The 144,179-nt window shown below is 47.6% G+C and overlaps 1 protein-coding gene and 2 pseudogenes across 3 annotated transcripts; 2 read left to right on the forward strand and 1 right to left on the reverse strand.

The window, feature by feature from the left end:
- Nucleotides 1-9,531: 9,531 nt before the first annotated feature.
- LOC135054820 (gastrula zinc finger protein XlCGF26.1-like) lies at nt 9,532-81,399 on the reverse strand. 3 transcript variants are annotated; one of them, XM_063958195.1, is made up of 5 exons: nt 81,285-81,399; nt 80,705-80,751; nt 43,960-44,119; nt 43,240-43,337; nt 9,532-17,900 (listed from the first exon to the last, which is right to left on the reverse strand). In XM_063958195.1, the coding sequence occupies exon 5, from the start codon at nt 17,786-17,788 to the stop codon at nt 16,226-16,228; it is 1,563 nt and encodes a 520-aa protein (XP_063814265.1). In that variant the 5' UTR covers nt 17,789-17,900; nt 43,240-43,337; nt 43,960-44,119; nt 80,705-80,751; nt 81,285-81,399; the 3' UTR covers nt 9,532-16,225. The 3 variants fall into 3 exon arrangements, with proteins under 3 accessions (XP_063814265.1, XP_063814263.1, XP_063814264.1); XM_063958193.1 differs by having other exon boundaries at nt 9,532-17,903; nt 81,285-81,398; XM_063958194.1 differs by lacking the exon at nt 80,705-80,751 and having other exon boundaries at nt 9,532-17,903; nt 81,285-81,398.
- A 48,853-nt stretch (nt 81,400-130,252) lies between these two features.
- Nucleotides 130,253-130,371, forward strand: LOC134896247 (5S ribosomal RNA; annotated as a pseudogene).
- Nucleotides 130,372-137,869: 7,498 nt separating this feature from the next.
- On the forward strand, nt 137,870-137,986 carry LOC134898467 (5S ribosomal RNA; annotated as a pseudogene).
- Nucleotides 137,987-144,179: the final 6,193 nt, after the last annotated feature.

Consider the following 144,179-nt stretch of genomic DNA (forward strand, 5'->3'; position numbering starts at 1 on the left):
AGCTGCAGGCCCGGTAACACACAATCTCTGAAGATCATCTACCTTGATGATTGAGAAACGGACCAGGAAGCGCAGGCGAACAAACGTATGTACCATTGACTAGCCTTTTTCTCTTATTGTATTGTATTATTCTTGTAACCCCCTGCTAGTAAAATTACCGTTGGTTGGTTAGACCCCAACATAGTTTTGAAATACAATTGGTGTTGTGTCCTTGCTAAGGTTTAAAGTGTATTTACAGCCACTCGGGCTGCAGCATTGTGCTAACAGCGTGTAGGCCTGTGTGCGCAAACTGTCTAGTTACTCCGCCCGTTCGGCGTAGGTACGCAGAGTGTGCACATGGTACGATCTTGTGTACGTAAGGAGCATAAACAGTACAAAGGTGAAAGGTTAAACACAGCGGCCGCATCGGCTTGAACTTTGGTGAAATAAGGTATAGCTTTCCGTCCTGTAAGATAATCAGCATTCACATCCTTCATAGCCATGGGGCTTCGAGTGCCGCCTTGATGGTTTATGTATGCCACTGTCGTGGCATTGTCTGACTGTACTTGAACCGGTCTGTTCCATACCAAGACAGGCCAAGTGATAATGCATTGAACATCGCCCTCAGCTCTAGGATGTTTATTGGAAGGAGTGATTCTTCCTTGGTCCACCGACACTGAAAAGAATGTTGCTCTAACACCGCTCCCCATCCCCTCAGACTGGCATCCGTCATCAGGACCCAGTTGGGGATCCAGAAGTGTCGACCCCTTCTCAACTGCTGGTCCTGGAGCCACTAGGTCAGTGACAAGCAAACCTCCAGTCAACAAGATCATTTGAGATTTGATCCGATGAGGCAGGCCATCCCACTTGGCAAGAATTAATCGTTGCAGAGGGCGGGAATTAAATTGAGCATACTCCATGTCGAACGTCAACACCATCAGGCAAAAAACTTGCATCGCCGAGTGAATCGATACCCGGGGGAGACGGATTAAGGGTCTTATCCGGTCCTGGATTTTCAGGACCTTGTCTGGAGACAGGAACAGCCTCTGACTGTGACTTCTTCCAATTGATCAGCCATCCGTGAGCTCACCGTCAATTGTAGATGACCGAGGACATCGTGGGAACTCGACAGAATCAACAGATCGTCCAAGTATGGCAGGATTCTGACTCCCTGGCGATGGAGGTGCGCCATCATCACGGCCATAACCTTGGTAAAGATCTGAGGAGCCGTGGCCAGTCCGAAAGGCAGAGTCTGGAATTAGCAGTGACTGCCACCAATAGCAAACCGCAGGAACTGCTGATGCGATATGGCAATAGGAATATGCAGATAGGCATCCTGTATATCCAGGGATACCATATAATCTCCGGGTTCTATCACCAGCACAATAGAGCTCAACGTTTCCATATGATACTTGGCTACCCTCACAAATTTGTTCAGGGACTTGAGGTTGAGTATGGGCCGAAAAGACCCATTGGGTTTCTGCACTATAAACAGTGTCGAATAACAGCCTCTGCCACGCTGGGACTGAGGTATCGTCACAACCACTCCTGTACTCAGGAGGGAACCTACCACCGTTCGTAGAGCCTGCGCCTTTAACGGATCCGAAGGGAGTACCGTAGTGCAGAACTGGTGAGGGGGACATCTCTTGAATGAGACAGCATACCCGTGAGACAACTTCTAGTACCCAAGCATCTGAAGAGGTCTTTAACCAGACCTGGGCGAACTGTAGAAGTCGGCTTCCCACCCTGGGGTCCCCTGGGCAGCTATGGTGGGCCTATGAATGGCCCCTGCGAGGGAATATATAGGTTTCAGGCATCCCTCCACACGCTTATCTGTCCGTTCCTTCAGGGAGGTGACAGTGGTGACAGGCAGAGTAGACGACATTACAAGACAGGTGATGTGAGAATCCATCGGGCCCAAAGCCCGTTTAGGGAGCAGGAATTTCTTACCTGGGGTAGACCAGGGTTCCTTCCTGATGTCCACAAGATGATCAGAATGGGGTAATACAGTTTTAACAACCTTCTGTTGTTTAAACATATCAGTTTTCTTGGCCACTGTAGTGGAAACCTCATCCTCAGTGATTTGTAGGATCTGCTTAATAGCATCCACCAGGGCAGGGACATCAACCTGTAAGGTAGAGTCCTTGTCAGTAACACATGATTCAGTCTGACAGGACCATATGCTCCCCCTCCTCATCAGATGAAATATCAGAGAGGTTAGTGGATTGTGAGGAGGAAGCAGCCTGCTTAGAGGACCCAGGGACACAGGAGTGACCCGGAGTAGATTTCTGTCTAACCGAAGACTGGTTCAACTGTTGCAGCTGGATAGACAAATTTTTTGCCCAAGGCGGATTTACTATAGGGACAACTTGTGGCGGTAGTGGCACCGGAGGTCCCATGGGGGGGCTAAACGGTCCACCAGAGTCCCCAGGAAGGTAGTGAACATAGCCCAGGGTGGCTCCATTGTAGTTACAGGAGCTGCAGGCTGACAGGGAGGTGTATGAAATTCAGAACACAGACCATCACACAATACTTCCTCCACAGGTAAACCTCTGGAGCATACCATGCATTTTACAGGAGCCTCCAGAGTTTTACTGCCCTTATTGTTAGACATTGTAATAAAGCAACAATCCAGCTATTAGTACGATGAAGCCAAAGTACACAACCAGCATAAGAGTACACACACTTGTGAACTAAATACAGATGTACGCTATATTCGAGGATCCCGACGCACCTAGTCCCTTCGGGTATAGAATATAGTGAATTTAACTTAGATGGGATACACATGAGAGTGAAACCATACAGCAGGTACAGGCAAACGCAGTGCAATGCAGAGATTATTAGAAGCACAATAAAACTGCACTGGACTAATATATATATATATATATATATATATATATATATATATATATATATAACAGTGCAGTCCTAGACCGAAGGTATATATCTGAATACTTGCACAATATATTCTGTAATAGGTACACTCTTTCTTAACTAACACTGTTATTAATAAGACATGTAGAATACTCAAGTGTCTGTAAAGTTTCAGCGCTGTGTACGGGTGGCTTTAAAGTTGAGACCTTGCCCTGCAATCCCAGTAGCAGCTATGCTCAGAAGATGGCACCCAGCATCTCTGTGAGGAACTAAGGGAAGTGTGAGGCAGCTCCAGGGTGGGAAATCTGCGAGGAGATGGCGACCTGGGCCGGGGCTAAAGAGCCGACTCCCCTATGCTGGACCTCACCGCCGGTACTATGGAGCCTTACCAATAGGGACACTAGTACACCCGACCTGTACGCCGATGCCCTGGCAGATATAGCGAGGTACCTGCTCGGTGAGTGTCTACGCCAACGTCGCAGTCCATCTCCCTAGATTGTGACAGGAACGCAATTCAGTGGTGGGTCCCACCTGGGGAATCCTCTTACCTCCTCCCTTTGTAGCAGCCACGCGAACCAGGGGAGCGTCTGCGACCGTGTGCCTAAGCGTCTTCGCCACAAGTACCCGGGATCTGAGCCGCTGGAGTATGTGACGCCGCTTGGGAGGTGACGGAGACGCAGCACTGAAGGTCACCCTGACATAAAAGTGCTACGGCCCTTGAAGTCTTCTTAGCTTTTTCAGGGCTGCCCAGTGCAGCCCGCCTGTCCGGTGACCTGCTGCCTGCAGGCACCACTCGAAACTGAGCTCTCAGTGTCTGGAAGCAGGGTTATAGAGGAGGCCCCAATGCATCCTGGGACAAAGCTTTGCCTGATGGTGCCGCTCTACACCACAGATCCCGCTCTACACCACAATGTTTTCCCTGTGGAACACAGTGTACCCCTCTGCAGAAATATTGAGGAAATAGTGTTAGTAAAGAAATTAGTAAGTGATGTGTTAATAGAATGTAATGGTATGCCACACTAGAGCCATCCAGCCCATCCAGAGGCATCGCACCCAATGCTTCTCCAATGCTTGTATTCTAAATGTCAGGCCACAATACCTGATGTGGAAAGAGGGGTACAGAGATTTTATAGGAAATGGGATATTTCCATCCAAAAGCTGGATGTATCAACTCAAACACATATACAAAAGTTATTTGAAGCCACACAATGGTTTTTATTGCAACAACTGGACTTGTTTCATGCATAGATATTTTTCTTTTCTCTCAAGAACTTGATTTATAGCGGTTTCTACTGATCTCTAGGCCTACTAAGCTTAGAAAACTATCTTGTCTTGTGTTTTTAACCCTCCTCCATGTCTTGTCTCGTCCATTCCTTCCCCCGTCCATCTTTCTTATTTTTCTTTCTTGTTATATTTATTAAACTTTATACCGTGTATATGCTTTGCTTCCTGATGCTGATTTTGATATACAGTGAGGCAAAAAAGTATTTGGACAGCCACCGATTGTGCAAGTTGACACACTTAAAAAGATGAGAGAGGTCTGTAATTTCCATCATACAGTAGGAACACTTCAACTGTGAGAGACATAATCTGAAAAAACAAAAACAAACAAAACAGGAAATCACATTGTATGATTTTTTAAACAATTTGTATATTCTTGCGGAAAAGAAATATTTGGACAATCAAAAAGTTTAACTCAATACTTTGTAATATAACCTCGGTTGGCAATTACAGAGGTCAAACGTTTCCTGTAGTTCTTGACCAGGTTTGCACACACTGTAGGAGGTATTTTGGCCCATTCTTCCATGCAGATCTTCTCTAGATCTGTCATGTTTTGGGGCTGTCGCCGGGCAACACGGACTTTCACCTCCCTCCACAGATTTTCTATTGGTTTGATGTCTGGAGACTGGCTAGGCCACTCCAGGACCTTCAAATGCTTCTTACGGAGCCACTCCTTAGTTGCCCAGGTGGTGTTTGGGGTCATTGTCATGGTGGAAGACCCAGCCACGTTCCATCTTTAATGCTCTTACTGAGGGAAGTGTCACGATCCTGCCTGTAGTTCTCATATTTGGTGACTTACCTCTGCCATCTGTCCTGGATCCTGCGTCTTTTCTGCTCACTGGGTTAAACAGCTTGCCAGTACCATGAGTTTCTTGACTGCTGAGTTCTCTGCCTGGAAGGTAAGAGTTAATGAGCTCCACCTGTGGTGATTAACTTTCTATGTGAATTAAGCAAGTCTCTGTATGCTGTGCCTACACAGCAATCATTGTTGTCATTCTACTATATGCCTATCTGACTCCAGGGGCACCAGATACATTCTCCACTGTGCTCAGCAATCTAGAGTTTAGGACTAAAAGCTAGCATCCTCTGTTCATTTGTAGAAGTTCAGGCTTCAGTGTTTTTTCGGCCTGCTAGGCCTCACTCCACATCAGAGCCTAATTTAAAGTACTGACATCACAGGGTCTGATCACCTGACCTGGAGCTATCCAATCCTGTGCCAGCCTGAGACTCTGAATCACCTGTCTCTGCTCACCAATCATCAAGGACCAGGAAGTATAATTCTGGAGACTTGAGGTGCAGACTCTGCCAGTTCCTTGTGTCACACACAGCTCTGTGTAAGCTTAGAAGCTGAGCTCCCTAAAGGTAACACTTGTACTTCGGTTCCTGTAAAACGCCATTCTTTTGCTACCCAGTCTGGATTACAGTTGTGTTACCATTGATATCCAGTATTTCTCCAGTCTCGTCTTAAAGCCACAGCTGCAGTATTCTTCAGTCTCGTCTTAAAGCCACAGCTGCAGTATTCTCCAGTCTCATCTTAAAGCCACAGCTGCAGTGTTCTTCAGCCTTGTCTTAAAGTCACAGCCACAGTCATCGTTCTACTTACAGTTGTGTTTCCAGTTATATCCAGTACCAGCCCAGATTACAGCTGCGTTCCAGTATACTGGTACACAGTGCGGTTCACAGTCTCACCGGTAACCAGCCCAGTTCTCAGTCTCACCAGTAACCAGTCCGGCTCACAATATCGCCAGTAACCAGCCCAGTTCTGCGCAATTCCAGAGAACCTATTTCATAGTAACCTTGAGTACACAAGAACCTACTCCTGTGACAGTATATCCAGCTCAATCTCACCAATACATTCACCATCCTGCTATCAACACCAAGTCCATTGGTGATCCAGTGGTCAGGATATGGCAATTTCTGCCAAGGCCCGGGTTCGATCCCCGGTCAGGGATTGCTCCTTTTTCGGATTCCTAAAGACCAGTCCTAATATACACATAGTTCTCCAGTCGCCCGCACAGACTTCACTAACACAGGGTTCACAAAAACCACAGCCATGACAGGAAGGTTTTTGCCCAAAATCTTACGATACATGGCCCCATTCATCCTCTCCTTAATACAGATCAGTTGTCCTGTCCTCTTTGCAGAAAAGCAGCCCCAAAGCATGTTTCCACCCCCATGCTTCACAGTGGGTATAGTGTTCTTGGGATGCCATTCATCAGTCTTCTCCCTCCAAACATGGCGAGTGGAGTTTATAACAAAAAGTTCAATTTTGCTCTCATCTGACCACATTACATTCTCCCAATCCTCCTCTGGATCATCCAGATGGTCACTGGCAAATTTTAGACAAACCTTGTCATGTGATGGCTTAAGCAGGGGGACCTTTCAGGCGCTGCAGGATTTCAATCCATGACGACGTAGTGTGTTACTAATGGTAACCTTTGTGACTGTGGTCCCAGCTCTCTTGAGGTCATTGACCAGGTCCCCCCGTGTAGTTCTTGGCTGATTCCTCACTATTCTCAAGATCATTGATACCCCACGAGGTGAGATCTTGCATGGAGCCCCAGGTCGAGGGAGATTGTTAGTGATCTTGTATTTCTTCCATTTTTTAATAATTGCACCAACATTTGATCTCTTCTCACCAAGCTGCTTGCCTATTGTCCAGTAGCTCATCCCAGCCTTGTGCAGCTCTTCAATTTTGTCCCTGGTGTCCTTAGACAGCTCTCTGGTCTTAGCCATGGTGGAGAGGTAGCAGGCTGACTGTTTGAGCGTGTGGACAGGTGTCTTTTATACAGATAACCAGTTCAAACAGGTGCCATTAATAAAGGTAACGAGTGGAGGATAGAAGAGATTATTAAGGAAGTAACAGGTCTGTGAGAGCCAGAAATCTTGCTGCTTGGTATGTGTCCAAATATTTATTTTCCACAAGAACATACAAGTACATTTTTAAAAATCATACAATGTGATTTCCTGTTTTGTTTTTTTCCCCCCCAGATTCTGTCTCTCACAGTTGAAGTGTACCTATGATGGAAATTAGACCTCGCTCATCTTTTTAAGTGGGTCAACTTGCACTATCGGTGGCCGTCCAAATACTTTTTTGCCCCACTGTATCAGCTGTTATTTCTGACATCTATTGGAAATGATCATCAACGCATTTGTCTGTATCAATATATGCTCTTTGCTGCATTTACCATTTGAACATGTCTGTGTACTGATGTTTCCTTTTGCAATACTTTGGAACCACACTATCGCTGATATTGTACGTATGTCACACTGTTTGTATTTTGTACTTTATATTGAATTTTTTTTTTAAGTAATAAATTGTTGTTTAAACAAAAATACCCCACAATTTATTGGTACATACAGTACATATAATAAAGAAAATATCAAGTAATCTAAAAATATATATATGTTCAATATTTATATATAAAAGTATTTTCATCATTAAGTACACCTATTTAAAAAAAAAAAAATCTACACAAATAGGTCTATATCTATCATTGGAAACGGATTGCTCCAAATCCTAATAAACTACTTAATCGGTAGTACTAGTAAATCTTATGCATTCTATGGATTATAAAGGATCAATATGCCAAAGAACATTCAAGCTGTAGAAGTGTTAATTAGTTGTCAAATTGGTAACAAACACAAGATGTGTTAAATAGCAGAAAGTTCAAAGAACTGGATTACTGAATCTTTCAATGGTAATCAACTGTAACCGTATAGTACAGTGGACTTTAATAACCGTGTACTCGAAGGTTAATACAAAAATTATTACTATACATTTAAGCCAATAACCACATATACATATATTGGGAATGTTTTTTTACCTCGATCCAAGGGAGACTTTAATTTAACAAAGCAAGGCACGGAAGTTTTATGTGTGCAAACTTCTTAGGACCGCAGTACCACACCATGCCACATATACCAAAAATCTACTACACACACCCTTTCACATTAATACCCCTTTTCCACCTACGTACCGTGTCCGATCCAGGATGTTTAACACGGCTACAACCCGTGTCGGCTCCCCCGTTTCCACTACACTTCGACACGGGTTATTCCCGTGTCTGATCTGTTTCCACCTAACCCGGGTAAGCTCTGTAAAAACCTATTGCTGTCATTACAAATGGACTTTTTACTGTCTCATCAAGATGATGTCATCAAAAGGACCAAAAGGGAGGGGTGGGGCCTGCTCACAGCATTGCAGCAATGGTCGTTGGTGCAGTAGCAGTGTCTAGCATGTAGTCGCAGACACTATAGCATAGGTCATAATATGCCCATTCCATACGCCCAGCACCACTTTTCTTGCGGTTATGGTCGTGTACTTTGGTGAATTGTCTGCGTAGTGCCTTCAATTTGTTGGGTTTTTTGGTTGCCCCTTTCTGCCAGCATAAGGGATATGTTCTTGTAGACGGTAGCATCCTTAACTGTTCCAGTCACCTGCCTTCTAATTTCTTCCTCTCCCCGAATATTAAGCAGCTCTTTGTTGATCTCTGTGTCTGACCAGGTATGGCTAGCCATGTTGCTGTGCTGGAGCTTCTGCTGCTGTATATTGTCTGTTTGTTTGGAAGCTGCTGCAATAAAAAATATCTGTATGTACCCAGCGTGACTTCAGAGTGTTTTGTTTGCAAGCTGCCTCAATGTCAGCATGTGCCCAGCGTAGTGTTGTAGCTGCTGCAATAGATGTGCATCCGCATTTGTTTGCTGCTGCGGTGCCTGCATGTGCCCAGCGTGTCTCCCAGGGATGACATCTTCCAGTGCCCCAGAAGCCCCAATCAGCGTCTCAGAGCGTTACTCGGGTCTGAAAACACGTGTAATGACCTTTCCACTGCACCGTTATCCGTGTCATTACCGCGTTCTACCCAGGTAAATAGCCGGGTTGGATTCCCGGGTCACTCAACCCGTGTTGACCCGTTTCCACCTACTAAAAACCCGTGTCGATGCGCGCCCCCGTGCAAAAACACGGGTAAAAACAGCTAGTGGAAAAGGGGTATAAGACTCATCCCCATCCCATACACAGCTAGAACCATCCATCCAAACACAGGATACATAAGAAACATTTGAAGGAACAACCCAAACATCCCAGATACCTCCAGTGACTGGACAAAAGGATACAGGACAGTAGCTAACACCTATACGCACTCAGGACTACAGGTATCCCATATACACAATATAAGTTGACTACACCCTTACCAGTTATAAGATACTTTCCTACCCTTTTCCCCACATTTCCCAACAATGAACACGTTTACTTGTTCTCATCTATTCATCTATGATTAGGAGTTAGACTATACGGTCCACTTATTACAATTACCACCATTACAAACACCAGATGCATACTAAACAAGTAACTAGATGAGCAACTATATCATACAAGAATACAGACATAAACAATAGTGTGGATAAAGTGTTTTATTTATTTTTCATGCATTACACAGTGTATTTGCACTTTTTTATATAGTGCAGCAAAGTCTGTTTCACTTTACAAGTGGAAACAGATAACATACAGCAAAACATTTGGAAACAACAGTGGAAAAAAAAAACAAGACTGGGTAATGACAGTCATAGAGGTAGGAAGACCATGCTCACAAGCTTACAATCTATGGGGAAGTAGGCATTGATAAACAAGGATAGGTGTTGTCTATTGCATAAAGGTCCACCAGATTGCAAAGGTTCTTGTTGGGCTGTATGATCTGGTCACACAGAAATGTTGACCTGGGGACAGGATAGTGAAGAACAGGAAAATATGTGAGGATATGAGTGGACTCTACAGTGGGGAAGTAATGAGTGGACTCTACAGTGCGGAAGTAATTGGATAGGAAAGTTTAAAAAGGTTATGCAAGCGGTTCCGAAATTTTATAAGCTTGCCTGAAGGTGTTTTCAGGGAAAACGTGAATGTTTGGAGACTAGGGGAAAGTCTTATTGTGCTTAAGAGGGCAATCCAGTGTGTGCAGCTCAAAGAAAGTCCTGCAATCGTGAATGGGATCAAATATGGAGCGTAGATGAGACGTATATCTTGTTAAGAGTGAAGAGGTCGGGTTGGGAGATATTTTGATACAAGCGAAGTGATGTACATTGGTGTAGAATGGTTTATGTCCTTGTGTGTGGCTAAAAGTATTTAATATTTATTACGATAGAATTACAGGTACCTAATGGAGGGACTGACAGAGCGGCTCTGCAGACGATGTACGTCTAGTTAGGAAGATTAGCCTTGCAGTGGAATTCAGAATGGATTGTAGTGGTGAGTTGTTTTTTTTTTGTAAGACCAGTAAGAAGATAATAATCAATGTGGGAGATGAGAGCATGGATTACAGGTTTTGCAGTGTCTTGTGTAAGGTATGGTCATATTTTGGATTTGTTTTTTAGATGCATGTAGCAAGAGTTAGAGACAGATTGAATTTGAGGAACAAAGACCATTCAGAGTCAAAGATGACTCCTAGTCAGCGAGCTTATATGGTAGGATTGATTGTTGAGTTCTCAACAGTCATAGAGAGATCAGGTTGGTAATTACTATTGGTTGGTGGAAATATAGTTAATTCTGGTTTGGAAATATTAAGTTTGAGGTGGCAAGATGACATTCAAGAGGAAATGGCAGAAAAGGCATTCAGTGGCATGGACCAATAAACCAAACAAATTAAAAAGCCAATCATATACACAGACCAATCACATATCAACTATTAGAATAGATTATAATTTATATACTCCCTTTATGGGATATTTTCAATCATTAGCTCAACATCTTATGATTATCTTGCGATCATAACTTTATAATATTAAAATATACTTTTACCGTTAACATACTTTTTATTTTCCTTTTTCTATAGGATTCTAGCTAACCACAGCCTATGATCACTGTGCAGCTGGTTCAACTTCCTTAATTACTACTGAAATCAGTTTATTTGCAGACATATAAAATAACTTTTAAATTAAGTTTCTTTATCATATAACAAAATGACATTCAGCTTCCATCAGTGCTCATTTATGGCTTCACCTTTCTCCGAGCACCTGGCATCCTTTTTTATATCAGGCTATTTATGGCATGAACTTGTCTTTTATGTCCCATGTTGAACAGGATTTACCCTCAGTTGGGTGTGGTATGTAAGGTCGATGGTAAGTAGGTCGACAGGGATGCTAGGTCGACAGGGTTTTGTTCAACAGGTCGCCATGAGTATGTTTTTTGGGGTCGTTTTCTCTGTACAGTGACCGGGAACCCCAATTAGTGCACCGTGTCCGCTCGCCATGCTTCGGGCAAGGTTACTATTCCCAATCGTAGTCCGCGTGGATCGTTAAGTATGAAAAAGTTCAAAATAAGAAAATGTGAAAAACTCATGTCGACCTTATGACCTGTCGACCTACAGTAGTTACTGTCAACCAATAGTGGTCGACCTAAACATTGTCAACCTACTTACTGTAGACCTAGAGACCGGATCCCCCTCAGTTAAACCCTTGAGCACTTCATGTACTCCTACACTCTTACGCCATTTTGGTAATACAATTCCTGAGACTATCCTATCTGCAATGACAATTATCTTGCAAGATGGTTAATAGGATTTTTGGTCACTTACCACTGAATCCTTTTCTTTGAAGCAGGCTGTGGGACACTGGACTATGGGCATTGCAGGATGGGCTGGAGTTTGGCACTTAAAGTACTGTACGTTAATTGTAAGCTCCTCCATCCTGCAACACCATAATGCCAATACTTCCTTTAAGAGTCCAGTAAGGAGTAGCAGTAATCCAGTGAAACTGTTAGAACAATACAATAAACCAGCAGGGAAAAGATGGTCAAGAACCACAAACCTCCCACAGCCTGCTTCAGAGAAAAAGGATTCAACGGCAAGAGACCAAAAATCCAACTTTCTCTGTGTGCATTCAGCCCGATATAGCCCTGCACCGACGCGGCAATCCAGGACGCACACCGAGCAGCTAATATACAGCTGCCCAAGGACACTAGGGGAAGCTGGCTCATTTGAAATATCAGGCACAGCGTAACGTACGCAATCGGAGGGTGCTTACGGATACATCTGGCCTACAGACCGAAATGATTAACGCCAGCATATGAGTGCAGTGAGTATAAAATTAGGGATACTAATTGTGGAACACCAACGGAGCATTTAAAAAGGCTTGTCGCCATTGTCAAATGCATTTCCCGGTTTCCCAGTCACTAACCCAGAAGAGTTATTTATGACTTATTTATTTTTGCTCTAATATAAAAAAAACTATTGTCAGCTGTGTATGTTATATCGGCTTACTGAAATACAATTTCTACACGGAAAGACTATCCGTTTATATTCCCGATAAACATCAAGGGTGGTCACAGCTTTTCATTCACTAGCTGCAGCTTAATATGTGCTCTGCATGAAGTCTATAATAAGAGCTACTCTTGGTACATTGATATAACACAGCAATCATGCTTGAAGTGGTAACAATTGTCAACATTTATCACTTGGAACTGCTACAGTGTTACAGAATTGCTATTATGTCAATCTAGTTCTAACTAACTAAAACCTTAAACTGACACCTAGGTGGGTTTGCACATTGTATAATGAAGTGTACTCTGTTATTTGGATATTTTAAGGATTTTCTAATAACATTTTTATTAGAACCATCGGTATAGTGCCCCTTTGGTTAATATTCTCTATTAGCAAGACTAGTTGGACACTGGACCATGGGATGTTCAACAACCACCCCCAAGGGAAGGAACTCTCAGGTTTTCTGACTGGAGAACTGTGCACCTAAGTTAGCATCACCAGAGGAAAAACAAGTAATCGTGTGGACAGGGGACCAGGTAGCTGCACGACAGACCTGTTTTGCCGAAGCCCCATGTTGCGCTTCTCAGGAGATCGCACTGCCCTGGTGGTATGCACTGACACCTGGTCTGTTGCCGTTCTCCCTGCACTAGCATATGCTTGAGTGAAGACCGATCCAACGCGCAATGGTCTGCTTACCAGCCAACCGCATTTATGTGCTTCATAAAGAACAAGCAGAGAATCTGTGCAGGGTACAGAAGTCTTGTGCAAATAAAGCTGCAGAGCTCCAACTACGTCTAGTAGAGGCCGATCATCCAGAGCTCGAGAAGTCATTTAAAGTTGAAACAACGGAAAAACTATTTCTTGGTTTAAGTGGAAAGCCAAAACAACCTTCGGTTAGAATATAGGAAGCATATGGAGAACCGCTCTATCGTCATGGAAGAAAAGATGGCTTGAAAGACAAAGCCCCAACTCGGAAAGACTTCGTACCGAGACAACAGCCATAAGGAAGACCACAAACTGTAAGATCTGGTGAATCAAAAGGCTCAAAAAGATCCTGTTTGAGAGCAGATATGACCAGATTAGGAAATGGTGGTTGAATAAGCACCACACCCTGTGAAAAGGTATGGAGTTCTGGATGAAGGCTCGAACCTATTGGAAATAAACTGACAGGCCTGAAATCTGTAATTTCAAAGAACAAAGCTTTAAACCAGCTTCCAAACCCCCCCTGAAGGAAGGCCAACACACGGGAGTGGCGAAACTTGGATATTTGAACCCTTCTCTGTTCACACCACAAGACTCAGTACTCTGTGGTAACTGCGTGATGAAACCGGTTTCCGGGCTTGCAGCAAAGTACGAACCACCATAGGAGAAAACCCCTTTGCTTTCCAAAGCCAGGCTGTTAGAGCCATCACAGAAAGATACTCATGTACCAGGTTCGGATGAAGTGGAAGATGCCACCCAGGACCTGCTGTCATTTTCAATGTCCGCGTACCACAACCTTGTAGGCCAGTCCGGAGCCACTCGGGCTGCAGTCCCCCATTGATACCTGATGCGCTCAAGTACCCGAGGCAACATAGGTGTTGGAGGGAACAGGTACGCTAGATGAAAATCCCACTGAACCATCATGACGTCTACTGCGAAAAGCCAGTGAGTCCCTGGATCTTGCACAAATCTGTGGAACCTTGGAAGTGGTGTTGAAAGGCCATGAGGTGCACTTGCGGAAGGCCCCACTTCTGAACTAACCGTTGGAAGACCTCTGGATTGAGAAATAACTCCCTGGGTGAAACATGGGTCTGCTGAGGAAGCCTGCGTACAAATTTTCCACACCGCAGATAACGTTGAAACAAAGGTCTCCGCCCAGGAAGGTATTCAGGCCACCTCTTCCTCACTCTGTGTGCCTCCTTTATGACTTACATGTGCCACCACCATGGTTTTGTCCCACTGAATATGAACTGGCTGGCTGGGCAGGACAGATTGAGCTCAAGCACACTGATCAGCAGAGCCATCAGCAAGTTGGATTCCACCTTTCCACACGGTAATGTAATATTACACTATGCACAAATAAATCACAAAGCCATAGTAGTTCTTTTCAGTTTATTTTGGCTTTGTCCATCCTAGTCCCTACAGGCCATGCTATGTATAGTAGAAGACAGACAAATACCTAGGCACAGCAAGTAATGTCATATGTCACTGAGCAACTGCACATTTCTTGAGAACAGCAGAGGTAATAAGAGATAAGTAATACTCAGCCTTCCCAAAGCAAACAGCTGCTGAAGAGAGGAGCTTGCCCAGCTTCATATAAACTTGCAGAAGCCATGATCATGTGCAGGGTCCAGAAGTTAGTTTCACTTCTCAGTCTGCATCCCGCTCACAAGAAAGACTGTCATTGGAGGTTAAAGAGAAGAGAAGACAGCAGTGTCAGGCTCTGCCACGGAGTCTGTGGCCGCAGTGTTAAAGCACTTCTCCCTTGTGAGTGGAAAGCACTTAATATGCCCCAATAGCCAGGCTATAAAAGGTTTTATGTATGGTCCTAGACGCAGACTGCAGTAAAAGTAGTGTGAGGGGTTAAGTGCAGGCGCAGCAGCTAAACTAATTAGAGGTGTGCTAGTCCTCAATAGATAATAAAACAAGAAAACAGCGCTACTGAAGCACCATAATTTACATATAAATAAACACTTTAATAGACCATAAAATGATAACTTATTAACAATGAAACACTAATATAGCATAAAGAGGCTGAGTAACAAAATACAGAGGAGTCGCATTGATTTTAGCTAATACACAGCCTTCAAAGTGCCCAGCGGGTGAGTGTGTATATATACTATTGAGACTGACGGAGCTTTACTAGTAGTCTCCAAAGCCTACAACTATTAACGGCTACTTTTTCATGTTACCTATATAATCGCATCCGGAACCCAGACTATACCTTTTATTTATTACATCATAGACTGCATACTATTATACCGTTACAGCTATATGATACATATATACATGCAGTGTGTTTATTAACATTGTTACTCAGCCCTTGTATGCTATATTAGTATTTCATTGTAACTAAATATGTTATAATTTTATGGTCTTCTGAACTGTTAATCTCTATGTAAAGTGTGGCGAGTGATGCTTCAGTAGCGCTATCTGTTATCTTTATCCCAATAGCCAGGCTGCCTGTCCGTGGCACGCTCTTTAATGGAGCCACCCTGTAAAAAACCCCGGTAAGATGGTCCACTGTCTGTGACAGCGCTGGCGCTCCTGTACCCTCTACAAGAGTGAGAGTGCATACTGTCCCCAGGTCCAGGAGGTCTCAGAGACTGGAGTGCTGTAGGGGGACCCAGCTGGCAGTGCACCCCCTCTTCGTGGCTGCCACACGGCAAGCCAAGACCAGTTCACAGCCGCCACTTGCACTGAAGCTGTTACAAGCTGCGCATAGCACATAACTAGAAAGTAAAAGTTACAAATAAAAACATAAAATTATGTATGTATAAGAGAGGATGCATAGCAGCCTTCCAAAACGTGCCCCATCTCCTTAAGGCACCTAAAAGAAACTGGCATTATCGGGTTGCATGAAGCCAACAATAAAAGTGACAGTAGTTTGAGTGCCAAACTTCTGTCCATCCTGCAATCCCCATGGCACAGTGTCCCACCAGCCTTACTGACAGTGAAAAAGAAAAATCACAAAAACATAAAGAGATACAATTTCAACAGTAGCGCATATGCTTCCACTTCAACCCTTTATATATTATAACATCATTTGTTCTTTAGATAAAATACTTTCTAATATTTCACCTGTCTAAAATGGTGTAAATAACTGAATATTTAACAAGTTCAGATTACTGTCTTTTTCCTCAACTAGAGCATGAAATTTGATTCTCACCTGGGTGAGATCTTTGATGTGTAACAAGATGTAATTTCCGTGTAAAACATTTCCCACACTCAGCACATGAAAATGGTTTCTCACCTGTGTGAATTCTCTCATGCTCAAGAAGAGAAGATTTATTAATAAAACATCTCCCACACTCAGCACATGAAAATGGTTTCTCCCCTGTGTGACTTCTCTTGTGTGTTTCAAGAACAGATTTGTCTGAAAAACATTTCCCACACTCAGCACATGAATATGGCTTCTCTCCTGTGTGACTTCTTCGATGTCTAGAAAGATGAGATTTGTCCGAAAAACATTTCTCACACTCGGAGCATGAAAAGGGTTTCTCACCAGTGTGAATTCTCTCGTGCATAACGAGAGCTGCTTTTTCACGAAAAAGTTTCCCACACTCAGAACATGGAAATGGCTTCTCACCTGTATGAACTCTCTGATGCACAACAAGTTGCGATTTTTTTCTAAAACATTTCTCACATTCGGAGCATGGAAACGGCTTCTCATCTGTATGAACTTTCTGATGTGAAACAAGTGCTGATTTCTGTATAAAACATTTCCCACACTCAGAGCATGGAAATGGCTTCACACCTGTATGATGTCTTTGATGTATAGCAAGAGCTGCTTTGTCCCCAAAGATACATTTTCCACATTCAGAACAAGAAAAGGACTCGCCTGTGTGAATTCTCTCATGTCTAACAAGATGTGATTTGCTTGTAAAACGTTTCCCACACTCAGAACATGTAAATGTATTCTCACCTGTGTGAATTCTCTGATGTTTAAGAAGACTTGATTTGTATCTTAAACATTTTCCACACTCTGAACATGAATATTGGTTCTCACCTGTGTGACTTCTCTCGTGTACAACAAGATGTGATTTTTCTCTGAAACATTTTCCACACTCAGAACATGAAAATGGCTTCTCACCTGTGTGAGTTCTCTGGTGTGTAGCAAGATGTGATTTTTGTGTAAAACATTTCCCACACTCATTACATGAAAATGGTTTCTCATCTGTGTGAGTTCTCTGATGCTGAAGAAGTGCCGACTTGTCTCTAAAACATTTCCCACACTCAGAACATGAAAAAGGCTTGACGCCAGTGTGAACTGTTTGATGATGAACAAGAGTTGATTTCATTGTAAAACATTTCCCACACTCAGAACATCTGAATGGTTTCTCACCTGTGTGACTTCTTTCATGTGTAACAAGAGCGGATTTGACTGCAAAACTTTTCCCACACTCACAACATTCAAATGGTTTCTCACCAGTGTGAGTTCTCTCATGTATGACAACAGCTGATTTCCATCTAAAACATTTCTCACAGTGAGAACATGAAAATCGCTTCCCACGTTTCTTAGTTGGCTTGTGGGCAATAAGCTTTGAGTCCTGTGAAATACATTTGTCATCTACATTATTAGGAAATACCTTATCTACTGTAAGAGCTGTAACAGATAGACCAATATCCGAGTTATCAGTACAATATTCCTCATGAGAAGAGAGATCAGATGACATATCTGCACGGTGGAGTACTGAATGCATAATTAGGCTAAAAGGGTTTTTTCTCCTGGAGAATTTCTTGTGATATCTTCTATTTCACAGTCTGGAGATAAAACAAGATGTTCCTGGGATATATTTCTTCTGTTACATCCATCTGCTGGAAATACAATAAATATATGGTAATGTACAGATGTGTCCTCATACATCATTACTGCAGTCGTGCCAAACAGCCCCTCTCAGTGAGCTTTGTCCTGCAAAAGGCTGCTAGTGTTGGGCATCTCTTTTGCTGAAAATGCAGCTCATAATTTGGCTAGGATGCACCAACAGGATGTGCTGATTAATGTGATATATAACACTTGTATATCTGTGTGCGACAGAGTCTCTGATACCCCTTTCAGACCGCCTGAGGTGGGTCGCAGACGGGAGCTTCAAAGTGTGCGAATCATTGCCGCTGACTGCAACCCGGCATATTGCAGAGTTGGTGATGGCGCTTGGAGATCACATGATCTCCAAGCGCTGCCCGTACAGAGTGTGAACGGGAAACGGGTTGCATCGACCCGACTCCCATTCACACCGCACAGTGAGCTGGGTTGAACACGGTATTTCAACCCTGGCACCTTTCAGACCGCACCTGAACACGGGTTATGTGTGTTCATGTGCCAATAACCCGTGTTCAGTGATGGCGGTCTGAAAGGGGTAGTAATCTGTATACAAAGTGCTACAATGTAGCAGACACAGCTTTGTTCCAATCCAAGTTCCGTTGTGCTCCATATACATACTCTGTCACACACAATATACAAGTGTCACATATAAAATTAATCAGCACAGTCTCTGGTGTGTACTAGTTGGGTTCCAGACTGTAGATAAAGTTAAAAGATAGACAGTCATTAAGTAGACACCATATGGTCGACAGTCAAAGGTCAGACAGGGTAAAAAATCAGACAGGGTAAAAAGTCAGACACACAAAAAAAAAATCTGTATTTTTACAACTTTTGCCTCATTTACTATACATGTCACAAACTATATCCTTTTAGTAAAGTTGTGGCAAGCCAAGCGGATCGAAACACCAAGCCCGAAGCGTGGCGAGCAGCGTAGCGAGCCCGCGAGGGGACAAATTTCACCAAATTTTGGATAAAAAATATAAGTTATGGTAAGAACTTACCGTTGATAATGGTATTTCTCCTAAGTCCACAGGTTCCACAGGATAACAATGGGATATGATAGAGCGACAGCGGATTTGCACCAAACGATCAAAGCTTTCTGGCCTCCCAGGATGCAACGGGCCCGTCCATATATCCCGCCCCCTGGCTCAGGCAAATCAGTTGTATTCCAAAGCACAAGGCAGGAGCATCATGTAGAGCCCTAATCAGGCGAGAAGAACACAAATGCACGCCCTTCCATGCAAGAAGGAAGAGGTTAGTGAGTAGAAGGATCCTCAAATCAGGTGCGTCAGGGTGGGATCCCTGTGGAACCTGTAGACTTAGGAGAAATACCGTTATCAACGTTAAGTTCTTACCATAATGTATATTTCTCCGACAGCGTCCACAGGTTATCCACAGGATAACAATGGGATTTCCCAAAGCAATTTAGTGGTGGGGACGCTCCTGATTGGACAGGAGAACCTTGCGCCTGAATTCAGCGTCATGAGATGCAAAAGTATCCAAGGCAAAATGTCTCATGAATGTGTTAATGGAAGACCATATGGCTGCCTTACATATCTGTTCTGCTGAAGCACCATGTTGTGCTGCCCATGAAGGACCTACCTTACGAGTAGAGTGAGCAGAGACATTAGCCAGAACAGGGAGATCAGCTTGTGAGTATGCTTCTGAAATCGTCATTCGAAACCATCTTGCAAGCGTCTGTTTAGTAGCAAGCCATCCTCTCTTGTGAAATCCGTAGAGAATGAAGAGAGAATCTGTCTTTCTGATGGCACTGGTACGATCCACGTAGATCCTTAATGCCCGGACCACATCAAGCGATGCATCTCCCGCAGAAAGTCCCGATACCTAGAAAGCCGGGACTACAATTTCTTCATTAAGGTGGAATTTAGACACCACCTTCGGAAGATACACAGACCTAGTTCTAAGAACTGCTTTATCTGGATAAAAAATCAGAAAAGGAGAACGACATGACAGCGCTCCTAAATCTGACACTCTTCTAGCTGATGCCATAGTCAGTAGAAAGAGAACTTTAGCTGTCAGCCATTTAAGATCCACTTTATTAAGTGGTTCAAACGGAGCAACTTGCAAAGCTTTGAGGACTAGACTTAGGTCCCAAGATGCTGTAGGAGGAACAAAAGGAGGTTGAATGCGCAGCATTCCCTGGAAAAAAGTATGCACATCCTGTAAATTGGCAAGTTTCTTTTGGAACCATACAGTCAATGCTGATACTTGAACTCTCAAGGAAGCCACCTTCAAACCTTTATCCATTCCTGCCTGAAGGAAAGCTAAAACCCTGGAAACTATGAAGGATTTCGGGTCCATACTTCTCTCACTGCACCAATGAATATAGGACTACCACATTCTGTGATAAATACGAGCTGAGGAGGGTTTCCTTGCTCTGAACATTGTTTGAATTACCTGTTGTGAGAATCCTCTTGACTTCAGGATAGAGGTTTCAAGAGCCACGCCGTCAAAGACAGTCGATCCAGATGTCTGTGATAACACGGACCCTGCATCAGTAGATCTGGACGTTGAGGGTACAGAATTGGAGCATCCATCGACATTCTCTGCAGATCTGTGTACCAATGCCTTCTGGGTCAAGCCGGAGCTATTAGAATCACGGCACCCTTTGCTTGCTTTATTTTCCTCACCACCCTGGATAACAGGGTGATCGGAGGAAACAGATATGCCAGATGAAATTCCCCTTTCACTGACAAGGCGTCCACAAAGATCGCTTTGGGATCTTTTGTTCTTGACCTGTATGCGGGCACTTTGTTGTTTAGACGGTACGCCATGAGATCTATCTCAGGCAATACCCACTTGTCTACTAGAGTCTGAAAAACCTCCGGGTGTAGGGCCCATTTGCTTGCCTGAATGGCGTGTCGACTGAGAAAGTCCGCTTCCCAGTTTAGGACTCCCAGAACGAATACTGCGGACAAGGCTGGGAGATGGAGTTCTGCTCACTTTAGAATGTGACTTACCTCCTTCATTGCTGTTTGGCTGCGGGTTCCTCCCTGATGGTTGAAGTACGCTACGGCCATTGCATTGTACAAGCAGATCTGGACTGGTTTTCCTTGAAGAGTGTCCTTTGCCTGAATCAGTGCCATGTATATGGCCCGAAGTTCTAACAGGTTTATTGGCAGGCAACTTTCTTATGTGGTCCATTGTCCCTGGAACCATAATTTTCCGGACACTGATCCCCAGCCCTGAAGACTGGCATCTGTTGTCAGGATCTCCCAAGCGGATATCCAAAAGGGTGTCCCCTTGTCTAGATGGGCTGTCTGTAGCCACCAGGCTAATGACTTTCTTACCTTTACTGGAAGTACCATCGTCTGTTTCTTTTTTGTCTGATATACTCCATTCCATCTGGCCAGAATCAGATGCTGCAGAGGCCTCGAGTTGAATTGTGCATGCTCCACCATGTCGAATGTTGACACCATCAAACCCATCACTTGCATTGCTGCGTGAATTGATACTGTTTGACTGTGTAACAACTCCTGAATCTTTAACTGTACCTTGGATATCTTGTTCCGAGGTAAAAATACCTTCTGCAGACTTGAATCCAGTACAGCCCCCAAGTGAGTCATAGTTGTGACGGAACCAGAGACGACTTTGCCCAATTAATGAGCCACCCGTGCCTCTGCACACGTTATTGTATGTTGGAGATGGCACAGGAGCAATTCCTGTGATTGTGACAAGATTAAAAGGTAGTCGAGGTATGGAAAAATTCTTATCCCCTGTTTGCGGAGATAAGCTGCCATGACCACCATAATCTTGGTAAATACTCTTGGGGCTGTGGCTAACCCAAAGGGTAGAGCCTGGAACTGAAAATGCTGCTGGAGGGTAGCAAACCTGACATAACACTGATGTGACAGTGCTATAGGAACATGTAAGTAAGCATCCTGAATATCCAGGGATACCATATAATCCCCTGGCTCCATGGCCAAAACTATGGAACGTAAGGTCTCCATGTGGAACTTCGGCACCCAAATATATTTGTTTAGCATTTTGAGATTGAGAATGGGCCAAAATGACCCATTTGCTTCTGGACCATATTGGTTGGAATAAAAACCCTGCCCCCGTTGTGCCGGGGGTACTGGAATGATTACTCCTGACTGAAGCAATTTCTGAACTGCTTCTTGCAAAGCCCTGGCCTTTGTCTCTAGCCGAGACGGGCTGGTGCAGAAGAAACTTCGAGGAGGATGCTTCTTGAAGGGAAAAAAAATAAGATTTTACTTACCGGTAAATCTATTTCTCGTAGTCCGTATTGGATGCTGGGGACTCCGTAAGGACCATGGGGAATAGACGGGCTCCGCAGGAGACAGGGCACTTTAAGAAAGAATTAGGATACTGGTGTGCACTGGCTCCTCACTCTATGTCCCTCCTCAAGACCTCAGTTAAGGAAACTGTGCCCGGAAGAGCTGACAGTACAAGGAAAGGATTTTGGAATCCAGGGTAAGACTCATACCAACCACACCAATCACACCGTATAACTCATGATAATCTTACCCAGTTAACAGCATGAACAACAACAGAGCATCAGATAACCCTGATGCAACCATAACATAACCCTTATTTAAGCAATAACTATATACAAGTATTGCAGAAGAAGTCCGCACTTGGGACGGGCGCCCAGCATCCACTACCGACTACGAGAAATAGATTTACCGGTAAGTAAAATCTTATTTTCTCTAACGTCCTAGTGGATGCTGGGGACTCCGTAAGGACCATGGGGATTATACCAAAGCTCCCAAAACGGACGGGAGAATGCGGATGACTCTGCAGCACCGAATGAGCAAACACAAGGTCCTCCTCAGCCAAGGTATCAAACTTGTAGAACTTTGCAAAGGTGTTTGACCCTGACCAAGTAGCCGCTCGGCAAAGCTGTAATGCCGAGGCCCCTCGGGCAGCTGCCCAAGAAGAGCCCACCTTCCTTGTGGAGTGGGCTTTTACTGATTTTGGAAGCGGCAATCCAGCCGCAGAATGAGCCTGCTGAATCGTGTTACAGATCCAGCGAGCAATAGTTTGCTTTGAAGCAGGAGCACCCAGCTTGTTGGATGCATACAGGATAAACAGCGACTCAGTTTTACTGACTCTAGCCGTTCTGGCTACATAAACCTTCAAAGCCCTGACTACATCCAGTACATCCAGTAACTCGGAATCCTCCAAGTCACGAGTAGCCACAGGCACCACAATAGGTTGGTTCATATGAAAAGATGACACCACTTTTGGCAGAAATTGCGGACGAGTCCGCAATTCTGCCCTGTCCATATGCCCTGTCCATATGCCGAAGTCAAGGCTAAAAGCATGGCCACCTTCCACGTGAGATATTTTAACTCCACGGTTTTAAGTGGCTCAAACCAGTGTGATTTCAGGAAACTCAACACCACGTTAAGATCCCAAGGTGCCACTGGAGGCACAAACGGGGGCTGAATATGCAGCACTCCCTTGACAAACGTGTGAACTTCAGGAAGAGAAGCCAGTTCTTTTTTAAAGAAAATGGATAGGGCCGAAATTTGGACCTTAATGGACCCCAATTTTAGGCCCAAAGTCACTTCCGACTGTAGGAAGTGTAGGAAACGGCCCAGCTGGAATTCCTCCATAGGGGCATTCCTGGCCTCACACCAAGCAACATATTTTCGCCATATACGGTGATAATGTTCAGCCGTCACGTCCTTCCTAGCCTTTATTAGCGTAGGAATAACCTCATCCGGAATCCTCTTTTTCTGCTAGGATCCGGCGTTCAACCGCCATGCCGTCAAACGCAGCCGCGGTAAGTCTTGGAACAGACAGGGCCCCTGTTGCAACAGATCCTGTCTGAGAGGCAGAGGCCATGGGTCCTCTGTGAGCATTTCTTGCAGTTCTGGATACCAAGTCCTTCTTGGCCAATCCGGAACAATGAGTATAGTTCTCACTCCTCTTTTTCTTATGATTCTCAGCACCTTTGGTATGAGAGGAAGAGGAGGAAACACATAAACCGACTGGAACACCCACGGTGTCACAAGTGCGTCTACAGCTATCGCCTGAGGGTCTCTTGACCTGGCGCAATACCTCTGTAACTTTTTGTTGAGGCGGGATGCCATCATGTCCACCTGTGGCAGTTCCCACCGACCTGCAATCAGCGTGAAGACTTCTTGATGAAGTCCCCACTCTCCCGGGCAGAGGTCGTGCCTGCTGAGGAAGTCTGCTTCCCAGTTGTCCACTCCCGGAATGAATACTGCTGACAGTGCTTGCAAGTGATTCTCCGCCCAACGAAGAATCCTGGTGGCTTCCGCCATCGCCATCCTGCTCCTTGTGCCGCCTTGGCGGTTTACATGAGCCACTGCGGTGATGTTATAGCAGAGCAATCGATCCGTCTCCTGTGACCGCACGGACGAAGACACGGAGGCACGGAAGTCTGCCGGCAGACTACAGCTCATTCCACTACATCACCAACGGATCTCCCAGCAGGAAACCAAGCAGCAGTGAACACATTCCACTGCATTACGAAGGGACATCATACTGCAGCAGCAGCAGCGATCCCAAGGAAACCGAGCAGCAGTGAACACACTCCACTGCATTACGAAGGGACATCACACTGCAGCAGCAGCAGCGACCCTGAGGTAGGCGGGGAAATACCCCAAAATCAGCCATTGTGACTATATAAGTACTGCTGAGAAAGGACATTAACAAGCAAGTCTTTTTGATACGGATTGGGACTTGTAAACTAACATTAAAACCCACTAACCCTGACTCATAGTGGTGTGTAAGGACAATTTACTAATAGACTTTACTAAAAACTAATCTGACCATCAAAATCCAGTGGGGTAAAACACCAATAGAGTGTGCCCACTGGTAATTCTGATATATGTCTGTTTACATGTTGTTTGTCAGTTATGTGTACCGGTACTAGGGGGTATTAAAACTCAGAAGTACCAGCAATATATAGTATAAGTAATATATAGAAGTATTCACCCTACCCGATTTTAGAACTTTTTAGAAGTGTACAAGTTATTACCATTCATTCTGAATTCAAATTATATACATTTTACCAAGTACAAATAAATTGATATATTTTTTATATTCTGCTTACTGTGGAAATTTTTTCATAAACATAAGGTGGCATCTATACACTAACGCTAGGTGTGCGCTAAGACACTTATCCATTTCATCCATTTCGCTTCAAGTGGGATCTGGTAGTACTCCCACACAGTGTCAATAGCAGCAACCAGCTAGTAGGGGGTTGTGTATGAGAATAGCGCAGTTTTTCATTTCCTTTTCTAAACCACTGCGGTGATGTTGTCTGATTGAATCAGCACCGATTGGTCACGAAGCAGGGTCTCCGCTTGACTTAGGGCGTTGTATATGGCCCTTAGTTCCAGGATATTGATGTGAAGGCAAGTCTCCTGACTTGACCACAGCCCTTGGAAATTTCTTCCCTGAGTGACTGCCCCCCACCCCTTGGAGGCTTGCATCCGTGGTCACCAGGACCCAGTCCTGAATGCCGAATCTGCGGCCCTCGAGAAGGTGAGCACTCTGCAGCCACCATCCTGGCCCTGGGGGATAGGGTGATCAGCAGATGCATCTCCAGATGCTATCCGGACCACTTGTCCAACAGATCCCATTGAAAGGTCCTCGCATGGAACCTGCCGAAGGGAATGGCCTCGTATGACGCCACCATCTTTCCCAGGACTCTCGTGCAGTGATGCACCGACACCTGTTTTGGTTTCAAGAGGTCTCTGACCAGCGTCATGAGTTCCTGAGCCTTCTCCGTTGGTAGAAAAACTTTCTTCTGGTCTGTGTCCAGAATCATGCCCAGGAAGGGAAGACGCGTCGTAGGAATCAGCTGCGACTTTGGAATATTCAGAATCCAGCCGTGCTGTTATAACACTTCCTGAGAGCGTGCTACACTGATCAGCAACTGCTCTCTGGACCTCGCCTTTATGAGGAGATTGTCCAAGTATGGGATAATGGTGACTCCTTGCTTTCGCAGGAGCACCATCATTTCTGCCATTACCTTGGTAAATATTCTCGGTGCCATGGACAGACCAAACGGCAACGTCTGGAATTGGTAATGACAATCCTGTACCACAAATCTGAGGTACTCCTGACGGGGTGGATAAATGGGGACATGAAGGTAATCATCCTTTATGTCCAGAGACACCATAAAATCCCCCTCCTCCAGGCTTGCGATGACCGCTCTGAGCGATTCCATCTTGAACTCGAACCTTTTCAGGTATATGTTCAGGGATTTTACATTCAATATGGGTCTGACCGAACCGCCCGGTTTCGGTACCACAAACATTGTCGAATAGTAACCCCTTCCCTGTTGAAGGAGGGGAACCTTTACCACCACCTGCTGGAGATACAATTTGTGAATTGCTGCTAACACTATTTCCCTCTCTATGGGGGAAGCTGGCAGGGCCGATTTGAGGTAACGGTGGGGGGGCATCACTTTGAATTCCAGCTTGTATCCCTGAGACAATCTCTATAGCCCAGGGATCCACCTGTGAGTGAACCCACTTGTGGCTGAAATTTCGGAGACGCGCCCCCACCGGGCCTGGCTCCGCCTGTGGAGCCCCAGCGTCATGCAGTGGATTTAGTGGAGGCCGGGGAGGACTTCTGTTCCTGGAAACTAGCTGTGTTGTGCAGCTTTTTTCCTCTACCCCTGCGTCTGGCAAGAAAGGACGCACCTCGGACTTTCTTGTTTTTCTGTGATCGAAAAGACTGCATTTGGTAATACGGTGCTTTCTTAGGTTGTGAGGGAATATATGGCAAAAAATTTGACTTTCCAGCCGTAGCTGTGGATACCAGGTCTGAGAGACCGTCCCCAAACAATCCTCACCCTTATAAGGTAAAACCTCCATGTGCTTTTTCGAGTCTGCATCGCCTGTCCATTGCAGAGTCCACAGGATCCTTCTGGCAGAACTCGACATAGCATTTATTCTAGAGCCCAGTAGGCTAATGTCTCTTTGGGCATCTCTCATATATAGGACAGCGTCTTTTATATGCCCCAGGGTCAGTATTATAGTATCCTTGTCCAAGGTATCAATTTCCTCAGATAAGGTATCTGTCCATGCTGCTACAGCACTACACATCCAGGCCGACGCAATTGCCGGCCTTAGCAGGGTACCTGAATGTGTATAAATGGATTTCAGGATACCCTCCAGCTTTCTATCTGCAGTATCCTCTTGCCTTTTTTCCCCATACATATAAACCCTCTTGTCAGGGACTGGGGTTTCCTCTGTGATGTTTAACACATCTTTCATTGCTATAATCATGTAGCGGATGGCTTTAGCCATCTTAGGCTGCAACTTTGCGTCATCAGCATCGACACTGGAGTCAGAATCCGTGTCGATATCTGTGTCAACAATTTGGGATAGTGGGCGCTTCTGAGACCCTGACGGACTCTGCGCTGTAGGATCAGGCATGGGTTGAGACCCTGACTGTCCTAAGGCTTCAGCTTTATCCAACCTTTTAGCAAGGAATTAACATTATCATTTAAAACCTTCCACATATCCATCCAATCGGGTGTCGGCGGCGACCCCACATTCATTTGTACCCGCTCTGTTTCCACATAGCCTTCCTCGTCAAACATGCCGACACAAACGTACCGACACACCACACACACAGGGGATGCTCTATTTGAAGACAGTTCCCCCACAAGGCCTTTTGGAGAGACAGAGAGTATGCCAGCACACACCCCAGCGCTAAATTACCCAGGAGTCACGCAGTAACTTAGTGTTAACCCAGTAGCTGCTGTATATGTTTTTGCGCCAAATTTATGTGCCCCCCCTCTTTTTTACCCTCTGTCTACCGTGATTCTGCAGGGGAGAGCCTGGGGAGCTTCCTCTCAGCGGAGCTGTGGAGAGAAAATGGCGCTGGTGAGTACTGAGGAAGAAGCCCCGCCCCCCTCAGCGGCGGGCTTCTGTCCCGCGTTTTGTGTAAAAATAATGGCAGGGGCTCATGCATATATACAGTGCCCAGCTGTATATATGCTGCTTTTGCCAAGAGGTACCTTAATTGCTGCCCCCCCCTGCGCCCTGCACCCTACAGTGACCGGAGTGTGTGGGTTTAGTGTGGGAGCAATGGCGCACAGCTGCAGTGCTGTGCACTACCTCATAAGAAGACTGGAGTCTTCTGCCGCCGATTTCGAAGTCTTCTTGCTTCTCTCGCCGGCTTCCGTCTTCTGGCTCTGCGAGGGGGACGGCGGCGCGGCTTCGGGATCGGACGACCAAGGGTGCATTCCTGTGTACGATCCCTCTGGAGCTAATGGTGTCCAGTAGCCTAAGAAGCAGGACCTATCTTCTGGTGAGTAGGGCTACTTCTCTCCCCTCAGTCCCACGTAGCAGAGAGTCTGTTGCCAGCAGATCTCTCTGAAAATAAAAAATCCTAACAAAATACTTTCTTTCTCAGCAAGCTCAGGAGAGCTCACTAAGGTGCACCCAGCTCGTCCAGGCACAGATTCAAACTGAGGTCTGGAGGAGGGACATAGAGGGAGGAGCCAGTGCACACCAGTATCCTAATTCTTTCTTAAAGTGCCCTGTCTCCTGTGGAGCCCATCTATTCCCCATGGTCCTTACGGAGTCCCCAGCATCCACTAGGACGTTAGAGAAATAGGATTTTAATACCTACCGGTAAATCCTTTTCTTAGTCCGTAGAGGATGCTGGGGTCACCATTAAAAACATGGGGTATAGACGGGATCCGCAGGAGACATGGGCACTTTAAGACTTTCAAAGGATGTGAACTGGCTCCTCCCTCTATGCCCCTCCTCCAGACCCGAGTTATAGGAACTGTGCCCAGGGAGACGGACATTTAGAGGAAAGGATTTATTGTTAAACTAAGGTGAGATTCATACCAGCTCACACCTCAAGCATGCCGCACAACGTGGCATTCAACAGAATACAAGCCAACGGCATGAACAATTTCAGCAACAGGCTGACTATAAACTTAACACAACATGTGTGTAACCACAACTAATAACTGCAGATACAGTACGCACTGGGATGGGTGCCCAGCATCCTCTACGGACTAAGAGAAAAGGATTTACCGGTAGGTATTAAAATCCTATTTTCTCATACGTCCTAGAGGATGCTGGGGACACCATTAGAATCATGGGGTTATACCAAAGCTCTAGAACGGGCGGGAGAGTGTGGATGACTCTGCAGCACCGATTGACCAAACTGGAGGTCATCATCGTTCAGGGTATCAAACTTGTAAAACTTTTCAAAAGTGTTTGAACCCGACCAAGTAGCTGCTCGGCAAAGTTGTAATGCCGAGACCCCCCGGGCAGCCGCCCAGGACGAGCTCACCTTTCTAGTAGAATGGGCCTTCACTGATTTCGGTAACGGCAATCCAGCCGAGGAATGAGCATGCTGAATCGTATTACAGATCCAGCGTGCAATGGTCTGCTTGGAAGCAGGACACCCAATCTTGATGGGAGCATACAGGACAAACAGAGCCTCCGTTTTCCTAACCTGAGCCGTTCTGGCGACATAAATTTTCAAAGCTCTGACCACATCCAGAGACTTTGACCCAATAAAGGCGTCAGTAGCCACTGGCACCACAATAGGTTGGTTCATGTGGAAAGATGTAACCATCTTCGGCAGAAATTGCCGACGAGTCCTCAACTCTGCTCTATCTTCATGGAAGCTCAAATAAGGGCTCTTGTGAGACAAGGTCGCTAACTCAGACACCCGCCTTGCGGATGCCAAGGCCAACAGAATGACCACTTTCCAAGTGAGGAATTTCAACCCTACTTTCTGTAAAGGTTCAAACCAATGTGATTGAAGGAACAGCAACACCGCGTTAAGATCCCAAGGTGCCACTGGGAGCACAAATGGAGGTTGGATGTGCAACACACCTTTCACGAAAGTCTGAACTTCTAGAAGGGAGGCCAATTGTTTATGAAAGAAAACCGATAAGGCTGAAATCTGTACCTTAATTGAGCCCAACTTTAGGCCCGCATCCACACCTGCTTGTAGAAAATGGAGAAAACGTCCCAGCTGAAATTCTTCCGTAGGAGCCTTCTTGGATTCACACCAAGAAACATATTTCTCCAAATACGGTGGTAATGTTAAGACGTTACTCCTTTCCTGGCCTGAATTTAAGTGTGGGAATGACTTCACTGGGAATACCCTTTCGGGCTAGTATTTGGCGTTCAACCGCCATGCCGTCAAACGTAGCTGCGGTAAGTCTTGATACACGCACGGCCCCTGCTGTAACAGGTCCTCGCGTAGAGGAAGAGGCCAGGGATCTCGTATGAGTAATTCCTGAAGATCTGGATACCAAGCCCTCCTTGGCCAGTCTGGGACAATGAGGATCGCTTGAATCTTTGTTCTTCTTATGATCTTTAGAACTTTTGGAATGAGAGGAAGTGGAGGGAATACATACACCGACTGAAACACCCATGGTGTCACCAGTGCATCCACTGCTATTGCTTGAGGGTCCCTCGACCTGGAACAATATCTCTGAAGCTTCTTGTTGAGACGAGATGCCATCATGTCTATTTGAGGAATTCCCCAATGACTTGTCACTTCTGTGAAGACCTCTTGATGGAGGCCCACTCTCCTGGATGGAGATCGTGTCTGCTGAGGAAGTCTGCTTCCCAGTTGTCCACTCCTGGAATGAAGATCGCTGACAGAGCGCTTGTATGCTTTTCCGCCCAGCGAGAACCTTTGTGGCTTCTGCCATTGCCGCTCTGCTTTTTGTTCCGCCCTGGCGGTTTATGTACGTTACTGCCATTACATTGTCCGACTGGATCAGTACGGGCAGATTGCGAAGATGTTCCGCTTGTAGAAGGCCGTTGGAAATGGCCCTTAACTCCAGAACGTTTATGTGGAGACAAGTTTCCTGGCTTGATCATCTTCCTTGGAAGTTTTCCCTCTGTGTGACTGCTCCCCAGCCTCGGAGACTTGCCTCCGTGGTTACTAGGATCCAGTCCTGGATCCCGAACCTGTGCCCCTCTAGGAGGTGAGAGCTGTGCAGCCACCACAGGACTGAGATTCTGGTCTTGGAAGACAGGATTATCCTTCGGTGCATGTGCAGGTGGGATAAGGACCACTTGTCCAACAGGTCCCACTGAACACTCTGGCATGGAATCTGCCAAATTGAATGGCCTTGTAGGCCGCAACCATCTTCCCCAGCAATCGAGTGCATTGATGGATTGACACTCTTGCTGGTTTCAGAATTTGTTTGACCAGACTCTGAAGTTCCAGAGCCTATTCCACTGGAAGAAAACTCTCTGTAGTTCTGTGTCCAGTATCATTCCCAAAAACGACAACCGCGTCGTCGGAATCAACTGTGATTTTGGCAAGTTTAGGAGCCAACCATGTTGCTGAAGAACTGTCAGGGAGAGTGCAATGTTTTGCACCAACTGGTGCCTGGATCTCGCCTTTATCAGGGGATCGTCCAAGTACGGGATAATCGTGACTCCTTGCTTGCGAAGGAGAACCATCATTTCCGCCATCACTTTGGTGAAAATCCTCGGAGCCGTGGACAGATTAAACGGCAACGTCTGAAATTGGTAATGATAATCCTGAAAGGCAAACCTCAGGTAAGCCTGATGGAGGATAAATTGGAACATGTAAGTAGGCATCTTTTATGTCCACCGACACCATAAAATCCCCTTCCTCCAGACTAGAGATCACTGCTCGGAGAGACTCCATCCTGAATTTGAATTTTTTTTATGTAGAAATTGAGGGATTTCAGGTCTAGGATTGAATAAAAGCCTTCTCCCTGTTGTGACGGGGGAACCATGACAATGACCCGATTTTAACACAACTTTTGTATTGCGTTGTATACTACCTCACTGTCCGGAAGAGAACCTGGTAAGGCAGATTTGAAAAATCGGCGAGGGGGAACGTCTTGAAACTCCAGTTTGTACCCTTGGGATACTATTTGTAAACGAACCAGAACTGACGGAAGCGTTTGAGACGTGCCCCCACCGGTGCGGACTCCCGCAGAGGAGCCCCAGCGTCATGCGGTGGAATTGGCAGAAGCCGGGGAGAACTTCTGCTCCTGGGAACACGACATGGCTGGTGATCTTATACCTCTTCCCCTTCCTCTAGTAGCAAGGAAGGAAGAACCTCACCCTTTTCTGTATTTATTGGCCCGAAAGGACTGCATATGATAGTGGTGTGTTTTCTTTTGTTGTGGAGGAACATAAGGCAAAAAGGATGACTTACCCGCGGTAGCCGTAGATACCAAATCAGCGAGGCAGTCACCAAACAAGGTACCACCTTTATATGGTAGAGATTCCATATTTTTCTTGGGAGTCAGCATCAGCATTCCATTGGTGAATCCACAATGCTCGCCTTGCTGAGACTGCCATGGCATTGGCATTTAATCCCAAAAGGCCAATATCTTTCGCAGTTTCCTTTAGGTACGCTGCAGCGTCCTTGACATACCCCAGCGTCAAGAGGATGCTATCCCTATCTAGGGTATCTATATCAGATGACAAGTTATCTGCCCACTTTTCGATAGCACTACTCACCCATGCAAATGCAATGACAGGTCTGCGTGGCGTACCTGTGGTCGCATAAATGGATTTTAACGTAGTTTCTTGCTTACGATCCGCAGGGTCCTTAAGGGCTGCCGTGCCAGGTGACGGGAGAGCCACTTTTTTAGACAAACGTGATAGGGCCTTGTCTACACTGGGGGTGGGGGGGGGGGGGGGGGGGTGACTCACACTTTTTCCTATCCTCAGAGGGAAACGGATAAACCACCGGAATCCTTTTGGGAATCTGAAACTTTGTCAGGGCTTTCCCAGACTTTTTCAAATGGAGTGTTCAGTTCATGAGAGGGAGGAAACGTTATCTCAGGTTTCTTTTCCTTATATATACAGACCCTTTTATCAGGAACAGCAGGGTCCTCAGTGATATGTAATACATCTTTAACCGCCACAATCGTGCACCGAATGCTCTTTGCCAATTTTGGATCTAATCTGGAATCACTATAGTCGACACTGGAATCAGTGTCCGTGTCGGTAGCAGTGTCTGCCAACTGGGCAAAAGTACGTTTTTGTGACCCCGAGGGGTCCTGGACTTGTAATAACACATCCTCCACAGATTTCTTCCATGCCTGGGTCTGAGACTCAGACTTATCTAATCTCTAACCAATAAGAGCCACATTAGCATTCAAAACATTTACCCAATCAGGAGTCGGCAGTGCTGACAGGGTCACCCCCACAGACGTTTGTGTCCCTAATACAGCCTCCTCCTGGGAAGAGCACTCAGCCTCAGACATGTCGACACACGTGTACCAAACATCTCCAGACACACCGGGCATATAGGGGACAGACCCACAGTAAAGTCTGTCATGGAGACACAGAGGGGATTTGCCAGCTCACAACCCAGCGCCAAATTAACAGGTCTGAAAACACAAAAAAATGACCCAGACCTGTAGCGCTTTAAATATCAAATCTATTGCACCAAATTATACTGTGAGGAAGAAGCTCCGCCCCCTTAATGGTGCGCTTTTGTCCCGCTTATTTTAAATAAATAATTATACTGGCGGGGGTTAGGACAGTGCCTTGGCACTAATGTCCCCTCTTGCCAGTGGAAATTGAAGATTATTGCTGCCCAGAGCCCTCCCCCCCACAGTGCTGTGTGTGTGGGAGCATGGCGCGCAACGTTCCATTCGCTGCGCGGTACCTCAGAATGCCGTCACTGAAGAAGAAGTCTTCTTTTCTTCTGCTACTCACCTGACTTCTGGCTCTGTAAGGGGGTGACGGCTGGCTGCGGGAGTGAGCATCCGGGAGCGCCCAGCGATCATCACCCTCAGGAGCTAATGGTGTCCTGTCAGCCAGAAGCAGAGCCCTTGAACTCACTAGAAGTTGGTCATACTTCTCTCCCCTAAGTCCCACGAAGCAGGGAGACTGTTGCCAGCAGCTTCCCTGAAAATAAAAAACTTTTCAGAGAAACTCAGTAGAGCTCCCCTGTAGTGCGTCCAGTCTCACTGGGCACAATTCTAAAACTGGGGTCTGGAGGAGGGGCATAGAGGGAGGAGCCAGTTCACACCCTTTGAAAGTCTTAAAGTGCCCATGTCTCCTGCGGATCCTGTCTATACCCCATGGTTCTAATGGTGACCCCAGCATCCTCTAGGACGTATGAGAAACATAACCTAGAGATACCGCTTCCTGCACCCAGGCGTCTGTTGTAGATTGTCGCCAGATCTGTGCAAACTGAAGCAGTCGGCCCCCCACCCTGGGATCCCCCAGGTGGAGGCCCGCACCATCAAGCTTATCATCTGGTTTGGAAGCTGGCCCTCTGGTAGCCCATTGCTTTTTTGATTTCCCAAACTTATTGTATTGGGGCTGTTTGCGATCACTTTTTCCCTTTGATTTTCCTTGAGTGCGAAAGGGCCGGAAGCTCGGACCCCTAGGTCTGGGGTTATATGTGGAAGGAAACTTGACCTTCTTGGAGTCTGCTTCTGACTCCAGAATATCTGTCAATTATTTACCAAACAGAATATTTCCAGAAAAAGGCAAAGATTCCAAAACTTTCTTGGATTCTGAATCAGCTTTCCAAGTACGTAACCGAACTGCTCTGCGAGCAGCTATCGTTGAGGCTGATGCCCTAGAAGCAATAGTACCCATATCTAGTGCAGCTTCTTCCAAGAATACTGCTGCTTGTTTAATATGGGCTATATAAGATTTTTGCTCTCTAGAAGCTGATGAAAAATCACCTTCCAATGCCTCAGCCCAGGCAGCCACTCCCTTTGCTATCCTAGCAGAAGCCATGGCTGGCCTTATGACTGCTCCAGAAAGGGAAAATGTTTTTTAGAAAACCATCCACTCTCCTATCTGTGACATCATGTTGATGGCAAAGGCAGTATAGATTTTCGCACTATTCGAATCACGTGCGTATATCTACCTTGGGAGCTACCTCCCTTTTTAAACAGTCCCCGGCTGGAAAAGGATAATTAGAATCCCAATTTTCGGGAATTCTATATTTTTTGTTGGGTGTTGCCCAAGCCTCTTCCATAATTTCCGTCAGTTGGTCTGACCCTGGAAACTCAGTCTTAACTGTCTTGGGACGTTTAAACACAGGTGACTTGGTTTTTAACACAGGCTCTGCTGAATCTTCTAAGGACAGAACGGCCTTCATTGCTCTAATTAATTCAGCTACATCCACTGAGCTGAGAGCTTCTTCCTCCTCTTCGTATACTGAAGTAGAGTAAATAGAGCTTTCATCATCCGATGAATCATCATGTGTAGCCTGTGAAGGTGAAGATTTACTTACCATCGGTTTATCAGCTTGTTTAATGAGAAGCTGCTGGGGGAAATGATATACCGTAGGTAGGGAGCTGCATGTATGGGTACCCTATACCTGGTACCGAAGCTGTAGGAATTATCCGTTCAGCTATACTGGACAAAGTCTGTGCAAACATAGCCCAAGGTGGATCCTTCTGTACCTGATGTTGTACAGGGATCTGCCTTGTGTTCTGCTGAAAAGCAAAACAATTTGCACAAACTATCCTGAACCAGATCCTGAGAGGATAATAGTTTTGAAAGACAAACATATTATGAGTGCTGCTGTGAGTGTACCCAAGTCACCTCTGCCGCTCTTAGACATGATAAATAATCAGCACTTTCACAGTGTACTACACAATTTGTGACTGTAATCACTTTAACCTTCTAAAGTGATAGAAAAGGATTTACCGGCAGGTATTAAAATCCTATTCTTAGTCCGTAGAGGATGCTGGGGATGCTTCAAGAACCATGGGGTATAGACGGGATCCGCAGGAAACATGGGCACACTATAAGACTTTGAATGGGTGTGAACTGGCTCCTCCCTCCATGCCCCTCCTCCAGACTCCAGTTATAGGAACTGTGCCCAGGGAGACGAACATTTAGAGGAAAAGGATTTATTTAATAATTTTAAACTAAGTTGAGATACATACCAGCTCACACCACCAACACGCCGTACAACATAGCATTCAACAAAAACGCATGCAACGGCATGACCAACAGCAGTCACAGATTTGACTGAACTCAACAGGAGCGTAACTATAACCAACTGCAGATACAGCCCGCACTGGGACGGGCGCCCAGCATCCTCTACGGACTAAGAGAAAAGGATTTACCGGTAAGTATTAAAATCCTATTTTCTCATACGTCCTAGAGGATGCTGGGGATGCTTCAAGAACCATGGGGTTTATACCAAAGCTCTAGAATGGGTGGGAGAGTGCGGATAACTCTGCAGCACCGATTGACCAAACAAGAGTTCCTCCTCAGCCAGGGTATCAAACTTGTAAAACTTCGCAAAAGTGTTAGAACCCGACCAAGTAGCTGCTCAGCAGAGTTGTAATGCCGAGACCCCTCGGGCAGCCGCCCAGGATGAGCCCACCTTTCTGGTTGAGTGGGCCTTCACTGATTTCGGTAACGGCAATCCTGTCGTAGAATGAGCTTGCTGAATCGTATTACAGATCCAGCGTGCATTAGTCTGCTTGGAAGCAGGAGCCCCAATCTTCTTGGGAGCCCACAGGACAAACAGAGCCTCTGTTTTCCTAATCTGCGCCGTTCTGGCGATATAGATCTTCAAACCTCTGACCACATCAAGAGACTTTGACTCCGCCAAGGCCTCAAAAGCCACTGGCTGGTTTACGTGAAAAGATGAAACCACTTTTGGCAGAAATTGTTGACGAGTTCTCAACTCTGCTCTATCCGCATGGAAAATCAAATAGGAGCTTTTGTGAGACAAAGCTGCCAATTCAGACACTCTCCTTGCTGACGCCAAGGCCAACAACATAACCACTTTCCAAGTAAGGAATTTTAACTCAACCTTCCGTAAAGGTTCAAACCAATGTGATTGCAAAAATTGCAACACCACATTAAGATCCCACGGTGCCACAGGAGGCACAAACGGAGGTTGGATGTGCAGCACGCCTGTTACAAAGGTCTGAACTTCTGGAAGAGAAGCCAATTCCTTTTAAAAAAAAGATCGACAAGGCCGAAATCTGTACTTTAATAGAGCCTAACTTTAGGCCCGCATCCACACCTGCTTGTAGGAAATGGAGCAAACGCCCCAGATTAAATTTTTCCGTATGAGCCTTCTTGGATTCACACCAAGACACATATTTTCTCCAAATACGGTGGTAATGTTTTGCCGTTAGTTCTTTTCTTGCCTGAAGAAGTGTGGGAATGACTTCACTGGGAATACCCTTTCGGGCTAGGATTTGGCGCTCAATCGCCACGCCGTCAAACGCAGCCGCGGTAAGTCCTGATACACGCATGGCCCCTGTTGTAACAGGTCCTCCCGAAGAGGAAGAGGCCAGGGATCTTCTATGAGCAACTCCTGAAGATCTGGATACCAGGCCCTTTTTGGCCAATCCGGAACAATGAGGATTGCCTGAACCCTTGTTCTTCGTATAATTTTTATCACCTTTGGAATGAGTGGAAGTGGAGGGAACACAGACCGACTGAACACCCACGGTGTCACTAGAGCGTCCACCGCTATTGCTTGAGGGTCCCTTGACCTGGAACAATATCTCTGAAGTTTCTTGTTGAGGCGGTACGCCATCATGTCTACTTGAGGAACTCCCCAACGACTTGTCACTTCTGCAAAGACCTCTTGAAGAAGACCCCACTCTCCTGGATGGAGATCGTGTCTGCTGAGGAAGTCTGCTTCCCAGTTGTCCACTCCCGGAATGAAGACTGCTGACAGAGCGCTGGCATGTCTTTCCGCCCAGCGAAGAAACTTCGTGGCCTCAGCCATTGCCGCGCTGCTCTTTGTTCTGCCTTGGCGGTTTATGTACGCCACAGCTGTCACGTTGTCTGACTGAATCAAGACCGGCAGACTTCGAAGAAGATGTTCTGCTTGCAGTATGCGGTTGTAGATGGCCCTTAATTCCAGAATGTTTATGTGCAGACAAGCTTCCTGGCTTGACCACTTTCCCTAAAATTTCTCCCCTGTATGACTGCTCCCCATCCCCGGAGGCTTGCATCCGTGGTCACCAGGATCCAATCCTGAATCCCGAACCTGCGTCCCTCCAGGAGGTGAGAACCGTGCAGCCACCACAGAAGGGAAATTCTGGTCCTGGGAGATAGATATATTTTCCGGTGCATTTCCAGGTGAGACCCGGACCACTGGTCCAACAGGTTCCACTGAAAAACCCTGGCATGGAACCTGCCATACGGAATGGCCTCGTAGGCCGCCACCATCTTCCCCAGCAACCGAGTGCAGTGAAGAACTGACACCTTTGCCGGTTTCAGAATCTGTTTTACCATGTTCTGTATTTTCATAGCTTTTTCTACTGGAAGAAAAACTCTGTAGTTCTGTATCCAGAATCATACCCAGGAACGACAGTCGTGTCGTTGGATCCAACTGTGATTTTGGCAAATTCAGGAGCCAACCGTGTTGTTGTAGAATCGTCAGTGAAAGGGCAACATTCTTCAACAATTGCTCCTTGGACCTCGCCTTTATGAGGAGATCGTCCAAGTACGGGATAATTGTGATTCCCTGCTTGCGCAGGAGAACCAGCATTTCCGCCAGTACTTTGGTGAAAATCCTCGGAGCCGTGGACAGACCAAACGGCAACGTCTGAAATTGGTAATGACAATCCTGCACAGCGAATCTCAGGTAAGCCTGATGTGGAGGAAATATGGGGACATGTAAGTAGGCATCTTATAGCAACCGACACCATAAAGTCCCCTTCCTCCAGACTGGAGATCACTGCTGGTAGAGATTCCATCTTGAACTTGAATCTTTTGAGAAAGAAATTGAGGGATTTTAGGTTTAGAATCGGTCTGACTGAGCCATCCGGCTTCGGGACCACGAACAGGGTCGAATAAAAACCTTCCCCCTGTTGAGACGGGGGTACTGTGACAATCACTTGATTTTTACACAACCTTAGTATCGCAGCGCTTACTATCTCCCTTTCCGGAAGAGAAGCTGGCAAGGCCGATTTGAAAAATCGGTGAGGGGGCACGTCTTGAAACTCTAACTTGTACCCTTGGGATACTATGTCTACTATCCCAGTATCCAGGTCCGAGTGCACCCAGACCTGACTGAAGAGTTGGAGATGGTGCGGACTCCCGCAGAGGAGCCCCAGCCTCATGCGGTGGAATTGGTAGAAGCCGGAGAGGACTTCTGCTCCTGGGAACTTGCCACAGCCTGTGACCTTTTTCCCCGTCCTCTCCCCCTCGCAGCAAGGAACGAGGACACACGTCCTTTCATGAATTTACTGGGTCAAAAGGACTGCATCTGATAGTGAGGCGATATCTTCTGCTGTGCAGGAACATAAGGTAAAAAGGATGACTTACCCGCGGTAGCCGTAGACACCAGGTCAGTGAGGCTGTCGCCAAACAAGACCCTACCGTTAAACGGTAGAGACTCCATCGCCTTCTTAGAGTCAGCGTCAGCATTCCATTGATGAATCCACAACGCTCTCCTTGCTGATACTGCCATGGTATTGGACCTTGATCCCAAAAGGCCAATATCCCTTACAGCTTCTTTTAAATATGCTGCAGCGTCCCTGATATGACCCAGAGTCAAAAGTACGCTATCCCTGTCTAGGGTATCTAGCTCAGATGATAAGTTATCTGCCCACCTTTCAATAGCGATACTCACCCATGCCGTAGCAACGGCAGGCCTGAGTAGCGACCCCGTAGTGACATAAATGGATTTTAGTGTATTTTCCTGCTTACGATCCGCAGGATCCTTTAGTGCTGCCGTGTCAGGGGACGGGAGCGCCACCTTTTTGGATAGACGCGATAAAGCTTTGTCTACCGTGGGGATTGACTCCCACCTTTCCCTGTCCCCAGAGGGGAACGTATATGCCACTGGGATTCTTTTGGGAACATGTATCTTTTTGTCAGGATTTTCCCAAGCTTTTTCAAAAAGTGAGTCCAGTTCATGAGAGGGAGGAAACGTTACCTCAGGTTTATTTCCTTTATACATACAGACCCTAGTATCAGGGACAGCAGGGTCATCAGTGATATGTAATACTTCTTTTATCACCACAATCATGTACTGAATACTCTTAGCCAGTTTTGGATGTAATCTGGCATCACTATAGTCGACACTGGAATCAGAGTCCGTGTCGGTATCTGTTACCTGGGTAAATGCACGTTTCTGTGACCCCAAAGGAGTCTGGGCTTGTGACAAAGCATCTTCCATGGATTTCCTCCATGTCTGGTTCTTAGACTCAGATTTATCAAATCTCTTAGTCAACTTAGTCACATTTGCATTTAAAACACTCAACATATTCACCCAATCATCCGTCAGCGGTGCCGACACTGCCACTCTCACAGAATTGTCTGTCCCCACTCCAGCCTCCTCCTGGAAAGATCATTCAGCCTCAGACATGTAGACACACACACGTACCAACAGCCACAACCACACTGGGGCTATAGGAGACAGACCCACAATAAAGCCTGCCAGAGAGACACAGAGAGAGTTCTGCCAGCTCACACCCAGCGCCTATCCCGGTACTGAAGCTTGTAACAAGACTGCCCAGACCAACTAACGCTTTTTACATATATAATATAGCACCAAATCACTTGTGCCCCCACGTATTGCACCCTGTTACTTGCACAGCAGTGTGGAGGTCAGGGCCAGCGTCTCTGCAGCCTTCTGTGAAGAGAAAAATGGCGCTGGTCAGAGCTGTGTGGGCTAAGCCCCGCCCACTACATGGCGCACTTCAGTCCCGCTCAAAAAACTCTTTATACTGGTGGGGGTCCCTTAACTAGTGCCTGGGCACTGTTATGTCTTATGCCAATGGTGTTTGAGATCCCCCATGCTGCCCAGGGCACCCCCCCTGCGCCCTGCAGTGCCGTGATCTGTGTGGGAGCATGGCGCGCAGCGCGGCCGCTGCACGGTACCTCAAACGCAGTCTTCTGCCATCACTGAAGTCTTCTGATCTTCTCATACTCACCCGGCTTCTATCTTCTGGCTCTGTGAGGGGGGTGATGGCGAGGCTCCGGGAACGGAACAAGCAGCTAGGCGTACCAAGTGATCGAACCCTCTGGAGCTCATGGTGTCCAGTAGCCTAAGAAGCAGAGCCCTTGAACTCAGAAGAAGTAGGTCTGCTTTTCTCCCCTCAGTCCCACGATGCAGGGAGCCTGTTGCCAGCAGGTCTCCCTGAAAATAATAAACCTAATAATCTTTTCCTGAGAAACTCTGGAGAGCTCCTCAGTGTGCATCCAGTCTCACTGGGCACAGAATCTAACTGGAGTCTGGAGGAGGGGCATAGAGGGAGGAGCCAGTTCACACCCAAAGTCTTATAGTGTACCCATGTCTCCTGCGGATCCAGTCTATACCCCATGGTTCTTGAAGCATCCCCAGCATCCTTTATGACGTATGAGAAATCAATCTGACCCTACCCATGCACCAGCATTGAGGATCAGAAGAAACCAACTGACAAACATATATTAAAGTCAGCAATCACACTAGCAGTCAGTCACATGTTATATGTTAGTCATATGAGCATATCATCAGCTACAAACACTTTTTAAAGTATGTAGGCGAACATTTACTGAATCCTGTATAAACATATAAAGGTATTCAGACGCAATGCGAAGAAAACCACAGTAAATGTATACAGACTCATATGCAATAGGCACTTAACTACTCGTACTTGACAAAGTAGATAGAAATTTAGTGCTGTATAGCCCGTACTCAGAGTGGGATACAGGGAGACTCGCCTCGCTTCCAGTGATCGATCAATACATTAGCGAACGCTGATTGGATCCAGAAGCTACTAGTGTACACTGCCGCTCCAGGAACCTATAGCGGACACACACGCTCAGTGAACACAGACTCACCGGTCTTATGGTACTGTTCAGTGCACACAGACGCAGTGATCACACAGCCGCCTATGATGCGACCGGATCTCCCATGGAAGCGCTTAATGAACACTGACGCAGCTGCCTATGCTGCGACCGAGTCCCCTCTGGTAGCGTCTGAGACGGAAGCGAGGAAACAGTTCATGGTAGGAGACTCTAAAGAAACTGGTCATGAACCGGGGGAGGGGCGACCAGGAGAGTGTGACTCCCCACCACTGACATCAACCCCAGGGATCGTGGCCTCACGCTATTCCTAGTGCCTCTGATCCCTAAGGCCTAGCGCTGGAGCACCCATGATGGCGGCGCGTCAGCTACTGTTTGGTAGTCTCCTCCCAAAACAGTGCGGCTGTGTCCGTATTCCATCTACTAAGCGGAATCGATGCCTTACCTTCCCTCCTTGCTCCGGCCACAGCCTGGTAACGTTTGATGGACCTGCTAGTATATCCGACACAGACGCCCGTCGAAACAGCACTGTACTTGTGGGTAAGCGTTGTCGCGACCCGGCGGAAAGTTGTTGGAGCGACTCTTTCCAATATGCATATAAGACGCTGTTTGGAAAGATGACTAAAAAAAAACAAAAAAACAAAAAACGTAAGACTATAAAAATAAAATAAGAAAGCTTGGGCTGTTAGTGAAACAGCAAACCTCTGACCATGGTCCGGCTCCTGCCGCACCAAACAAAAAACTGATTTGCCTGAGCCAAGGGTCGGGATATATGGATGGGCCCCGTTGCATCCAGGGAGGCCGGAAAGCTTTGATCGTTTGGTGTCACTCCGCTGTCGCGCCATCATATCCCACTGTTACCCTGTGGACCCTGCCAGAGAAATGTTTTTTTTTTGTGTGTATGACTTCTGACTGTCGACCATATGGTGTCTACCTAATGACTGTCTACGTGCTACACCACACCCGTACTAGTTGCTTTGCATAATTGCAACTAAAATGCATTTGTGGCAAAAGAAGACAACTTTTCCAGTTGATATTATTTTTGAAGGATTACAAAGTATAAAGTACAATCTATCAACAATGCATAGTGGAATAGCTGTACAAGGTGTAAGGGATGGGGTACTAGAAGCAGGAAGCACCATGCACTGTCATTGGCTTGTAATGAAACAGAAGGAAACAAATGAAAGGTGGCAAAGGCCTGGGACGGCTTGCAGAGCCAGGCAGCTCCCCCAACCTCGACCAGCATCTTGGAGAGGGCCATACACGGCAATCTCTAGTAACAATCCCATGTCACTGGTTCTGTAACTGCTACTAATATTATCCCCCAATTAATGAGATGAGTTATTAGTTAGATCTATGGTATTTGTCATTGTCAGGATTGTAGATACGAAAAAGAATAACGCCGTTATGTTCTACCGCATTGTATACAGTCATAGCACAGGTCTGGTGCTTGACCGCTCTACATCTTCTACCTCAATAGTGGGCAGAGCTGTACCCTAAACAACCCACAAAACGATTTTAAAAAAACTGTGTAATTTATTTACTGGATATTAAACAAATATTAAAATGTATTAATATTAGTGTATAAGACATACAGCTTCTCAAATAGTGAAAAGTCTACCTGATCCTCCTGTGCGGTCCTGAGATTTCTCTTTGTACAATCCTGGGAATTAGGAGTATGGGGACATCTCTCTGGGGTATCTCTGTTACTGGATATATCTGTAGGAGAAACACAGCAACTCAGTACATTGTATATATGTGGTCAAATTCTGTGTGTATCTAAGTGGTCCTTAATACTGCTTTTTGTTATATAATACAACAATATTCTCCACTTACACTCCATTCAGACCACCTGAGACAGGTTGCACCCGGCAGCCTCTAGCGTGCGACCTGCCTCAGGCTCCTTTCTTGCTGCTGTTCCAACCCGGAATGATCTCCAAGCGCCGCCCGTCCACAGAGTGATTGGGAAACGGGTTGCATCGACCCAGCTCCCGTTCAGACAGCACAGCGAGCCGGATTGAACACGAGTTCAACCCTGCTCACTACCAGAGTTGGTATACCGTCTTCACCCGGATTATTCCAACTGGGCCCTTTCAGACCGCACAGCAACACCGGTAATGCACACTCATGCACAATAACCCGTGTTAGAAGCTGGCGGTCTGAAAGGGCTATTACACAGTGATGTGAGGGGCTGGTGATTCTCCATTATCACGTCCTTGTACAGACCCTTGTCTCTTTGTAAATACTCCCCCTCCTGCAGGAACCTCACACATAATGACACAGTCATCACCCAGACACCTCCCCTGGTGTTACTGTATAATGTCCCATTCCCAGCAGTCACCTCTCCAGTCAGCAGCTGAATGATCTTGTTTGCGAGTTCCAGGATCTTCTGCTCATTGTCTCTCTCATGTATCAGTGAGTGAGAATGAAGGCACTGGGATAGGGCTCTGGGTCCTGCTCAACACTAGTTGTCTCCTGCTCCGTAGATGCCTTCCTCTCTCCTGTGAATCGACAGAAAAGTGGATTTTGGTACGTACCGATAAATCTTTTTCTCTGAATCCACTCGGGGACCCTGGAGATCTAGATGGGGGTGGGTGGGATGCAGACCGGAGGTAGTACAATGTAAATATATATATATATATATATATATATGTATATATATAATCACATCCAAACGTAGATTTTACACAAGGCAGAAAACTGTAATTGTACCTCTCTGCATTCAGTAATGCTCCTAGCCACTGCACGCTGAATGCAGAGGTACAATTACAGTTTTCTGCCTTGTGTAAAATCTACGTTTGGATGTGATTTAGTGAAAAGCTGCTCTATGAGCTATTTTTCAACACAATTGGTTTAAACACTATTGCTCTCAGAAATCTCCAAACATAGTTTGGCTCAGTGGATAAACACAGAATGAATTACATCTAATTTGCTTAATTGATATCCCATGTGGTGTGATCTAGTTCGATATCACTTTTAAGTGTTTTTATTTATCTTTGAAGACACGCTAAGTTGCTTGTCCATACTGTGATCCTTTGATTATAAATATAACCCCTGATGAAGTCCGTAGGACGAAACGCGTTGGGTTAAGACAGCGGTTTTTTGTCATTTCTTCAAGGAGGATCAATCATCATGTTAATATGTGACTGAATTGTTACCAACATAAATATTTGTACGAAACTTTGTTGATGGTCACTTTGGACATATTGTGATACAGCTTATTTTACTGTATTTTATTAAATAAATAAGTCTATTTCTCATGATTTTTCATTTTAAGTGAAAACTCTTGATATACCAAAGAATATCACTAGCTCCCTGGGGAAACTTTATTTTTTATTCGTAACCATTGTACCCCGTCTAACAGGGGGTACTTCCCCTATGGTGTAGCTCTTCATATCTTTAGCGCGAGAAAGGTCTTATACTTTTTCTACATATATATATATATATATATATATATATACACACACACAGCTGGCTCCTCCCCTTCACGCCCCCCCATCCCTGATGAAAATGCCTAAATAAACGGCATTGAAACGTTGTGATTTACTAAGCTCTATGACTGATTTATTGGAGTGCCGCACCTACCCTCTACGTACACATTTTCTTGTGAGGGCACCCAGTCGTACTTTTATTTCAAGTGGCCGTGCCGGACCCATCTGTTGTGTGTATATATATATATATATATATATATATATATATATATATATACACACACACACACACACACACACACAGCTGGCTCCTCCCCTTCACGCCCCCCCATCCCCCCCCCATCCCTCCAGTTTGAAAAATTGATTGAGAGAAGAGGGAACATGAAAGATCACAGCCATATGGGAAGGAACCAACCGTACCAACACGTCAAACAGCAACCGAGAACTATTAACACATTAACCAATCTGTTTGAACTAAATTTATAAGAACACGCAGGCTGACAGCACCATGGCGGGCGTCCAGTGTCCCCGAGTGGATTCAGAGAAATGGATTTATCGGTAAGTATCAAAATCCTCTTTTCTCTATCAACCACTAGGGGACACTGGAGATCTAGACAGCTGGGGACGTCCCAAAGATACTCCCATGGGCGGGAGTGCTGTATGAATGCCAAAATTTGCATCTCTAAATGCAAATGTATCAAACTTTTAAAAACGAGTGAATGTGTGTGCTGACGACCACATTGCAGCTCTGCAAAGTTGGGCAGTTGAAGCTCCTCTAGCCGCAGCCCATGAAGCTCCTACTGATCTGGTGGTATGAGCACCTACCCAAAAAGGAACGCCCTTACCACAAGAAATATATGCCTGTTTGATGCAAAGTCATATCCATCTGGCCAAGGTTTGTTTTGAAGCCGGCCAATCCCTCCTGGGGCAATCATACAGCACAAACAAAGCGTCTAACGTCCTAATTGAAACAGTAACCTGAACATACACCCGTAAGGCTCTGACCACATCTAAAGACAGGTCCCCTTCAGACAATCCTTGGAAAGAGGGAACCACAATTGACTGGTTTATGTGGAAACCCAAAACCACCTTAGGTAAAAACTCTGCTTTTGTACGGAGCGCCGCTCTGTCTTCATGAAAAACTAAGAAAGGACTTTTACATGACAAGGCACCTAACTCTGAGACCCTTCTTGCTGACACTTTATAACTAGGAGGAGGACAGCTTTCCAGCTTATATATTTAAAATCCGCCCTTACCAAAGGCTTGAAAACGACCGATCTCAAAAATTCTAGCACCAAATTTAGATCCCACGGGGCCATGGGTGGACAAAAAGGTGGTTTTATTCTCAACACACCTTGTAAAAATGTCTGGACCTCCTGCAAGGACACCAGACGTGGCTGGAAAAGAATCGAGAGGGCCAAGACTTGTACCTTCAAGGATCCCAATCTTAAACCGCCATCCAGACCATGTTGGAGAAACCTCAACAGTCTAGCAAGGCGGAACTCTCTGGGGTACCAACCCTTAGGCTGGCACCAGCCCATGTATTTCTTCCAAATTCTATAGTAATGTGCCATCGTGACTGGCTTCCTTGCCGCGAACATGGTAGGAATAGCTGATTTCGGGATATCCATGTCTCTTCGTATCCTGGTCTCAAGAACCACACCGTAAAACGTAGACAGTTCAGATCTGGGTTAAGGAATGAGCCTTGTGACAACAGGTCCTCACTCTGCGGTAGTTACCAAGGATCTTCCGCCAGGAGTCCCCTCAGGTCTGAGTACCAACTTCTGCGAGGCCAGTCTGGTGCTATTAAAATCACCCATGCTCTTTCCCGTTTCACCGGTAACAGGGGAAACGGCGGGAAGATGTACACTAGATCGTATGTCCAGGGAATCGCAAGCCTCTGCTGCTGGATCCCGCGTCCTGGCCAAATATCTTGGGAGCTGATGGTTGTTCTGAAAGGCCATTAGGTCTATCTGTGGCAGATCCCACCTTTTTACCACTGCATCGAATACCCTGGATGGAACTCCTGGATGCATATCTTGTCGACTGAGGTAGTCTGCTTTCCAATTATCCACTCCTGGAATGAAGATTGCTGACAGGATTATGTTGCGGTTTTCTGTCCAAGACAGAATCTTTGTGGCCTCTTTAAAAGCCATGTGGCTTCCTATTCCTCCCCGACGGGTTATGTATGCTGTTGCCGTCACATTGTCCAACTGCACTCTCACGTGCTGAGCCCATACTAGGACTTCCGCCATAAGAAGTCCATTGTAAATGGCTCTTAGTTCCACAACATTTATCGGAAGACTGCTCTTCTGCGGTGACCATCTTTCCTGAAACCAATGGTTGTCTAGTACTGCTACTGGCATCTGTTGTCAAAATCTTCCAATCTCAGATTCCAAACTTCTTTCCTGAAGCTACATTCTTGTGGACTGACCACCAAATTAACGAGGTCCTGGCCTGGGGCGACAAGTGAATCCTTTGGTGGAGAAGTAAATGCATGCCTGCCCCCTGAGCAATCAGATTCAGCTGAAAGGGTCTGGAATGTAGCCTGCCGTATTGGATCCCTTCGAAGGATGCTACCATTTTGCCTAGAAGCCGTACACAAAGATGCAGAGAGACCGCCTGGGTCTATAGAACCTTACGTACCGTCTCCTTGATATCTCGAATCTTGTCTTCTGGGAGAAACACCTTCAGATGTATCGTATCTAAAATGAGACCCAGGCGTTGGTTGCAGATTGAATATTTTAAAATTCACGATCCAGCCGTGTCGAATCAGAAACTGATGAGTGATCTGAGCATCTCGGATCAACTGGTCCGGAGAGGGAGCCTTGATAATAGGATTTTAGTACCTACTGGTAAATCCTTTTCTCCTAGTCCGTAGAGGATGCTGGGGACTCCAAAAGGACCATGGGGTATAGACGGGATCCGCAGGAGCTTGGGCACACTGAAAAGACTTTGACTGGGTGTGAACTGGCTCCTCCCTCTATGCCCCTCCTCCAGACCTCAGTTATAGGAACTGTGCCCAGGAGAGACGGACATTTTGAGGTAAGGATTTTTGTATAAACTAAGGGCGAGAAACATACCAACTCACACCACAAACATACCGTACAACCGGAGTAACAGAAACCAGATAACAGTATGAATTAACAACAGCAACAAGCTGAAAACAACAAATACACAACACGTGTGTAAACAAATTTAACCAGCAAGAATACACTGCAAGTAACAGTCCGCACTGGGATGGGCGCCCAGCATACTCTACGGACTAGGAGAAAAGGATTTACCGGTAGGTACTAAAATCCTATTTTCTCTTACGTACTAGAGGATGCTGGGGACTCCAAAAGAACCATGGGGTCTATACCAAAGCCCCAGAACGGGCGGGAGAGTGCGGACGACTCTGCAGCACCGATTGAGCAAACATGAGGTCCTCCTCAGCCAGGGTATCAAACTTGTAAAACTTAGCAAAGGTGTTTGAACACGACCACGTAGCTGCTCGGCAAAGCTGAAGTGCCGAGACCCCTCGGGTAGCCGCCCAAGACGAGCCCACTTTCCTGGTAGAATGGGCCTTTACTGACTTCGGCACCGGTAGCCCAGCCGAAGAATGAGCTTGCTGAATCGTACTACAAATCCAGCGTGCGATTGTCTGTTTAGAAGCAGGATGACCAATCTTGTTGGAAGCATACAGGACAAACAGCGCCTCCGTTTTCCTGGCAACAGCCGTTCTGACGACGTAAATTTTCAAAGCTCTCACAACATCAAGATACTTTGGAACTGCCACAGCATCCGTAGCCACAGGTACCACAATAGGTTGGTTAATGTGAAACAAAGAAACCACCTTCGGCAGAAATTGTTGACGAGTCCTCACTTCCGCTCTATCCGGAAGATCAAGTGCGGACTCTTGTGAGATAAGGCCGCCAACTCTGACACTCGCCTGGCAGACGCCAGAGGCAAAAGCATGACCACTTTCCAAGTGAGAAACTTTAACTCAACCTTACGCAAAGGTTCGAACCAGTGAGACATAAGGAACTGCAAGACCACATCAAGATCCCATGGCGCCACAGGGTGGCACAAACGGAGGATGGATATGCATCACACCCTTCACAAAAGTCTGAACCTCTGGAAGGACGGCCAATTCCTTTTGAAAGAAAATAGATAAAGCCAAAATCTGCACTTTGATGGAACCCAATTTCAGGCCTGCATCGACGCCTGCAAAAAATGGAAAAACCGACCCAAGTGAAATCCTTCCGCAGGAGCAGTTTTGGTCTCACACCACGAAACATACTTTCTCCAAATACGGTGATAATGTTTCGCCGTTACCTCTTTCCTAGCCTTAAGGAGAGTGGGAATGACCTCCCCGGGAATGCCTTTTCGGGCTAAGATATGGCGCTCAACTTCCATGCCGTCAAACGCAGCCGCGGTAAGTCCGGAAACACGCATGGTCCCTGCAATAACAGGTCCTCTCTTAGAGGAAGCGGCCAAGGATCTTCCACAAGTAATTCCTGAAGATCCGGATACCAGGCCCTTCTTGGCCAATCTGGAACAACGAGAATCGCCTGAACCCTTGCTCATCGAATGATTCCCAGCACCTTTGGAATGAGAGGAAACGGAGGGAACACATACACCGACTGAAACACCCACGGAGTCACCAGGGCGTCCACTGCACTGGCTTGGGGGTCCCTTGACCTGGAACAATACCGCGGAAGCTTCTTGTTGAGGCGAGACGGCATCATATAGATCAGCGGAATTCCCCAACGCTTCGTCACTTCTGCAAATACCTCTTGGTGAAGAGCCCACTCTCCCGGATGGAGATCGTGTCTGCTGAGGAAGTCTGCTTCCCAGTTGTCCACTCCCGGAAGGAAGACTCATGCCAGAGCGCTCACGTGTTGTTCCGCCCAGCGAAGGATTCTTGTGGCCTCCGCCATAGCCGATCTACCCAAGAAGGTCCAACAGACCGAGTAGAATGGGCTTTGATGGTAGCAGGAGCTGGAAGACTAGCCTTTACATAAGCATGTGCAATCACCATTCTAATCCCTCTAGCCAGGGTCTGCTTTTTCACAAGCCAGCCACGTTTGTGAAAACCAAACAGTACAAAGAGAGAATCAGACTTCCTAATGGAGGCTGTCCTCTTCACATAGAAACGGATAGCCCGTACCACATCCAAAGCCTGCTCTTTGGAGAACAATTCAGGAGAGACAAAGGACGGAACCTCAATCTCCTGGTTAAGGTTGAAAGAAGACACCACCTTATGTAGATAACCAGGGCGGATTTGAAGAACCGCCCGGTCACGGTGAAAAATCAGATAGGGAGACCTACATGATAAGGCACCCAAGTCTGAGACCTGTCAAGCAGAGGCAATAGCCAGCAGAAACAAGACCTTAAGAGAAAGCCACTTAAGGTCCGCAGATTCAAGAGGTTCAAACGGAGACTCTTGCAAGGCCTCCAGAACCACTGACAAATCCCAAGGAGCCACAGGTGGGACATAGGGAGGTTGAATCCGTAAAACACCCTGAGTGAATGTATGAACATCAGGCAGAGTCGCAATTTTTCTCTGAAACCATACCGAAAAGGCAGACATATGAACCTTGAGGGATGCCAGACGAAGGCCCAAGTCCAGGCCCTGTTGTAGGAAGTCCAAAAGTTTGGCCGTACTAAACTTGTAAACGTCATGAATGTTATATGCGCACCAAGCAAAGTAAGAATTCCAGACCCTATGATAAATCCAAGCAGAAGTCGGCTTACGGGCCTTCAACATAGTTTGAATGACCGCCTCAGAAAATCCTTTGGCCCTCAGAACTGAATCTTCAAGAGCCATGCCGTCAAAGCCAGCCGGGCCAAATCCTGGTAGACACAAGGGCCCTGAAAGAGGAGGTCTGGGCGTTGCGAAAGCAGAAGAAGAGGACGTTCTAACGAGAGACCCTGTAGGTTTGGGAACAAATGCCATCTGGGCCACGCTGGAGCGATCAGAAGTAGGATTCCTCCTTTTTGCTTTAACTTCCTTATTACCCTGGGCAGGAGTGACACCGGAGCGAACACGTATGGCAGCCGAAAGTTCTATGGAATTGCCAGTGCCTCCAAGAACGCTGCTTGAGAATCCCTTGTCCTTGCTCCGAAGACCGGAAACCTTGTGATTGTGTCGAGACGCCATCAGGTCTACATCTGGTAGGCCCCTCTTGTCCACTAGGAGTTGAAATACTTCTGGATGAAGGCTCCACTCTCTGTCGTGTATGTCCTGCCGACTGAGGAAGTCCACTTCCCAGTTGAGGACCCCCGGGATGAACACTACCGATATGGCTGGCATATGGCGTTCCGATCATTGAAGAATTTTTGACACTTCCATCATTGCCATGCGGCTTCGAGTGAAACCATGATGATTTATGCACGCCACCGTGGTGGCATTGTCCGACTGTACTTGAACAGGCCTGTTCTGTATCAGATGCTGGGCCAGTTTCAGAGCATTGAACGCCGCCTGCAATTCCAGAATGTTTATCAGTAGGAGACTACTTCCTGGTCCACCGACCTTGAAGAGAGTGTTGCTCCAACACCGCGCCCCAACCCCTCAGACTGGCATCTGTCGTCAGGAGGACCCAGTTGGAGATTCAGAAGGGACGACCCCTGCTCAATCGTTGGTCCTGTAGCCACCAGCTCAGTGACAGAAGAACCTCCGGAGACAAGGAGATCATTTGAGACCTGTTCCGGTGAGGCAGGCCGTCTCACTTGGCAAGAATTAGTTTTTGCAGAGGGTGGGAATGGAATGGAGTGTACTCCACCATGTCGAAAGCCGACACCATTAGGCCTAGTACTTGCATCGCCGAGTATATCGACACACGCGGACGAGAGAGGAAGCAACGTATTCTGTCCTGAGGGTTCAGGACTTTCTCCTGTGACAAGAACAACCTCTGATTGAGTGTGTCCAACAGAGCCCCCAGGTGCACCATGCTGTGGGCAGGGACCAGGGATGATTTCTTCCAGTTGATGAGCCAACCATGGGCTTGCAGAAACTGGACCATCAGATCCAGATGACGGAGGAGAACTTCCGGGCAATTCACCAGGATCAGCAAGTCGTCCAGATACGGCAGGATCCCGATGTCATGACGGCGGAGCAGAGCCGTCATCACCGCCATGACCTTGGTGAAGATTTCCGGAACAGTGGTCAGTCCAAAAGTTAAGGCCCGGAAAATGGTAATGGAGGTTGCCAATAGCAAACCGCAGGTATTGCAGATGTGACATGGCAACAAGAATATGCAGGTAAGCATCCTGTATAACCAGGGATACCAAATAGTCCCCTGGCTCCAAAGCCAGAACAACAGAGCGAAGAGTTTCCATACGAAACTTGGAGACCCTCACAAACTTGTTCAAAGACTTGAGGTTGAGAATGGGCCGGGAGGAACCATTCGGTTTGAGGACTAGGAACAGCGTGGAATAGTACCCCCTGCCCCTCTGAGCCAGAGGCACCGGTACTACCACACCTGTGTCCAGGAGTGACTGTACCACTAAACGAGGAGTTTTCGCCTTCACCTGATCCGAAGGGACATCCGGCAGGCAAGTGAGGAGCAGGACGTGTCTTGAAGGATATGGCGTATCCGTGAATGACAACTTCCCATACCCAGGCGTCTGAAGTGGTCTTCAACCATACCTGGGTAAAATGTAGAAGTCGGCCTCCCACCCTGGGATCCCCCAGGGGGAGGCCCGCCCCGTCATGCAGCAGGCTTGTCTGATTTGGAAGCAGGCTGACGGGCAGCCCAGGAACGTTTAGGTTTGGGCTTGGTGGTTTTGGAAGAGCGAGACTGATTCAGGTACGCCTGACCTTTTGCTTTACCTGGATGTCGAAAGGAATGAAAGGAAGTACTCTTAGCCTTCAGAGCCAAAGGAGCAGTACTAGGTAGACATGCCGTTTTAGCGGAAGCTAAGTCAGCAACAATCTTGTTAAGGTCCTCACCAAACAGGATATTCCCCTTAAACCGGAGCATCTCCAGGACCGCAACCAGAGAATTCTGCGAGCCAGGATGGAAGTTGCAGAGGCGTTGACCGCCAGAACACCAGCATCAGAAGCCACCTCTTTAAATGTAATGAGGCTGTGACAATATACGAAAGACATTGTCTAGCAAAATTGGACGGCAGCTAAGCCTCCACCTCCTGAGCCAACTCTTCAATAGCTTCTGCACCTCAAGTAGCCGCAATAGTGGGCCTATGTACCCCTCCAGCAAGTGTATAAATAGACTTTAAGCAGCCCTCCACACGCCTATCAGTCGGTTCCTTGAGAGAAGTGACGGTAGTCACAGGCAGAGCAGATGACACCACCAGCCGAGCGATTTGCGAGTCCACCGGGGGTGGCGTTTCACAATTTTTACTTAATTCCGCAGCAAGGGGATAGCGAGCTAGCACCTTCTTGGGAGGTGTAAATGTCTTTCCTGGATTCTCCCAGGATTCCTGACGTCAACCAAGTGGTCAGAATGAGGCAAAACCAATTTAGTAACCTTCTCGCACTTGAATCTATCCGGTTTCTTAGAGGTAGCAGCAGGCTCCAGATCACCATCAATTTGAAGAATCAGCCTGACAGCTTCTAAGAGGTCAGGAACATCCACCTGTGAAACAGACTCCCCATCAGAAGCTTCAGGGTCAGTGTCTGTGGGGGTCATACACTCCGACTCACGGATATGCTCCGCTAGTTGAACTATTTGTTCCTGGCTGTTATCTTCAGCTACTGCCTGAACAATTTGACCAGCCCACGCTACAATAGCCTTGTTTACCCAAGCACTAATAATTGCAGACCTTTGTGATGCTCCTGCAGCCACAATGATAGATTTTAGTGCCGTATCCAACTTACGATCTGACACATTTTAGTGTAGTCACGTTTGGTAATGGCAAGGTTGTCTTCTTTGACAGTCTTGCCAGGAAGGCACCACAATCGGCGGAAACTCCCACTTAAGACATAACACCTTTGGGGTAGTGGGTAATTAGCCGTGAACTTTTTGGGAAACTGGAAGTGTCTATCTGGCTGCTTGCATGCCTCTCCCAACTGATCCTGGAGAGTCTGAGGAATCGGAAAAACTGCGGTTTCTGAGACTCAGATCAAAGACTTCAGGTTCTATAACCTCTTCTTCCTTGAAGTTAAGGACCTGTTTTACTGCTTCAATAAGGGATTCTAACCCCTTGACCTCAGCATCTTCCTCCTGAGGACTAATGGCCATTATTGCCTCGACTGACTCACCTTACTCCTCATCCTCTAGGGGACCTTCCTCCTCCTCAGATTCTTCCTGCAGGAGAGGGAGGGAGGGGTCTCTTTACCGCTTTACGCACATTCTTTTCTTCCTGTGCGGACGGAGTAAATCTAATTAGGAATTCCTTCATGGTTTTGGAAAAACCCGCAGCCCACTCTAAATGTTGCTTGCGGGATTCCGCCATTTCCTTAGAAATATCTGCTAGGGCACTTTCCCATGACCCGGACGGACCACTGCTCCCAGGTTGAGTGTCCTTTACCAGACATGTGTCGCACCCCCCTGAGCTGCCGAGTTGATCGCAGCAAGCAACTTTTTGCTGCTGGTGCGATCAACTAATCTCCGCCTGTGGGGGAGTGTATTTTAGCATAGCAGGGCTGAGAACGATTGTGCAGCCCTGCTATGCTAAAAAAGTTTCACACAAAACAAGACTAGCCCTAGACCTACTTACCCTGTGCGACGGATCCAGCGATGCAGGTCCCGGATTTGATGTCAGATATCCGCCCTCCGTTCGCCTGGACACGCCTGCGTTTTTCTTACCACTCCACCGTGCATGCGCATTTCCGAACCGTTCGCAGCGAAGAACAGCTGCGTGCGAACGGGTCGGAATGACACCCACCATCCACACATATTAAGTCTCTATTCCCCTTCTGTGATTGGACTCTGAAAATGTCCGGCCCCCTCTGATAGGAAAAGCCCGCTCTAACTGCGCACCTTCAATAAAATAAAAATGGCCGCAACTGACTTTTTTAGTCACCTCGCTGACAGAGATTTAGCGTGGACACTAAACTAACCTTACCTGTAATCCTGCGTGCCCACAGGGAGCTCCTGTTTCCATTCCCCTCAGCGGCTCTATGTACCAATCGTCTACACCTTTCCTTAACCGTCTCTCACTGTGCGCTGCCAGTCCCTCAGCATGACCATCGCTCCAGGCTTTCTGGCCTGCCGGGTCCCACCTACATGCGCCCTCTGCCGCTAGGTCTCCTGCTGCTTCAGTGGTCACCTCAGCGGCTCTATACCCCTTCTCATGATCTGCTTCAACTCGCCCACTGCCGGGGAGATGAACACCAGCGGTAGCTGGGGGGATACGGCCGCATCGCTGCCCGCTATGCCTACCTCCTAACCGCCTGCTTAATAACTCACTGCTCTGCCCACTGCCGATCCTCTGTGAGAGATGCAGATCCCTTCCACCGGGATCTTTGTCTCCTAGTGTTCACTCTAGGATGTTTTAGCAGGGCGCCGCGCCCTGCCCGATTTTTTAAAGTCAAATTCCGCCCTGCCCCTTTTGCGGCGCCGTGCTAGAACAGCCACCCGCTTCCTGCCCTCCTAGCGTGTAAAAATGCCGTGCGCATCCATTCACGCTATGGGAGAGAGCTGGGGGAAGCCCAGCACTGACGGAGATGCTGGGCACGCCCCCAACAGTGACGTCGACGGTCACAGACGCCTCCTATAGCAACACCTGTGGGCCGCACTGCCCACTAAAATGACGTTGGCATGGCCACGCCCCCTAATTTACATTACCGTGCTCCTGTTTCGGGCGCGCGTGCGGCCAATGTGCCACCGGAGTCCGGCGCCCTGCCCCATACTAATTCTAGAAGGAACACTATCTCCCATAAACTGAAGTACAGTTGATGGAGCCTTCACCCTCCTTTAAGACAGGCTGGATCAGCTCAGTTATATATTAAAAAATTTCTTATGGAGCAGGAGCTCCTTTTCTGTGCTGCTACCTCCAGCACACTTTTTCAAACTGGAGGGATAACGTGGGGAAGGAGGGGGGGGGGGGGGGGGGGGGGGGAGGGGAGGGGTGTCGGGGTTCATGAAGGGGGAGGAGCCAGCTGTACACAATTGTTTTTTGTTTTACACTGTGCTACCTCCGGTCTGCATCATTCACACCCCCAGCTGTCTAGATCTCCGGTGTCCCTTAGTGGATGATAGAGAAACATCAATAAATCGGTACACTAATCCAGACCTGGCCAACCTGTGGCTCTCCAGCTGTTGTAAAACTACAAATCCCATCATGCCTTTCCACAGTTTTGCTATTAGGGAATGCTAAAACTGTGGCAGGGCATGCTGGGATGTGTAGTTTCACAACAACTGGAGAGCCACAGGTTGGCCAGGCCTGCACTAATCTTAACCTAGTTTTTATTCTTTTACAATTTAAATGTGCAAAATATACAAGAGTCAATTGTTATATCACAAATCAGTGTGTGCAGGGAGCTGTATTACCCCCATCACATATCACTGTACAGCCCCCTCTCCCCTATATAATAAAAAAAATAAGAATTTACTTACCGATAATTCTATTTCTCGTAGTCCGTAGTGGATGCTGGGGACTCCGTAAGGACCATGGGGAATAGCGGCTCCGCAGGAGACTGGGCACAAAAGTAAAGCTTTAGAACTACCTGGTGTGCACTGGCTCCTCCCCCTATGACCCTCCTCCAAGCCTCAGTTAGGATACTGTGCCCGGACGAGCGTACACAATAAGGAAGGATTTTGAATCCCGGGTAAGACTCATACCAGCCACACCAATCACACCATATAACTTGTGATCTAAACCCAGTTAACAGCATGATAACAGAGGAGCCTCTAGAAAAGATGGCTCACTACAGCAATAACCCGATTTTTTTGTAACAATAACTATGTACCAGTATTGCAGACAATCCGCACTTGGGATGGGCGCCCAGCATCCACTACGGACTACAAGAAATAGAATTATCGGTAAGTAAATTCTTATTTTCTCTGACGTCCTAGTGGATGCTGGGGACTCCGTAAGGACCATGGGGATTATACCAAAGCTCCCAAACGGGCGGGAGAGTGCGGATGACTCTGCAGCACCAAATGAGAGAACTCCAGGTCCTCCTCAGCCAGGGTATCAAATTTGTAGAATTTTACAAACGTATTTGCTCCTGACCAAGTAGCTGCTCGGCAAAGTTGTAAAGCCGAGACCCCTCGGGCAGCCGCCCAAGATGAGCCCACCTTCCTTGTGGAATGGGCTTTTACAGATTTTGGCTGTGGCAGGCCTGCCACAGAATGTGCAAGCTGAATTGTACTACAAATCCAACGAGCAATAGTCTGCTTAGAAGCAGGAGCACCCAGCTTGTTGGGTGCATACAGAATAAACAACGAGTCAGATTTTCTGACTCCAGCCGTCCTGGAAACCTATATTTCCAGGGCCCTGACAACGTCTAGCAACTTGGAGTCCTCCAAGTCCCTAGTAGCCGCAGGCACCACAATAGGTTGATTCAGGTGAAACGCTGAAAACCACCTTAGGGAGAAACTGAGGACAAGTCCTCAATTCCGCCCTGTCCGAATGGAAAATCAGATGAGGGCTTTTACAGGATAAAGCCGCCAATTCTGACACGCACCTGGCCCAGGCCAGGGCCAACAGCATGACCACTTTCCATGTGAGATATTTTAACTCCACATATTTAAGTGGTTCAAACCAATGTGACTTTTGGAACCCAAAAACTACATTTAGATCCCAAGGTGCCACTGGAGGCACAAAAGGAGGCTGTATACACAGTACCCCTTTCACAAACGTCTGAACTTCAGGGACTGAAGCTAGTTCTTTTTGGAAGAAAATTGACAGGGCCGAAATTTGAACCTTAATGGACCCCCATTTCAGGCCCATAGACACTCCTGTTTGCAGGAAATGTAGGAATCGACCTAGTTGAAAATTCCTCCGTCGGGGCCTTACTGGCCTCGCACCACGCAACATATTTTCGCCAAATGCGGTGATAATGTTTTGCGGTTATATCTTTTGTTAAGGAAATTTAAGCAATTTATAGAATCTATTCTGTCTTTTTAATATCATGTAATACTTAACAGACATTATTATGTAAGATGTTTTTCTGACAAAGAATGTAGGTATGTGACAAGAACTTGCTTTACTTTGCTAAGTCACCCTAGTCTTGCTGATTTGCGTCATGTGCCCAAGCCAGGACCAGATGGTGTTCGATAAGGAGGAATGGGCCTCAAGGCCTGCTATGATTGGTCCAAGCTTGGGTGGAGCAATTCTTTGTAATATGCAATATTAGGGGCCATCTATTCCATGTTCGGAAGGCAGATTGAGCTCACTTGTAATTTTACTTGTAAGTGCATGCTGTCACTTTATTGTAATCTTGCTCTGCCATTATCAATATAAACTTTGAATTTGGCTACAACTGTTCATGTTTTTTTTCCACAACAATTTGGTGCCGAAACCCGGGATCTGAAAACGATTGGAACGGAATCAGGACAGGAACGGAGGACTGGAGACCAGATTGGAGCCATTCAAAAAAAGGTGAGAACATTTGTGTCTCTGTCTGCTCTCCCCTCCTCCGCTCCTAAGACCCTCCGTCCCACTATCGTGAGTACAGATCCCAAGAACCTGAACAGTTGTTTTGTGTTGTAATATCTGTTTGGATATGCATGTGTGAGTGTATGTAGATGCTGGCACATTGCCACATCAGCACGAGAGAGGCCCTTTACGGCTGAATGATTGTGCTGCCCCAAGCATGCTGGGGGCAGTGGAGTAAAAAGTAAGTGGACCCTACCGTCCTCAGACACGAATGTTTCCTATCTTCTCAGTCTGTCACGTAAACTGTCATTAACATTGTCTGCATAGTGGAAGGACAAATATAAGGATAAGTGTTGGTGAAGAGTAGTTTCTCTGCTGGTCTACCCTTGCTTGTCAATACCAGTCTGTGGGCAACCGATTGTGGCTCTCCCCCGAACAGGAGCGATATAATCTCTGATTACCTCCTGGCCTGCTATCTGACAGCTCTGTGTACACTGGTTTGAGTCTGCTTCTCGCTACACTGAAGGGCGTGTCCTGAAGCTGCAGACTGGCGTCTCTCTGTGTCTCATGAAAAATCATACTTCTTACTTAGATAATCCCTTACTTGCATGGTTTGATCTAGAGGACATTAGAGGGCAAATATTGTTTGGCATCTTCGCCTTGCTGATTTTCATTTGGCTCTGTTGGAAAATTTGGAGGGACCAAAAGCGGGGATTCGCTGTGTGGGACTTCCCCTAACAGCCAATAGCCATAGAATATAGTGCTGTGAAACACTGAGAGAGGGGTGCAAGAGTCCCCTCCACCATAGCCGGGCTATGGGAAACAGTCACAGCAAACGTGGATTTGGCTGATCACCAAATCAGAGTAATGGACGTCCTGAGACTCTTCGTACCCCACAGGAAGAGATGAGTAAGAAATATGGCAAATGGGTCAGCCAGCATTTACCTAAGTGGGGCAGACTGACTAGGGGGATGGATTGTGGGATCCCAAAAGAGGGAACCTTTGAATTATCCCGCTGGGCAACCCTCTACAAAAATTATAAAACATAATTCAATGAGCCAAATGAATAGGCAGCTTGGAGTAGGTGGATGGTAGAATCTTATAAACGACAGCAAAAAGTCCAAAGTATTTTTTTTTTATTTTTACATTAGAAACAAGAACAGGAAGGGCAAATCAGCAAGGAGGGGAGGTACAGTCAGAGGAGAAAGAGGGGGAGGAAGGGTTTTGTGTGGAGTGGAAGGTGAGCTTGTCATCACTCCCAAAATAACCCAAGGTGAGAGAGATGAAAAGGCTGAGGAATATCGCTTGCCTCAAGCCTCAGCCTAACTTGTTAGAGAGCAGTTCATGCCTGGTACAAGTGAGTTTAGCCAGCTCAAGACAGAGAAATATACAGGAGGTACAGGAGAAAAGGGTCCAGAGGGTGATGGTAGTTGACACACCTGGTAACCCACAGAGGGGTAAGTTTAGGGGGAGGAACAATTGGGAGCCCAGAAATGTGAAGTGCTACAATTGTGGGAAACAAGGCCACATTGCAAGAAATTGTCCAGCTCCAAAAAGGGGGGCAGGATAGCGCCTGACAGGGAGGGCTTCCAGTGTTACCAGTCATCTTGGTGTTAAGAGCCACAGCAATGGTTCATTCCTGTTTGCATTCGGTTCATGTATTTTATGTTATATTTCTGTTTGCATGCCAGGATTTCTTATGTACTTGTTTAGAGTGTTATACTTTTGTTTACTAGTCTGGTAACTCCAGTGTCATAGTTTGTGGGTCTCCCTACTAGTTGCATTCGGTTCATGTATTTTATGTTATATTTCTGTTTGCATGCCAAGATTTCTTATGTACTTGTTTAGAGTGCTATACTTTTGTTTACTAGTCTGGTAACTCCAGTGTCATATTTTGTGGGTCTCCCCACTAGCCTTAGTTTTGTGTTTTTGTACTGGCGGCAGCACCGCACATAACTTGTTTGTTTAGTTCTCATGTTATAGTCTCCTTAGCTGTAGCTAGTTTTCCCCTCACTCGCAGTCTCAGGTGGTGCCTTGTAACCTTGTAAGACTGGAGGGCATCGGAGTTTGGGCGAACCTAATTCGCCCATTCAAGCGCGGCTGCCTTGGGCAGAAGACTAGCACCTCAGGCACCATCTGACCACTGGGAGGAGTAATGGAGTTTGGGTTAGAAAAGGTCTTGCTGCGGCCATTCATACTGACTGCAGCTCCACTCATGAGTACTGGAACTCCCCAGTTGTCACACATTCCACAGAGTTCCAGGATCTCAATTTGTAACATTGTACTCGTTTCCTAACACTCGGAGAGTAGGGGGGTGATGACTTTGTCCACTTGACCCTCTCTGAAATGCCTTTTTACTCAGTGGAGTATCTGGTGGACAGTGGAGCAGCCCGTGTTCTCAAGAGAGAGAGTATGTCAATGGATACTCTAATTACCCTGCAAAATCAGGCAGGTCCCCAAACACTTGGTATATGGGGGAAGGCAGGTTGCAAATAAATAAAATAAGAATTTACTTACCGATAATTCTATTTCTCGTAGTCCGTAGTGGATGCTGGGAACTCCGTAAGGACCATGGGGAATAGCGGCTCCGCAGGAGACTGGGCACAAAAAGTAAAAGCTTTAGACTAGCTGGTGTGCACTGGCTCCTCCCCCTATGACCCTCCTCCAAGCCTCAGTTAAGATACTGTGCCCGGACGAGCGTACATAATAAGGAAGGATCTTGAATCCCGGGTAAGACTCATACCAGCCACACCAATCACACCGTACAACTCGTGATCTGAACCCAGTTAACAGTATGATAACCGTAGGAGCCTCTGAAAAGATGGCTTCCAACAATAAACAACCCGATTTGTTTGTAACAATAACTATATACAAGTATTGCAGACAATCCGCACTTGGGATGGGCGCCCAGCATCCACTACGGACTACGAGAAATAGAATTATCGGTAAGTAAATTCTTATTTTCTCTGACGTCCTAGTGGATGCTGGGAACTCCGTAAGGACCATGGGGATTATACCAAAGCTCCCAAACGGGCGGGAGAGTGCGGATGACTCTACAGCACCGAATGAGAGAACTCCAGGTCCTCCTCAGCCAGGGTATCAAATTTGTAGAATTTAGCAAACGTGTTTGCCCCTGACCAAGTAGCTGCTCGGCAAAGTTGTAAAGCCGAGACCCCTCGGGCAGCCGCCCAAGATGAGCCCACCTTCCTTGTGGAATGGGCTTTAACAGATTTTGGCTGTGGCAGGCCTGCCACAGAATGTGCAAGTTGAATTGTACTACAAATCCAACGAGCAATCGTCTGCTTAGAAGCAGGAGCACCCAGCTTGTTGGGTGCATACAGTATAAACAGCGAGTCAGATTTTCTGACTCCAGCCGTCCTGGAAACATATATTTTCAGGGCCCTGACTACGTCCAGCAACTTGGAGTCCTCCAAGTCCCTAGTAGCCACAGGTACCACAATAGGTTGATTCATGTGAAACGCTGAAACCACCTAAGGGAGAAATTGAGGACGAGTCCTCAATTCCGCCCTATCCGAATGAAATATCAGGTAAGGGCTTTTATAGGATAAAGCCGCCAATTCTGATACGCGCCTGGCTGAAGCCAGGGCCAACAGCATTACCACTTTCCATGTGAGATATTTCAAATCCACTGTGGCAAGTGGTTCAAACCAATGTGATTTTAGGAACCCTAAAACTACATTGAGATCCCAAGGTGCCACTGGAGGCACAAAAGGAGGCTGTATATGCAGTACCCCTTTGACAAACGTCTGAACTTCAGGCACTGAAGCCAGTTCTTTTTGGAAGAAGATCGACAGGGCCGAAATTTGAACCTTAATGGATCCTAATTTTAGGCCCATAGACAATCCTGCTTGCAGGAAATGTAGGAAACGACCCAGTTGAAATTCCTCCGTAGGGGCCTTCTTGGCCTCACACCACGCAACATATTTTCGCCAAATGCGATGATAATGTTTTGCAGTTACATCCTTCCTGGCCTTGATCAGGGTAGGGATGACTTCATCTGGAATGCCTTTTTCCTTCAGGATCCGGCGTTCAACCGCCATGGCGTCAAACGCAGCCGCGGTAAGTCTTGGAACAGACAAGGTCCCTGCTGGAGCAGGTCCTTCCTTAGAGGTAGAGGCCACGGGTCCTCCGTGAGCATCTCTTGCAGCTCCGGGTACCAAGTTCTTCTTGGCCAATCCGGAGCCACGAGTATCGTTCTTACTCCTCTCCTTCTTATGATTCTCAGTACTTTTGGTATGAGAGGAAGAGGAGGGAACACATATACCGACTGGAACACCCACGGAGTTACCAGAGCGTCCACCGCTATTGCCTGAGGGTCCCTTGACCTGGCGCAATATCTGTCCAGTTTCTTGTTGAGACGGGACGCCATCATGTCCACCTTTGGTTTTTCCCAACGGTTTACAATCACTTGGAAGACTTCTGGATGAAGTCCCCACTCCCCCGGGTGGAGGTCGTGTCTGCTGAGGAAGTCTGCTTCCCAGTTGTCCACTCCCGGAATGAACACTGCTGACAGTGCTATCACATGATTTTCCGCCCAGCGGAGAATCCTTGCAGCTTCTGCCATTGCCCTCCTGCTTCTTGTGCCGCCCTGTCTGTTTACGTGGGCGACAGCCGTGATGTTGTCCGACTGGATCAATACCGGTTGACCCTGAAGCAGAGGCCTTGCTTGACTTAGGGCATTGTAAATGGCCCTTAGCTCTAGGATATTTATGTGAAGAGACGTTTCCATGCTTGACCACAAGCCCATGAAATTTCTTCCCTGTGTGACTGCTCCCCAGCCTCTCAGGCTGGCATCCGTGGTTACCAGCATCCAATCCTGAATGCCGAATCTGCGGCCCTCTAGAAGATGAGCCTTCTGTAACCACCACAGGAGAGATACCCTTGTCCTTGGAGATAGGGTTATCCGCTGATGCATCTGAAGATGCGATCCGGACCATTTGTCCAGCAGATCCCACTGAAAAGTTCTTGCATGGAATCTTCCGAATGGAATCGCTTCGTAAGAAGCCACCATTTTTCCCAGGACTCTCATGCACTGATGCACTGACACTTGTCCTGGTTTTAGGAGGTTCCTGACTAGCTCGGATAACTCCCTGGCCTTCTCCTCCGGGAGAAACACCTTTTTCTGGACTGTGTCCAGAATCATCCCTAGGAACAGTAGACGTGTTGTTGGAATCAGCTGTGATTTTGGGATATTTAGAATCCACCCGTGCTGACGTAGCACTACCTGAGATAGTGCTACTCCGACCTCTAACTGTTCCCTGGACCTTGCCCTTATCAGGAGATCGTCCAAGTAAGGGATAATTAATACGCCTTTTCTTCGAAGAAGAATCATCATTTCGGCCATTACCTTGGTAAAGACCCGCGGTGCCGTGGACAATCCAAACGGCAGCGTCTGAAACTGATAATGACAGTTTTGTATCACAAACCTGAGGTACCCTTGGTGAGAAGGGTAGATTGGGACATGGAGATAAGCATCCTTGATGTCTAGAGATACCATATAGTCCCCTTCTTCCAGGTTCGCTATCACTGCTCTGAGTGACTCCATCTTGAATTTGAACCTTTTTATGTAAGTGTTCAAAGATTTTAGATTTAAATTGGTCTCACCGAGCCGTCCGGCTTCGGTACCACAAACAGCGTGGAATAATACCCCTTTCCCTGTTGTAGGAGGGGTACCTTGATTATCACCTGCTGGGAATACAGCTTGTGAATAGCTTCCAATACTGCCTCTCTGTCGGAGGGAGACGTTGGTAGAGCAGACTTCAGGAACCGGCGAGGGGGAGACGTCTCGAATTCCAATTTGTACCCCTGTGATACTACCTGCAGGATCCAGGGGTCCACTTGCGAGTGAGCCCACTGCGCGCTGAAATTCTTGAGACGGCCCCCCACCGTGCCCGAGTCTGCTTGCAGAGCCCCAGCGTCATGCTGAGGACTTGGCAGAAGCGGGGGAGGGCTTCTGCTCCTGGGAAGAGGCTGCATGGTGCAGTCTTTTTCCCCTTCCTCTGCCCCGGGGCAGGAATGAGCGGCCTTTTTCCCTCTTGCCCTTATAGGGACGAAAGGACTGGGTTTGAAAAGACGGTGTCTTTTTCTGCTGAGAGGTGACCTGGGGTAAAAAGGTGGATTTTCCAGCCGTTGCCGTGGCCACCAGGTCCGATAGACCGACCCCAAATAACTCCTCCCCTTTATACGGCAATACTTCCATATGTCGTTTGGAATCCGCATCACCTGACCACTGTCGCGTCCATAACGTTCTTCTGGCAGAAATGGACATCGCACTTACTCTAGATGCCAGGGTGCAAATATCCCTCTGTGCATCTCGCATATATAGTAATGCATCCTTTAAATGCTCTATAGTTAATAATATACTGTCCCTATCCAGGGTATCAATATTTTCAGTCAGGGAATCCGACCAAGCCACTCCAGCGCTGCACATCCAGGCTGAGGCGATCGCTGGTCGCAGTATAACACCGGTATGTGTGTATATACCTTTTAAGATATTTTCCAGCCTTCTATCAGCTGGTTCCTTGAGAGCGGCCGTATCAGGAGACGGTAACGCCACTTGTTTTGATAAGCGTGTGAGCGCCTTATCTACCCTAGGGGGTGCTTCCCAACGTGCCCTAACCTCTGGCGGGAAAGGGTATAGTGCCAATAATTTATTAGAAATCAGCAGTTTTTTATCGGGGGAAACCCACGCTTTATCACACACCTCATTTAATTCATCTGACTCAGGAAAAACTACTGGTAGTTTTTTCACACCCCACATAATACCCTTTTTTGTGGTACTTGTAGTGTCAGAAATGTTCAATGCCTCCTTCATTGCCGTGATCATGTAACGTGTGGCCCTACTGGACATTACGTTTGTCTCGTCACCGTCGACACTGGATTCAGTATCCGTGTCAGGGTCTGTGTCGACCATCTGAGGTAACGGGCGTTTTAGCGCCCCTGACGGTGTCTGAGACGCCTGAACAGGCACTAATTGATTTGTCGGCTGTCTCATGTTGTCAACAGTTTTTTGCAAAGTGCTGACATTGTCACGTAATTCTTTAATTACTACCATCCAGTCAGGTGTCGACTCCCTAGGGGGTGACATCACTAACACAGGCAATTGCTCTGCTTCCACATCATTTTCCTCCTCATACATGTCGACACAATCGTACCGACACCCAGCACACACACAGGGAATGCTCTGATAGAGGACAGGACCCCACTAGCCCTTTGGGGAGACGGAGAGTTTGCCAGCACACACCAGAGCGCTATATATATACAGGGATAACCTTATATAAGTGTTACTCCCTTTATAGCTGCTGTATTATATATTAGCTGCCAATAGTGCCCCCCCTCTCTTGTTTTACCCTGTTTCTGTAGTGTAGTCTGCAGGGGAGAGTCAGGGAGCCGTCCTTCCAGCGGAGCTGTGAAAGAAAATGGCGCTTGTGTGCTGAGGAGAAAGGCTCCGCCCCCTTCACGGCGGCCTTTTCTCCCGCTTTTTTCAGGAAACTGGCAGGGGATAAATGCATCCATATAGCCCAGGAGCTATATGTGATGCATTTTTTTTAGCCATATAAGGTTTTTATATCGTTTTTATTGCGTCTCAGGGCGCTCCCCCCCAGCGCCCTGCACCCTCAGTGACCGGAGTGTGAAGTGTGCTGAGAGCAATGGCGCACAGCTGCGGTGCTGTGCGCTACCTTATTTGAAGACAGGAACGTCTTCTGCCGCCGCTTTCTCCGGACCTCTTCGCTCTTCTGGCTCTGTAAGGGGGCCGGCGGCGCGGCTCCGGGACCCATCCAGGCTGAACCTGTGATCGTCCCTCTGGAGCTAATGTCCAGTAGCCAAGAAGCCCAATCCACTCTGCAGTCAGGTGAGTTCGCTTCTTCTCCCCTTAGTCCCACGATGCAGTGAGCCTGTTGCCAGCAGGACTCACTGAAAATAAAAAACCTATTTAAACTTTTACTTCTAAGCAGCTCAGGAGAGCCACCTAGCTTGCACCCTTCTCGTTCGGGCACAAAAATCTAACTGAGGCTTGGAGGAGGGTCATAGGGGGAGGAGCCAGTGCACACCAGCTAGTCTAAAGCTTTTACTTTTTGTGCCCAGTCTCCTGCGGAGCCGCTATTCCCCATGGTCCTTACGGAGTTCCCAGCATCCACTAGGACGTCAGAGAAATATTGTTTGGAAACATGAGGATGGTCGATTGTGTGCACCTCTCCCTACATATGTTTCCAAAGGGGGTATGATTGATATGATTGCTAAATTTTGGTTTGCACAGTGTTTGAAATACTTTACAACAGAATGGTTATGTTCTCCTTGTAGATAGAGGCGTGGCCTGTTGCCAAGGTAACGGCTGCAGTAACAGCAAAGAAATTGATATCTGAATTTGTGTGCAGGTATGGCCTACATGAAACGGTTGAGAGAGCAAATAGCGTATTAAAAAAATGTCTAAGATCTGTGAGCAAACAAAACTTACATGGGTACAAGCTTTACCAGTAGATGCCTCCAGGCTTGACCATAAGCTCTGGAAATTCCTTCCCTGTGTGACTGCTCCCCAGCCTCGCAGGCTGGCATCCGTGGTCACCAGGACCCAGTCCTGAATGTCGAATCTGCGGCCCTCTAGAAGATGAGCACTCTGCAACCACCACAGGAGAGACACCCTTGTGCTTGGTGACAGGGTTATCCGCTGATGCATCTGAAGATGCGACCCGGACCATTTGTCCAGCAGGTACCACTGGAAAGTTCTTGCGTGGAATCTGCCGAATGGGATTGCTTCGTAGGAAGCCACCATTTTTCCCAGAACCCTTTCATTGATGTACTGAGACTTGGCTCGGTTATAGGAGGTTCCCGACTAGCTCGGATAACTCCCTGACTTTCTCCTCTGGGAGAAACACCTTTTTCTGGACTGTGTCCAGGATCATCCCTAGGAACAGAAGACGAGTCGTCGGAATCAGCTGCGATTTTGGAATATTGAGAATCCAATCGTGCTGCCGCAACACTACCTGAGATAGTGCTACACCGACCTCCAACTGTTCTCTGGATCTTACCCTTATCAGGGAATCGTCCAAGTAAGGGATAACTAAAATTCCCTTCCTTCGAAAAAGTATCATCATTTCGGCCATTACCTTGGTAAAGACCCGGGGTGCCGTGGACCATCCATACGGCAGCGTCTGATAGTGACAGTTCTGTACCACAAACCTGAGGTACCCTTGGTGAGAAGGGTAAATTGGGACATGAAGGTAAGCATCCTTGATGTCCCGAGACATCATGTAGTCCCCTTCTTCCAGGTTCGCAATCACTGCTCTGAGTGACTCAATCTTGAATTTGAACCTCCGTATGTAAGTGTTCAAGATTTTAGATTTAGAATCGGTCTCACCGAGCCGTCCGGCTTCGGTACCACAACAGTGTGGAATAATACCCCGTTCCCTGTTGCAGGAGGGGTACCTTGATTATCACCTGCTGGGAATACAGCTTGTGAATGGCTTCCAAAACTGCCTCCCTGTCAGAGGGAGACATCGGTAAAGCCGACTTTAGGAAACGGCGAGGGGGAGACGTCTCGAATTCCAATTTGTACCCCTGAGATATCACCTGAAGGATCCAGGGGTCTAATTGCGAGTGAGCCCACTGCGCGCTGAAATTCATTGAGACGGGCCCCCACCGTGCCTGATTCTGCTTGTAAAGCCCCAGCGTCATACTGAGGGCTTGGCAGAGGCGGGAGAGGGCTTCTGTTCCTGGGAACTGGCTGATTTCTGCAGCCTTTTTCCTCTCCCTCTGTCACGGGGCAGAAATGAGGAACCTTTTGCCCGCTTGCCCACGAAAGGACTGCGCCTGATAATACGGCGTCTTCTTATGTTGAGAGGCGACCTGGGGTACAAACGTGGATTTCCCAGCTGTTGCCGTGGCCACCAGGTCTGAAAGACCGACCCCAAATAACTCCTCCCCTTAATAAGGCAATACTTCCAAATGCCGTTTGGAATCCGCATCACCTGACCACTGTCGTGTCCATAACCCTCTACTGGCAGAAATGGACAACGCACTTAGACTTGATGCCAGCCGGCAAATATTCCGCTGTGCATCACGCATATATAGAAATGCATCTTTTAAATGCTCTATAGGCAATAATGGCCCTCATTCCGAGTTGATCGCTCGCAAGGCGATTTTAGCAGAGTTACACACGCTAAGCCGCCGCCTACTGGGAGTGAATCTTAGCTTCTTAAAATTGCGAACGATGTAATCGCAATATTGCGATTACAAACTACTTAGCAGTTTCAGAGTAGCTTCAGACTTACTCGGCATCTGCGATCAGTTCAGTGCTTGTCGTTCCTGGTTTGACGTCACAAACACACCCAGCGTTCGCCCAGACACTCCTCCGTTTCTCCGGCCACTCCTGCGTTTTTTCCGGAAACGGTAGCGTTTTTATCCACACGCCCATAAAACGCCGTGTTTCCGCCCAGTAACACCCATTTCCTGTCAATCACACTACGATCGCCGGAGCGAAGAAAAAGCCGTGAGTAAAAATACTATCTTCATTGTTAAATTACTTGGCGCAGTCGCAGTGCGAATATTGCGCATGCGTACTACGTGGAATTTCACTGCGATGCGATGAAAATTACCGAGCGAACGACTCGGAATGAGGGCCAATATACTGTCCCTATCTAGGGTATCAATATTTTCAGTCAGGGAATCCGACCACGCCAACCCAGCACTGCACATCCAGGCTGAGGCGATTGCTGGACGCAGTATAACACCAGTATGTGTGTAAATACATTTTAGGATACCCTCCTGCTTTCTATCAGCAGGATCCTTAAGGGCGGCCATCTCAGGAGAGGGTAGAGCCCTTGTTCTTACAAGCGTGTGAGCGCTTTATCCACCCTAGGGGGTGTTTCCCAACGCACCCTAACCTCTGGCGGGAAAGGATATAATGCCAATAACATTTTAGAAATTATCAGTTGTTATCGGGGGAAACCCACGCATCATCACACACCTCATTTAATTTCTCAGATTCAGGAAAACTACAGGTAGTTTTTCCTCACCGAACAAAATACCCCTTTTTGGTGGTACTCGTATTATCAGAAATGTGTAAAACATTTTTCATTGCCTCAATCATGTAACGTGTGGCCCTACTGGAAGTCACATTTGTCTCTTCACCGTCGACACTGGAGTCAGTATCCGTGTCGGCGTCTATATCTGCCATCTGAGGTAACGGGCGCTTTAGAGCCCCTGACGGCCTATGAGACGTCTGGACAGGCACAAGCTGAGTAGCCGGCTGTCTCATGTCAACCACTGTCTTTTATACAGAGCTGACACTGTCACGTAATTCCTTCCAACAGTTCATCCACTCAGGTGTCGACCCCCTAGGGGGTGACATCACTATTACAGGCAATCTGCTCCGTCTCCACATCATTTTTCTCCTCATACATGTCGACACAAACGTACCGACACACAGCACACACACAGGGAATGCTCTGATAGAGGACAGGACCCCACTAGCCCTTTGGGGAGACAGAGGGAGAGTTTGCCAGCACACACCAGAGCGCTATATATATACAGGGATAACCTTATATAAGTGTTTTTCCCCTTATAGCTGCTGTATCTTTAATACTGCGCGTAATTAGTGCCCCCCTCTCTTTTTTAACCCTTTCTGTAGTGTAGTGACTGCAGGGGAGAGCCAGGGAGCTTCCCTCCAACGGAGCTGTGAGGGAAAATGGCGCCAGTGTGCTGAGGAGATAGGCTCCGCCCCCTTCTCGGCGGCCTTATCTCCCGTTTTTCTGTGAATTCTGGCAGGGGTTAAATGCATCCATATAGCCCAGGAGCTATATGTGATGTATTTTTAGCCATCTAAGGTGTTTTTATTGCGTCTCAGGGCGCCCCCCCCCAGCGCCCTGCACCCTCAGTGACCGGAGTGTGAAGTGTGCTGAGAGCAATGGCGCACAGCTGCGGTGCTGTGCGCTACCTTATTGAAGACCGGACGTCTTCTGCCGCCGATTTTCCGGACCTCTTCAGTCTTCTGGCTCTGTAAGGGGGTCAGCGGCGCGGCTCTGGGACCCATCCATGGCTGGGCCTGTGATCGTCCCTCTGGAGCTAATGTCCAGTAGCCTAAGAAGCCCAATCCACTCTGCACGCAGGTGAGTTCGCTTCTTCTCCCCTTAGTCCCTCGGTGCAGTGAGCCTGTTGCCAGCAGGTCTCACTGAAAATAAAACTAAACTTTTCACTAAGCAGCTCAGGAGAGCCACCTAGTGTGCACCCTTCTCGGCCGGGCACAAAAATCTAACTAACTGAGGCTTGGAGGAGGGTCATAGGGGGAGGAGCCAGTGCACACCAGGTAGTTCTAAAGCTTTACTTTTGTGCCCAGTCTCCTGCGGAGCCGCTATTCCCCATGGTCCTTACGGAGTCCCCAGCATCCACTAGGACGTCAGAGAAACATAACAGTGTGTGCCGGGAGCTGAACAGCCCCTTTCCCCTATATAATAATACCACATAGTGTGCAACGGGAGCTGTGTTAGCCCCCATCATATATCACTGTACAGTACACTCCCCTCTATATAATAATACCACATATCAGTGTGTGCTGGGAGCTGTGTTATCCCCCATCATATATCACTGTACAGTACACTCCCCTCTATATAATAATACCACATATCAGTGTGCTGGGGGCTGTGTTATCCCCCATCATATAACACCGTACAGCCCCCTCCCCCCTATATAATAATACCACAAATCAGTGTGTGCCAGGGCTGTGTTATCTCCAATCATATATCACTGTACAGTCCCCTCTCCCCTATATAATATCACATATCGGTGTGCCGGGAGCCGTGTTATCTCCCATCATATATCACTGTACAGTCCCCTCTCCCCTATATAATAATACCACATATCACTGTGTGCCGGGAGCCGTGTTATCTCCCATCATATATCACTGTACAGTCCCCTCTCCCCTATATAATAATACCACATATCAGTGTGTGCTGGGAGCTGTGTTATCTCCCATCATACATCACTGTACAGTCCCCTCTCCCCTATATAATAATACCACATATCAGTGTGTGCTGGGAGCTGTGTTATCCCCCATCATATATCACTGTACAGTCCCCTCTCCCTTATATAATATCACAAATCAGTGTGTGCCGGGAGCTGTGTTACCGTCATAATATATCACTGTACAGTCCCCTCTCCTTTATACAAGAATACCACATATCAGTGTGTGCTGGGAGCTGTGTTATCCCCCATCATATATCATTGTACAGCCCCATCTCCTCTATATAATAATACCACATATCAGTGTGTGCTGGGAGCTGTGTTACCTCCCATCATATATCACTGTACAGTCCCCTCTCCCCTATATAATATCACATATCAGTGTGTGCCGGGAGCTGTGGTTCCCCCCATCATATATCACTGTACAGTCCCCTCTCCTCTATATAATAATACCACATATCAGTGTGTACCGGGAGCTGTGGTTCCCCCCATCATGTATCACTCTACATTCCCCTCTCCCCTATATAATAATATCACATATCAGTGTGTGCTGGGGGCTGTATTGCCCCCCATCATATATCATTGTACAGCCCCATCTCCTCTATATAATAATACCACATATCAGTGTGTACCGGGAGCTGTGGTTCCCCCCATCATGTATCACTCTACAGTCCCCTCTCCCCTATATAATAATACCACATATCAGTGTGTGCGGGGAGCTGTGTTATCCCCCATCATATATCATTGTACAGCCCCATCTCCTCTATATAATAATACCACATATCAGTGTGTGCTGGGAGCTGTGTTACCTCCCATCATATATCACTCTACAGTCCCCTCTCCCCTATATAATAATATCACATATCAGTGTGTGCTGGGGGCTGTATTACCCCCATTATTATCCTTTATTTATATGGCGCCACATGGGATCCGCAGAACCCAATTACAGAGTAAATAAATAAGCAAAGCATGAAGACAGTGACTTACAGTTCAATACAATGTAGGACAAGTACAGGGTATATAAACATAACAGTGTCAGTAAACAGCACTGAAATAAGTATCAGGGTGGCAGAAAACCGGAGGATTAGGTGCCATCAAAGGGAGTATTGAAAAGATGATAGGTTAGGTCAGTGGTTCCCAAACTTTTTTGAATCACGGCGCCCTAGAGTATCAGAATTTTTTTCACGGCACCCCTAGGCCAATAATTTCTTATTGAGAAATATAGAAAGAAATATTAAATTAAGTAGACTGTGTTTATAGGTCATCCTTAGGGTCAGTTGTGTGGTGAAGGACAAGATTTGCTTCTGTTTGTCCCCATATTTTATGACTGACAGCCACCAGCACTGGTTTTGCCTTTTATATTGACCATAAATAATTTGAATTGGTCCTGGACCACCAACCCAGGGCACCCCTGCAAGTGTCCCGAGGCACCCCAGGGAGCCACGGCACACAGTTTGGGAACCACTGGGTTAGGTAATAGACGTAAAAGCTTACATTCTAAAGGGGAGGGGCACACAGACAGGGGTGACACAGATGGGGTAGAAAGTGAGCGTGGGCCACAGAAGGCTTAGGATGACAGACGACTAGGTTTGGTGAAGAAGTGTGTCTTGAGAGCCCATTTGAAATTTTGTAGAGAGTCTGAGAGTGTGAGAGTCTGAGAGTGGAGAGTCTGAGGGGGAGAGGTAGAGAATTCCAGAAAAAGGGAGCAGCACTTGCAAAATCTTGGAGGTAGGAGTGGGAGGAGGTAATCAGTCGGCAGGAGAGACGGTGTGCATTAGCAGAGCAAAGAGGACGGACGGGCGGGAGTGTAAAGGGAGATAAAGTCAGATGTAACTGGGAGAGGAGTGGGTGAGGGTTGTGAGTGTGAGAAGCCTGAAATGGATTCTGAGATGGATGTAGTGCGTTTGGTGAGGAAGATGATCCGGACAGCAGCATGGAGGATAGATTGTATGTGTTAGGGAAGCCAGTCAGGAGGAGATTACAGTAGTCCAGTCTGGGGATGACCAGTGAGTGGAAAACAGTCTTAGTGGCATCCTGGGTGAGAAAGGGTCTGATCCTGGAAACATTTTTGAGATTAAAATGAAAGGTTTATGATAGGTGCTGAATGTGTGGTTTGAAGGAGAGGAAGGTGTCAAGGATTATTCCAAGATAGCGCACTTGGGGGCTAGAGGAGATAGTGCCATCTATAGATAATGAAATTGTGGGAGGTGAGGTTCTGTGGGAGGGTGGGAAGATGATCAGCTCAGTCTTAGACATGTTAAGTTTAAGAAAGCGCTGGGACATCCAAGAAGAGATTGCAGAGAGACAGTTGGATACACGATTGAGCAGAGCAGGAGAGAGGTCAGGGGAGGAAAGGTAGAGGAGTATCATTGGCATAAAGATGATATTGTAAGTGCTAATGAGTTCTCCTAAAGACGATGGGGGTAATTCAAAGTTGATCGCAGCAGGAATTTTGTTAGCAGTTGGGCAAAACCATGGCCCTCATTCCGAGTTGTTCGCTCGCAAGCTGCTTTTAGCAGATTTACTCACGCTAAGCCGCCGCCTACTGGGAGTGAATCTTAGCTTCTTAAAATTGCGAACGACGTATTCGCAATATTGCGATTACACCTCTCTTAGCAGTTTCTGAGTAGCTCCAGACTTACTCGGCATCTGCGATCAGTTCAGTGCTTGTCGTTCCTGGTTTGACGTCACAAACACACCCAGCGTTCGCCCAGACACTCCCCCGTTTCTCCAGCCACTCCCGCGTTTTTCCCAGAAACGGTAGCGTTTTTCCGCACACACCCATAAAACGGCACGTTTCCGCCCAGTAACACCCATTTCCTGTCAATCACATTACGATCACCAGAACGATGAAAAAGCTGTGAGTAAAATTCCTAACTGCATAGCAAATTTACTTGGCGCAGTCGCAGTGCGGACATTGCGCATTAAGCGGAAAATCGCTGCGATGCGATAAAAAATACAGAGCGAACAACTCGGAATGAGGGCCCATGTGCACTGCAGGGGAGGCAGATTTAACGTGCAGAGAGAGTTAGATTTGGGTGTGGTGTGTTCAATCTGCAATCTAATTTGCAGCGTAAAAATAAAGCAGCCAGTATTTACCCTGCACAGAAACAAAATAACCCACCCAAATCTAACTCTTTCTGCACGTTATATCTGCCTCCCCTGCAGTGCACATGGTTTTGCCCAACTGCTAACAAAATTCCTGCTGCGAACAACTTGGAATTACCCCCGATGTACAGAGAGAGAAAAGGAGAGGACCAAGAACAGAGCCTTTGGGGACACCTACAGTTAGTGTAAGTGGGGGGGGGGAGGTGTAGCCATGAGAGGAGACAGAGAAGGAACGGTCAGAGAGGAAGAAGGACAACCAGGAGAGGGCAGTTTGAAGCAGACCAAGGGAGTGAAGGATTTGCAGAAGGAGAGGGTGGTCCACAGTGTCAAAAGCAGCAGAGAGGTCAAGAAGAATAAGCAAAGAGTAGTGACCCTTGGATTTAGCAGATAGGATGTCATTGCAGACTTTTGTGGGGGCAGTTTCAGTGGAGTGGAGAGGACGGAAGCCAGACTGAATGGGTCAAGTAGTGAGTGGGAGGAAAGAAATGCAGTCAGGTGGTTATAGACAATACGCTCAAGGAGTTTGTAAGCAAAAGTAGTCCGTAGTGGATGCTGGGGACTCCGTAAGGACCATGGGGAATAGGCGGGCTCCGCAGGTGACATGGGCACTTTAAGAAAGAATTTGTATTCTGGTGTGCTCTGGCTCCTCCCTCTATGTCCCTCCTCCAGACCTCAGTTAGAGAAACTGTGCCCGGAAGAGCTGACAGTACAAAGGAAAGGATTTTGGAATCCAGGGCAAGACTCATACCAGCCACACCAATCACACCATATAACTTGTGATAAACTTACACAGTTAACAGTATGAACAACAACAGAGCATCAGATCAACCCTGATGCAACTATAACATAACCCTTATGTAAGCAATAACTATATACAAGCATTGCAGAAGAAGTCCGCACTTGGGACGGGCGCCCAGCATCCACTACGGACTACGAGAAATAGATTTACCGGTAAATAAAATCTTATTTTCTCTAACGTCCTAGTGGATGCTGGGGACTCCGTAAGGACCATGGGGATTATACCAAAGCTCCCAAACGGGCGGGAGATTGCGGATGACTCTGCAGCACCGAATGAGCAAACACAAGGTCCTCCTCAGCCAGGGTATCAAACTTGTAGAACTTTGCAAAAACGTTTGAACCTGACCAAGTAGCTGCTCGGCAAAGCTGTAATGCCGAGACCCCTCGGGCAGCCGCCCAAGAAGAGCCCACCTTCCTTGTGGAATGGGCTTTTACTGATTTTGGCCTGCTGAATCGTGTTACAGATCCAGCGAGCAATAGTTTGCTTTGAAGCAGGAGCACCCAGCTTGTTGGATGCATACAGGATAAACAGCGACTCAGTTTTCCTGACTCTAGTCGTTCTGGCTACATAAACCTTCAAAGCCCTGACCACATCTAGTAACTCGGAATCCTCCAAGTCACGAGTAGCCACAGGCACCACAATAGGCTGGTTCATATGAAAAGATGACAACACTTTTGGCAGAAATTGTGGACGGGTCCGCAATTCTGCTCTGTCCATATGGAAGACCAGATAGGGGCTTTTATGTGACAAAGCCGCTAATTCTGACACACGCCTAGCCGAAGCAAAGGCTAATAGCATGACCACCTTCCACGTGAGATATTTTAACTCCATGGTTTTAAGTGGTTCAAACCAGTGTGACTTCAGGAAACTCAACACCACGTTAAGATTCCAAGGTGCCACTGGAGGCACAAAAGGGGGTTGAATATGCAGCACTCCCTTTACAGACGTCTGAACTTCAGGCAGAGAAGCCAGTTCTTTTTGAAAGAAAATAGACATGGCCGAAATCTGGACCTTAATGGAACCCAATTTCAGGCCCAAAGTCACTCCTGACTGTAGGAAGTGAAGGAAACGGCCCAGCTGGAATTCCTCCGTGGGGGCATTCCTGGCCTCACACCGAGCAACATATTTTCGCCATATACGGTGATAATGTCTAGCTGTCACGTCCTTCCTAGCTTTTATCAGCGTAGGAATAACCTCATCCAGAATGCCTTTTCCTGCTAGGATCCGGCGTTCAACCGCCATGCCGTCAAACGCAGCCGCGGTAAGTCTTGGAACAGACAGGGCCTCTGTTGCAACAAGTCCTGTCTTAGAGGCAGAGGCCACGGGTCCTTTGTGAACATTTCTTGCAGATCTGGATACAAAGTCCTTCTTGGCCAATCCGGAACAATGAGTATTGTTCTCACTCCTCTTCTTCTTATGATTCTCAGCACCTTGGGTATGAGAGGAAGAGGAGGAAATACATAAACCGACTGGAACACCCACGGTCTCACTAGTGCGTCCACAGCTATCGCCTGAGGGTCTCTTGACCTGTAGCAGTACCTCCGTAGCTTCTTGTTGAGTCATGAGGCCATCATGCCTATGTGGGGAACCTCCACCAACTGGTTACCTCCTTGAACACCACCGGATGGAGGCCCCACTCCCCTGGATGGAGATCGTGTCTGCTGAGGAAGTCTGCTTCCCAGTTGTCTACTCCCGGAATGAAGATTGCCGACATCGCCACCGCGTGCCTTTCTGCCCAGCCGAGGATCTTTGACACCTCTGCCATGGCAGCCCTGCTCTTCGTTCTGCCTTGTCGATTTATGTAGGCCACTGTGGTCACATTGTCCGACTGCACCTGAACAGCCTGAAGTTATAGAAGGTGTGCTGCCTGCAGAAGGGCGTTGTACAAGGCCCTGAGTTTTAGGATGTTTATTGGGACGAGTGACTCCTGACCCGAGCACCGTCCCTGAAAGGTTTCCCCCAGAGCGACTGCTCCCCAACCCCTTAGACTTGCATCTGTGGTTAAAAGGATCCAGTCTTGAATTCCGAACCTTCTTCCTTCCAGAAGGTGCGGAAGTTGCAGCCACCAGAGGATTGAAATCCTGGCTTTCGGAGACAGGCATATCCGCTTGTGCATGTGTAGGTGAGAGCCCGACCACTGGTCCAAGAGGTCCAGTTGTAAAGGTCGAGCATGAAACCTGCAGTACTGCAGTGCCTCGTAGGCGGCAACCATCTTCCCCAAAAGGCGTATGCATTGATGAACCGATACCCGGGTAGGTTTTAGGACATCCCGGACCATTGTTTGAATCACCAACGCTTTCTCCACCGGTAGAAACAGCCTCTGCACTTCCGTGTAGAGGAACATTCCCAGGAAAGACAGTCGCCTTGTCGGCTCCAGATGAGACTTTGGAAGGTTCAGGATCCAACCGTGCTTCCTGAGCAGCTGTGTCGTGTGCACGATGGAGTGCAACAACCTCTCCCTGGACGACGCCTTGATCAGGAGATCATCCAGGTATGGAATTATGTTCATCCCCTGTTTGCGGAGGAGAACCGTCATCTCCGCCATTACCTTGATGAAGACCCTCGGTGCCGTAGAGAGACCAAACGGCAACGCCTGGAACTGATAGTGATCGTCCATCAGTGCAAACCGGAGATATGCCTGATGTGGCGCCCAAATGGGAATGTGGAGGTAAGCATCTTTGATGTCGAGACACCAGAAACTCGCCCTCCGCCAGACCTGAGATGACAGCTCTCAGAGATTCCAACTTGAATTTGAACTCCCTGAGGTAAGGGTTCAAACACTTTAAGTTTAGAATAGGCCGTACCGAACCATCCGGTTTTGGTACCACAAAAAGGTTTGAATAATAACCCTTGTTCCACAGCTGAGGTGGGACCGGAACAATGACCTCTGACACCACCAATTTCTTGATGGCCTCCATTAGAATCGTCCTGTCTGCCAGTAGGGCTGGCAAGCCTGACTTGAAGAAACGGTGAGGCAGGGGATCTTGAAACTCCAGTCTGTACCCTCTGGACACTATATCCAGAACCCAGGAGGCCAGACCCGACGACACCCAGACGTGGCTGAACTGCCGGAGTCTTGCCCCCACCTAACCCTCCTCCAGGCTTAGCTGTCCACCGTCATGCGGAGGACTTAGGGGTATCAGAAGCGGGCTTCTGTGTCTGGGAACCTGCGGGAGTAGGTTTCTTTCCTTTGGCACGACCACCTCTGAAGAAGGTGTTCGAAGGCTTATTCTTTCTAGGCCTTGCGGGCAGAAAGGACTGTGACGTGGAAGATGAAAATGGCTTCTACGTAGGCGGAGCAGCTGAGGGGAGAAAAGGAGACTTACCCGCAGTAGCCTTGGCAATCCACACATCCACCGCCTCCCCAAGGAGAGCCTGACCTTTGTATGGTAGGCCCTCCACACACTTCCTGGATTCCGCGTCCGCAGACCAGTTGCGCAGCCAGAGACCCCTGCGAGCCGAGACAGACATGGAGGAGATCCCCGCAGCCATGGAACCCAGGTCTTTCATGGAATCCACCAGGAACCCTGCAGAATTCTGAACATTACGTAAAAATAAATCAACGTCACCTTTGTCCAGCGTAGACGATTCCTCCTGTAAAGTGACTGACCACCTGGCAATAGCTTTAGCAATCCAAGCACAGGCTATAGTAGGCTGCAATATAGCCCCTGAAGCCGTGTAAATGGATTTCAGCGTAGCATCCACCTTGCGATCTGCTGGGTCCTTTAACGCGGTAGACCCCGGGACCGGTAATACCACCTGTTTGGACAGCCTGGAGACCGAGGCATCTACGATCGGCGGGGACTCCCATCTCTTCCTATCTTCCTCTGGGAAGGGAAAAGCTACCAAGACCCTCTTGGGAATCTGCAATTTATTTTCCAGAGTTTCCAAGGCCTTTTCAAAGATAGCATTCAATTCTTTGGAAGCCGGGAAAGTGAGGGGGGCTTCTTATCATCAGTGAAGGAGGCCTCCTCCACCTGTTCCGGAGCTGTGTCCGAAATGTATAAAACATCCCTAACAGCCTCAATCATCAACTGCACCCCCTTGGCAAGTGATGCTATCCCCCTCAACACATCCCCGTCACCGTCTGCAGCATCAGAGTCGGTATCATCCTGCAAAATTGCAAGTGCACGTTTGTGAGAATGTACTGCAGGGGACCCCGAGGATGCAGTATCAGACCATACAACAATAGAGGACTGGAGGACCTGAGTGGCATGCTCAGTCCTAGCAACTCTCTCAGAAATCTGAGGAATAGTCCCACTCAGAGAGACTAATCATTCTGGCTCTCTAGCTGGGATCTGGGCTAAGACAGTGCAATCCTGATTACATGGAATGGAGTCTTCCTGGGAAGACAAATCCTCTGCAGCATATGAAACAGTGTCCCTAGACATGTTGCACACACACTCAAACACCCCACAAACACACAGCGTATTATGAAGACAGAGTTTCCCTCTCAAGAATGGCAGAGAGACACAGAGATTGGAGCCAACCCACACACAGCGCTATCAAAGGTATAGGGAGTCCCTAACCAGCGCTGACTGTGTCCCTTAATAGGTGACAGCCTGTATACAGCCTCCCCCTCTTCTACAACCCCCTTGGTACTGTACAGATAGCTGGAGATTGCTCTGGAGAGACCTTGTTCCACTTGTAGTAAGTGCAGGCAGGAGAAAATGGCGCTGAACACTGCTGGGTCCACTCTGAGGAGAAGCTCCGCCCCCTTAGTGGCGCTGTCTTCCCACTCACCGAAAGATTATACTGGCCGGAGGAGTTGCACTGGCCTGGATCCTCAGTGGACAGTGTAGGGTCCGGCGCTGGCCCAGGGCGCCCCTCCCAGCGCCGCCCCGCTGAGCCATCACGGAGCGCGGGTGAGACCGCGCTCCCTACCCTAAGGCCACTTTCTTCACACTGTCCCCCCGCTTGCAAGGAGGGACAGTGACTCACTCGCCATCTTCAGCTCCCAAGGGGGTGGAGGCCAGCTGCCAGGGCAAGCGTTCCCCTGCAGTGGGGCGCGATCAGACCCCTCTGAAGCCTAACGTTCAGTCAGCGGGAGCAGTGGCTCAAGACCCCGCAGGGTGGACACTGCCCCCTCCCCTAGCTGTGACCGCCTCCTCCGGGTACATTTTCTAAACTGAGTCTGGTAGCAGGGGCATAACTCTTAAAGTGATAATGGCTCATGGTGGACCCGTCTATACCCCATGGTACTGATATGGTCCCGATATGGTCCCCAGCATCCTCTAGGACGTAAGAGAAATTAGATTTTTAACTCTTTCATACTTTACCATTCAGGTGGACTATGATTGGGAATAGTAACCTGTGCTGAGCGCAGCTGCAAGGGAACGTGGTACATTAATTGAGGTTCCTGGTCATGTTACAGAATAAATTACACCAAACACTGTTAAAAAATCCATGTCGACCTGTCATGTGTCAATCATTTGTCCATGTTGACCAATAGTGGTCGACCTAATGACTGTCGACCTTAACACGGTCGACAACCCATGCCGGAAACGTATAATACCACATATCCGTGTGTGCCGGGAGCTGTGTTACCATCATAATATATCACTGTACAGCCCCATCTGCCCTATATTATAATACCACATATCAGTGTGTGCCGGGAGCATTGTTATCCCCATCATATAACACTGTACAGTCCCCTCTCCTCTATATAATAATGCCACATATTAGTGTGTACTGGGGGATATGTTATCACTCATCATATATCACTGTACAGTCCCCTCTCCCCTATATAATAATATCACAAATCAGTGTGTGCTGGGCGCTGTGTTATCCCCCATCATATATCACTGCACAGTCCCCTCTCCCCTATATAGTAATCTAATAAACTGCATAAGAAATTACCTGAGTCTGGCAGTATCACGCCGCGTGTTTAAATAATGGCTGCTGTCTCCTAAGCCACGTGTCCGAGACAATAAGAAAATGGCCGCCGCGTATCATGTAGATCACCACCTGTTCTCTAGTGATGATTCTGTGACCTGTCAGGCGTAGATTCGGCTTCGTTCTTTTACACGATATGATTGGCTAATCTACCCGTCAATCAAAATAGTGCCGGTGGATGGGAGGAGCCGCATATTCAGCCCGGACGGACGATTGGCCAACGCGGGATGAGTGGGAAGAGTGGTGCTGCTAGAAACGTTAATTTTTTTGAAAATATGTCCTCAGTGCAGGAGGGCGGCGGCCATTTTTCTGTATACCTGACCTGAAGAAATAGGTGTCTCTCCAGCAGCTATTTTCTTTTGGTCTAAACTCTTCCCTGAGGCACAATTTTTCAGGAAAAGAAAGTAGTAGTAGGAAGTAGCAGAATGAGTGATTGCTGTGTCTGCAAGCAGATGGTTATATGTAGTATTATTATTAGTATATTATTATTTCATTCATGTTTTAATAATAACAATAATCTTAATAATATTAAAATTATTAGCCGACTGTGCTGTACTACAAGGGTAGCAGGCGCATATTACTTGGTATTACGCAGATGGAGCAGCCTCTTGTGGCACACTGTCATAATACAGCTGCTGCAGTCTCTGAGGCTAAATTATTAGGTACAAGTGAGGTCTACTGGTGGAGCAGACTCTTATAGGCCCTACACACTGGCCGATTTTATGAAAGATATGAACGATCTCGTTCAGAAATGAACGAGAACTCGTTCATATCTTTCAGTGTGGAGACTCCAGCGATGAACGATGCGCGGCCCCGCGCTCGTTCATCGCTGGTCTCCCGTCGGCTGTGCATGCAGGCCAATATGGACGATCTCTTCCATATTTGCCTGCACTTCAATGCAGCCGCGTGACGGGGGGAGTGAAGAAACTTCACTCCCCCCGTCACTGCCCCCCCCCGCCGCCGCCGGGTCGCTCGTCGGCCGTCGGGCACCTCGGCGGCGCATCGTCTAATGAGTAGGGCCCATTACCCTATTGCATACCTCCCAACATGGAGGGACAGAATGCTCTGTCCATGGACTTCCCTATTAATTAACGATTGCCATCACCTGTGCTGAAACGCCTTTCTTATCCATTAGCCTGTCCAACACAGGTGCCGGCAATCATGAATAGAGAAAATCCAGAAGCAGAGCATTGTGTCCCTACTGGAGAGGGTCCTGTTGGGAGGAATGCTATTGTAATACAGGTGGCATAGGCTGTCTTGTTATTACAGTACAGGTGTAGCAGTCTCTGCTTGTTAAAAGACTGCTCTGGTGTCTTGTATTAAAAATATGGGGAAACAGTCCTGGAGAGGGTCATGTTGGGCGGTATGCTATGGACCTATCACTGCACATCCCCATCTGTGGGACCGCGAAAGGGAGAAGCTGCAGCTTCCTCAGCCGCTGATGCTCCCAGGTATTGAGATGTTGCCACATTGGGCCAAATATGCATTTACCAGTGACGTGCGGTGGGGTGAGGCAGAGCCTTTCCTGTCATACTTAGGTTTAAACCAGATTTTTTACTGAATAAAATATATGAAAAATACTGATAATTTGTTTGAAATATCTTCTTTGCATTAATCTAATAATATTTATAGCCCAAACTCTGGAGTAAAAAGTCTATGGCAGGTGAGACAGTGCCTCACCTGTGTATACTTTCCACACATCTCTAATCAAAACTCACCAGATTTCCAGGAGTTTATACTGCTGCACCTGTGTATAATGCCCAGATGTACCCTTTGGCTCATATATTGCATGTAAATCTGGCTCTGGGGTTAGCCAGTGCGTCCCGAGTCATTTAGCTCACCGCATGTCCCTGGCATTTACATATAATCCGGGTTCTGAAGAGGGACACACGTATGCGCCAAAATGACAATGAGCCTATATCCATTACTGCGGCCATTCTCTGCAATACAGTTCTTCCTCTTCCATATGAAAATTAATTTCTCTTTCACTGCTGGGAATATTGGGGCGGTGACCCTAAGCAGTACATTCAGACACCTACAGAAACGTTATTTATACTGATATAATGGTGACCTGCCAGTGTGACTAAGTGATATTATAAAGCTGGCAAGGGTAATGCTGGCCCCACACACACACACACACACATATATATATATATATATACACACACACACACACACACACACACACACACACACACACACACACACACACACACACTTGAATCACATTATTATGGTCACCATCCAGAGGCAGCTCCAGAGGTGGGGCTACAGCGCATTTCAAAATTCAAATAGGGGAGCCACACCAACTGCCGGTGAGTGGCAGTTTGGAGTGGCAGTTTGTGCAGCTCCCCTATTTGAATTTTGAACTGACCCGCATCCCACCTCTGGTGCCACCACGGACAGCAGCTAATAGCCAGAGTAACCACTGTGTGCAGCACGGACAGCAGCTAGACATGCTGAGAGTGACTAAATAAGGTGCTGGTAGGTTGGTACAGGTATCTGGAACCATGCTGACTGCAGTGTATCCCACAGCTGCCTTGAGGATGAATTACACAGGATCCATAGAGCAAACACAACGATCGTTGCAGGGTGTTCTTCAATGTTTCTCACCTCGCACGCCAACATCCATCCATTCGATGAAGCAGAAAACGTGACTCATCGGAGAAGGCAACCCTTCGCAAATCAGCAGGGGTCCAGTTCCGATATAGCCGTACAAATTGAAGCCTTTTCTGCATTAGCATAGGTGCTGTGACCATCCGTTTGCTTCAGAGCCCCATACGCAGCCGGGTTAGCTGAACTGTAATTTCTCATATTTCCTAGAGGATGCTGGGGTCCACTTCAGTACCATGGGGTATAGACGGTTTCGCAGGAGCCATGGGCACTTTAAGACTTTTCAAGGGTGTGAACTGGCTCCTCCCTCTATGCCCCTCCTCCAGACCTCAGTTTTTGAAATGTGCCCAGGCAGACTGGATGCACTCCAGAGGAGCTCTACTGAGTTTCTCTGAAAGACTTTATGTTAGGTTTCTTATTTTCAGGGAGAACTGATGGCAACAGTCTCCCTGCTTCGTGGGACTGAGGGGGCAGAAGTAGGAACCAACTTCCTAAAGAGTTTCATGGCTCTGCTTCTGGCTGACAGGACACCATTAGCTCCTGAAGGGAACTGAACACTAGCCGTACCTAGATGCTCACTCCCACAGCACGCCGTCACCCCCCTCACAGAGCCAGAAGTCAGAAGACAGGTGAGTGTTAGAAGACAGATCTTCAATCAAGAAAGTGACTGCTAAAGGTACCGTGCGGCTGGCGGGGAGCTCAGCGTGCCATGTTGCCCACACAGCAGGGTGCAGGGTGGGGGGCGCCCTGGGCAGCATGAAACCTATGGAAGCTGGAATAAATAAGGGGCATAAGGTGCTGAGGCACAGTCCAACCCCCACCAGTATAAAAAATTACCTCATAAAAGCTGAGGAGAAACACGCCATTGAAGAGTGGAGCTTCCTTCTCAGTCAGCCAGCACACTGGTCAGAGCCATTTTCTCTCTGTCCTCAGGCTGCAGAGACAACGCTGGTCATCCTCCACTACTGAACAAGTATCAGGGTTCAAAACAGGGTGGGCCACAGTGAATTTGGTGCTATTTAATTGTGTGTTTAGCATTATAAAAGCGCTGCATGTCAGTGGGAATTTTTTTGTGTTCACAGACATTGTGTTACTCGCGCTGGGTTGTGAACTGGCAAATCCTATCTGTGTCCCTCTGACAGATTTTACTGTGGGTCTGTCCCCTATAAGTCCCGAAGTGTCTGTAGTGTGGTTGTGCACGTGTGTGACATGTCTGTGGCAGGGAAGTCTTCCTCTGTTGGAGACATGTTAGAGCAGGCATTCCCAACCACAGTCTTCAAGGCACACCAACAGTGCAGGTTTTAGTGATATCCAGGCTTCAGCACAGGTAACTTAATTAGTAGCTCAGTTGTTTTGATTTACCCATCTGTGTTGCAGCCTGGTTATCACTAAAACCTGCACTGTTGGTGTGCCTTGAGGACCGTGGTTGGGAATGCCTGTGTTAGAGACACAGAGGTGTAATATGACACCAAGAGCCTGACTGAGTGAAAGGCTGCATGATAGTGTGAATCATATCAGTAAGAGGATGGACATACAGAAAACTGAATATAATCTGTTGAAGATGTGATTTTTAATAGTTCTACCTTTCATCCACAGGGATCCCTCTGGGTCACATACAAATTTGCACTAGTAGTATAAACTGATACCGAGACGGACTCTAATTCATGTATCACCACTAGTGATTCCAGGGGAATAGGTTCTAAGTTAGCAAAAAGCATTCAAAACATGTTTTTGCTATAAAGGAGGTGTTAGAAGTTATGAAGCCCCCTCTTTTACCACAAGGAGAGTGTTTTACTTTAGTAAAGAAGTAATGTAATTTCCCCTGAACCTCAGGAGTTGAACAGTCTCTTGGAGGGAGTCTGATTTAACCTGAAAAGAAATTTCAGATTCCCAAAAGGAATTCAGGCAGCTTACCTTTGTCCAAAAGGTGGGAGTCACCCCGCATTTTAGACAGGGGCCTGTCATAAAAGAGAAAAGGTGTTTCTCCCTGCACCTGGAATGGCTTCACTTAAGGAGCCGACAGACCGCAAGTGAGTGAGGTAATCTACTGATGTGGCCACTGGGACACTACTCAGGCCTACCATTGTCTGTGCGTGGGTGAGTAGTGCTATTGAAAAGTTGTCAGAAAACTTGTCATTAGCCATTGACACAATAGATGGAAACGAGATACTCCTAACGTTAGGTCATATCAAAGACGCTGCTGCGTATGTACTAGAAACCATGAACTATATTGGTCTCTTGGGATCAAGAACCGCTACCATGGCAGTATCAGCTCGGAGGGCGTTGTGGATTCGCCAGTGGAATGCTGATGCAGATTCCAAAATAAATATGGAGGCTCTCCCGTACAAAAGGTGAGGCCTTGTTTCGTGATGAGCTGGATGCGTTAGTCTCGGCGGCTACCGCAAGTAAGTCGACATTCTTGCCTTATGCTCCTACACCGGCGAAAAAGACACATCACTCTCACATGCAGTCCTTTTCGGCCCAACAAATACAAAGGCCAAAGGTTCCCCCTTTTTTGCAGGTAGGGGAAAAGGAAAGAAATCCGCAGCGTCTCCCGGATCGCAGGAGCAGAAGTCCACCCCTGCTTCTGCCAAATCTGCAGCATAACGCTGGGGCTCCCTTGTGGGAGTCTGCTCGCGTGGCAGCACATCTGAAACTTTTCAGCCAAATCTGGATTCAATCTGGCCTGGACCCATGGGTCTTACAAATAGTGTCCCATGGGTACAAGCTAGAGTTTCAAGACGTCCCCTCATGCCGATTTTTCAAATCGACCTTGTCACCTTCTCTTCCAGGAAGAGAGGCAGTAACAACGGCAATTCAAAAATTATGTCAGGATCAGGTCATTGTCCTGGTACCCTTGTTACAGCAAGGAGAAGGTTTTTATTCAAGCCTCTTCGTAGTTCCAAAGCCGGATGGCTCGGTCAGACCGATTTTAAACCTGAAAAATCTGATTCTCTACCTGAAAAGGTTCAAGTTCAAGATGAAATCCCTGAGGGTAATGATTTCCAGTTTGGAGGAGGGGGATTTCATGGTGTCAGTAGACATAAAGGATGCTTACTTGCATGTTCCCATTTATCCTCCTCACCAAGCTTATCTGAGATTCGCAGTACAGGATTGCCATTACCAGTTCTAGACGTTGCCATTCGGACTCTCTCCACAGCACCGAGGGTATTCACCAAGGTGATGGAGGAGATGATGGTCCTCCTTCGTCAAAAAGGAGTCAATATAATTCCTTACCTGGACGATCTCCTGTTAAAAGCGAGATCCAGGGAACAGTTGGTGCAGAACATCGCACTTTCCCTGTCAATACTCCATCAACACGGTTGGATCATGAATTTTCCAAAGTCGCAGTTGGAACCGACGACAAGATTGTCCATTTTAGGGATGATTCTGTAAACAGAAGTACAGAGGTTATTTATTTTTTCCAGTGGAAAAGGCTCTGGAAATCCAGAAAATGGTCAAACAAATATTGAAACCAACTAGCGTGTTGATCCATCAATACATTCGGTTGTTGGGGGAAATGGTAGCGTCCTACGAGGCCATACAGTTTGGCCGATTTCATGCCAGAGTATTCCAGTGGGACCTGTTGGACAAGTGGTCCGGATCCCACCTACACATGAACTGGAAAATAATCCTGTCCCCCAAAGCCAGGATTTCGCTCCTGTGGTGGCTACACAGTTCTCGCCTACTAGAGTGACGCAGGTTTGGGATTCACGACTGGGTCCTAATAACCACGGATGCAAATCTCAGAGGCTGGGGAGCTGTTACACAGGGGGAAAGCTTCCAAGGAAAATGGTCAAGTCAGGAAGACTGCCTTGACATAAACGTTCTGGAATTGAGAGCCATTTACAATGGCCTTCTACAAGCGGTACATCTTCTTCAAGATCATTCCGTGCAGATCTAGTTGGACAATGTAACAGCAGTCGCGTACTAAACAGGCAAGGCGGAACGAAAAGCAGAGCGACAATGGCAGAGGTGACAAGGATTCTCCTCTGGGCAGAAAGACATGTTAGAGCTCTGTCAGCAATTTTCATTCCGGGAGTGGACAACTGGGAAGCAGACTTCCTCAGCAGACACAATCTACATCCAGGAGAGTGGGGCCTCCACCAAGAAGTCTTCGCAGAGGTGACATGTCTTTGGGGAGTTCCTCAAGTAGACATGATGGCATCTCGTCTAAAAAAAAGCTTCAGAGATATTGTTCCAGGTCGAGAGACCCTCAAGCAATAGCAGTGGATGCACTGGTGACCCAGTGGGTGTTTCGGTCAGTATATGTTTTCCCTCCACTACCACTGATTCCAAAAGTTCTCAAGATAATAAGAAGAACAAGAGTTTGAGCAATCTTCATTGCCCCAGACTGGCCAAGGAGGGCTTGGTATCCAGATCTTCAGGAGTTACTCATAGAAGATCCTCGGCCTCTTCCTCCTCGAGAGGAACTACTACAGCAGGGCCCGTGTGCAGTGGCGGATCCAGGGGGGGGGGGGGGGCACGTGGGCCCGTGCCCCCCCTGTCATGTCTGGCACTAACAAAAAAACAAACAAACTGTCCCTTTAAAAAAGAAGCGGCGGTGCGGTTCACTGGCGCCCGCCGTGATGAAGGGCCCAGTGGCAGCGGCAGCAGTATTAATGAGTCAGAGAGACTCATTACAGTACGCTGCAGCCGGCTGTAGTAAAGCCGGAAGACTCAGAGGAGAGGGGAGGCTTTCCCCTTCCCTCTCCTCCCCTCCTCCACGATCGGCAGCCGCTGGTGCTTGGCTCGGCCTGCACATGAATTAATCAGGCAACTCGCCAGCACCTGGACTTGGTGGGGCAGCAGCATGCCCCATGGGCATAAGGTCAGTGAGTGGGCGTTTAATGAGAGGGAATCTGGTGCAGCCATATAAATAGATTTATATATGTGTATATATGTATGTGTGTGTATATGTGTGTGTATGTATATATATATATATATATATATATACACACACACACACACACACACACACACACACACACACACATGCTGTGTGTGTGTGTGTGTGTGTGTGTGTGTGTGTGTGTGTGTATATATATATATATATACACACACACTGTATTTACACACATACTCTTTGTATATGTGTATATATATATATATATATATACAGGTTGAGTATCCCTTATCCAAAATGCTTGGGACCAGAGGTATTTTGGATATCGGATTTTTCCGTATTTTGGAATAATTGCATATCCTAATGAGATATCATGGTGATGGGACCTAAATCTAAGCACAGAATGCATTTATGATTCATATACCCCTTATACACACAGCCTGAAGGTCATTTTAGCCAATATTTTTTATAACTTTGTACATTAAACAAAGTGTGTGTACATTCACACAATTCATTTATGTTTCATATACACCTTATACACACAGCCTGAAGGCCATTTAATACAATATTTTAAATAACTTTGTGTTTTAAACAAAGTTTGTGTACATTGAGTCATCAAAAAACAAAGATTTCACTATCTCACTCTCACTCAAAAAAGTCCGTATTTCGGAATATTCCGTATTTCGGAATATTTGGATATGGGATACTCAACCTGTATATATATAAAAAGAAAGGATAAGGTGGTTTTAAGCGACCAGTGGTGTCTGATGCTAATAGGAGACTCAAATTTAAAAGAAAATATTTTTATTTATTAAATCTAATATGCACCAATAAAAACAAATGAAACAGTAGCCCTAGTTACAAGGGGCTAGAAAAGTTACTAAAAAACCGTATATCAAATATAAGTTAGTATAAAATCAATAATACGAACTTAGATAAGACAAGAGAAAAAAAGTCCTAAAAAGTATAAACTTGGACATAAGATCAGCATAAAAAGTATATAAAAAAGTTCTTAGCTTTTAGAGAGGATATGTATCATAGCACCCAACGCGTTTCGTCCTATCTGGACTTCATCAAGTTTACACTGCACATGAAGCACCTTACCAATGCTTCTTTCTTTAAGGTGGAGCTGACGCCCGATTAATATAAAGGGAGTGTCTAGAAAAAGGAGACTTTTTTGTTCATTTATAAATATCCTGGACTACATTCTAGTATAATTTGGTATCGCGGTTAAGCGCCGAAAAGCTTTTCCCCCATCTATATATATATATATATATATTTCTCTGACGTCCTAGTGGATGCTGGGAACTCCGTAAGGACCATGGGGAATAGCGGCTCCGCAGGAGACTGGGCACAAAAGTAAAGCTTTAGGACTACCTGGTGTGCACTGGCTCCTCCCCCTATGACCCTCCTCCAAGCCTCAGTTAGATTTTTGTGCCCGGCCGAGAACGGTGCACACTAGGGGCTCTCCTGAGCTTCTTAGTGAAAGTTTAGTTTTAGTTTTTTTATTTTCAGTGAGACCTGCTGGCAACAGGCTCACTGCATCGAGGGACTAAGGGGAGAAGAAGCGAACTCACCTGCTTGCAGAGTGGATTGGGCTTCTTAGGCTACTGGACACCATTAGCTCCAGAGGGACCGAACACAGGCCCAGCCTCGGAGTCCGGTCCCAGAGCCGCGCCGCCGGCCCCCTTACAGAGCCAGAAGCAAGAAGAGGTCCGGAAAATCGGCGGCAGAAGACATCCTGTCTTCACCAAGGTAGCGCACAGCACTGCAGCTGTGCGCCATTGCTCCTCAGGCACACTTCACACTTCGGTCACTGAGGGTGCAGGGCGCTAGGGGGGGGCGCCCTGAGCAGCAATAAAAACACCTTGGCTGGCGAAAATACATTGTGATACCCGCGTTCGGGGTACCCCTTCTGCAGTTAAACCAGTTGCAGATGCACTGTGCGGATTAAAATCCTTTTTACACTGGTTGCTAAGCAACTATGGCAACCAGGAGAGGAATATGTATAGCACTAGGACCCTGGGCTTTCCATCAGGATCCCTGCAGAGCGGGAAGCTGGGAGCGCTCTGATTGGCCGTGTTGTGTGGGGAGAGATGCAGGAAGGAGAGCTGCAGTGAGCAGACAGAGAGAGCATGGCTTTGGAACAGGAGGCAGTGTGTCATGCGTGGGTGTGAAGAGCTGTACGCGGAGGTCTGGAGGCGCGCTGCGCTGGGAGAGACTGGGCATCGAGAGACGGCTGTCATCCTGAAAAGCAGCAGTGAGAAGTGACCGGCAGGAGCTGGCAACAGCAGCAGATAATGCAGGTACTCTACTTCACCCCAGACAGCCCCCACATATGGGCACCCAGACCAACAGTGATCACCCTGACAGCTTGCAACATCACAGCCCCTTGGGACAGATCACAGCAGGACCCTATGTACAAGGAGAGGGACATGTGGGATTTATTTGAAGCTGCCTGCCATTGTACCAGAGAGAGCCTTAAGGGATAGGGTTGTGTGAGACCCTCTGCTTCCCCTTACCACTGCAATTGCAAGGAAAACACGAAGTGACACTTATCCCTAGACTGTTTGAGCTGCAGCACAATGTGTGTGCCAGGATTGGGTCATTTGCTCTGTGACCCACTGTATGTGAAATGACTTACTCCACAGCGCCCTCTATTTGAAGCATTGCTATACTGTGATATGACTTGCTCCACAGCGCCCTCTATTTGAAGCATTGCTAGACTGTGAAATGACTTGCTCCACAGCGCCCTCTATTTGAAGCATTGCTATACTGGGATATGACTTACTCCACAGCGCCCTCTATTGGAAACTGGTGCTATACATGGCAAGTAGCTGCTCCACGGCACCACCCGTTGGATTACAAATACTGTGCACAGTGCGAACTCATTCTACAGCACCCCCTGTAGGACAGTGATATAGCTGGAACATTTTGTCAGCAGCATAAACTGAACATATCCAATCTAGCGACATCTAGTGACCCGTCAGTATAACGCATGCATACTCATGAAACAGCTGTATAAGACGTCTGAGTGTTGAAATTCTGAAATGCTCTTGTGTTAATGTTATGTTATACTTTTAGTATGTGACTAAAAGTATCGTGGCTTATTGAATTGCACTGAACTCTACTAAGAGGTGAATTTAGTCACATGGACCAGTGACTAACCCTGTCTATAATAAATCTTTGTTACTGTATCCCACCGTAGTGGTCCTTTCACCTTTAAAAGGGGGGTGTTGACTATACTGGGGTATCCCCGTCCCTTCTGCCCAGGTCCTACGCAGCCTTCCCACGCAGATTCCGCCTGACGTCGCGACAAGCAAGAACCGAATGACCAGAGAGGCCACAACTGGACAGGCGTGAGACTGCAGGTACGCTTAGCCACCTATCACACTTGGCGTCCGCGAACAGGATACGAGCAAGATGACGGATCCACAGGTTCCCGCTACTCCCATGCTACCACCGGCACTCGGACAAGGAAACACGACCACCATGGCGGCATCACCGTTGACTATGCCATACTATTTTGGAGCACCATGGTTACCAACGTTTGCAGGAAAACAAGTGCCGGGTTCGAGTACGTTCAAAGAATTCAAAGACAAGATGTACTCCATGTTCCGCCTGTACTCACTAACCGAAGAACAGAAAATAGAGATCGTTATGGGTCAATTGACGGATTCGGCACTACGGGAAGTGAAAGCATGGGAAGACAGCGAAAAGAAGACCGTCGAAGGGATCTTTAAGAAGCTGATGACCATATTCGACTGCGAGACCATAGCGGAATTAAAGAGCCGCCTTTATGCGAGAAAACAAAGACCTGACGAATCACTGCGAGACTTCGCGCTGGCCCTACAAGAAGCTGCAAAGGCTATACGGGCCCTGGATGAACGAGAAGTCGAAGGGATAGATAGAACGTTAACAGACCTGTTTGTAGAAGGGGCAAGAGGAGAGACGATTCGCTCTCAAATGCGCATGGAGAGACGACAGCAACCAGGGAACTCCTTCTCTGAATTCAAAGAGACAGTGCTGCATATCCTTGGGAAAAATCAGAGCAACAATGTCGCGAAAGATGCGTCTTCAGAGTGGAGTGAAGATGACAGCTACAGAGAAACCGCACTGCCCGTGAAGTCAGACGGACTAGCCCAAGTGGGAGCGGTTCTCCAGCAAGCACAAGCCCCACCGGGACCAGATCCTATGGAAACGCTCAATCAGAGGCTGACGGAGATGATATTGAATCTCTCCCAAATGAGCCAGAGATTAGAAGAGCTCGACAGGGACCAAGATAGGAATAGACACAGAGAATGGCGTCAAGAGCAAGATTGGCAGAGTCGTTCTCGCTGGGACGTAGTAAGAGAATCGGGCCGACGATTGACCGATCAATTCCATGCTCCGAAAGGCACTGTATGTCAACAGACCTCCGAAAGAGTGGAGAGAATAGATCTACCATGGGAGGAACGACCCAGAAAAGCAGGACCAAGACTGGTGTGGCAGAGTCAAGTCGGAGTGATGGGTGTACCATCTGGTGGGGATGATCGAAGAACCAGAACAAGAAAGACGACAGGCCAAGTATTGTGGTTTAGTGCAACGCGTGGTTACGGCTTCATAAGGAGAACAGACACTAAGAGAACCATATATGTTCACTATACGGGCATTCAGAAGACCCATCAGAACAATTACTTCCGAAGCCTAGGAAGCGGGGAATGGGTCGAATTTGAATTGACCAATGGAAAAAGGGGCGTTAAGGCCATCAACGTCACAGGTCCTAATGGCGTTCCAGTGCAAGGCAACAGACATGCCAGAGAGCGTAACCGGTATTGGCGCTGTCCACGGTATAGAAAGCCTCCACTCTACTACCAGCAAGACTACTGGGACAGCGGAAGCAGAGAGGAACCAAGAGACTGTAATAGTGAGACCGGTAGACCTAACACCAATCCTCCTCGACCTGAACGGATACCCCGACCACCCGAACCTGAAGTCCCAAAGCAAAGGAAAATGCTGGACACAAGCGAGAGACCGGTTGCGAAAGGTCAGAGTGAGACAGTGCAGCAGTGCCTTCAAAATGTGATAAAGCCTCAGATTTCTCCTCAACCAAAACGAGAGTACATCCCAAAAAGGCAAGACGCAGATTACCGTGCAGCAAATTTCGAGCAAACAGATGCCGGTGCGACTGACCAGAAAAGGGACACTGAAGCAGTGGTCCACATGGCCATGACAAAGATAGTGGAACCCGTGGAATCCAGAAGTCCGGAGCCAGCAATGCCATCGTCTGAACCCAAGCCCCAGGCACTGCAGGCAGAGACCCCACAGGCAGCTGAGAAGGCTGAGGCCCATTCCACGGAAGAGAAGCCTGTAATGGATAGTGAGTACAGGACCATAACGGGAGAAGAATTCGCCTTCAGGATACAGCAGGCTATACGAAGATCAATGAGATGCGATAAAGGTGCACCACATGCTCGTTGCAGATCGCACGCCGTGATATAGAGTACCACCCATGTACACCATTGAAGAACCCGTACCGCAGAGGGATCGGAGTCCTGTGGCGGAGGGATGGGGTCCCTGGGATGGACATACCCTAGCTATTTAACAAGAGTAAAAGTAGAAAGGTATAACTGTTCAGGTTTAACTTGTTGGCATCTAATTATTTGCATGTATTGGGAGTTCAAAGACTGTGGTGTAGGACTTTAATCCATTACAGTATGCGTGGGGACACGCATAATTTCAGCGGGCGAACATGTGATACCCGCGTTCGGGGTACCCCTTCTGCAGTTAAACCAGTTGCAGATGCACTGTGCGGATTAAAATCCTTTTTACACTGGTTGCTAAGCAACTATGGCAACCAGGAGAGGAATATGTATAGCACTAGGACCCTGGGCTTTCCATCAGGATCCCTGCAGAGCGGGAAGCTGGGAGCGCTCTGATTGGCCGTGTTGTGTGGGGAGAGAAGCAGGAAGGAGAGCTGCAGTGAGCAGACAGAGAGAGCATGGCTTTGGAACAGGAGGCAGTGTGTCATGCGTGGGTGTGAAGAGCTGTACGCGGAGGTCTGGAGGCGCGCTGCGCTGGGAGAGACTGGGCATCGAGAGACGGCTGTCATCCTGAAAAGCAGCAGTGAGAAGTGACCGGCAGGAGCTGGCAACAGCAGCAGATAATGCAGGTACTCTACTTCACCCCAGACAGCCCCCACATATGGGCACCCAGACCAACAGTGATCACCCTGACAGCTTGCAACATCACAGCCCCTTGGGACAGATCACAGCAGGACCCTATGTACAAGGAGAGGGACATGTGGGATTTATTTGAAGCTGCCTGCCATTGTACCAGAGAGAGCCTTAAGGGATAGGGTTGTGTGAGACCCTCTGCTGCCCCTTACCACTGCAATTGCAAGGAAAACACGAAGTGACACTTATCCCTAGACTGTTTGAGCTGCAGCACAATGTGTGTGCCAGGATTGGGTCATTTGCTCTGTGACCCACTGTATGTGAAATGACTTACTCCACAGCGCCCTCTATTTGAAGCATTGCTATACTGTGATATGACTTGCTCCACAGCGCCCTCTATTTGAAGCATTGCTAGACTGTGAAATGACTTACTCCACAGCGCCCTCTATTTGAAGCATTGCTATACTGGGATATGACTTACTCCACAGCGCCCTCTATTGGAAACTGGTGCTATACATGGCAAGTAGCTGCTCCACGGCACCACCCGTTGGATTACAAATACTGTGCACAGTGCGAACTCATTCTACAGCACCCCCTGTAGGACAGTGATATAGCTGGAACATTTTGTCAGCAGCATAAACTGAACATATCCAATCTAGCGACATCTAGTGACCCGTCAGTATAACGCCTGCATACTCATGAAACAGCTGTATAAGACGTCTGAGTGTTAAAATTCTGAAATGCTCTTGTGTTAATGTTATGTTATACTTTTAGTATGTGACTAAAAGTATCGTGGCTTATTGAATTGCACTGAACTCTACTAAGAGGTGAATTTAGTCACATGGACCAGTGACTAACCCTGTCTATAATAAATCTTTGTTACTGTATCCCACCGTAGTGGTCCTTTCACCTTTAAAAGGGGGGTGTTGACTATACTGGGGTATCCCCGTCCCTTCTGCCCAGGTCCTACGCAGCCTTCCCACGCAGATTCCGCCTGACGTCGCGACAAGCAAGAACCGAACGACCAGAGAGGCCACAACTGGACAGGCGTGAGACTGCAGGTACGCTTAGCCACCTATCACAACATCACATATAGCCCCCAGGGCTATATGGATGAATTTTAACCCCTGCCAGATTCCACATAAAAGCGGGAGAAAAGACCGCCGAGAAGGGGGCGGAGCCTATCTCCTCAGCACACAGGCGCCATTTTCCCTCACAGCTCCGCTGGAAGGACGTCTCCCTGACTCTCCCCTGCAGTCCTGCACTACAGAAACAGGGTAAAAAAGAGAGGGGGGCACTAATTGGCGTAATATTAACAATATAGCAGCTATAAAGGGGAAAAACACTTATATAAGGTTATCCCTGTATATATATAGCGCTCTGGTGTGTGCTGGCATACTCTCCCTCTGTCTCCCCAAAGGGCTAGTGGGGTCCTGTTCTCTGTCAGAGCATTCCCTGTGTGTGTGCTGTGTGTCGGTACGTTGTGTCGACATGTATGAGGAGGAAAATGATGTGGAGGCGGAGCAATTGCCTATAATAGAGATGTCACCCCCTAGGGAGTCGACACCTGAGTGGATGAGCTTATGGAAGGAATTACGTGACCGTGTCAGCTCTTTGCAAAAGACAGTTGACGACATGAGACAGCCGGCTACTCAGCTTGTGCCTGTCCAGGCGTCTCAAAAGCCATCAGGGGCTCTAAAACGCCCGTTACCTCAGATGGTAGATACAGACGTCGACACGGATACTGACTCCAGTGTCGACGGGGAAGAGACAAACGTGACTTCCAATAGGGCCACACGTTACATGATTGAGGCAATGAAAAATGTTTTACATATTTCTGATAATACCAGTACCACTAAAAAGGGTATTATGTTCGGTGAGAAAAAACTACCTGTAGTTTTTCCTGAATCTGAGGAATTAAATGAGGTGTGTGATGAAGCGTGGGTTTCCCCCGATAAAAAACTGATAATTTCTAAAAAATTATTGGCATTATATCCTTTCCCGCCAGAGATTAGGGCGCGTTGGGAAACACCCCCTAGGGTGGATAAAGCACTCACACGCTTATCAAAACAGGTGGCTCTACCCTCTCCTGAGACGGCCGCCCTTAAGGATCCTGCTGATAGAAAGCAGGAGGGTATCCTAAAATGTATTTACACACATACTGGTGTTATACTGAGACCAGCAATCGCCTCAGCCTGGATGTGCAGTGCTGGGTTGGCTTGGTCGGATTCCCTGACTGAAAATATTGATACCCTAGACAGGGACAGTATATTACTGACTATAGAGCATTTAAAAGATGCATTTCTATATATGCGTGATGCACAGCGGGATATTTGCCGACTGGCATCAAGAGTAAGTGCGCTGTCCATTTCTGCCAGAAGAGGGTTATGGACGCGACAGTGGTCAGGTGATGCGGATTCCAAACGGCATATGGAAGTATTGCTTTATAAAGGGGAGGAGTTATTTGGGGTAGGTCTTTCAGACCTGGTGGCCACGGCAACGGCTGGGAAATCCACATTTTTACCCCAGGTCGCCTCTCAACATAAGAAGACGCCGTATTATCAGGCGCAGTCCTTTCGTCCCCATAAGGGCAAGCGAGCGAAAGGCTCCTCATTTCTGCCCCGGGGCAGAGGAAGGGGAAAAAGGCTGCAACAGACAGCCAATTCCCAGGAGCAAAAGCCCTCTCCCGCTTCTGCCAAGTCCGCAGCATGACGCTGGGGCTTTACAAGCGGACTTAGGCACGGTGGGGGCACGTCTCAAGAATTTCAGCGCGCAGTGGGCTCACTCGCAAGTAGACCCCTGGGTCCTTCAGGTGGTATCTCAGGGGTACAAATTGGAATTCGAGACCTCTCCCCCTCGCCGTTTCCTAAAGTCTGCTTTACCGACGTCTCCCTCCGACAGGGAGGCGGTATTGGAGGCCATTCACAAGCTGTATTCTCAGCAGGTGATAATCAAGGTACCCCTCCTGCAACAGGGCAAGGGGTATTATTCAACGCTGTTTGTGGTACCGAAGCCGGACGGCTCGGTGAGACCTATTTTAAATCTGAAATCCTTGAACACTTACATACAAAGGTTCAAGTTCAAGATGGAGTCACTCAGAGCAGTGATCGCGAACCTGGAAGAAGGGGACTATATGGTGTCTATGGACATCAAGGATGCTTACCTCCATGTCCCAATTTACCCTTCTCACCAAGGGTACCTCAGGTTTGTGGTACAGAACTGTCACTATCAGTTTCAGACGCTGCCGTTTGGATTGTCCACGGCACCCCGGGTCTTTACCAAGGTAATGGCCGAAATGATGATACTTCTTCGAAGAAAAGGCGTCTTAATTATCCCTTACTTGGACGATCTCCTGATAAGGGCAAGATCCAAGGAACAGTTAGTAGTCGGAGTAGCACTATCTCAAGTAGTGTTACGGCAGCACGGGTGGATTCTAAATATCCCAAAATCACAGCTGATTCCGGCGACACGTCTGCTATTCCTAGGGATGATTCTGGACACAGTCCAGAAAAAGGTGTTTCTCCCGGAGGAGAAAGCCAGGGAGTTATCCGAGTTAGTCAGAAACCTCCTGAAACCAGACCGGGTCTCAGTGCATCAATGCACAAGGGTCCTGGGAAAAATGGTGGCTTCCTACGAAGCGATTCCATTCGGCAGATTCCACGCAAGAACATTTCAGTGGGATCTGCTGGACAAATGGTCCGGATCGCATCTTCACATGCATCAGCGGATAACCCTGTCCCCAAGAACTAGGGTGTCTCTCCTGTGGTGGTTGCAGAGTGCTCATCTTCTAGAGGGCCGCAGATTCGGCATGCAGGACTGGGTCCTGGTGACCACGGATGCCAGCCTGAGAGGCTGGGGAGCAGTCACACAGGGAAGAAATTTCCAGGGCTTGTGGTCAAGCCTGGAAACGTCACTTCACATAAATATCCTGGAACTAAGGGCCATTTACAATGCTCTAAGCCAAGCAAGACCTCTGCTTCAGGGTCAGCCGGTGTTGATCCAGTCAGACAACATCACGGCAGTCGCCCACGTAAACAGACAGGGCGGCACAAGAAGCAGGAGGGCAATGGCAGAAGCTGCAAGGATTCTTCGCTGGGCGGAAAATCATGTGATAGCACTGTCAGCAGTGTTCATTCCGGGAGTGGACAACTGGGAAGCAGACTTCCTCAGCAGACACGACCTCCACCCGGGAGAGTGGGGACTTCATCCAGAAGTCTTCCACATGATTGTAAACCGTTGGGAAAAACCAAAGGTGGACATGATGGCGTCCCGCCTCAACAAAAAACTAGACAGGTATTGCGCCAGGTCAAGGGACCCTCAGGCAATAGCGGTGGACGCTCTGGTAACACCGTGGGTGTACCAGTCAGTGTATGTGTTCCCTCCTCTGCCTCTCATACCCAAGGTACTGAGAATTATAAGACGGAGAGGAGTAAGAACTATACTCGTGGCTCCGGATTGGCCAAGAAGGACTTGGTACCCGGAACTTCAAGAGATGCTCACAGAGGACCCATAGCCTCTACCTCTAAGAAGGGACCTGCTCCAGCAGGGACCCTGTCTGTTCCAAGACTTACCGCGGCTGCGTTTGACGGCATGGCGGTTGAACGCCGGATCCTGAAGGAAAAAGGCATTCCGGATGAAGTCATCCCTACCCTGATCAAAGCCAGGAAGGATGTAACCGCACAGCATTATCACCGTATTTGGCGTAAATATGTTGCGTGGTGCGAGGCCAGGAAGGCCCCTACAGAGGAATTTCAACTGGGTCGTTTCCTGCATTTCCTGCAAACAGGACTGTCTATGGGCCTAAAATTGGGGTCCATTAAGGTTCAAATTTCGGCCCTGTCGATTTTCTTCCAGAAAGAACTGGCTTCAGTTCCTGAAGTTCAGACGTTTGTCAAGGGGGTACTGCATATACAGCCTCCTTTTGTGCCTCCAGTGGCACCCTGGGATCTCAATGTGGTTTTGGGGTTCCTAAAATCACATTGGTTTGAACCACTTACCACTGTGGACTTAAAATATCTCACATGGAAAGTGGTAATGCTGTTGGCCCTGGCTTCAGCCAGGCGCGTGTCAGAATTGGCGGCTTTGTCCTATAAAAGCCCTTACCTGATTTTTCATACGGATAGGGTAGAATTGAGGACGCGTCCTCAGTTTCTCCCTAAGGTGGTTTCAGCGTTTCACCTGAACCAGCCTATTGTGGTACCTGCGGCTACTAGGGACTTGGAGGACTCCAAGTTACTGGACGTAGTCAGGGCCCTGAAAATATATGTTTCCAGGACGGCTGGAGTCAGAAAATCTGACTCGCTGTTTATACTGTATGCACCCAACAAGCTGGGTGCTCCTGCTTCTAAGCAGACTATTGCTCGTTGGATTTGTAGTACAATTCAGCTTGCACATTCTGTGGCAGGCCTGCCGCAGCCAAAATCTGTAAAAGCCCATTCCACAAGGAAGGTGGGCTCATCTTGGGCGGCTGCCCGAGGGGTCTCGGCGTTACAACTTTGCCGAGCAGCTACTTGGTCAGGGGCAAACACGTTTGCAAAATTCTACAAATTTGATACCCTGGCTGAGGAGGACCTTGAGTTCTCTCATTCGGTGCTGCAGAGTCATCCGCACTCTCCCGCCCGTTTGGGAGCTTTGGTATAATCCCCATGGTCCTTACGGAGTTCCCAGCATCCACTAGGACGTCAGAGAAAATAAGAATTTACTTACCGATAATTCTATTTCTCGTAGTCCGTAGTGGATGCTGGGCGCCCATCCCAAGTGCGGATTATCTGTAATACTTGTACATAGTTACTGTTAACTAATCGGGTTATTGTTGTAGTGAGCCATCCTTAGAGAGGCTCCTTTGTTATCATACTGTTAACTGGGTTCAGATCACAAGTTGTACGGTGTGATTGGTGTGGCTGGTATGAGTCTTACCCGGGATTCATAAATCCTTCCTTATTGTGTACGCTCGTCCGGGCACAGTATCCTAACTGAGGCTTGGAGGAGGGTCATAGGGGGAGGAGCCAGTGCACACCAGGTAGTCCTAAAGCTTTACTTTTGTGCCCAGTATCCTGCGGAGCCGCTATTCCCCATGGTCCTTACGGAGTTCCCAGCATCCACTACGGACTACGAGAAATAGAATTATCGGTAAGTAAATTCTTATTATATACTGTATTTACACACATATATATATATATAATAGCAGTCGGCGGCACTCGTAAATAATCAAATTGACTATTTACGAGTGCCGCCGACTGCTATTATATGGTTGGAGTACCCTGCATGTGGGACCCCTACGGAAGGCACCGGACCAGTGTTATATTTGATCGAGTGTGCTGCCTATCTGGACTTTTATATATTAGAGATGAGCGCCTGAAATTTTTCGGGTTTTGGTTTTGGGTTCGGTTCCGCGGCCGTGTTTTGGGTTCGAACGCGTTTTGGCAAAACCTCACCGAATTTTTTTTGTCGGATTCGGGTGTGTTTTGGATTCGGGTGTTTTTTTCAAAAAACACTAAAAAACAGCTTAAATCATAGAATTTGGGGGTCATTTTGATCCCAAAGTATTATTAACCTCAAAAACCATAATTTACACTCATTTTCAGTCTATTCTGAATACCTCACACCTCACAATATTATTTTTAGTCCTAAAATTTGCACCGAGGTCGCTGTGTGAGTAAGATAAGCGACCCTAGTGGCCGACACAAACACCGGGCCCATCTAGGAGTGGCACTGCAGTGTCACGCAGGATGTCCCTTCCAAAAAACCCTCCCCAAACAGCACATGACGCAAAGAAAAAAAGAGGCGCAATGAGGTAGCTGTGTGAGTAAGATTAGCGACCCTAGTGGCCGACACAAACACCGGGCCCATCTAGGAGTGGCACTGCAGTGTCACGCAGGATGGCCCTTCCAAAAAACCCTCCCCAAACAGCACATGACGCAAAGAAAAAAAGAGGCGCAATGAGGTAGCTGTGTGAGTAAGATTAGCGACCCTAGTGGCCGACACAAACACCGGGCCCATCTAGGAGTGGCACTGCAGTGTCACGCAGGATGTCCCTTCCAAAAAACCCTCCCCAAACAGCACATGACGCAAAGAAAAAAAGAGGCGCAATGAGGTAGCTGTGTGAGTAAGATTAGCGACCCTAGTGGCCGACACAAACACCGGGCCCATCTAGGAGTGGCACTGCAGTGTCACGCAGGATGTCCCTTCCAAAAAACCCTCCCCAAACAGCACATGACGCAAAGAAAAAAAGAGGCGCAATGAGGTAGCTGACTGTGTGAGTAAGATTAGCGACCCTAGTGGCCGACACAAACACCGGGCCCATCTAGGAGTGGCACTGCAGTGTCACGCAGGATGTCCCTTCCAAAAAACCCTCCCCAATCAGCACATGATGCAAAGAAAAAGAAAAGAAAAAAGAGGTGCAAGATGGAATTGTCCTTGGGCCCTCCCACCCACCCTTATGTTGTATAAACAAAACAGGACATGCACACTTTAACCAACCCATCATTTCAGTGACAGGGTCTGCCACACGACTGTGACTGATATGACGGGTTGGTTTGGACCCCCCCCAAAAAAGAAGCAATTAATCTCTCCTTGCACAAACTGGCTCTACAGAGGCAAGATGTCCACCTCATCTTCACCCTCCGATATATCACCGTGTACATCCCCCTCCTCACAGATTATCAATTCGTCCCCACTGGAATCCACCATCTCAGCTCCCTGTGTACTTTGTGGAGGCAATTGCTGCTGGTCAATGTCTCCGCGGAGGAATTGATTATAATTCATTTTAATGAACATCATCTTCTCCACATTTTCTGGATGTAACCTCGTACGCCGATTGCTGACAAGGTGAGCGGCGGCACTAAACACTCTTTCGGAGTACACACTTGTGGGAGGGCAACTTAGGTAGAATAAAGCCAGTTTGTGCAAGGGCCTCCAAATTGCCTCTTTTTCCTGCCAGTATAAGTACGGACTGTGTGACGTGCCTACTTGGATGCGGTCACTCATATAATCCTCCACCATTCTATCAATGTTGAGAGAATCATATGCAGTGACAGTAGACGACATGTCCGTAATCGTTGTCAGGTCCTTCAGTCCGGACCAGATGTCAGCATCAGCAGTCGCTCCAGACTGCCCTGCATCACCGCCAGCGGGTGGGCTCGGAATTCTGAGCCTTTTCCTCGCACCCCCAGTTGCGGGAGAATGTGAAGGAGGAGATGTTGACAGGTCGCGTTCCGCTTGACTTGACAATTTTGTCACCAGCAGGTCTTTCAACCCCAGCAGACTTGTGTCTGCCGGAAAGAGAGATCCAAGGTAGGCTTTAAATCTAGGATCGAGCACGGTGGCCAAAATGTAGTGCTCTGATTTCAACAGATTGACCACCCGTGAATCCTTGTTAAGCGAATTAAGGGCTGCATCCACAAGTCCCACATGCCTAGCGGAATCGCTCCCTTTTAGCTCCTTCTTCAATGCCTCCAGCTTCTTCTGCAAAAGCCTGATGAGGGGAATGACCTGACTCAGGCTGGCAGTGTCTGAACTGACTTCACGTGTGGCAAGTTCAAAGGGCATCAGAACCTTGCACAACGTTGAAATCATTCTCCACTGCACTTGAGACAGGTGCATTCCACCTCCTATATCGTGCTCAATTGTATAGGCTTGAATGGCCTTTTGCTGCTCCTCCAACCTCTGAAGCATATAGAGGGTTGAATTCCACCTCGTTACCACTTCTTGCTTCAGATGATGGCAGGGCAGGTTCAGTAGTTTTTGGTGGTGCTCCAGTCTTCTGTACGTGGTGCCTGTACGCCGAAAGTGTCCCGCAATTCTTCTGGCCACCGACAGCATCTCTTGCACGCCCCTGTCGTTTTTTAAAAAATTCTGCACCACCAAATTCAAGGTATGTGCAAAACATGGGACGTGCTGGAATTTGCCCATATTTAATGCACACACAATATTGCTGGCGTTGTCCGATGCCACAAATCCACAGGAGAGTCCAATTGGGGTAAGCCATTCCGCGATGATCTTCCTCAGTTGCCGTAAGAGGTTTTCAGCTGTGTGCGTATTCTGGAAAGCGGTGATACAAAGCGTAGCCTGCCTAGGAAAGAGTTGGCGTTTGCGAGATGCTGCTACTGGTGCCGCCGCTGCTGTTCTTGCGGCGGGAGTCCATACATCTACCCAGTGGGCTGTCACAGTCATATAGTCCTGACCCTGCCCTGCTCCACTTGTCCACATGTCCGTGGTTAAGTGGACATTGGGTACAACTGCATTTTTTAGGACACTGGTGAGTCTTTTTCTGACGTCCGTGTACATTCTCGGTATCGCCTGCCTAGAGAAGTGGAACCTAGATGGTATTTGGTAACGGGGGCACACTGCCTCAATAAATTGTCTAGTTCCCTGTGAACTAACGGCGGATACCGGACGCACGTCTAACACCAACATAGTTGTCAAGGCCTCAGTTATCCGCTTTGCAGTAGGATGACTGCTGTGATATTTCATCTTCCTCGCAAAGGACTGTTGAACAGTCAATTGCTTACTGGAAGTAGTACAAGTGGGCTTACGACTTCCCCTCTGGGATGACCATCGACTCCCAGCGGCAACAACAGCAGCGCCAGCAGCAGTAGGCGTTACACGCAAGGATGCATCGGAGGAATCCCAGGCAGGAGAGGACTCGTCAGAATTGCCAGTGACATGGCCTGCAGGACTATTGGCATTCCTGGGGAAGGAGGAAATTGACACTGAGGGAGTTGGTGGGGTGGTTTGCGTGAGCTTGGTTACAAGAGGAAGGGATTTACTGGTCAGTGGACTGCTTCCGCTGTCACCCAAAGTTTTTGAACTTGTCACTGACTTATTATGAATGCGCTGCAGGTGACGTATAAGGGAGGATGTTCCGAGGTGGTTAACGTCCTTACCCCTACTTATTACAGCTTGACAAAGGGAACACACGGCTTGACACCTGTTGTCCGCATTTCTGGTGAAATACCTCCACACCGAAGAGCTGATTTTTTTGGTATTTTCACCTGGCATGTCAACGGCCATATTCCTCCCACGGACAACAGGTGTCTCCCCGGGTGCCTGACTTAAACAAACCACCTCACCATCAGAATCCTCCTGGTCAATTTCCTCCCCAGCGCCAGCAACACCCATATCCTCCTCATCCTGGTGTACTTCAACACTGACATCTTCAATCTGACTATCAGGAACTGGACTGCGGGTGCTCCTTCCAGCACTTGCAGGGGGCGTGCAAATGGTGGAAGGCGCATGCTCTTCACGTCCAGTGTTGGGAAGGTCAGGCATCGCAACCGACACAATTGGACTCTCCTTGTGGATTTGGGATTTCGAAGAATGCACAGTTCTTTGCTGTGCTGCTTTTGCCAGCTTGAGTCTTTTCATTTTTCTAGCGAGAGGCTGAGTGCTTCCATCCTCATGTGAAGCTGAACCACTAGCCATGAACATAGGCCAGGGCCTCAGCCGTTCCTTGCCACTCCGTGTGGTAAATGGCATATTGGCAAGTTTACGCTTCTCCTCCGACAATTTTATTTTAGGTTTTGGAGTCCTTTTTTTTCTGATATTTGGTGTTTTGGATTTGACATGCTCTGTACTATGACATTGGGCATCGGCCTTGGCAGACGACGTTGCTGGCATTTCATCGTCTCGGCCATGACTAGTGGCAGCAGCTTCAGCACGAGGTGGAAGTGGATCTTGATCTTTCCCTAATTTTGGAACCTCAACATTTTTGTTCTCCATATTTTAATAGGCACAACTAAAAGGCACCTCAGGTAAACAATGGAGATGGATACTAGTATACAATTATGGACTGCCTGCCGACTGCAGACACAGAGGTAGCCACAGCCGTGAACTACCGTACTGTACTGTGTCTGCAGCTAATATAGACTGGTTGATAAAGAGAAGATGTCTATGTAACTATGTATGTATAAAGAAGACTGAAAAAAATCCACGGTTAGGTGGTATACAATTATGGACGGACTGCCTGCCGAGTGCAGACACAGAGGTAGCCACAGCCGTGAACTACCGTACTGTACTGTGTCTGCAGCTAATATAGACTGGTTGATAAAGAGAAGATGTCTATGTAACTATGTATGTATAAAGAAGAATGAAAAAAAACCACGGTTAGGTGGTATACAATTATGGACGGACTGCCTGCCGAGTGCAGACACAGAGGTAGCCACAGCCGTGAACTACCGTACTGTACTGTGTCTGCAGCTAATATAGACTGGTTGATAAAGAGAAGATGTCTATGTAACTATGTATGTATAAAGAAGAATGAAAAAAATCCACGGTTAGGTGGTATTACAATTATGGACGGACTGCCTGCCGAGTGCAGAGACACAGAGGTAGCCACAGCCGTGAACTACCGTACTGTGTCTGCTGCGACTGGATGATAAATGATATAAAAAATATATATATATCACTACTGCAGCCGGACAGGTATATATTATATATTATATAATGACGGACCTGCTGGACACTGTCTGTCAGCAGAATGAGTTTTATTTTTATAGAATAAAAAAAAAAAAAAACACACAAGTGAAGTCACACGACGAGTGTTTAACTTTTTCAGGCAATCACAATATAAGTATACTACTAACTATACTGGTGGTCAGTGTGGTCAGGTCACTGGTCAGTCACACTGGCAGTGGCACTCCTGCAGCAAAAGTGTGCACTGTTTAATTTTAATATAATATGTACTCCTGGCTCCTGCTATAACCTATAACTGGCACTGCAGTAGTGCTCCCCAGTCTCCCCCACAATTATAAGCTGTGTGAGCTGAGCAGTCAGACAGATATATAATATATATAGATGATGCAGCACACTGGCCTGAGCCTGAGCAGTGCACACAGATATGGTATGTGACTGACTGAGTCACTGTGTGTATCGCTTTTTTCAGGCAGAGAACGGATATATTAAATAAACTGCACTGTGTGTCTGGTGGTCACTCACTATATAATATATTATGTACTCCTGGCTCCTGCTATAACCTATAACTGGCACTGCAGTAGTGCTCCCCAGTCTCCCCCACAATTATAAGCTGTGTGAGCTGAGCAGTCAGACAGATATATATAATATTATATATAGATAATAGATGATGCAGCACACTGGCCTGAGCCTGAGCAGTGCACACAGATATGGTATGTGACTGACTGAGTCACTGTGTGTATCGCTTTTTTCAGGCAGAGAACGGATATATTAAATAAACTGCACTGTGTGTCTGGTGGTCACTCACTATATAATATATTATGTACTCCTGGCTCCTGCTATAACCTATAACTGGCACTGCAGTAGTGCTCCCCAGTCTCCCCCACAATTATAAGCTGTGTGAGCTGAGCAGTCAGACAGATATATATAATATTATATATAGATAATAGATGATGCAGCACACTGGCCTGAGCCTGAGCAGTGCACACAGATATGGTATGTGACTGACTGAGTCACTGTGTGTATCGCTTTTTTCAGGCAGAGAACGGATATATTAAATAAACTGCACTGTGTGTCTGGTGGTCACTCACTATATAATATATTATGTACTCCTGGCTCCTGCTATAACCTATAACTGGCACTGCAGTAGTGCTCCCCAGTCTCCCCCACAATTATAAGCTGTGTGAGCTGAGCAGTCAGACAGATATATATAATATTATATATAGATAATAGGTGATGCAGCACACTGGCCTGAGCCTGAGCAGTGCACACAGATATGGTATGTGACTGACTGAGTCACTGTGTGTATCGCTTTTTTCAGGCAGAGAACGGATATATTAAATAAACTGCACTGTGTGTCTGGTGGTCACTCACTATATAATATATTATGTACTCCTGGCTCCTGCTATAACCTATAACTGGCACTGCAGTAGTGCTCCCCAGTCTCCCCCACAATTATAAGCTGTGTGAGCTGAGCAGTCAGACAGATATATATAATATTATATATAGATAATAGATGATGCAGCACACTGGCCTGAGCCTGAGCAGTGCACACAGATATGGTATGTGACTGACTGAGTCACTGTGTGTATCGCTTTTTTCAGGCAGAGAACGGATATATTAAATAAACTGCACTGTGTGTCTGGTGGTCACTCACTATATAATATATTATGTACTCCTGGCTCCTGCTATAACCTATAACTGGCACTGCAGTAGTGCTCCCCAGTCTCCCCCACAATTATAAGCTGTGTGAGCTGAGCAGTCAGACAGATATATATAATATTATATATAGATAATAGATGATGCAGCACACTGGCCTGAGCCTGAGCAGTGCACACAGATATGGTATGTGACTGAGTCACTGTGTGCTGTGTATCGCTTTTTTCAGGCAGAGAACGGATTATAAAGTAAACTGCACTGTCCTCACTAGTAAACTCTCTCCACTCAGTCTCTACACTTCTACAGTAACAGTACTCCTCCTAGTCAGCTCCAGTAAATCTCTCTCAGTCTCTTATAATCTAAATGGAGAGGACGCCAGCCACGTCCTCTCCCTATCAATCTCAATGCACGTGTGAAAATGGCGGCGACGCGCGGCTCCTTATATAGAATCCGAGTCTCGCGATAGAATCCGAGCCTCGCGAGAATCCGACAGCGTCATGATGACGTTCTGGCGCGCTCGGGTTAACCGAGCAAGGCGGGAAGATCCGAGTCGCTCGGACCCGTGAAAAAAAACATGAAGTTCTGGCGGGTTCGGATTCAGAGAAACCGAACCCGCTCATCTCTAATATATATATATATAATTTTTTTTTTTCACCTGGGCACTCAGTTGCAGTGCTGGGATGCACTTGTGCTTTATTAATTCTAAAGGTGGGTACATACTGGAAGATATATCTGTCGATCGGCAGATATATCTATGGACGGATAGGGCAGTGTGCGGTGCATACACACTGTCCGATCCGTCGGGGACTGACGTCATAAAGTGGACGGGGGTGTACACACGGGATCCGGTCTGAAGATCGACAGTATCTAGGTCGACAATGTTTAGGTCGACCACTATAGGTCGACAGTCACTAGGTCGACATGGATGGAAGGTCGACAGGGTTTCTAGGTCGATATGTGCTAGGTCGACAGGTCTAAAGGTCGACATGAGTTTTTCACATTTTTTTTTCATACTTAACGATCCACGTGGACTATAATTGGAATGGTAATCTGTGCCGAGCAAAGCGGTAGCGGAGCGAAGGCACCATGCCCGAAGCATGGCGAGCGAACGCGGTGCACTAATTTGGGATCCCGGTCACTCTACGAAGAAAACGACACCCCAAAAAAAAAAAAAATCCTCATGTCGACCTTTAGACCTGTCGACCTAGCACATGACCTAGAAACCCTGTCGACCTTCCATCCATGTCGACCTAGTGACTGTCGACCTATAGTGGTCGACCTAAACATTGTCGACCTAGATACTGTCGATTTGATTAACCACACCCGTACACACGCCCGCCAGCATGTGGCCGACCGCCCGTACACACACAGCGACGCGCCAATATATCTGTAGATATATTGGCCGTTGGCTGTGCTACGGGGCCGACGCGATACATCTGTGAACGGCGGAGTTCACAGACGTATCGGCCATACACACTGGCCGACAGACCTGCGATATATCGGCCGTTCAAGAGAACGGCCAATATATCGGCCAGTGTGTACCCACCTTTAGATAGGGTATATTAGGCTATTTGCTGGGTTCAGGAGCCCCTGCTTCCCCCCCACACTCTCCCCCCCCCCCCCCCCCACTCTCTCTCTCTCTTTCTTGTTCTCTCTCCTCTCAGTTATTGTGTTAAGCTTCCATGTTTTCTTCTGTCTGTTTCCCCAGCGATACTTTCCCCTCATGTCTCTGTAAACCTCACTACAAATGTCTCACTACTCCCTCCTACAGAGACCTTAGTTACCCACTGCCTCTCCTTGTTACCCACTGCCACCTCCCCCTGGCATCACCCACTTTTCTCTAACGTCCTAAGTGGATGCTGGGGACTCCGTAAGGACCATGGGGAATAGCGGCTCCGCAGGAGACTGGGCACAACTAAAGAAAGCTTTAGGACTACCTGGTGTGCACTGGCTCCTCCCTCTATGACCCTCCTCCAGACCTCAGTTAGAATCTTGTGCCCGGCTGAGCTGGATGCACACTAGGGGCTCTCCTGAGCTCCTAGAAAAAGAAAGTTTATTTTAGGTTTTTTATTGTCAGTGAGATCTGCTCGCAACAGACTCACTGCTACGAGGGACTAAGGGGAGAAGAAGCGAACCTACCTGCTTGCAGCTAGCTTGGGCTTCTTAGGCTACTGGACACCATTAGCTCCAGAGGGATCGAACACAGGCCCAGCCTCGATCGTCCGGTCCCGGAGCCGCGCCGCCGTCCCCCTTACAGAGCCAGAAGCAAGAAGATGGTCCTGGAAATCGGCGGCAGAAGACTTCGGTCTTCAACAAGGTAGCGCACAGCACTACAGCTGTGCGCCATTGCTCCTCATGCACACCTCACACTCCGGTCACTGATGGGTGCAGGGCGCTGGGGGGAGGGGGGGGGGCGCCCTGAGCAGCAATATTAAACACCTTGCTGGCATAAAAATCACATAATATAGTCCTAGAGGCTATATATGTGAAAAATACCCCTGCCAGATATCCATAAAAAAGCGGGAGAAGTCAGCCAAAAAAGGGGCGGAGCTATCTCCCTCAGCACACTGGCGCCCTTTTTCCCTCACAGCTCCGCTGGAAAGATCGCTCCCAGGCTCTCCCCTGCAGTTTCAAGACTACAAAGGGTAAAAAAGAGAGGGGGGGGCACTAAATTTAGGCGCAGTAGTATACATATAAGCAGCTATAGGGGAAAATCACTCAGTTATAGTGTTAATCCCTGTGTTATATAGCGCTCTGGTGTGTGCTGGCATACTCTCTCTCTGTCTCCCCAAAGGGCTTTGTGGGGTCCTGTCCTCAGTCAGAGCATTCCCTGTGTGTGTGCGGTGTGTCGGTACGGCTGTGTCGACATGTTTGATGAGGAGGCTTATGTGGAGGCGGAGCAGATGCCGATAAATGTGATGTCACCCCCTGTGGGGCCGACACCTGAGTGGATGGACTTGTGGAAGGAATTACGTGAAAGTGTCAACTCCTTACATAAAAGGTTTGACGACATAGCAGATGTGGGACAGCCGGCTTCTCAGCTCGTGCCTGCCCAACTGTCTCAAAAGCCATCAGGGGCTCTAAAACGCCCGCTACCTCAGATGGCAGACACAGATGTCGACACGGATACTGAATCCAGTGTCGACGACGATGAGACTAATGTAACTTCCAATAGGGCCACACGTTACATGATTGAGGCAATGAAAAATGTGTTGCACATTTCTGATGTTACCCCAGGTACCACAAAAGAGGGTATTATGTTTGGGGAGAAAAAACTACCAGTGGTTTTTTCCCCATCTGAGGAATTAAATGAAGTGTGTGAAGAAGCGTGGGCTTCCCCCGATAAGAAACTGGTAATTTCTAAAAAGTTACTAATGGCGTACCCTTTCCCGCCAGAGGATAGGTCACGTTGGGAAACATCCCCTAGGGTGGATAAAGCGCTCACACGCCTGTCAAAGATGGTGGCACTACCGTCTCCGGACACGGCCGCCCTCAAGGAACCTGCTGATAGGAAGCAGGAGGCTATCCTGAAGTCTGTTTATACGCACTCAGGCATTATATTAAGACCGGCTATTGCTTCAGCATGGATGTGCAGTGCTGCCGCTGCGTGGTCAGATTCCCTGTCGGAAAATATTGATACCCTTGACAGGGACACTGTATTGCTAACCATAGAGCATATAAAAGACGCAGTCTTATACATGAGAGATGCACAGAGGGATATTTGCCGGCTGGCATCTAAAATAAGTGCAATGTCCATTTCTGCCAGGAGAGGGTTATGGATTCGGCAGTGGACAGGGGATGCAGATTCTAAAAGGCATAAGGAAGTTTTGCCTTATAAAGGTGAGGAGTTGTTTGGGGATGGTCTCTCGGACCTCGTTTCCACAGCGACAGCTGGGAAGTCAGCTTTTCTACCCCATGTTCCCTCACAGCCAAAGAAAGCACCGTATTATCAGGTCAGTGCCGGCGCTACCCGCTCAGCAAGGGCCTGCAAAGCAGGGAGGCGCCAGTCAGGATAGGCGCTCTCCCTGCTCTGCTGCTGTCTGTCCACTGTTGCCGGCCAGCAGCCAGCGTGAACAGTGAAGCGTGTTCAGTCTCCTGTCCCTCCCACATACCCCCCACACCTCCGCTTATCCCAGCTGCACTTGTTGGCAGACCCAGCGAAAGGAAGCTACATTCCCCCAACCCTTCCATTAAAAAAGTAGTCTGTTTAACTTCTTTGGCCGCAACGCGTTCGCTTTAGTGAGCACCGCGGTGCCAGCAACAGGAGGAGATGGAAGAAGCTGAGCTGCGCATGATCAGCAGTCAGTAGCTTCTTCCAAATACTTTTGCGCAACCCGCTGGACCGTACCGCCGGCGGCAATGCACGCCATGCCCTGGGGGATCGGAGGGTTGCACAGTGGTTGCTACAGCTGACGGCCATTAGCCACTCTGCATGCACTGGCCTAGGCATGCGGACTGACCCCAGCAGCCCGGCGGATTTTATAATAGAGTCCTGTCTGCCCAGATCTCCTCACTCTATAGCTGTCCCTGAAGAACAGAGAGGAAATATGAAAGAAGAGAAAAACGGAGATGAAAATGTAAGTAAGAATCTGCTGTATTCCTTTAAGCTGTGGGCACAGTGGGGCATATGATGTTATTTGGGGCACTGTGGAGTGTATTAATTGATTTTGGTGATGCTTTGGAGAATATCATGTGAAATGGGGACACAATGCGCCCAGTAACGTGAATTGAGTGCTGTATCTGGCATATCATGTGAATTGGGGGCACTGTGCAATGTATAATGTAAATTGGGGGCACTGTGCATCATGTAATGTGAATTATGGCACTGTGTGGCACACGTGAATAAGGGGTACAATGGGGCAGATAATGTGACTCGGGGGTGCGTTGCGACATATAATGTAAATTTGGGGTACATTGTGACATATACAGGGAAATGTAATAGGGTCCGAGTTTGCGGAGGCCAGGGATTTTAGCAGAGATTGCCTGTATTTTTAGAGTGGAAATCATTTACAAGGGAAAACCAAGTTGGTTTTGCCTTGTAAATGATTGCTGCTTTAAAAATAATCAATCTCGGCTGAAATCCCTGGCCTCCGCAAACTCGGACCCTATTACATTTCCTCAATAAAGTGAAATGGGGGCACCATTGAGTTGCTAATGTGAATTGGGGGTGCATTTTGACATATAATGTAAATTGGGGGCATAATGGAGCTGATAACGTGAATTGGGGGTGCGTTGTAGATTGGTGGTGCATGAATATGTCCCACTGTCACCCCGGGTGTATTACCCAATGTTACCCTGTGTATATGTGCCACTGTCACCCTGTGTATGTTCCTTTGTCACCCAGTGTATGTCCCTGTCACCCTGCGTATATGTGCCACTGTCAACCTGTGCATGCCCTTATGTCACCATGGTTATGCCCCTGTCACCCTGTGTGTATGTCCCTGTCACCCCATGTATGTGACCCTCTGTCATCCTGTGTATGCCCTTCTGTCCCCCTGTGTATGTCCCCCTCTATCACCTTCCTTGTGAACACACACCCCTTTATTTGCAAAGTATAGCAGGGAGGGCGCAAATTTATAGTTTGCAGGTGGGCGCCGGACACACTAGCACCGGCCCTGTATCAGGTACAGTCCTTTCGACCCCAAAAAGGCAAGCGGGTTAAAGGCGCGTCCTTTCTGCCCAGAGGCAGAGGTAGAGGGAAAAAGCTGCACCATACAGTCAGTTCCCAGGAACAAAAGTCCTCTCCCGCTTCCTCTAAGTCCACCGCATGACGCTGGGGCTCCACAGGCGGAGCCAGGTGCGGTGGGGGCCCGTCTCAAGAACTTCAGCAATCAGTGGGCTCGCTCACGGGTAGATCCCTGGATTCTTCAAGTGGTATCTCAGGGATACAGGCTGGAATTCGAGACGTCTCCCCCTCGCCGTTTCCTCAAATCTGCCTTGCCAACAACTCCCTCAGGCAGGGAGGCGGTGCTAGAGGCAGTTCACAAGCTGTATTCCCAGCAGGTGATAGTCAAAGTGCCCCTCCTTCAACAAGGACGGGGTTACTATTCCACAATGTTTGTGGTACCGAAACCGGACGGTTCGGTGAGACCCATTTTAAATTTGAAATCCTTGAACACATATATAAAAAAATTCAAGTTCAAGATGGAATCGGTCAGGGCGGTTATTTCAAGCCTGGACGAGGGGGATTACATGGTATCACTGGACATCAAGGATGATTACCTGCATGTCCCCATTTACCATCCTCACCAGGAGTACCTCAGATTTGTGGTACAGGATTGTCATTACCAATTCCAGACGTTGCCGTTTGGTCTGTCAACGGCACCGAGGGTATTTACCAAGGTAATGGCCGAAATGATGATACTCCTTCGAAAAAAGGGAGTTTTAATTATCCCGTACTTGGACGATCTCCGGATAAAGGCGAGGTCCAGGGAGTAGTTGTTGGTCAGGGTAGCACTATCTCGGGAGGTGCTACAACAGCACGGTTGGATTCTAAATATTCCAAAGTCACAGCTGGTCCCTACGACACGTCTACTGTTCCTGGGGATGGTTCTGGACACAGAACAGAAAAAGTGTTTCTCCCGGAGGAGAAAGTCAAGGAGTTGTCATCTCTAGTCAGAGGCCTCCTGAAACCAAAACAGGTGTCGGTGCATCACTGCACGCGAGTCCTGGGAAAAATGGTAGCTTGCTACGGAGCAATTCCATTCGGCAGGTTCCATGCAAGGACTTTTCAATGGGACCTGTTGGACAAGTGGGCCGGATCGCATCTTCAGATGCATCGGCTGATAACCCTGTCTCCAAGGACCAGGGTGTCTCTGCTGTGGTGGCTGCAGAGTGCTCATCTTCAGGAGGGCCGCAGATTCGGCATACAGGACTGGGTCCTGGTGACCACGGATGCCAGCCTTCGAGGCTGGAGGGCAGTCACACAGGGAAGAAACTTCCAAGGACTATGGTCAAGTCAGGAGACTTCCCTGCACATAAATATTCTGGAACTGAGGGCCATTTACAATGCCCTAAGTCAGGCAAGACCCCTGCTTCAAAACCAGCCGGTACTGATCCAGTCAGACAACATCACGGCAGTTGCCCATGTAAACCGACAGGGCGGCACAAGAAGCAGGATGGCGATGGCAGAAGCCACAAGGATTCTCCGATGGGCGGAAAATCACGTGTTAGCACTGTCAGCAGTGTTCATTCCGGGATTGGACAACTGGGAAGCAGACTTCCTCAGCAGGCACGACCTCCACCCGGGAGAGTGGGGACTTCATCCAGAAGTCTTCCAACTGATTGTAAACCGTTGGGAAAGGCCACAGGTGGACATGATGGCGTCCCGCCTAAACAAAAAGCTAGAAAGATATTGCGCCAGGTCGAGAGACCCTCAGGCAATAGCTGTGGATGCTCTAGTGACACCGTGGGTGTACCAGTCAGTTTATGTGTTCCCTCCTCTTCCTCTCATACCCAAGGTACTGAGGATAATAAGGAGAAGAGGAGTAAGAACTATACTCATTGTTCCGGATTGGCCAAGAAGAGCTTGGTACCCGGAACTTCAAGAAATGATCTCAGAGGACCCATGGCCTCTGCCTCTCAGACAGGACCTGCTGCAGCAGGGGCCCTGTCTGTTCCAAGACTTACCACGGCTGCGTTTGACGGCATGGCGGTTGAACGCCAGATCCTGAAGGAAAAGGGCATTCCGGAGGAAGTCATTCCTACGCTGATTAAAGCTAGGAAAGAAGTGACCGCAAACCATTATCACCGAATTTGGCGAAAATATGTTGCGTGGTGTGAGGCCAGGAAGGCCCCAACGGAGGAATTTCAGCTGGGCCGTTTTCTGCACTTCCTACAGTCAGGGGTGACTATGGGCCTAAAATTGGGTTCCATTAAGGTCCAGATTTCGGCTCTATCGATTTTCTTCCAGAGAGAACTGGCTTCACTGCCTGAAGTTCAGACATTTGTTAAGGAAGTGCTGCATATTCAGCCCCCTTTTGTGCCTCCAGTGGCACCTAGGGATCTCAACGTGGTGTTGGATTTCCTAAAGTCACATTGGTTTGAGCCACTTAAAACCGTGGAATTAAAATATCTCACGTGGAAAGTGGTCATGCTGTTGGCCTTGGCTTCGGCCAGGCGTGTGTCAGAATTGGCGGCTTTGTCATGTAAAAGCCCTTATCTGATTTTTCATATGGATAGGGCAGAATTGAGGACTCGTCCCCAGTTTCTCCCTAAGGTGGTATCAGCCTTTCATTTGAACCAACCAATTGTGGTGCCTGCGGCTACTAAAGACTTGGAGGATTCCAAGTTTTTGGACGTAGTCAGGGCCCTGAAAATTTATGTTTCCAGGACAGCTAGTGTCAGGAAAACTGACTCGCTATTTATCCTGTATGCACCCAACAAGCTGGGTGCTCCTGCTTCAAAGCAGACTATTGCTCGCTGGATCTGTAGCACGATTCAGCTTGCACATTCTGCGGCTGGACTGCCGCATCCTAGATCAGTGAAAGCCCATTCCACAAGGAAGGTGGGCTCTTCTTGGGCGGCTGCCCGAGGGTCTCGGCGTTACAACTTTGCCGAGCAGCTACTTGGTCGGGGTCAAACACATTTGCAAAATTCTACAAGTTTGATACCCTGGCTGAGGAGGACCTAGAGTTCGCTCATTCGGTGCTGCAGAGTCATCCGCACTCTCCCGCCCGTTTGGGAGCTTTGGTATAATCCCCATGGTCCTTACGGAGTCCCCAGAATCCACTTAGGACGTTAGAGAAAATAAGATTTTACTCACCGGTAAATCTATTTCTCGTAGTCCGTAGTGGATGCTGGGCGCCCATCCCAAGTGCGGATTGTCTGCAATACTTGTATATAGTTATTGTTTAACAAAAGGGTTATTGTTGAGCCATCTGTTGAGAGGCTCAGTTATTATTCATACTGTTAACTGGGTATAGTATCACGAGTTATACGGTGTGATTGGTGTGGCTGGTATGAGTCTTACCCGGGATTCAAAATCCTTCCTTATTGTGTCAGCTCTTCCGGGCACAGTATCCTAACTGAGGTCTGGAGGAGGGTCATAGAGGGAGGAGCCAGTGCACACCAGGTAGTCCTAAAGCTTTCTTTAGTTGTGCCCAGTCTCCTGCGGAGCCGCTATTCCCCATGGTCCTTACGGAGTCCCCAGCATCCACTACGGACTACGAGAAATAGATTTACCGGTGAGTAAAATCTTATTTTTCCTCGTCACCCTTTTCCCGGTGTTACCTACACTGCCTCTCATGGTCACCCTCTCTCTGTTACCCACTGCCTCCCCGTCTCCCACTATGTCTCCTTCACCCACTGCCTCACCCTCTTCCTCTCCCCTGCGTCACTATAAACCCATCACCCTCTCTCTTCTGTCACTCTCTGCCTCTCCAAAGTGTCACCCTCTTCCCGTCTTATGAATATGACATTCCCTTTGAGGCCATGACCCTTGTTGCTAGGTCATGCCCTTGTTGTGAGGCCATGTGCACCTTCATGGGACGCACGCCGAAGGCGTGCAAGTGGTGCCCCCCCTGTCATTTTTTCCTGGATCCGCCCCTGGCCGTGTGTGTATCAAGACTTACCGCGGCTACGTTTGACGGCATGGCTGTTGAGCGTCGGATCCTAGCCCGAAAGGGTATTCCCAAGGAAGTCATCCCCACTCTTATTAAGGCCAGGAAAGGAGTAATGTCTAAACATTACCACCGTATTTGGAGAAAATGTGTGTCTCGGAGTGAATCCAAGAAGGCTCCTACGGAAGAGTTTGAGTTGGGACGTTTTCTTCATTGTCTGCAGGCTGGTGTGGATGCGGGCCTTAGATTGAGGTCAATCAAGTTCCAGATTTCGGCCTTATCAGTTTTCTTTCAAAAACAATTGGCCTCCTTTCCAGAAGTTCAGACGTTCGTGAAAGGGGTTATGCACATCCAGCCTCCATTTGTGCCTCCAGTGGCACCATGGGACCTTAATGTGGTGTTACAGTTCCTTCTATCAGATTGGTTTGAACCTCTGCAGGAGATAGAATTGAGGTTTTTCACTTGGAAAGTGGTGAGGCTTTTGGCCTTGGCATCCGCAAGGCAGGTGTCTGAGTTGGGGGCCTTGTCTCACAAGAGCCCTTACCTGATCTTCCGTGAAGATAGGGCAGAGTTAAGAACTCTTCAACAATTTCTTCCAAAGGTGGTTTCGTCATTCCACATAAACCAACCTATTGTGGTGCCAGTAGCTACTGACACTTTCACTACGTCACAGTCTCTAGATGTGGTTAGAGCTTTGAAGATTTATGTTGCAAGAACAGCTCGGTTACGGAAAACAGAGGCTCTGTTTGTCCTGTATGCTCCCAGCAAGATTGGGTGTCCTGCTTCTAAGCAGACTTTTGCGCGCTGGATCAGAGGGACAATTCAGCACGCTCATTCTATGGCAGGCTTGCCTGTACCGAAGTCGGTGGGGGCCCATTCTGCTAGGAAAGTGGTCTCATACTGAGCAGCTGCCCAGGGGCGTCTCGGCTTTACAACCTTGCCGAGCAGCTACTTGGTCAGGGTCAAACACATTTGCTAAATTTTATAAGTTTGACACTTTGGCCGATGAGGACCTCAAGATTGGTCAATCGGTGCTGCAGGGTCATCCGCACTCTCCCGCCCGTCCTAGAGCTTTGGTATAACCCCATGCAGTGGCGTAACTAGAAATTTTTCTTCCCCAAGCCAAAAAATTATCTGGCGCGCCCCCAAACCCCCCCCCCCCCCCCCATAATTGGCACTAGTAAAGGGACAAACCTGCGCGCGCCTTTGACGCGTGCGCCACAAAAAAGGGCGTGGCTTTGCATGAAGGGGCGTGGCATTGCAGGAAAAGACTACCTTATACTCCAGTTTTGCAACCTGCACGCCCAGATGTTGGTCACCACAGGAAAGAAAAATAATCCTGATTCATGCCCCTTACATTATTTGTCATTTTTCCTCCTTATAGTAATGCCCAGTATACATTATGCCACATACTGCAATGGCCCTTAGACATTATGCCACACACAATAATGGCCATTACACAATATGCCACACACCATGATGCCCCCGACACATTATGCCACACACCGTAATGCTTGTGACACATTATGACAGGAATCGCAATTCCCGTTATACTTTATGCTACACACTGCAATGCCCGATACATTATAGCACATACGATGTCTGTGACACATTATGACACACACCGCAGTGACCCTGAGACATTATACCACATACCACAATGCACGTGATATAATATACCACACATCGTAATGCCTGTGACACATACCACAATGCCCGTTATACCCTATGCCACACACCGCAATGCCCATTATACATTATGCCACACTGCAATGCCCCTGAGACATTATACCACATACCACAATGCCCGTGATATAGTATGCCACACACCGTAGTGCCTGTGACACATTATGACACACACCGCAATGTCCGTGATACATTTTGCCACACACCGCAATGCCCATTACACATTAAGTCCTACAGTAAGGCTTATAATTACTTTTAAATTACCTGCTCGTTGCCAGGGGTTTCATGCTCTTGGTTACATACACGGTGCCATGGGTTTTCATGCTCAGGGTGTCATGCTCGTTGCCAGGGGTTTCATGCACTGGGTGTCATGCTCGTTGCCAGGGGTTTCATGCTCTTGGTTTCATGCACGGTGCCAGGGGTTTTCATGCTCAGGGTGTCATGCTCGTTGCCAGGGGTTTCATGCACTGGGTGTCATGCTCGTTGCCCGGGGTTTCATGCTCTTGGTTCCATGCACGGTGCCAGGGCTTTTCATGCTCAGGGTGTCATGCTCGTTGCCAGGGGTTTCATGCAATGGGTGTCATGCTCGTTGCCAGGGGTTTCATGCACTGGGTGTCATGCTCGTTGCCAGGGGTTTCATGCACTGGGTGTCATGCTCGTTGCTAGGGGGTAATGTTTGTTGCTAGGGCTGTGCTCCCAGTGCCACATATGCCCCCAGTGCCCAGATATTCCCCCACAGTGCCACGTACATACATGCCCCCAATGCCAAATATGCCCCTCCCCCAAGTGCCAGGAACACATATGCCCCCCCCCAGTGTCTCATATGCCCCCTCAGTGCCACATATGACCCCCCCCAAGTGCCAAATATGCTTCCCCTCCCCCATTGCCAAATATGCTCCCCCAGGAACAACTCACCCCCACTCCCCGCTGTTTTGTGAAGGAGGGACACGGAGGGCACAGTGCGCGCCTCTCCTGTGTACCTCCTGCGTCTCCGTTGTGTCTGTTAAATTAAGTGCCGGTTCGGGAGCCAATCAGAGCTCACGAACGGGCACTTCATTCAATAGACACGCCGGAGACGCAGGAGGGACACAGGAGAGGCGCGCGCTGTGCCCTCCATGTCCCTCCTTACAGCAGCGGTTAGGGAAGGAGGGAGACAGCAGATTGACATGGGGACGGCTCGTCCGCATGTCAATCTGTGCTAAATCAGTGGCGGCGCCCCCCGCAGCCCTGCGCCTCCAAGCCACCGCGAGGGCAGTAGTTATGCCACTGACCCCATGGTACTGAAGTGGACCCCAGCATCCTCTAGGACGTAAGAGAAAATAGGATTTTAATACCTACCAGTAAATCGTTTTCTCCTTGTACGTAGAGGATGCTGGTCACCCGACCCAGTGTGTACTTTACCTGCAGTTTGTTCTTTATAGTTACACAAGTTGTGTTTAATTTGTTTTCAGCATGTTGCTGTAAATGGTTCATGCCTGTTAGCGTGTGTCATGTTGAATGCCATGTTGCGCGGCATGGTTGAGGTGTGAGCTGGTATGAATCTCACCATTAGTATAAAAGTAAATCCTTTCGTCAAAATGTCCGTCTCCCTGGGCACAGTTCCTATGACTGGAGTCTGGAGGAGGGGCATAGAGGGAGGAGCCAGTTCACACCCTTGAAAAGTCTTAAAGTGCCCATGGCTCCTGCGAAACCGTCTATACCCCATGGTACTGAAGTGGACCCCAGCATCCTCTACGGACTAGGAGAAAAGGATTTACCGGTAAGTATTAAAATCCTATTTTTAGGGGGCGTGGCCTGGAGGCTGATTGAGCAAGCTGCACTTTACATGAGCTCCCAGGGACCTGGGAGTTTCTGAATAATAAAACAGCCTCTTCACGCTTATTTACCTGCCCTACGTGCTCTGGTCAGCGTTCTACACAAGTGGTGTAAGCAGTGAGTCAGTGCTGCGGAGTCGGGGAGCCGGTTTCCTGGCTCCCACGGATTGCGGCCTACTCACTGCCCTGAAGCCGGGGCCTCAATTTTTACTCATACCCTCGGCCGAGTGGTTTGCCCTCCCGGGACGCTTGAGAAGCCTGCCTGGACCCTGTCCCCTACCTGGATGTCACCTTAGCCTGCTCAGTGCTCCTTACCGACCAGCAGGAGCAATCCAGGACCGGATCGGAGCCCGGGCGGCGGCCATCTTGGTTGCCGAGCAACGAGGAGAGACTCGGCGGGAGCCCGGAGGAGACGTCTAGGATGGCTAGCCTCATAGCCCTGTCAGCCCTGCTCATGCCAATGTAACACGAGAGTTATCTCCTAGCCCTGCCATTATCTACTTGATGTCTTGATAGTCCCTGAGACAGTGGAGCCTTCAGATTTTTCTATCTTCTGTGTCTGCAACCATTGAACTGTTTTCCTCTGTGCCTTATTATGTCTTCTAGATGCGGCAAACCGTCAAAACCTGTCCCGCAGCTATCATTTTTCAAGTAATCTCCGAAAATGTCTCTTCCTAAAGCCACCGGGACCTCTACAAAAGACGCAGTTCCTCAGACTCCTCCCTCTCTGGAGGCGCCCCCCTCTGCATCTACAGCCGCTACGAGTCTTGTCAAGGTCCGAGATGGAGATGCCCTCACTGTGGGCACTATGAAGCTACTTTTGTCTCGCTTTAAGGAGGAGGTGGCGGCCGAGTTTCGTACCACCTTAACGGCATGTCAACAATCTATAGACCTGGGTGCCCGCACTGACCATTTGGAAACTAAAATGGAGGAAGTTGAGGGTCCCATAACGGCCTACTGGACTCTCATGATGCATTAGAGGCGGAGGTGAAACTTTTACGGGACAAAGTCACGGATTTGGAGGACAGATCACGTCATAGCAATCTTAAATTGCGTGGGGTCCCCGAGTCGGTGTCACACAGCAGTTTGCACGATTACGCCGTGGCCTTACTTAAAGCTCTATTACCTAAGTCTCCATCTGCGGACTTCCTTATTGATCGAATACACCGGTTACCGAAGGCCAGAGCGGCTCCAGGCGATGCCCCTAGAGATGGCGATGCCCCTAGAGATGTCCTTATGAAGATGCACTACTTTCACGGTAAGGAGGCCTTATTGAAAGCATCTAGACCGACGTCTGACACATCTTCAGCCCTTCAAGGACTTCAACTCTTCGGTGATTTGTCTGCATCCCCCTCTACAAACGACGATCGTTTCACCCTATCACTGCGGCCCTCAGAAAGGCTGATATCCCTTATCGTTGGGGTTTCCCTACCAAGCTGTTGATTCCCCGAGATGGCTCCACTGTCTCTATTTCTAATGCGGATGAAGGGGCGAAATTGCTTAAATCATGGAACATTGCGGGACCTTCTGCAGACTCCTCCCCCCGTTGACTTCAGCAGGACTGGTCCTCGGTGAAGTAAGGGCGCCTGCTCTGGATCGGGCAGCTTACATAGTTGCTATGTTTCTACTGTTGTGACTCCAGTGACTCCCCAGATATAGTTGTTTGCTATGTCAATATTACCTTTGCCCCTGTCTGAAAAGGCCGTGGTGTGTTTGGGGAGGCGCTGAGTATGGTGGGCGATTTGTCCATGTTTCGTATGTGTTTTCCTGATTGCATATTTTGTTTTACTAATTGCCCTGTTTTTCGAGCATTGTGCCTGGCGCCTCCCCGGACATAGCAGTTTATTATTAATGTTGGCCTGTTGGGGTAGCTTAATAAGTAGTACGAGTCGCTGGAATGATACTTGTGTTTGATTCCTACGTTATGTTTCCATGTTGGAGCGTTTCTGTTCCGCCTTATCTGCTCTTAAGGTTTTGCTTGCACGCATGTGTATTCATCTGTTATCGTATTATCAAGATGTTTTTGTGTTCTTTAGTTTACAGTACAAAAGTATGGCGGCAGGTGGGAGATATGCCACTAACCCCCCCTTTAGCCTACACAGCTGCCACATTATGGTGACTGGTTGTGATCTCAAGAGATAAATTTTAGTTTTGTATTTTTTATTTTCCTTATGTCTTCCCTCCTGTCCTCTGATATGTGTGTCGTCGTCCCCCATCAGGTATATCAGTTTACGCACAGAAATTGGTCAGCTGAGTCAGCAGCTCTATTTGTAGTTGAACATGGTGAACATAGTCTCTATTAATGCCAAAGGGCTTAACTCTCCCCAAAAGCGAAGTTTGGCCTTAAATTATTTTCATAAGCTTAAGGCGCATGTGGTAGCGGTACAGGAGACGCACTTTCAGAGTCAGAATCCCCCCCTCTTCACTAATTCACGTTACCCCCATTGTTATACTGCAAATGGACCCACCAAGAAAGCTGGCGTGGCTCTTCTTATAGCGCAACACTGCAGTTTGTTTTGTCCTCTAAATATGAAGATCCTGACGGGAGATATTTAATCTTAGTAGGTCAGCTAGATAATGTTGAGACCACTCTGGTCTCTTGCTATGCCCCAAATACCAAACAAATCTCATTTCTCAGAACCTTTTGTAGAATTCTCCAGGATCGTACTAGGGGGGCGCTTTTGATCAATATGGTGTTAGATCCTACTATTGACCGCTCCCGTCCAACCCGAACCCTTCGTAGTAGTCCAGCCCAGGATCCCTCAGGCAAATTTGGTCAACTGCTAGCTGAGTATGCGTTGTATGATGTATGGAGGGCTAAACACCCTGCAGAGCGGGATTACACTTTCTATTCCCATGTCCATAGCTCATACTCTAGAATAGACTTGGCATTAGTGGATAAGTGGACGTTAGCGACTATAGGTAAGGTTGACATATTACCTATGTCTTGGTCAGATCACTCGCCACTTGTTGTGGTTTGGGATACCAGTAAAAGGGTAGTCCCCCATGGTCCCTGGAGACTGGGTTCGTACCTTCTTGCCCGCCCTGAGGCTCACCAGACCATCCAGCAATCTCTAGATTTATATCTGGCTACTAATTGCCCCGAGGATACATTCGTGTTCACTCATTGGTGTTCTCTGAAAGCCGTGGTTAGAGGCTCTGCAATCCAAATAGCGGCTAGACTTAAACGTGAGTATAGAGGCAGATACGCCTCAGCCGAAAGAGAGGCTTCCCGACTGGAATCTTCACATAAAATTAGCCCTGCTAATAAATCCCTCTTTAAGCAACTCCTTGCTGCCCGTGAAAAGATGAATACGTTTGCCTTAACTGAAGTTCACCGCAATTTGCAGCGGCTTAATCAAAAATATTATATGCTTGGTAATAGAGCGGGGGGTTTGCTGGCGCGTAAATTAAGGGGGCGTAGAACGCATACATGCTATTCATACATCTACTAGAGTTAAAGTAACCGATCCGGTTGAGATAGCTAATACGTTTGCTGAATATTGGGGGTCATTCCGAGTTGTTCGCTCGGAAAATTTCTTCGCATCGCAGCGATTTCCCACTTAGTGCGCATGTGCAATGTTCGCACTGCGCCAAGTAAATTTGCTATGAAGTTAGGTATTTTACTCACGGCTTTTTCTTCGTTCAGGCGATCGGAGTGTGATTGACAGGAAGTGGGTGTTACTGGGCGGAAACAGGCCATTTTATGGGCATGTGGGAAAAAACGCTACCGTTTCTGGGAAAAACGCGGGAGTGGCTGGAGAAACGGAGGAGTGTCTGGACGAACGCTGGGTGTGTTTGTGACGTCAAACCAGGAACGACAAGCACTGAACTGATCGCACTGGCAGAGTAAGTCTCGAGCTACTCAGAAACTGCACAGAGATGTCTTATCGCAATATTGCGAATCTTTCGTTCGCAATTTTAAGAAGCTAAGATTCACTCCCAGTAGGCAGCGGCTTAGCGTGTGCAATGCTGCTAAAATCGGCTTGCGAGCGAACAACTCGGAATGACCACCATTATTCGCAGCTGTATAACCTCAGAGATGACCCTGGTACCCCTCAGCCCACTTTTGCGGATATTAATGGGTTTTTGGATGGGTTGTCTGTCCCCACTATTGATTCTCAGACTCGTGAATCCCTTAGCTCTCCCTGGTTACTCGAAGAAGTCGAGGCAGCCATAGATTCCTGTCCAGTAAATAAGGCCCCGGCCCAGATGGATACCCCTCTAACTTTTATAAAACATTTAAATCAACCCTTGCCCCACTTTTAACGTCAGTCTTCAATGAAGCCTCTGACTCCACATGTTTCCCGAAGGAGATGTTAGAGGCGGAGATGATAGTTACCATCCCTAAGCCAGGCAAATCTCCTACAGTGGTTCAGAATTACCGCCCAATAGCATTGCTGAACATTGACCTTAAATTGTTTGCTAAGATGGTTGCGAATAGGATATCCCCTCTCTTACCTAGTTTGATTAACCCTGACCAGGTGGGTTTTGTTTTGGGCCGGCAAGCGTCAGATAACACACGCAGGGTTATTAATTTGATTGAACGCTGCCAGGTTCGGGGCGAACCTCTCTTGGTCCTTTCTCTGGATGCAGAAAAAGCATTCGATAGGCTCCACTGGGACTATTTACGGGCTACCCTGTGCCGTTTTGGGTTTGCGGGTAGGATACTCGATTCCATTTTGGCTTTGTACTCCTCACCCTCGGCTTCAGTTTTCACCAATGGTTGCAATTCCTCTACATTTAATATTACTAATGGGACTCGTCAGGGTTGCCCCTTATCACCCCTCATTTTTGTTCTGGCTGTTGAGCCTCTGGCGGAGCGGATTAGGGTGTTGGACTCAATTGTTGGTCCGGTGGTGGGAGGGATGCCCCATAAAATCTGTCTTTTTGCTGACGATATTTTAGTATGCCTTAGAGAGCCTGAATCATCTTTACCACATTTACATTCTCTCTCGGACTCTTATGCAGCGGTCTCCTACTACAAGCTGAACACTACTAAGACGGAGGCCCTCCCTCTGAATATTTCTGATAGCGCTCTTAGACGTCTAAAGAATGATTATAAGTACGCGTGGCAACTCAGATCGCTTAAATATTTGGGTGTACATATATCTAGGGAGCGGGATTTAATGGGGTGTAACTACGACCCACTCTTTCGGGCATTTGAACTGTTTATTAAAGACTGGATGATGCAGGAGGTTTCCTCGGTTGGACGGGTGGCAGGTGCGAAAATGGTTATCTTACCAAAATTGATGTACCTTTTCCGTACCATCCCCAGGACCTTACCTAAAGATATTTGTAATAGATTTAATCGTTTATTAACCAAATATATATGGGGGGGCTCAAAGCCGAGGATAGCGAAATCCACTTTAATTGCTCCAAAGTGTGCAGGTGGAGTCGCGTATCCAGATTTAGAGAGAGACCATACTGCTTGTTTACTCGCTCAGGCCAGAGATTGGTTCACCCAGGGCACTTCTAAACCATGGGTATCATTAGAACAGAATGCTGTATTCCCCTTTACACTGCCAGACTTTGCCCGCCATTTCAATCCCTGCTAGAGTTGCTGAGTGTTCCGCAGTCCACGCAACGTCTGCATGGAGAACCGTAATTAAATCTCTCCCTGATGGTGCTCTTCCCTCCCCCCAACTGTCTCTCCATGCTATAGCCCTATTGATCCCAGATTTGCACTTACATTATTGGCAGGACACAGGCCTCTCCACCCTAAAGGATGTCCTTCGAGACGGTGTTTTGGTCCCCTTTTCCTTACTCCAGGAACAATTTTGTGTACCTAAACAAGATTTTCATAAATACCTGCAAATGCGGCATTGGCTTCAAAGCTGCTTTCCCAACCGAGTCCTCCATACTGGTCCCCTAAATTATTGATGTCTCTTCTAGCGCCTAGCGGTAATAGGGGTGGCATCTCCAGATGGTACCAACATCTTGTGACTGAATCCCGCCATGGAGTATTCCCCTCACAGACTAAATGGGAAAAAGACCTCTCTGCGGTCTTCACCAAAGATATCTGGAAAGATATCTTTAAATCTTGCTTAAATCTTGCTTTAAATTAAAATTAAATATCTAAATGTGTGAATCATTGTGAAATGTATTATAAATTGGTTCATAGGGTATATTTTACACCAGAACGTCTACATAAGATTTGGCCTGATGTCTCCTCTAGTTGCTGGAGGAATTGTGGGATGGTGGGAGATATCCTTCATGTTTTTTGGCTATGTCCGGCAATCCGGTCGCTCTGGAGGGAGGTGTTTCTTTTCATTTCCCACATACTAGGAGTGGTTCTTATACCTGATACCCTCTTGACACTCTTTCATTATTACTCTGGTGAGATGTCTAGTTGTGATAGATACCTTTTGGGCCACATTCTCATAGCCTCTAAGGCCGCCATTGCCTCCAAATGGAAATCGGCGGTCATCCCCAATTTATTGATGATAGAAAATAGAGTCCATCAACATTATGTTTTAGAAACAGCAGAGGGCAATTATTCTTCAGGGACTACCTGTATTAATAAGAAATGGTTTAAATGGTCCCTATATAAGGAGAGATCAGGCCAAATAGGTGTATCTGGTGCCTCGACTGACTTACCCGACCTTTCTCCGGTCCACACGGGACCTTAACTTGCTAATTGATGCAGACTTCCTTTCCTTCATTACACTCTGCTTTCATTATTGTTGTATTAAGATTTCCCTGATACATACTCTTCCTCCCCCTTGTCCTTATTAGTTCTGTTGTGTTCGTGTCTTCTACCCCCTCTTGGTTTTATTTACCTATCTAAATGTAATTGTAATTTGTATGAAAACTCAATAAAAATGTAATATAAAAAAAATCCTATTTTTAGATGCACATATAGTAGCCCCCAGGTTATTTTTGACAGTGAGCTGCTCAACTGTAATGTGCCTGACAAACACTACTGTGCAGTGTAATGTGAATTTGTACTATTCTGTGGCCACACCCCTTCCCCATGAAACCACACCCTTATATTTTTGGAAAAGGTCCTTTGGCGTGCACTTTGCCGGTTATGAATGGGGGGTGGGGGTGCAAAGGAAATGTTCGCCCTGATCTCCACAAGATCTAGTACCAGCCCTGGCACCCGCAAATACCAGCTCAAGCCGGTAGCCGTTATCAAAATTATCGTGTCAAATCTTATATTTCGTATTTATGTATATTACATCACAACCTCAGCTATGATGCCCAGATTGAAAATTAGAACGCTGACAAACACTATAAACATATTGGGGGAAATTCAAATGTTTGAAAAGTCGGTTGGGTGTCTGTTTTTCCTGTCTATTAGATAGGAAAAAAACAGACACCCAACTGACTTTTCAAACATTTTAATTCCCCCCCCCCCCATTGTGTTTTCTGTTATATTCTATGTTGTGTATCAAAAATCTATGAAAATTCACGATGGGTCATATTTATATTCTATAAGAATTCTATATTTATAGAATATCTATATTTTACCTTGTGTCTTTATATATTCCAACAAGGGGTTATATTCAAACAGATCATAACTACCCCTTTGAGAAAGAAAATTAAATTGCGTCCTTTTTCTGTGTGAAAGGGTCAACCTGGGTTGAAATTCCCGGGACTTCGACCCTGGAATTTTGACCCGGGTTGACCCTTTTACACAGACAAAACACCCGTGTTGATCCGCAAATTACCGGGTCTAAATCCTCACCCCCGTAATTTGCTTGTCTGTGTGAAACTTCCTGAAGTGATCAAACCCAGTCCCCGGGCGAAACCCGTTTTCTGCTTCTACCTCCTCCACCATTGTTTGACTCCTGGGAACTGGTGACTATGGGTAACACGCTGCGGCGGACCCAGATATTTCAGTTGAACTATTATGTGCTTATTCCACTTGGCTTTCTAATACTGTGAATTTTGTTTACATTGTATCTTATGTGTGGTTCCTTTGCAACTTAGGCCCTCATTCTGAGTTGATCACTTGCTAGCTACTTTTAGCAGCCGTGCAAACGCATTGTCTCCGCCCACGGGGGAGTGTATTTATGCTTTGCAAGTGTGCGATCGCATGTGCAGCCGAGAGGTACAAACACATTTTGTGCAAAACAAGACCAGCCCTGTAGTTACTTAACCTGTGCGATGATTCTAGCGACGGAGGACCCGGAATTGACGTCAGATACCCGCCCTGCAAACGCCTGGACACGCCTGCTTTTGCCCAACCACTCTCAGAAAATGGTCAGTTGACACCCATAAACGCCCTCTTCCTGTCAATCTCCTTGCGATCGGCTGTACGAATGGATCCGTCACTAGAAGCATTGTACAGCAACGATGCTTTTTGTACCCGTATGACACGCGTGCGCATTGCCCCTTAGTTGCTTCAGTTTATATACACTGTATCTACATAGCAAAGAACCTTATTTGCTGTGAATTATTTATGTGCAATATATTTGTGAGACAAACATAGAAGCAATCTTTATCAATTAGTACTATACAATCCTTGTTAAAGTTGAACATTTATACCTGTCACATATTGATACAATATTGCAGACTTTTTGCTCAAATTGATTACCGATACCGTGTTATATAATTTCTGCTCCAGGCTGAATACCTTGGTTCCTCTTTGACACATACATATATATACGGTAACTCAGTGTTTATTTATATGAATATCATCTGCAATTAATGGGTTAGACAACCAGTTATACTGAATAGGGTGTTTGCCATTATATGTATATTATATTGTATATTATATGTATATATATTGCCGATATATGTCATGTGATCTATCTATACAGTGCATATTCCTATGTTGTGACTAATGGACATGTATCAGATACTTACTGGATATAGGATAAATGATGAAATTGTACAGTTCATACATCTTTATGTTGTGATTTACTGATACCTGAATCCAGTAGCCATCCTTTAGAACTAAGGATAATCCACAATCATTTTTTTCAATATCTTTAACTTACAGTGTAGTAACCAATTTTCAATAGTTCCTTCCTTTTACCTTGTATATATGGACTCTCACCGGTGATTCAGAATGTGAGGCAGCTTCTCTGGTGGAATTTCTACACATATTCTCTCTGTCTAACGTCAGCAGATCCTTCTTTAATTTAGCTATCCCTGCTCTGTCTGTATGCTTGACTCGATTGCTCTTATATAAGTGCACTCTCATCAGTGATCCCGGAGTTGTACTCCATTCAGTGCAGTCTGCTATCATACCACACTGTATACACCCAACACCATTCGATCTTGGAAGTTAAGCAGTGCTGGGCTTGGTCAGTACTTGGATGGGAGACCACCTGGGAATACCAAGTACTCTGTGCCTATCACTGACAACAGTATCACCAATTGTCTATTTTCATCTCTGAATTTTTTTTAATTAAAGTTCTAATGTAACCGTATTGTTGGATATACCTTATACTGGGATTTGCCCAGATAAAAGGAGCCTTATACCTGAACTTACCTGGCCCTTATAATTTTGTACTCATTGACTACTAGTCACATGATATTTCCCGACAGTCCCTTTGAGAATTAACATATATATATATATATATATATATATATAGCCTGTTCCGGCTCACTTTAACCTATATATATTTCATTAACTTCATATTATTTTATTCCAAAGAGTGTGCCCAAACAAGAGTCTCTCTCCCTGTCCCATAGTGTAAAGTTCCAGGGAATAACATTTTATATCACACACAATAGGAGAAAATAGGATTTGAATTACCTACCTAAATCCTTTTCTCGTAGTCCGTAGAGGATGCTGGGGTTCACATTAGTACCATGGGATATAGACGGGTCAACTAGGAGCTATTGGCACTTTAAGAGTTTAACAGTGTGGGCTGGCTCCTCCCTCTATGCCCCTCCTACCAGACTCAGTCTAGAAACTGTGCCCGAGGAGACGGACAACGTCGAGAGGATATTACACAGATAGTGGTGAGATTCACACCAGCTCAAACAAACAAGGCAAACCAAGCTAACTAGCTTGAACACAGCAACAGCTGAACAACATTACTTTAACCAAGTAACAACACAGTACTTAACCAAGAACAATGCAATACTGAGCCAAGTAACCATTGTAGGACAACGACGCGCTGGGCGGGCGCCCAGCATCCTCTACGGACTACGAGAAAAGGATTTACCAGTAGGTAATTAAAATATTTTCTCTTACGTCCTAGAGGATGCTGGGGTCCACATTAGTACCATGGGGGATGTACCAAAGCTCCCAGAACGGAAGGGAGAGCGCGGAGGCTCCTGCAGAACTGAATGACCAAACTCTAGGTCCTCAGAGGCCAAAGTATCGAACTTGTAGAACTTAGCAAACGTGTTCGACCCTGACCAAGTAGCCGCTCGGCAAAGTTGTAAAGCTGAGACCCCCCGGGCAGCCGCCCAGGAAGAACCCACCTTACGAGTAGAGTGGGCCTTAACAGATCTTGGACACAGCAATCCTGCCATAGAGTATGCATGCTGAATAGTGAACCTGATCCAGCGAGAAATCATCTGCTTATAAGCAGGACACCCAATTTTCTTGGGAACATAAAGGACAAACAGAAAGTCCGATTTCCTGTGATGAGCAGTCCTCTTACATAGATCTTCAAAGCCCTCACAACATCCAAGGACTTTGATGTAATTGAGGAGTCAGTAGCTACTGGCACCACAATAGGTTTGTCGATATGAAAAGCCGACACAACCTTTGGAAGGAACTGCTGACGCGTCCTGAGCTCAGCTCTATCTTCATGGAAGAGTTAATAGGGGCTTTTACAGGACAAAGCCCCCAATTCCGACATACGTCGAGTAGAAGCTAAGGCCAACAATGAGACAGCCTTCCATGTGAGAAACTTGACCTCAGCCTCCTGTAAAGGCTCAAACCAAGCTGATTGCAGGAAATGCAACACCACGTCAAGATCCCAGGGTGCCGTCGGCGCCACAAAAGAAGGTTGGATGATCAGAACCCCTTTCAAAAAAGTCTGAACCTTAGGGAAGGCAGCCAATTGTTTCTGGAAGAAAATGGATAAAGCCAAAATCTGGACCGTTATGGATCCCAAACGCAGGCCTATATCCACACCTGCTTGCAGGAAGAGGAGAAACCGTCCAAGTTGAAACTCCACCGTAAGAAACTTCTTGGATTCACACCAAGACCCATATTTTTTCCAAATGCGATGGTAATGTTTAGATGATACTCCCTTCCTAGCCTGTATCAGGGTAGGAAGAACTGTGGTCAGAATACCCTTCCGGGCTAAGAACTGGCGTTCAACCTCCATGCTGTCAAACGTAGCCACGGTAAGTCTTGATAAGCAAACGGCCCCAGTTGCAGAAGGCCCCCGCGAAGAGGAAGAGGCCTTGGATCCTCCAGCAGTAAGTCCACGTACCAAGCTCTCCTTGGCCAGTCCAGAGCAATGAGAATTGCCTGAACCCTTGTTCTCTTTAGGAGTTTTAGAATTCTTGAAATTAGTGGAAGTGGAGGGAACACATACCCTGACTTGAACACCCACGGAGTTACCAGAGCATCCACCGCCACTGCTTATGGGTCTCTTGACCTGAACCTGGAACGGTACCTTCGAAGTATCTAGTTGAGACGAGAGGCCATCATGTCTATTTGAGGCAAGCCCCAATGACTGGTCACGTCTGTGAACACCTCCGGATGGAGGCCCCATTCTCATGGATGGAGATTGTGCCTGCTGAGGAAGTCCGCTTCCCAGTTGTCCATTCTTGGAAGGAAGATTGATGAGAACGCCCCTGCGTGCCTTTCTGCCCAGAGAAGGATTCTTGTTATCTCTGACATAGCAGCTCTGCTCTTTGCTCCTCCCAGTCGGCTTATGTAGACCATCATCGTTACATTGTCCGACTGTACTTGAATGGCCTGATTTCGCAGAAGATGTGCCGCTCTTGGAGAAGACCATTGTATGTGGCTCTTAGTTCCAGAATGTTTATTGGAATAATGGATTCCAGACTTGACCACCTTCCTTGGAAGGTTTCCCCTTGAGTGACTGCGCCCCAACCCCTGAGGCTTGCATCCATGGTTAGAAGGATCCAGTGCTGAACCCCGAAACCTGCGGCCCACCAGGAGGTGAGGCATTTGCAGGCACCAGAGGAGTGAAATCCTTACTTTCAGAGACAGACGTATCCTCTGCATGTGTAGGTGAGAACCCGACTACATATTTAGGAGATCCAAATGGAAGGAACAAGCATGAAATCTTCCGTACTGTAGAGCCTCGTAAGAGGCAACCATCTCCCCCAGAGGGTGAATGCACTGATGAACAGATACCAGGGCAGGCTTCTAGACATCCCGAGTCATTGCCTGTACCGCCAACGATTTCTCCGCTGGTAGAAACACCCTCTGCACTTCCATGTCGAGGATCATCCCCAGGAAAGACAATCACCTAGACGACTCCAAACGAGACTTTGGAAAATTTATGATCCATCCATGAACCATGAGCAGTCGAGTCGTGAGAGCAATGTACAGTAACGTACTAGGATGCCCGTAACAGCAGATCTTCCAGATATGGAATAATGTTCACTCCTTGCCTGCGGAGGAGTAGCAACAGCTCTGCCATCCCTTCGGAGAACACCCTCGGTATCGCGGAGAGGCCGAACGGCAGTGTCTGGAACTGAAAGTGACAACCCAACAGCGCAATCTGAGAAAAGCCTGGAGTTGTAGTAAGCGGAACATGGTTGCAAGCATCCTTGATAGCCAGGGATACCAGGAATTCCCCCTCCCCCTTCCGACCTGAGAGCACCGCTCACAGAGACTCCCTGTTGAACTTGAATCCCCTCTAAGAAGGGTTTAACGATTTCAGGTTCAAATTAGGTCCGACCAAACTGTCCGGTTTCGGTACCACAAAGGTGTAGGAATAGTAACCCTTGCTTTCCAGATGAGTTGGAACTGTAACAATGACAGTTACCGTTTCCCATTATTGAATAGCTTCCTGCAGGATAGCCCTTACTATCAGCAGAGCTGGTAAGCCTATTCGAATAATCAGTGAGGTGGGAGTTCTTGAAACTCCATACTGTACCTCTGGGACACCATATCTTTTACCCAGGGGTCGAGTCCTGATGACATCCAGACCTGACTGAAATGTCGGAGCCACGCTCCCACCTGCCCGATCTCCAGGCCGGGAGGTCCACCGTCATGCAAAGAATTGTGAGAAAACATAGCCAGGTTTCTGTGCCTGGAAACCGGCAGGTGCATGTTTTCTATAGTATCCTCGACCACCTCTTAAAAACGGTAGGGGCATTGGACTTCTTACCCTTTGCGGTATAAAAGGACTGTAATGGAAACGTAGAAACGGATATTTTTCCCCCAGTGTCTGAGTGGCTGAGGGAAGAAGGGTCACTTAACCGAGGTTGCCGTGTAGATCCACGCATCCCATGCGTCACCCCAAATAGAGTCTGACCTGTGAAGGGCAGGTTCTCCACGGTAATCCTGGATTCCGCATCTGTAAACCTTTGGAGCAGCCAGAGTCCCTTGCGTGTCGAGACAGCCATAGGAGACGTACTTGCATTCAGGTGACCCAGGTCCTTCACGGCCTCCACCATGAAACCAGCAGAAACCTGTATGCGACGGAGAAACAATTCAATGTCACTTCTATCCAGAGAATATAAACCTTTAGTAATGTGCCTGACCACCTTACTATGGCTATAGAAAACTATGCACAGGCAACCGTGTGCCGTAACACCACGCCTGAAGCAGTGTTTATGGATTCTTATCTCAATCTTGCAGTCCGCTAGGTCTAACAGAGTGACAGACCCAGGGACAGGTAAAAGCACCCGTTCTAGACAGTCCAGTACAGAAGCGTCTACTATAGGGAAGTTCATTCCCTTTTTTTTAGGGAAAGGAAAGGCCGTGAGAGCCCTATAAGGGATCTGGAATTTCGTCTCCAGGAGTTCCTCTGATATTTATAGTAATGTTTTTAATCACAGTAATGTGTAACACATCTCCAATGGCCTCCATCAGGAGCTGAACCCGCGGGCAAGGGATGTCTCATCCCCCCACATATCCCCACCACCGCCTCCCGTATCAGAGTCGGTATCCGTGCTGACTTGCATAATTGGGCAAGAGCACGCTGTTGGGCATATACCAGGGGATCTTAATGAGGCAGTGGAACAGAACCAGACAAAACCTCTACAGAGTGTCCCAAACCTGCGTTGTAGCACCATTATGAGCTACTACTATTGTTTGTCTGCTTGTGTGCGAGAGGCATTGAATGGGAGCAGTATTTGGAAGGCATGCTGTTCCTTGTAGTGCTAATGGGAGATCCTGGGGGTAGCTCCTGGGTAAGTTAGCTCTTTGTCTGGATGTGTTTTAGTAATAGCCTTTATTATGAGGCCTACTGTGACAAATTACATGGACCTATGTGGGCACTGCTATCATGTAGTGTTAGGACTGCTGACATCGGAGAAGCCTTGAAAGTGGCTCAGCAGCTTAAACATGTGTTTGCAAACATGTGTAAACTAAGTCTCTGAATTTCTATTACCAGATAGGTTCAGGGATGGTTACAGGTAATTTCTTAGTGTGCTGAAGGGCAATGTAGGGGTGGGATTTGCAACCCGCCCCCCTCCCTGTCTATGACCCCTCCCCCTTTCCAGCACCTGATATATAATTATCTCCAGGAATGGTAGAGCAACTACTATTGTTTGTCTGCTTGTGTGCGAGAGGCATTGAATGGGAGCAGTATTTGGAAGGCATGCTGTTCCTTGTAGCGCTAATCAGGAACGTGTGGTGAGCTAAATGGCTCAGGAGGCACTGGCTAACCCCAGTGCCAGAATTCCATGCAATATATGAGCCGAAGGGTACATCTGGGCATTATACACAGGTGCAGCAGTATAAACAAAAATTAAGAATTTACTCACCGGTAATTCTATTTCTCGTAGTCCGTAGTGGATGCTGGGGACTCCGTAAGGACCATGAGGAATAGACGGGCTCCGCAGGAGACTGGGCACTCTAAAGAAAGATTAGGTACTATCTGGTGTGCACTGGCTCCTCCCTCTATGCCCCTCCTCCAGACCTCAGTTAGGGAAACTGTGCCCGGAAGAGCTGACATTACAAGGAAAGGATTTTGGAATCCAGGGTAAGACTCATACCAATGGCAATTGGTGAACAAGCTCTCCTGAGCGAAACGTACGTCCACTTCCGGTTCCGGTGCTCCGAACTTCCGGTCGGCGGACCGCGGACAACGGCGTCTCCTTGCCAGGCTCACTCTCCACCACGGACCTTCAGCGATGGTTTCCAACGATTAAGGGGGGTATCCCACCCCTCCACCTAATAGTAGGACACATGACTTTTTTCTGACACCATAATATCTCTGGTGTATATGACAACAATAAGAATACACCAGATATAATAGGAAGCCGCACCAAGGTCTGGGACTTATTTTCAATTTATCTCCCAACACCCATTTACCATCAATTTATGTTTTCTCAAAGGTTCAGTCCTGTTTTTCTGTTTTTTTTGGTCATTAATCCCCACAGGAACATTTACATTTTTTTAGGCTTATGCCTTGTGACTTTGTTGATATATCTCAATTAATTGAACGTTCAACACATTTTCTTACCCCTTCATTTTATTTTACCCTCTCTCCTTTTTGTTAACTGTATTGTGTAATCGTGAATTTATTATCCGACTGATTACACGTATTTGCTTTGCTCCAAATGTTTGGACCGAATGCATGACTTAACACTAGTATAGATATTTCTATTTCACATAGCTATAATTATTTGACATTCTCATTTACATTCAATTTCCGGTACTCCCTCTCATCTTGTCTAAACAATCTGGGTGGCTCTGCAATGCATCATGTAAACAGAGCACCATTTTGTTACAAGATAGGTGTAACGATTACTAGGGTTCACTGTGTGTGCATACTTGAAATGAGGTCAGCTGAAGCCAGGTGAGAATTAAGTAATCAGGCAGGGGTGGAAACAGACTGCAAATAATAGTCCAGGAATGCAGATGCTGAACCGGTAGGGTTAGAAGTCTTGTAGCAAGGCATATGAACCAGCAAACTGCAGGGAATGTCTCCAAGATGTAGATAAGGCAGAATCAGGACAGGATTACTGGAGAGAGCCCAGTCGCACTCCAGACGGAACCACAATGATCTGCCCCTAGATGCTGGTGAGCTGGAGTTAAATAGCAGCACCAGGTGTTGGGCCCCAGGTGCTCACAATCAGGTAATTACCCTGCAGAGACAGTGTGCAACTGCCATTCGGACCTGAGGCAGCAAGTGAGACCCCTAGAGGCAGAAATTAGATAATGCAAGGCAAAACAAACAGACATTCCTAACAATAGGACAGTAGAAGAGTCCCTCTACCTTCTTTCGGTCTTAGTGTCATTTCTCACCACCCTCTCATTTTGTCATTCGATGTCCAGACAGATGATAAAAAAGTGGTGACTAACACAGACCTGATTCTCTATTCCTTTTCTTTTCTTTTTATACCCATCCTTCCCATACCTACTTTTTACAGATTCATTTTTTGCATACCTATATTATACTGTTATTTACTCAGTATTTCTGGCCAAACCTGGAGAGTTTATAATTATATACATTTACACCTCAGATCAAACACAACCAGCCCGCAGCTGTTCTTTGGTTTCCCCACTAACTCTTAACAGCCACGGGTACTATCTACTTATTTACCCAAGGCTGACAATACTGAAGAAAACCCATACATCCATATTTGGTATTCTTTTGAAGTTCAGTCCGGGATCATCAGAGGTCGCCAGTGTTTAAATTTAAGAGCATCCAGTAATCTCATTCAAACTACTCTGGGATTTCTCAGGGCCTAATACTTGGTTCCAGGTATTACCAAGCAGGATATACCCACCTGCGGTCAAACCACACTGAGTATGCCCAACCTCGTCTGATCTTGGAAGCCAAGCACTGTGGGCCAGGTCAGTACTGGTTGGGAAACCACCAGAGAATACTTGGTACTGCAGGTATTTATATCCAAACCTAGGACACAAGACCTGGAACCAAAGCATTATTTTCTATTTTTATTTTATTTTCTATCATAGTTTGTGGAAATCTATATTCCATTAATTATCATTGTTGAGCCCGGCTTATTAGACTCACGTATATTCCTTCCTTCCGTTATATTGGTATTTTCATTACTAGTATATTGTATTTCATTCATTGTTTCGGAAGAAGGCAATTTATAATATTTATCCTTCTTTACGTCAGAGACACACATATAATTTCGCCCAATAGAGCTATCAAGTTTGAATTTAGATCACCTATTTTAATTAATTAACTCATTATCTATCATTTGGATAGACAAATCCTATGACAATTGCTTGTCAACATTACTTTTACTCTGCCCTTTTGCCTTATAGCTATTTTTTTAGAGGACCACTAATAAAAGTTAAATTTTAAATATTACAAAACCACCTATTCTACAACAAAAGTGTGCCCCAGAAGAGACATATAGGGGGTCATTCCGAGTTGTTCGCTCGCAAGCTGATTGTAGCAGATTTACTCACGCTAAGCCGCCGCCTACTGGGAGTGAATCTTAGCTTCTTAAAATTGCGAACGACGTATTCGCAATATTGCGATTACACACCTCTTAGCAGTTTCTGAGTAGCTTCAGACTTACTCGGCATTTGCGATCAGTTCAGTGCTTGTCGTTCCTGGTTTGACGTCACAAACACACCCAGCGTTCGCACAGACACTCCCCCGTTTCTCCGGCCACTCCTGCGTTTTTTCCGGAAACGGTAGCGTTTTTTCACACACACCCATAAAACGGCTAGTTTCCGCCCAGTAACACCCATTTCCTGTCAATCACATTACGATCACCAGAACGATGAAAAAGCCGTGAGTAAAAATCCTAACTGCATAGCAAATTTACTTGGCGCAGTCGCACTGCGGACATTGCGCATGCGCACTAAGCGGAAAATCGCTGAGATGCGAAGAAATTTACAGAGCGAACGACTCGGAATGACCCCCCTAGTCTTTCTTTTCCTTTTGGCTCCTGTACTATACAAGCAGTGCCGTTTCTTGCAGCGGGCGAGCCGTGCAACTTCTAGAACACTGTAGATCCCATCTCCTCCGTCCTCCCGAGTACCCAGCTCAGGGGGCGGAGTTTTGCGGAACGACGCGTTGCGTCGTGACGTCACGACGCAATCGCGTCATTCCACGAAACCCCGCCCCCCGAGTTGGGTACTCGGGAGGACGGAGGAGGGGGAGCCAACCAAGCCGGCGGCGCCGCGAAGAGGAGGGAGAGTCACCAAAGAGCGGTAAGAACCGCTTCAACTGTAAATCAGCCTCTCTCTCTCTCTCTCTCTCTCCCCCCTCCCTCTGCCACCATGTATACAAAGGGGACACTTGCCTATTATAATGTGTAAAATGGGGGCACCTGCCTGCGTACTGTGTAATATGGGGGCACCTGCCTGCGTACTGTGTAAAATGGGGACACCTGCCTGCGTACTGTGTAATATGGGGGCACCTGCCTGCGTACTGTGTAAAATGGGGACACCTGCCTGCGTACTGTGTAAAATGGGGACACTGGCCTGCGAACTGTGTAAAATGGGGACACCGGCCTGCGTACTGTGTAAAATGGGGACACATGTCTGCGTACTGTGTAATATGGGGGCACCTGCCTGCGTACTGTGTAAAATGGGGACACATGTCTGCGTACTGTGTAAAATGGGGACACATGTCTGCGTACTGTGTAAAATGGGGACACATGTCTGCGTACTGTGTAAAATGGGGACACCTGCCTGCCGTACTGTGGAAAATGGGGACTCTTGCCTGCCGTACTGTGGAAAATGGGGACACGTGCCTGCCGTATTGTGGAAAATGGGGACACGTGCCTGCCGTATTGTGGAAAATGGGGACACGTGCCTGCCGTATTGTGTAAAATAGTATTTTCTGATGAGGTCATGCCCATTTTACAGAGGCCACGCCCATTTTAGCGAGGCCACACCCCTTTGCCGGGAGCGCGCGCGCCTTCGACGCGTGCATACCTTTTACTTTTTATAACTATGGGGGGGGCGCATTTTTTTATATCAAGGGGGGGGGCGCATTTTTAAATCTCGCACTGGGAGCCAAACTGGCTAGAAACAGCCCTGTATTCAAGAACTATACTTTTTTCCTAAGACTCATACCAGCCACACCAATCACACCGTACAACTTGTGATAACCTTACCCAGTTAACAGTATGAACAACAACTGAGCCTCACTCAATGGATGGCTCCTAACAATAACCCTTTATTAAGCAATAACTATATACACGTATTGCAGACAATCCGCACTTGGGATGGGCGCCCAGCATCCACTACGGACTACGAGAAATAGAATTACCGGTGAGTAAATTCTTATTTTCTCTAACGTCCTAGTGGATGCTGGGGACTCCGTAAGGACCATGGGGATTATACCAAAGCTCCCAAACGGGCGGGAGAGTGCGGATGACTCTGCAGCACCGAATGAGCAAACACAAGGTCCTCCTCAGCCAGGGTGTCAAACTTGTAGAACTTTGCAAAAGTGTTTGAACCCGACAAAGTAGCAGCTCGGCAAAGCTGTAAAGCCGAGACCCCTCAGGCAGCCGCCCAAGAAGAGCCCACCTTCCTTGTGGAATGGGCTTTCACTGATTTTGGATGCGGCAATCCAGCCGCAGAATGAGCCAGCTGAATCGTGCTACAGATCCAGCGAGCAATAGTTTGCTTTGAAGCAGGAGCACCCAGCTTATTGGGTGCATACAGAATAAACAGCGAGTCAGTTTTCCTGACTCCAGCCGTTCTGGAAACATATATTTTCAAAGCCCGGACTACGTCCAGCAACTTGGAGTCCTCCAAGTCCCGAGTAGCCGCAGGCACCACAGTAGGTTGGTTCAAATGAAACAATGATACCACCTTTGGGAGAAATTGGGGACGAGTCCGCAATTCTGCCCTGTACATATGGAAGATCAGATAGGGGCTTTTACATGACAAAGCCGCCAATTCTGACACACGCCTAGCCGATGCTAAGGCCAACAGCATGACCACTTTCCACGTGAGATACTTTAGTTCCACGGTCTTAAGTGGCTCAAACCAGTGGCATTTCAGGGAATCCAACACATCGTTAAGATCCCAAGGTGCCACTGGTGGCACAAAAGGGGGCTGAATATGCAGCACTCCCTTCACAAACGTCTGAACCTCAGGCAGTGAAGCCAATTCTTTTTGAAAGAAAATGGATAGGGCCGAAATCTGGACCTTTATGGACCCTAATTTTAGGCCCATAGTCACACCTGACTGCAAGAAGTGCAGAAATCGACCCAGCTGGAATTCCTCTGTAGGGGCCTCCCTGGCTTCACACCAAGCAACATATTTTCGCCATATATGGTGATAATGCTTTGCTGTCACATCCTTCCTAGCTCTTATCAGCGTAGGAATCACTTCATCCGGGATGCCCTTTTCCTTTAGGATCCGGCGTTCAACCGCCATGCAGTCAAACGCAGCCGCGGTAAGTCTTGGAACAGACAGGGCCCCTGTTGCAACAGGTCCTGTCGGAGAGGCAGAGGCCATGGGTCCGCTGTGATCATTTCTTGTAGTTCTGGGTACCAAGTCCTTCTTGGCCAATCCGGAACGATGAGTATCATTCTCACTCCTCTTTTTCTTACTATTCTCAGTACCTTGGGTATGAGAGGAAGAGGAGGAAACACATAGACCGACTGGAACACCCACGGTGTCACTAGCGCGTCCACAGCTATCGCCTGAGGGTCCATTGACCTGGCACAATATCTTTTTAGCTTTTTGTTGAGGCGGGACGCCATCATGTCCACCTGTGGCAGTTCCCATCGATTTGCAATCTGCGTGAAGACTTCTTGATGAAGTCCCCACTCTCCCGGGTGGAGGTCGTGTCTGCTGAGGAAGTCTGCTTCCCAGTTGTCCACTCCTGGAATGAACACTGCTGACAGTGCTTGCACGTGATTCTCCACCCAACGAAGAATCTTTGTGGCTTCCGCCATTGCCACCCTGCTTCTTGTGCCGCCCTGGCGGTTTACATGGGCGACCGCCGTGATGTTGTCCGATTGAATCAGCACTGGTTGGTCTCGAAGCAGGGGTTCCGCTTGACTCAGGGCGTTGTATATGGCCCTTAGTTCCAGTATATTTATGTGCAGACAAGTCTCCTGACTTGACCACAGCCCTTGGCAGTTTCTTCCCTGAGTGACTGCTCCCCATCCGCGGAGGCTTGCATCTGTGGTCACCAGGACCCAGTCCTGTATGCCGAACCTGCGGCCCTCGAGAAGATGAGCACTCTGCAGCCAACACAGAAGAGACACCCTGGTCCTCGGGGACAGGGTGATCAGCCGATGCATCTGAAGATGCGATCCGGACCACTTGTCCAACAGATCCCACTGAAAGACCCTCGCATGGAACCTGCCGAAGGGAATGGCTTCGTATGAGGCCACCATCTTTCCCAGGACTCGCGTGCAGTGGTGCACCGACACCTGTTTTGGGTTCAGGAGGTCCCTGACCAGAGTCACTAGCTCCTGGGCCTTCTCCTCCGGGAGAAACACCTTCTTCTGTTCTGTGTCCAGAATCAAGCCCAGGAAGGGCAGATGCGTCGTAGGAATCAGCTGCGACTTTGGAATATTCAGAATCCAGCCGTGCTGTTGCAACACTTCCTGAGAGTGTGCTACGCTAACCAACAACTGCTCCCTGGACCTCGCCTTTATGAGGAGATCGTCCAAGTACGGGATAACTGTAACTCCTTGCTTCCGAAGGAGTACCATCATTTCCGCCATTACCTTGGTAAATATTCTCTGTGCCATGGATAGGCCAAATGGCAATGTCTGGAACTGGTAATGACAGTCCTGTACCACAAACCTGAGGTACTCCTGGTGAGGTGGATAAATGGGGACATGCAAGTAAGCATCCTTGATGTCCAGAGATACCATAAAATCCCCCTCTTCCAGACTTGCAATGACCGCTCTGAGCGATTTCCATTTTGAACCTGAACTTTTTCATATAAATGTTCAAGGATTTTAAATTCAGAATGGGTCTTACCGAACCGTCCGGTTTCGGTACCACAAACATTGTGGAATAGTAATCCCTTCCCTGTTAAAGGAGGGGGAACATTATTATCACTTGCTGGAGGTACAGCTTGTGAATTGCCGCCAGCACTACCTCCCTTTCCATGGGGGAAGCTGGCAAGGCTGATTTTAGGTAACAGTGAGGGGGAGTCACTTCGAATTCCAGCTTGTATCCCTGAGATACAACTTGTAAAGCCCAGGGATCCACTTGCGAGCGAACCCACTGGTTGCTGAATTCTCGGAGACGCGCCCCCACCGCACCTGGCTCCGCCTGTGGAGCCCCAGCGTCATGCGGTGGACTTAGTGGAAGCCGGGGAGGACTTTTGTTCCTGGGAACTGGCTGCATGGTGCAGCTTCTTTCCTCTACCCCTGCCTCTGGCAAGAAAGGAAGCACCTCTGACCTTCTTGCTTCTCTGAGAACGAAAGGACTGCATTTGATAATACGGTGCTTTCTTAGGCTGTGAGGAAACCTGAGTCAAGAAAGTCGACTTTCCAGCTGTCGCTGTGGATACGAGGTCCGAGAGACCGTCCCCAAACAAATCCTCACCCTTATAAGGCAAAACCTCCATGTGTTTTTTAGAATCGGCATCCCCTGTCCATTGCCGAGTCCATAGGACCCTTCTGGCAGAAATGGACATTGCATTTATTCTAGAGCCCAGCAGGCAAATGTCCCTCTGGGCATCCCACATATATAAGGCGTCTTTTATATGGCCCAGGGTTAGCAAAACAGGGCATCTATGTTCTCTGACAGAGTATCTGTCCATGCTGCTACAGCGCTACACATCCAGTCTGAACCAATAGCTGGTCTCAGTAGAGTACCAGAGTGTGTATACACTGACTTCAGGATAGCTTCCTGCTTCCTATCCGCAGGATCCTTTAGGGCGGCCGTATCCTGAGACGGCAGGGCCACCTTCTTAGATAGGGGTGTCAACGCCTTGTCTACCCTAGGGGAGGATTCCCAACGTAACCTGTCCGTTGGCGGGAAAGGGTACGCCATCAGTAGCTTTTTGGAAATCACTACTTTCTTATCAGGGGAACTCCACGCTTCTTCACATAACTCATTTAATTCATGTGAAGGGGGAAAAGTCACTGCCTGCTTTTTCTCTCCAAACATATACACCCTC

This window comes from Pseudophryne corroboree, chromosome 3, assembly GCF_028390025.1.
Source record: "Pseudophryne corroboree isolate aPseCor3 chromosome 3, aPseCor3.hap2, whole genome shotgun sequence".
NCBI lineage: Eukaryota > Metazoa > Chordata > Amphibia > Anura > Myobatrachidae > Pseudophryne > Pseudophryne corroboree.

Excerpts from the sequence above, each read along its gene's own strand:
- LOC135054820 (XM_063958195.1), bottom strand. The coding sequence starts at position 17,788 with ATGCATTCAGTACTCCACCGTGCAGATATGTCATCTGATCTCTCTTCT.